The sequence below is a fragment of the Cyprinodon tularosa genome, unplaced genomic scaffold (assembly GCF_016077235.1).
Source record: "Cyprinodon tularosa strain WSP-4 unplaced genomic scaffold, ASM1607723v1 ctg1052, whole genome shotgun sequence".
NCBI classification, from domain to species: Eukaryota; Metazoa; Chordata; class Actinopteri; order Cyprinodontiformes; family Cyprinodontidae; genus Cyprinodon; species Cyprinodon tularosa.
Genome location: NW_024037841.1, coordinates 11,962 through 156,140, shown reverse-complemented (window position 1 = coordinate 156,140; position 144,179 = coordinate 11,962). Strand labels below are relative to the sequence as shown.

Below are 144,179 nucleotides of genomic sequence, written 5' to 3'. Positions count from 1 at the left end.
GAGAACGGATGGCCCCTAATAAAGGGCCCCCGACTCCATACTCCTGGAGCACCCCCCACAGGGCAGCACGAGGGACACGGTCGAATGCCTTCTCCAAGTCCACAAAACACATGTGGACTGGTTGGGCAAACTCCCATGAACCCTCAAGCACCCTGCAGAGGGTGTAGAGCTGGTCCACTGTTCCATGGCCAGGACGAAAACCACACTGCTCCTCCTGCAGCCGAGGTTCGACAATCAGCCGGACTCTCCTCTCCAGCACCCTGGCATAGGCCTTTCCGGGGAGGCTGAGAAGTGTGATTCCCCGATAGTTGGAACACACCCTCCGGTCCCCCTTCTTATGGAAGGGAACCACCACCCCAGTCTGCCAATCCAGGGGGACTGTTCCCGACCTCCACGCGATGCTGAATAGACGTGTCAACCATGACAGCCCAACAACATCCAGAGCTTTAAGATACTCAGGACGGATCTCGTCCACCCCCGAAGCCTTGCCACCGTGGAGTTTTTTGACCACCTCGGTGACTTCAGCCTGGGTGATGAACGAATCCAGCCCCAAGCACCCTGTCTCTTCTTCCCCCATGGAAGGCGTGTCTGTCGGGTTGAGGAGATCCTCAAAGTATTCCTTCCACCGCCCGACAATATCCTCCTTCAAGGTCAGCAGCTCCCCACTCCCACTGAAAACAGTGTTAGCGAAGCACTGCTTTCCCCTCCGGAGGCGCCGGACGGTTTGCCAGAATCGCTTTGAGGCCAACCGATAGTCTTTTTCCATGGCCTCTCCGAACTCCTCCCAGGCCCGAGATTTTGCCTCTGCAACCGCCCGGGCCGCAACACGCTTGGCCTCACGGTACCTGCTTGCTGCTTCAGGAGTCCCACAAGCCAGCCAAGCTCGATAAGACTCCTTCTTCAGCTTGACAGCATCCCTTACTATCGGTGTCCACCACCGGGTTCGGGGATTGCCACCACGACAGGCACCGCAAACCTTACGGCCACAGCTACGGGCAGCCGCATCGACAATAGAGGCAGAGAACACAGCCCATTCGGACTCCATGTCTCCAACCTCCCTCGTAACCTGAGAGAAGCGCTCCCGGAGGTGGGAGTTGAACACGTCCCTGACCGAGGGTTCCACCAGACGTTCCCAGCAGACCCTCACTACACGTTTGGGCCTGCCGAGTCTTTCAGGCTTCCGCCTCTTCCAGCGTATCCAGCTCACCACCAGGTGGTGGTCGGTGGATAGCTCCGCCCCTCTCTTCACCCGAGTGTCCAAGACATGCGGCCGAAGATCAGAAGATACGACTACAAAGTCGATCATCGACCTTCGGCCTAGGGTGTCCTGGTGCCAAGTGCACCGATGGACATCCTTATGCCTGAACATGGTGTTCATTATGGACAATCCATGACTTGCACAGAAGTCCAATAATGAGACACCACTCAGGTCTGGAAAAATTTTTTTTTTTTAATGAAATTGAAAAAAAACACTTAAATCCAAAACTATTAAAATCAGAAAAAGAACCAAACTGCGAACATGTAGGTTGAATCTTTGACATACGTTACTCAATAGTTATTGAAAGTTAAAGTTTTTCTAAGTCTCATTTCCCCCTTTTGGAAACATGTTCTCCATTTTTCTCCATACAGGAAGCAGTTTAACCCCTTGAAGCCTGAATTGATAAACATGAACATATAAAATGTTTTTCACTTCAGTGAGATGCCAAATTAAAATAGTTAATTTTACTAAATAAATAGAAATGAAGGTAAAGTATATTTTGTAACAGCAGTTCTAACTCCATAACAACATGCACTGTGACTAGCACTGAGGTGATCCTAAAACGCTGCAAAAATGATCTGAAAATGATTAAAATGTCTTGAAATAAGTGTATTTACTCTTAATATGAGTAGGAAAATAAGATGATCTGCCAACGGAATGAGCCTTTTTACCCTCAAAATAAGATAATTAGATATTATGCACTTGAAATAAGCAACTTCAGTAGTTTTTTTTCTTATTTTAAATGTGCATTGTCTCTTTCAGATTGCAAAATGTCTCACTTACCTTCTCAATTAAAGAAAAAATGCCCTTATTTTAGGAGAAATTGACTTTGATTTACATTTCTTGCAGCTTAATACAAGCTGTTGTATTAAGCTTGTTGCTTAAAATATAAGTTTAATAAACGGATTCTCTGGCGACCTGAGGATCTGATAACATCTCAGTTCGCTTGATGTTTTCTTTGACTCATAAGGAGACGGAGCTGAAGCTCAGCCTGCAGCTTTAATAACGCCTCCAAACAGAAGATTTGATTTTCAAAATGAGATGCGGCTCTAGTGCCAATAAATGGGGGCAGCTTGTGATTCCCTGTAGATGTGAGTGAGGAAGAGCCGGCGTCCTGAAATATGGGAAGAGGTTTAAAGTCCTGACATGTTTTCCAGTGGAGACCCGCACGCTGCCCCGCTCCAGCTCCATGGCTGCAGGTCTGGAGAAGAACGGAAGAACCCGCGTCCAGGCTGTCTTCTCCCACGCCGCAGGAGACAACAGCACACTGCTCAGCTTCGCCGAAGGCGACGTCATCACCCTGCTGGTGCCCGAGGCCCGTGACGGCTGGCACTACGGCGAGAACGAGAAGACGAGGATGTGAGTCGGCTCTGGGTTTGATCCCTGTTCTGCTTCCTGGCATCGGCTTTGAGCTGAAGTCGGCGAGCAGACCGACCGGTAGTAACGGAGTTGTTGTCTCCCCACCAGGCGGGGCTGGTTTCCTTTCTCCTACACGCGGCTGATCTCTGAGAGCGGCGGCGACACCATGAGGCAGCTTCGAGTTCACAAGTAGGTCAAGTTTGATGCGTTTCCCTTTGGCTCAGGCAGAGCAGCCGCGGGGCGCCGCCATTTTTACCATCAGAGCCTGAAGTTCCCTTCAGTTAATTAATTTAAAACCTTTTTGTGAAATGATTTTATTTTTGACATTAATTCTTCTGTTTTTTTTGGATCCTCTTTATTTTAGTCTATAAACTTCATTAGTTCCACTTAGCAGTGCTCTGCTGATATTTGGCAGCATGTGGATAAAGTGACCCCTGCAGCCTTTTGTATCTATGTTTCTTTTTCTATGTCTGCTTCTGTCTCCTTGAACCCCAGTGGGCCTCAGCAGATGGCCGCTCACACTGAGCGGGGTTCTGCTGGAGGTTTCTTCCTGTTCAAAGGGAGTTTTTCCTCTCCACTGTCGCTACAAGCATGCTTAGTGTGAGGGATTGCTGAAGAGTCAATGAGTCGATGCAATCAGCTGGTTTTCCTTAGATAGAAAACTTTGAATCAATCTGACTGGATGATCTGGTGAACTGGAAAGTGACCTGAGATGACATGATGTGAATTGGAGCTATAGAAATAAACTGAATAGAATGGAGTTGCAGCAGGAGCTTTCAAACTTTCCTCTTCTTTCTTTCCAGCCTCCATCTTGGGAAAAGCAGCAGCACTGGCAACCTGCTGGAGAGAGAGGACATGAGTCTGCCCGGCCCGGATTACGGCACTCAGTCCCGGATGTCTGCACAGAGCAGCGCCACGCTGCACAGACAGCAGCGCCCCTACAGCGTGGCAGTGCCTGGCTTCCCACAGGTAAGGAAAGGTCAGAAGCTCAGAGGTTCAGGCCAGGGAAACGTTCAGCTGAGCTGCTGATCAACAATTTGTTGAGAGTCCAACTCCACTCCCACGCCTCACCTAGAAAATAACACGTGGGCGACGCTGAACTGCACTGCAGTCATGTAACAACTTCCACTGATCCTCCTGTGTCGCAGCAGCAGCGAGAAGTTCCCACTTTTCAAAGTGTTTATCACTTTTAGCTTCTCAGAGGTTTAAATTTCTCTGCTTTTTGATGCTGAATCAGAAAACGGCATCAGACCTGATGCAGAAGTTTTCACACCCTTACCTTTTCTGGAAATAAATCCCAGCAACCAGTTCTCCTCCTGATTTAACAGTAAAGCAGACGTGAAAGGCATCAAAGGGAGCATCAGCTGGACCAGAAGCCCATAGTGACTCTGGAGGAGCTGCAGAGCTCCACGGCTCAGATGAGTCGGATGCATGAGGGCGGAGCTGAATGCTGGATGAAGATGAAGATCCTGTTCTGGGTTAGAACTTAAAACCAGAGCAGAGGAAACTGATTCAGTGTGCATTTAAACCAGAACCAGTTCTAACTGGTCCCTGCTGGACCCTGACTAGAACCGCCATGGTTCCAGCCTGTATTTTAAGATGGCGTAAACGTTATTCTGAATCCAGCGCTGGGTGATGCTCCTGACGAGCCGTCATCACAACAAAAATAAGAAAAAAATATAGTGTTTTAAGTGAATAATTGCTTATTTTGAGCAAAATAATCTGCCAGTGCAGTAAGCAAATGACTTGGTAAGATTTCTTAAAACAAAAACATAATATCCGAGTAGTAAGCATCCAAAAAAACTTAAATCAAGTATAAAAATCTATTTTTTCTTTTACTCGTTAAGATTTTTTCTCTTATTTTAAGCAATGTATTCTCATTTATTAGTCAATACTGCTTAGAATTAAATAACCTCTAACCAATTATTGCTCAAAACAAGCATACAACAGGCTTAAAAACAAGGCAAATGTACTTGATACCAGTTCATTTAAAGGCTTAAAACTAGTCGGTTTTTCTTAGCCAGAAGAAAAAAAAAAAAGCTAAGGGCTGCAGAGGCCAAACAATGAAGTGATGGTGATGTAGCAGCACTATTCATTCTAGCTGATCTGAATCGTTCAATTCCATCTGGAGAGCGAGATCCTCTGTGGTAGCAACACTAGACATCTTCCAGGCATGTGAGGAAAACTAGCAGCAGTTCAGCAGACAGGATGAATGAACGGTAGCCGGCGCACGCGGTCATAGACGCGCCGCTTCATTTTCAAAAGATAAAAATATGAAAAACCTAACGGCGGATGTCTGGGGGACAGTGATTGGCCTCCATGTTCTGAATGCTGGCGTTCCATAAAGAATAAATGATGAACAGTTTAGTTTGTGCTTCAAGTCGTTGCCCATAGGAAGACGTTACATAACATGATGTAATAATGTAAAATCAAGGGCCAAATGTAAAAAAAACGGATCTATAGATGGAGAGGCCAACCTTTAGGACAGTTTTGCTGCCATCTGCTGGCCATTGTATGACAGTAAACCTCAGGATTATATGCTGGTGAAGATTCTCAGTCATCCAGGTCACACTCAGTCCAACAAAGTAAAATAAAAAAATCAATCCTCTGGACTTTATTTCCAAGTTTAAAGACGTTTCTCTTCCATCCAGGAAGCTTTTTAATTCAAAGGTCAGAAATAGCGTTGAGTTCCAGGTTTTATCCAAAGCCTTGTTTTTGTTTAGAATGCAAATGCATGAAATGCAAATTGAAATGGAAGAGCAGGTCCGCCCCTTTACAAATACGGACTTGTTTGGGTTCTTTATTAGCCTGCAATGCCCCATACTGGTCTATGCCTCAGGACTAAATGTTTGCTCTGTGCTTTTTGTTTGCAGCAGGGAGCTGAAGACTATGACCCCCGCTTCCACAGCAGGTAAGAAGCTTTCATGTAGGAATTCTGTTTATTCTGTGGGGCAGGGCGGGGGGCAGACATAAGGAGTCTGTTAGTTGGATTAGAACTGGGAACTAGTGTTAGAGATCCAGTCAGAACAAACCTGAGGGTTTGAGAGCAGCCCACACATTGTTTTTTTTCCCCTCATTTTTGTGTGTCTCCATCCTGTTCTTTCAATATTTGTTTGGTATGAAACCATAAATGAGATCTCGTCAGGTTAACTTCCTGTTGTGCCTTGGTTACGATCAGTGCTCTGATCTGATTGGCTGTGAATCCAGTTTTGAGGGTATCGTTTTTATCGAGTTTTAAAATGAATGAAAGCTGCGGGAAGTTTGGCATTAGAAATAATCTGAAAAAACTTCAACCCTCATTATTTGTCAAGTCTTGCTGCCGTTTCATCGTGCGGCCGTTTTGACCTGCATCCGTTTAAGCCTGCAGCCGTTTCAACCTGCAGCCGTTGCGTCCTGCAGCCGTTGCGTCCTGCAGCCGTTGCGTCCTGCAGCTGTTGCGTCCTGCATCCGTTTCGTCCTGCATCCGTTTCGGCCTGCGGCCGTTTCGTCCTGCATCCGTTTCGGCCTGCGGCCGTTTCGACCTGCATCCGTTTCGGCCTGTGGCCGTTTCGTCCTGCATCCGTTTCGGCCTGCATCCGTTTCGTCCTGCATCCGTTTCGGCCTGCGGCCGTTTCGTCCTGCATCCGTTTCGGCCTGTGGCCGTTTCGTCCTGCATCCGTTTCGTCCTGCATCCGTTTCGTCCTGCATCCGTTTCGTCCTGCATCCGTTTCGGCCTGCATCCGTTTCGGCCTGCGGCCGTTTCGACCTGCATCCGTTTAAGCCTGCATCTGTTGTGTCCTGCAGCTGTTGCGTCCTGCACCCGTTGTGTCCTGCACCCGTTGCGTCCTGCACCCGTTGCGTCCTGCACCCGTTGCGTCCTGCACCCGTTGTGTCCTGCACCCGTTGTGTCCTGCATCCGTTGCGTCCTGCACCCGTTGCGTCCTGCACCCGTTGCGTCCTGCACCCGTTGCGTCCTGCACCCGTTGCGTCCTGCACCCGTTGCGTCCTGCACCCGTTGCGTCCTGCACCCGTTGCGTCCTGCACCCGTTGCGTCCTGCAGCTGTTTCCTCCTGCAACCGTCGCGTCCTGCACCCGTTGCGTCCTGCACCCGTTGCGTCCTGCACCCGTTGTGTCCTGCATCCGTTGCGTCCTGCACCCGTTGCGTCCTGCACCCGTTGCGTCCTGCACCCGTTGCGTCCTGCACCCATTGCGTCCTGCACCCGTTGCGTCCTGCATCCGTTGCGTCCTGCACCCGTTGCGTCCTGCACCCGTTGCGTCCTGCACCCGTTGCGTCCTGCACCCGTTGCGTCCTGCACCCGTTGCGTCCTGCAGCTGTTTCCTCCTGCATCCGTCGCGTCCTGCACCCGTTGCGTCCTGCACCCGTTGTGTCCTGCACCCGTTGCGTCCTGCAGCTGTTTCCTCCTGCATCCGTCGCGTCCTGCACCCGTCGCGTCCTGCAGTCGTTTCCTCCTTCACCTGTTTCCTTTCTTCAAATACAAATATTTTTCCTTGAGTTAAGAAGCTAAGAAAATTTTAAATGGAAGAAGATACTTTCCATTTAAAATGAGAAAAAGTATCTCCATTACTTTAAATGTAGACTATCTAGTTTTATTTTATTAAGCTGCTCAAATTAAGGTCCAGTACCCACCTAGCATCAGGCTACTGTTTAAGCTAACCCTTCATAACTTTATAGTGATCTTATTATTTACTCTGTGTTGTTTGGTTTGCACCTGAGCTGGAGAAGGAAGTGGTAAAGAAATGCGTTATTGAACATAAAATCAGCAACTCCATAAACTCCATTTGACACCTTTTTGTTGTTCTGATCCGTTGTTGCTGACGGCTGGTTTCATGTTTAAAGTCTTCAGGTCTGTTTGTTGTTTTTATTTCGGTTGAAATCATTCCACCTTCTTCAGTTTGTTCATTTTCACGTCTCGACTCCCCGCCGCTCTGCTGCTGCTTTATGTCCCAGCTCCACTCACCCAGCTCCCTGAACGTCCTGCATGTCTTTACTTCAGTCTCAGCAGGTCAGGCTCAGTTCAGATCCCAGACCTTTGTCTTTTTTTCTTTTTTTTTCAGCCAGCCCACCTCTCCTCTCTCTGTCCACAGTTCCACAGACGTCAAATTGATTTCCACAGTGTGAGACGATGTCATAGGACAGCCCCTCCCCCCTTTCCCTGCCTTCTGCTTACGGCAATAACTCGATCAATCAGAGGAAGAGACTTGGGCGAGTCCTTTTCATCTCTCCCTCTGTCCCCGAGTCGCCCGTCTGACCTGTAGCTCCGCTGAGCCGCGGCTGACAGACGAAAAGGAACAGACTCTGTGCATCAATAGCTCCAGTCCATGTGACGGACATTTTTCTGAGGAAAATTGATCTTTCAATTCTATTTCATGCATGTACATGTCTTTGTATAACTGAGGGATTAAACTTCCTTGCTATGTTTCAACTAATCTCAGCGAGGGAAAACATTAATGAAGCGCTTGATCATACGGAGGATTTCACATAAAAAAAAAACATTTTTATTTTTGCTGAATTATTTCTGCCTTTTCATGCTGTGAAGTTTTGTATTCCTCCGACCTGAGAGGTCCTGTAAATGTTTGAACGAAGAAACATGAATGTTACCTGTACATACCTGTGCCATGAAACGTGATTCTCACACAGTATCTATTTAACGGAACAAAATGCACTTTATGAAACTAATAATCTCTGTCTGGGACTCTGTGTGAACCATGAACAGTTTTCCGTATTGGTCTGTGAACTTGGACACTGTGCTCAGTCACAACTGACAGGTGCTTCTAATCATGCTGTGCTGCTGAGGTGTTTCAGTGCTGATGCTGCTGCTTCATGCAATCAGAAAAAGCATCTCCTCTTTAAATGTTTGAACCTAGAAGGGGAAACGTACAGATGTTTAAACCACAGCATTAGAAGATGATTTGTTCCATTAACAATGAGCTGATAGGTCATCTAGATCAGCTGATTATCAAACCTAAAATCTCTTTAACCTTGTGATAAAACATTAACAGCTTTCCATATCGTTCCACAGCTTTGCTTCTGGTTAGGATGATTTAAAGGATTCATAATCTGGTATTTCACTGATGCATTCCTCCTGAAACTGACTTTAAATTCATGTTTAATACATTTCAGGAGATAATTTGACTTATGTGTTTGCACATACATGTGGATGTAGCATTAGCAACATTAGCACTTAGCCATGGCTCATTTAACATTATTTCCTTGTCTCTAAAACAATAGATAAGATACACGAGCAACAACACTAAGTGGTGGAATTTAAAAAGGGAGTGGCGAGCGAGGAGGGCTAATGTCGGTGAGGCGATGGCAAGGAGGGCTAATGTTAGCTTGGCGATAGCCAGGAGGGTTAATGTTAGCATGGCGATAGCAAGAAGGGCTAATGTTAGCAAGGCAATCTTGAGGAGCGCCAATGTTAGCATGGCGATAGCAAGAAGGGCTAATGTTAGCAAGGCAATCTCGAGGAGGGCCAATGTTAGCGAGGCGATAGCGAGGAGGGCTAATGTCAGCGAGGCGGTAGCGAGGAGGGTTAATGTTAGCAAGGCGATGGTGAGGAGGATTAATGTTAGCGAGGCGATAGCGAGGAGGGCTAATGTTAGCGAGGCGATAGCGAGGAAGGCTAATGTTAGCGAGGCAATAGCGAGGAGGGCTAATGTCAGTGAGGCGATAGCGAGGAGGGCTAATGTCAGTGAGGCGATAGCGAGGAAGGCTAATGTCAGCGAGGCGATGGTGAGGAAGGTTAAGGTTAGCATGGCGATAGCAAGAAGGGCTAATGTTAGCAAGGCAATCTTGAGGAGGGCCAATGTTAGCAAGGCGATAGCGATGAGGGTTAATGTTAGCATGGCGATAGCAAGAAGGGCTAATGTTAGCAAGGCAATCTCGAGGAGGGCCAATGTTAGCAAGGTGATAGTGAGGTGGGCTAATGTTAGCGAGATTATAGCAAGGAGGTGTTAATGATAGCTTGGCAATAATGGGGAGAGCTATTGTTAGCATGGCAATAGCAAGGAGGGCTAATGTTAACGAGGCGATAGCAAGAAGGTGTTAATGATAGCGTAGAGATAGCGAGGACGGCTAAGGCTAGCCTGCTGATAGCGAGTAGGGCTAATGCTAGTGTTGCAGCAAACTTCTATGAATGGCGTTAATTCAAAGGGACCAAATCTTTCTTCACCGGTTCAAACAAAGAGCACCGCAGTTAAAACGGAGCTACGTTCACTCTCCACATTTTCCATCAAGTTTTAACTGAAGGTAATTTTTATCACTAATGTTTATAGGAGAAAACTCAGATTTCCAGGCGATGAGTCCTTTAAGTATTGGAATGTTGTATTAAATTATCTCTGGTTTCCCAAATCCAAAGGAGACGTTCAGGTATTTAGTCTACTAAGCATCATCGGTTATTCACAGAGTCATTTTGGAAATTCACAGAAATTATGTCAGATTCACTTTATTTTATATCAATAAAAAATGGTTGAGGATTAAGTAGGATGTCAATTTCCAAATAAAATCAGAGGTTTGGGATGTTTGTATTGAGCTCCCTGGAGAACCACGTTCCTCCATTGTTGTTCCATCTCCGCACTGAAATTCTTCTTCAACTTTTTTGCAATAAAGCTTAAGCTTATATGGTTTTAAAGTCAGGACTTTAACTAGGCCATATGGGGAAACTTTGTTGTTCACCTTTCCAAAGCAGCTCTGTCATTGAGACTGGCTGAAGGTGGAGCTGAACCCCTTCAGAGGTTTCATCGATGACCGAACCGCAGCTCTGAGATGTTCAGCTGGGGAACATAAATGATTAAACCAAACTTCTCCATTATTGTCCTTGAGCTTTCTGCTACATTCCTGAAGCTTTAGTGAACAACAATCTTGTTTCCAACAAACCACTGAGACCTGAGATCAAAATCACATTAACATTGTTTTTTTTTCCCTCTGGGTTTGTTGGATCTTATTTAAAGTGTAAAGGTGCTAAAAAAAACTACTTCAAGCTTCATGTTTCAGGTTTTCAACGAGAAAATAAAACCTGAAAATACTTGACAGCTGTTTTCTGTATTGTCTGAACCCATCAAACACAATATTATAGGAATAAATATTAAAGGAATAAATAGAAACGTTGGGTTTCAAAGTGACAAAACGAGGGAATTTTAAGGAATGTGAATTTTCTTTTTCTCTGGAATCACTCAGGATGCAGCGGATGATAATTTGAATCTAAAAAATATGTCTGCAGCTCACGATGAGCCACATTTCAACTGGAGAAAAAGAAATGTACGATACTGCAATCACTTCTTTTGCATATTTATAAATAATAGATACACTGGAATATTTAACTCTAAAATGTAGTCCCTCAGCGAGGTCTAGAAGCACAGCATCTATACAGGTGCTGGTCATAAAATTAGAATATCATGAAAAAGTAGATTGATTTCAGTAATTCCATTTAAAAAGTGAAACTTGTATATTATATTCATACATTACATACAAACTCATATATTTCAGATGTTTATTTTGTTTAATTTTGATGATTACAAATGACAAATGAAAATCTCAAATTCATCATATCAGAAAATTAGAATATTGTGAAAAGGTTCAAAATTGATGGCCCCTGGTGCCACACTCTAATCAGCTAATTAACTCAAACCACCTGCAAAAGCCTTTAAATGGTCTTTCAGTCTAGTTCTATAGGCTACACAATCATGGGGAAGACTGCTGACTTGACAGTTGTCCAAAAGACGACCATCGACACCTTGCACAAGGAGGGCAAGACACAAAAGGTCATCGCTAAAGAGGCTGGCTGTTCACAGAGCTCAGTGTCCAAGCACATTAATAGAGAGGCGAAGGGAAGGAAAAGATGTGGTTGAAAAAAGTGTACAAGCAAGAGAGATAACCGCACCCTGGAGAGGATTGTGAAACAAAACCCATTCAAAAATGTGGGGGAGATTCACAAAGAGTGGACTGCAGCTGGAGTGAGTGCTTCAAGAACCACCACACACAGACGTATGAAAGACATGGGTTTCTGCTGTCGCATTCCTTGTGTCAAGCCACTCTTGAACCACAGACAGCGTCAGAAGCGTCTTGCCTGGGCTAAAGAGAAACAGGACTGGACTGCTGGTGAGTGGTCCAAAGTCATGTTCTCTGATGAAAGTAAATTTTGCATTTCCTTTGGAAATCAAGGTCCCAGAGTCTGGAGGAAAAGAAGAGAGGCACTTCATCCACGTTGCTTGAAGTCCAGTGTAAAGTTTCCACAGTCAGTGATGGTTTGGGGTGCCATGTCATCTGCTGGTGTTGGTCCATTGTGTTTTCTGAGGTCCAGGGTCAACGCAGCCACATACCAGGAAGTTTTAGAGCACTTCATGCTTCCTGCAGCTGACCAACTTTTTGGAGATGCAGATTTCATTTTCCAACAGGACTTGGCACCTGCACACAGTGCCAAAGCTACCAGTACCTGGTTGAAGGACCATGGTATCCCTGTTCTTAATTGGCCAGCAAACTCTCCTGACCTTAACCCCATAGAAAATCTATGGGGTATTGTGAAGAAGAAGATGCAATACACCAGACCCAACAATTCAGAAGAGCTAAAAGCCACTATTAGAGCAACCTGGGCTATCATAACACCTGAGCAGTGCCACAGACTGATCGACTCCATGCCACGCCGCATTGCTGCAGTAATACAGGCCAAAGGAGGCCCAACTAAATACTGAGTGCTGTACATGCTCATACTTTTCATGTTCATACTTTTCAGTTGGCCAACATTTCTATAAATCCTTTGTTTTTATTGGTCTTCAGTAATATTCTAATTTTCTGATATGATGAATTTGAGATTTTCATTTGTTGTCATTTGTAATCATCAAAATTAAACAAAATAAACATCTGAAATATATGAGTTTGTATGTAATGTATGAATATAATATACAAGTTTCACTTTTTAAATGGAATTACTGAAATCAATCTACTTTTTCATGATATTCTAATTTTATGACCAGCACCTGTATATCCAGCCATTCCATTTGACCAATTAGATGAGCCCTTGAATGATATATTACCTACTTTCAATTAAGTTGAAAAAAGTGAATAAGCCTTGTTAAAGATTATATTTATAAACTAAAAAATGTAAGCACCAGTATCAGCATTAATGCCTCTAAGGTTATGTTGGACCAAAAGAAATGTTTTATATCACTCTCAGAGTGTTTTTCATGAATTTCTTATAGAAACACTTTTGTTATTTTTCTTAATATATATTTGGGCAAGTTGGCGTTTCTTGTTATTATGTTGACATAATGTTTTGCCATCAAAATATTTTTTTTATTTTTTATTTAAGGTGATAAGGTCTTGTCCTGGATTCCAACAACACTAAGTATTTCACTGAGCGTCCTATAAAGGGTTAAATGATTTGAAGAAATGTGTGATTCTAATGAATCCAGAGAAACTGAGAGGTCAAAGCGCCAAAAACCAAGACTAAAACAAAAAAAAAAAAACATCACATTATAAAGATAAAGCAAATTTTTTCTTTTTTGTCCTGAATGAGGATTTGTTTTTCTATATGTCTGCTGAGTTAATCCTCATCTGAATGACAGTTCTGGTGTTTCTAAAGCGAGTCCATTCTGTATCATTTATCTCTTTAATACCACTGCTCTGCAAAAACAACAATCCCATGAGATGATTAGATATTTTTTCTAAGCTAGAGGAACATTCATTTGGATGTTTTATTTCTGCAGATCTGCATCAGATCTGGTTTAGATTGAACAATTGTTCCCCCCCAGCTTCATTCTACCTTCCCTCCTTTATTTCATCACTTCTGATGATTCTCGACGGTAAAAAGCTGCCCGTGTTTCTTCTTCCTGAAAATGGTCCAGGATGTGACGCCGTACACGGCACAGTGTCTCCCGCGCTGACAGCAGGGTTTGGGTGGGAAACAGGAGACGTTTTGTACAGAGAACGTCTGTATATGCATGTTTAGAAGCAGCAGAAAGTATAAAGCTTGATGACCTCAAATGTTTGAATTTCTACTATATAAAAGTGATCAAATAAATTTCTTCAGATGGAAATTTTTCCTGCTTCTCTTCCTTTCCATTAGAGGTTTCTATAATTTAAAGGAAATAATCAATGAATCATTATTTATACCTGAAACTAATACGTTTGTGGTTATTTAATGAATTTAGTGTTAATCAGTAAAAAAATAAAATAAAAACAATTTTCATTGCGATCACTGAGTCTGGGAGCGTCCATTTTGGCACAAATATAGTAGCCCCTCCCTCCTGCCATCTTCCAGCAGTGACGTCACGGTGCGGTAAGCCTAGCGCCATTCTCCCCGCTTTCCAAGCTAAATCAATGGGAACTACTAGACACATCTGCAATCAACAACAATTATTGAAGATTTCCAGAGGACTTCACCATTGAAATTCACCAGAGCTATAGTGAAACTGACAATGCCCACGTGCATGGCAGCTGGATGCTGGAATACATCGGGTAAAAGTGAAAAAAAAAGAGTTATTCCACCTTTCTGATTCCTGATCCTCCACGGACGGGTTGGTCGTTGGATCGCCAACTTGAAGAGGGAGGATTTGCCATCGAACTTCTGGCCAGAGAAAAAACCCGTAATATGTAGCCAACATTTGGAAGAAGAATGTTTTCAAGATGACTTGGATAATAGCGCGTTGTGACAAACACCAGATACAGCACTGGGACTTGATCAACAGCCGATACCGCACCGTGACGTCACTAACCAGTAGGTGGCAGTAGTGTTCTTTGACAAACATGGATGCCTCCAGTAAAGCACATTCACATGAAAATTACTTGAATTAAAAACACTGATCATTTATTGAATCATATTTAAAATATTTTCCTATGTTTGTATTCAGGATGTGACTTTAAGGTGGCCTAAGTGCTGCATTTCCCTTATTTTTGCAGCGATCTGCTGATAATATTTCACACTTTTAGCCCCCCCCCAAATGCATTCCTGTTGCATGTTCAGCATCTCGCCCCCCCCCCCCTTCTGCTCGCCCTGACCTGCAGCCACCCAGCAGCTCCTCCTGCAGCTCGCAAAGGCGCCTCCTAGCTCTGCATTGGTGTCGCTTCCTCTTCATTAAACATCGATCCGATCGTCTCCCGTGATTTTATACGATTCATTGAGTGTTTATCATGTTGATCATTATAGAAATATTAGAATAGAAATATTTCTACCTTCTGAGTTCAAAGATTTGTAGAATTTAGGTTTACAACTTTACTAAATACCCAAAAGATTATAAATATATTCATAACTAGAACTTACAGTTCTAGATACTAATAGGTTATTCAAATTGAGTGTAAGTAATGATCATTAGTTAAGTAATTCTAACAGTAATTTGCTTACTCACCAGGGTTATTTAATCTTTTACCTGTAAGGTTTGAGTCCTGGAGCGAGTATTGGAATCCAGGTTTTTCTTCTCCACCACTAAAGTGAATCAGAACGTTTATCAGCAAAGTTATTAATCGCCAAACGAAGTACATTTCTCCGTTTCTTCAGGTGTGAAACTCAAACAACAAACGTTAAAGTAATATTATTATTAAGCTTAATAATTCCTGTCTCTGTGTTATTATGTCTAACAACTATGCAAACATTCAAGCTCCGGAAAATGAGGAGAAAGGGTCTGAGAGTCAGAGAGTCTCTGGGAAGTTTTAAGGCTTTATGGATTAATTTGTTTAGATGATTTCCTTTAACTTACCTGTAGATAAAGGTAAACAACTGATGAAGAGATCGAGAGCTTTATGCCTTAAAATGTAGCAGCACTAGCAACAAATGGGTTGGCCCAGAGGATACCGGAGGGGGGGGCAGGCAACCCGAAGGACACCTTATGCTACGTTCAAACCTAACACGATTTCAGCAGCAAAGAATCAGACGTCTATTAAAGTGCGTCTGATGCGTCTGCTGCTCCTGTGTTCGATGCCAGAGAGCAGCTTTGCGACCAAACCAGAAGCCTCTGAGGCCAAATAAAAACCAAATGAGTTTAATAATGTGAACAAACATCATCAGTTTCCCTTCTTAGAGTCTGATCATATTAAACTCAGTGTTGGGCCATAAATCCGTGTTGAATTAGGGAAAGGAAAGGACAGAGGCTCCCAAACCGTCTGAAGGAGGGAGTATCATGATGTGGGTGTTTTTCTACAGGAGGCTCCTTTGGTCCCCTTAGATCCTGTTTTCAGTTTCATTGCTGCCTGTATCTCCAGATGATGAACATCATCACTGTGTAAAGGACGCAGTAGCTGCAGATAAAACTGTTTTGTTTCTAATGCATGAGGACGCTCCGTGCTTTCAGCAAGCGACCCGGTTACCCTCGATTCTGAGCGCCTAAAACCTCCCCGTAAGTGAAACGTTTTGTGGTTTTGGTTCATTGATGGCGTTCGTCTGTGGCTTGTTTGTTGTTCCTTCTCTGTGATGTGAAAGCTGCCTCCATGGAGCCCGTTACGGGCTGCACTTCCTGTCCTGGAAAAGCGTGGTGCGTTCCAGAAGCATGCTCTGCTTTCTGTGCTCTTTGCTGCATGAATCATCAGACCTTTTTATTTTCATGAAAACAGAGACTCCAGCTCTCTGCATGTTTTACCTCAGCTTTAGGGAACTTAACTGTGTTTGTTTTCCTCTCTCCAAGGAGAAACCCACCCAATGAGCCCTCTGTGGAGGCTCCAGCCAAACCCCCACATCCTGATGGAGAGGAAGCTGTGGAGCAGCCTGATGAAGGTCACTACGACTCCTTGGAGAAAACCTCCACTCCCACTGAGAGCCTCTGAGCTCCGACTCTTCACTCATACTGGACTCAAACTGGATTAGCTTAGATGTGTCTAAACAGCCTCTGAATTAATGTTTAACGTTTAGGAAGGAAAGTCCAGAAGCAGGTCTGGTTTCCTGTTGGTCGATTTCCACCTGATGTTTCTGCTCACAGAAGGTTTCTCATCCCAAAGCCTCTTTTATGAAAATCTACCCAAACCCTGAAAACTACAGAGCTAAAGGCTGGTTATCCTCCTGCAGCAGTGTGTCGCAGTGAGCTTTACGCAGACATTTGTGATTTATGCTCAGTATTAAAGCGTGGTCTGCGCTACACGCTGTGGGTCTAGATACGGTCGAGGTGGTGAGGATGTGGGGGCGAGTTTGTGCGACGACGGAGGGACATGAGGGCCAAAAAGTCCCAGCCTTCTCGCGAACCTCGCTCTGCTAGCTGGTCAAACTTAAAAAGTTGTTTTCGGCAAATTTGGTCATAAAAACAAAACAATCCGGCCTCCTGTCTGCGGTCAGTTTGGGAGAGGTGCAGCGGAGCGTCAGCTGAGGGGGCGGGGACGTCTTTTTGTTGACTGCGACGCCTACGCAGACGGCCTGGTTTCGAAGTATAAATCAGCCTTAAAGGTTTGACCTTCTTCCGCCTCACCTGTCATCACTGCGTTCACTAAGGGAAACAGCGCCACCTGTTGTTCCTGTTGCAACACTGCAGCCGTCCGTTAATGCCTGACATTGCATCAGACTGATCTTTAGCCTTTTTAGGTCAGTTTGAATAGTTTCAGTCTTAAAGCAAACTTCCATCTCTGTTCCTTCCTTTTCAAACTGTACGACACCGGTGGAACGTTTTTAGTTTTTCTGGGCTACAGTGGTGTCAGATGAAGGAGTTTGCCCTGAAACCGGAGAGTTGTCGGTTCAAGGCCCTGCTCTGCCTTCAGCGTCGTTGTGTCCTTGGGTAAGACGCTTCCCCCACACTGCCTACTGACGGCGGTCAGACGGCCCGGTGGCGTCTGGGTGCAGCATCCTGGCTTCTGTCAGTGAGTCCCAGAGCAGCGGTGGCTACAATGTAGATCACCACCATCGGTGTGAATGGGTGAATCTAGTTTAAAGGGTCATGACCGAAAGAACAAGATCCTGGATACAAGCGGCTGAAATGATTTTTCTCCTTTGTGCGTCTGGGCTCTCCCTTAGAGATGGGGAGGAGCTCAGAGTAGAGCCGCTGCTCCTCCACATGGAGAGGAGCCAGCTGATGTGGCTCGGGCATCTGGTTAGGATGCCTCCTGGACGCCTCCCTGGTGAGGTGTTCCAGGCACGTCCCACCGGGGGGAGGCTCAGGGGGAGACCCAGGACACGCTGGAGGGACTATATTTCTCTGCTGGCCTGGGAGCGCCTTGGGATTCCCCCCGGAGGAGCTGGACCAAGATGCTGGGGAGAGAGACGTCTGGGCCTCCCTACTGAAACTGCTACCCCCACGACCCAACCCCGGATAAGAGGAAGAAGATGGATGGATGGATGATGGATGGATAGTTTAAAGCTGATTGGTCAGGTCCTCAGACTGGATAACTTGTCTATATAATTTCAGGCCATTTATCCATAAGGTTTTAGAAGCTGCTGCTGGACCGGTTCCCATTTTCTCCTATCAACAGGAAGGCAGAGAGTTTGAGGCTTTGATGGCGCCGTCACGCCTCCTCCCTGCAGGCTGCCTTCCATGTTCCTTTTGCATTCTGCTCTGCAGACGGAGAAACACTCAGATCAACTCTGACATCTTCAGAAACTGAGTTCAGTTATTTTCATTCACATTTGCTCACATCTGCCCTCCAGACTAAATGATCAGCCACCAGAAATCATAAGTCTCCTTTTGCATGTTTAACATATGCCTGAGGGGGTCACTGCAGTCCGGTTTTAGTGGATATTGCTGCCATTCAGATGGCGTTTGACTGGGAACGGCCATTTTTTATTTTCGCTGCTACAGTATTTGTCATTTTTCTTAAGCTTACTTTGCATTTATGTTCAGATAACAGGAGACCTCTGGTAGTTTCCTGAGGAGCTGAATGTCTTGTGCCAATGACATAAAAACATCCAAGATGGAGCAGGTCAGAATAAATCTGGATCTTTTATCAGTTTGTTAGATTTTCTTTTCTTTTTCTTTGTGATTAAAAAATGAATCATATTTTATAGAAATGCTCAGTTTTCTAAAACAGACTAATTAGGACTTTTTCTGATATGAAACCAGTTCTACTTATTATTGAATGAATCATCTGCAGTATTTTAAAATTTATTGTTAAAAAAGTTAATTTAAAAATAAAATGATGAAAATAAAAATAGTAAAATTAAAGAAGACATTTAAAGTGTTTGTTTAGAGACAAAAGCTGCAAAGATGTAAGAAATTCATATCTACAAATAATTAGAAATCTACTGTAAACTTGTTAATAAATAAATCTGATATTTGACATGATGAGCAAAAGAATCTTTGTACTTTAATTTCAACTTTATTTGTAAAATGAAATATTACATTAAAATCATGAAGGTGACTCTTGTTATTAATCTTTTAATGTTTAGTAAAGTTTTTATAAACCTCAGACCCATTAATGTTTACCTTCATTTTCACAGATTTTTCTTTTTAAACCCTTTTTGTAAAATATTTTGCGCCTCAGTGCAACATGATGCATCGCTTCTCAGTGTAAATTAAATATACGGTTTCTGTTTTCTGATTGAATATCAGTATAAATCAAATCTGCCCAGTTTGTTGTGTTTGTCTTCTTTTTACCATGTGACGACATTAAAGCATCCGGCTCATTTTTTAAGGGGTTAATATTTTAGGCTTTTTCCTAACTAATCGGATTTTTTTATTTTTATTTTTTTTTTTAGTTAAATAAGAAAAATTTATTTCAAAAACAAGCTTTGCTTTCATCTCCCTTAAAGAATCTGCTATGAAGCGGCAGATGGCCGCTCACACTGAGCCTGGTTCTGCTGGAGGTTTCTTCCTGTTCAAAGGGAGTTTTTCCTCTCCACTGTCGCTACAAGCATGCTTAGTGTGAGGGATTGCTGAAGAGTCAATGAGTCGATGCAATCAGCTGGTTTTCCTTAGATAGAAAACTTTGAATCAATCTGACTGGATGATCTGGTGAACTGGAAAGTGACCTGAGATGACATGATGTGAATTGGAGCTATAGAAATAAACTGAATAGAATAAAAATATTTATGCTTCACAGCAAACAATGAAAATATAACCTGCTACATGTTTGCAGCTGGTGGTTTAGTACTTGGGGTGTAGTTTAGTCGGCAGGTTTATCAGACAGGAGAGAAAAAGTGATGAACTTTGAGCTGTGGAGTCTGGATTGGTGGAAAAAATACAGCTAGCTCAAAAATGAAATCTTCATAAACAAAAGATTTAGATGATTAAAATCAGCTAATTGCCTAGCTCTAATCAGAAAATAACACTTTGGACCACCTCAGTTTGCATCATTTATAAATGAAAGTTAAAAAGCCGCAGTAGTAGAGGTTAAAATTATTCATTTTTGTTACTAAAGTAGAAGTATAAATCCTACTTTTTAAAAACCGTTTTATAGAAGTTAGAGGATCAACTTCAGATTTTTACTCCAGTAAAAGTATCATTTTTAAAACTACTTAAAAGTATAAAAGTAATGCAGGAAAAACTGTTAAGGCCAGAAGCTTTACTGCTCTACTCTATTAATGTCACAATTTGGTTTGGAAGTTTTTGTGAGGACCCAAATGCAGAGGCTTAGAGGCAGGGGGGAGTTCTTTGATGATTTAAAGGGATAATACAGGTAGCAAAAACAGGAATCTAAAAATCCAACCTAAAAATTAAACACTAACCAGAACCATGGAGCGGTTATTTAATTAATTTATTGTTAATCAGTAAAAAAATAAAATAAAACCAATAATTGTCGTTGCGATCACTGAGTCTGGGAGCGGCCATTTTTGCCCAAATATAGTAGCCCCTCCCTCCTGCCATCTTCCAGCAGTGACGTCACGGTGCGGTAAGCCTAGCGCCATTCTCCCCGCTTTACAAGCTAAATCAATGGGAACTACTAGACACATCTGCAATCAACAACAATTATTGAAGATTTCCAGAGGACTTCACCATTGAAATTCACCAGAGCTATAGTGAAACTGACAATGCCCACGTGCATGGCAGCTGGATGCTGGAATACATCGGGTAAAAGTGAAAAAAAGAGTTATTCCACCTTTCTGATTCCTGATCCTCCACGGACGGGTTGGTCGTTGGATCGCCAACTTGAAGAGGGAGGATTTGCCATCGAACTTCTGGCCAGAGAAAAAACCCGTAATATGTAGCCAACATTTGGAAGAAGAATGTTTTCAAGATGACTTGGATAATAGCGCGTTGTGACAAACACCAGATACAGCACTGGGACTTGATCAACAGCCGATACCGCACCGTGACGTCACTAACCAGTAGGTGGCAGTAGTGTTCTTTGACAAACATGGATGCCTCCAGTAAAGCACATTCACATGAAAATTACTCTGAATTAAAAACACTGATCATTTATTGAACAGGGTGGAATCATTTCAGATTTAAAGAACTTTCAGAAGTTTGGATTCTGAATATGAGCGACTTTTCCTTTTAATACCAACAGGTCATAATGAAAATGAGCTTAAATGAAACAAAACAAGTGTATTTTTTAGATAAGCAGAGGGCCTCAGATAGCTGCAAACCCCCCCATAAAGCTCAAGCTAATCACAGAATGATCTTCACTGGAAAAAAAACAGCTTCACAAGGTGTAAACCAGAGTTTATTGATATTTGATAGAAAGTACAGAAAGTAATGAATTGAACAGGTCAGAGTGGGGCTCACTGTACAGACAGCATCCCAGTCCTGCAGGTTCCTACCATCGCTTAGAGCTCCTGTCTGGTTCCTGTCAGTTGGATGTAGGATAAAAACAACTGGAGTCGTTCTTCCCCCTGAAATAAAACGTCTTTGGCAACAGTAAACATCCATATCCCGTCTTTTTCTTCCATTCGCTGCTTAATCAATACTCAAATCAAACATGTTACAGACAGCCATCCAGATGTTTCTGTGCTAAAGTGTTACAGATGATAAAGAGGCAAACACAGAAGACACTATATGTGGGATAAAAAGCAGAAAGCTGCATTTTCATGGCTCTGAGGACTCATTTCTTTTAGATTTCACACATAAATCACAGCATCGTCTCATTTCATGATCCCCTATGCCTTTCATGAGTCCAAATAACTGCATGGCTCAGGTTTTATTATCAAAGCTTTAAACGGCTGATGAAGAGAAACACAGCTGAGCTTTTCATCGTCCTTAAAACCAGCAACAGAACAAACACCGGATGGTAAAACGGAACGTGTGAAAAGATGATCTTTTATTGATTTAAAGGGGCATCTGGATCTTTCAACACAACCTAAGCAGTCTGCTACGTTCAGTATCTGGATGAACTGACTGCACAGACCATGTTTTCAGGAGGACTTTCTCACTTCAACATAGATTCTAACTACTTTTTACCAGTGGCGTCTGGCCATTAGAGGGCGCTGGGGTGCCACCCCACCCACCCAGTGACAATGATTAAGAAATGCAGCTAGGCTAACTGTGTGCAACGAGGCTAACTGCCTGCAGCGAGGCTAACTGCGTGCAGCGAGGCTAACTGCGTGCAGCGAGGCTAACTGCATGCAGCAAGGCTAACTGCGTGCAGCTAGGCTAACTGCGTGCAGCTAGGCTAACTGCCTGCAGCAAGGCTAACTGCGTGCAGCGAGGCTAACTGCGTGCAGCGAGGCTAACTGCGTGCAGCGAGGCTAACTGCGTGCAGCGAGGCTAACTGCGTGCAGCTAGGCTAACTGCCTGCAGCGAGGCTAACTGCGTGCAGCTAGGCTAACTGCGTGCAGTGAGGCTAACTGCATGCAGCTAGGCTAACTGCATGCAGCAAGGCTAACTGCGTGCAGCGAGGCTAACTGCGTGCAGCTAGGCTAACTGCCTGCTGCGAGGCTAACTGCATGCAGCTAGGCTAACTGCATGCAGCAAGGCTAACTGCATGCAGCTAGGCTAACTGCCTGCAGCTAGGCTAACTGTGTGCAACGAGGCTAACTGCCTGCGGCTAGGCTAACTGCGTGCAGTGAGGCTAACTGCATGCAGCAAGGCTAAGGCTTTATCCTGCTTCACTGCCTCCTTCACTGCCTTCCATTGGTTAATTTTCATAAAAATAATCAGATTTTAAATCTTGTCGAATTGAAATTATTTCTGTGTACTTTGTGTGTTTTTCTTCTATTAAATGGAGGAACCATTTTCCAGCTGTGCAGGTAAAGAACAGCTTCTAACCTGATTAATCATCTCTCACCTGTTTTCACTTTAGAGCCACAAATGTTATATAAAGCTTTAAAAATAGACAACTTATATGTTTTAATAAATATCTACTATATGAAGTTTGTCATTTTAGCAGATCCACCATTTTATATCTATTAAGTTTTAAAGAAAAAAGTGCAAAAGGTGGATGAATACTGTTTCTTCTCCAAAACGATTCTGGATAAGTTTAAAGTTATGAAAACAGGTTCCTGTATTTTCTGGTGCTCAACATGTTTTTAATTAGTGTTACACCGAGGCCATTTTTAACCCCGATAAATGGCTGTGCAGAATCGGCCAATACCATCCATTTGAAATGGATGTGTGTAAATATGAAGAACTGCAGACTACTGTGATGTAAAATAATTGCCATCATGGCTGCTGCCTTCCTTTGTGAAGACCTGAGTGAAGTTGGCCCCGCCCACCTTCTTCAAATTAGACAAAATTTGTATCAAGCCAAAGCAGCACAAATGAACATTTTTGCTGCACAAACGCTTGACACCAATTTTGTCTGATTTGAAGAAGGTGGGGGGGCTGGTTGACCTTTTGACCTTTACATTTTCATTAATATATTCAAATCCAAAAAAGCACAAACGAAAATTTTTGCTGCACAAACGTTTGACACTAATTTTGTCTGATTTGAAGAAGGTGGGGGGGGCCAACTTCACTCAGGTGTTGAAGAAACTTTCGGCTCTCAAAATAGTATCGGTGCCCTATTGGTTGGTACTCACCGATACCACCATCTTAGTGCTGATACTGGTATCGGTGCAACACTAATTATAATAATACGTTGATTATTTTCAAACCTTTTATCTTCAGCATTTTGCACGTTGAACCCACTCCTGTTGTTTTTCATTAACTGCAGCAGGTGGAGGTTTCTGGAAAGCCCTCACCTTTCCTTCCAGCTTTGATGCTTCTGGCTCTCTCTCTTCTGCAGAGAAGTCCAGCCTGATTGTTCATTCTTAGGCACAATAAACCAGCTGAGGTTAGAAGAAACCAGAAGGATAGGAGCCAATCACAAGCTCTAGCTCTACAGAAAAACCCCCAAAAGATCAGTTAAACTCTGAAACCAGCAGCTTCCAAGTACGTAATCTTGATCTTTGTGGATGCATCTAGTCCAACGGTCTGACAGTTTAGCTCTGAGTCCAGCTGAATAAATGAATGTGTGAGACCATGGGGACGCATTAATGCAGCCTGCAGTGATGGACATGAGCTTCTCTCTGAACGGCTGAGTTCAGATAATAATGATAATGTCTAAAGGACAAGGCTATAAATACTGATTGATTCTAACAACGCAGGTTCGCTTTTATGAACATCGTGGCGTCACCATAACTCTGTTTTTACCTCCATCAGTGAAAAGTCGTAGTTTCTATCCTGAACTGTGCTGAGCAGCATCTGTGGATGATGTGGACCAGCGATCAGGAGGAGCTTTCTATCCGCTCTGACTTTACAGCATCGTTGCATCAATGTGATGAATTATGGGTTCAGATGAATAAAAACCAAAACAAACTCATCTGTTATATTAATCATTTTTAAACCGAAGCAAAAAATATGGGAAATGACACCAACTGATTTCAGTTATAACTATCGTCCTTGTTCCGTTTGGTCTAATTTATGTTTTCAGTTGTTTTCTAGGGTCTAAAATTGTTCATATTTGCAGAATTTTTTTATTTTATTTTTTCACCTTGGGGAAAGTTGAGGTTTTCAGTAATCGGTTGTCATGGATTCGGTTTGGGAGCCAGGATGTTATTTCTGTAAAGATCCAACTATAAACAGAATTGGCAGAGTTCCGTTTATATCCAGACAGCGTCAGACCGTCCTATCATGTCCGTTCTTTCTGCACAGACTGAATAATATCTTTATATTACTTGTGATACCTCAAGCATTCATGGTGGTTATTAGTACAAGTAGAACCTTTCCTAAAAAGTAGAAAGGCTGAAGCTGCTCCGTCTTTGTCCAAAGTGCTCATCTGTTGTTGCAGAAGCCATCAAATAAAAAAAACAATATTTGCTCCTTATTGTTATGATTCCAGTTCTGAAAAAAAGGAAAAACTTTCGCCATCTTTTTCAAAAGCTCTTTCCTTCCATCATGTCTCTGATCCAAAAATATGCAGAGCCAAACTCTGCACCCTTTCATTAGTTTATCTCTCATACATTTTTCCTAAAATATACAGTTATCATTGTCTTTTCCTCATCTAAACTACTGGGGCCGGTGTTATATGATGACAGAAGGGTTTATGTTCAAAGTGTCCGCAGACGGTAAGAGGCACTGTCTTGTGTTTGGAAAAACCTGACATAGCAATAATGAGAATAAAAAATCTGTAGTCATGCTAAAATAGGCCCATCTTTTGTCCCAGATGCAGGAAATATCCGCGGCTCTTTTCATTCTTTCTCTCCGTCTTCACTGCTTCCTGAAGAGAAACACAGAAAACAATAAATGCAGGAAAACATTTTCATTCCTCATAATTGGTCAGACGACAAACTGCTAATGCTATGTTCAGACCGCACGCTAGCTAAGCAGCAGAAGCAGCTAGTTTACAAATTCAATGGCTGACGAGCATCAAAAGGTCCTGCAGCACGATTCAAGCAGCAGCAGCAGCAACGCATCTTGATGCATCTGAGGCGCGTGACACGCTTCACAAGCAGCAGCTGCTGGAGCTGGAAACATTGAACTTTGAACTGCTTGAGCTCTTTAGCTTTATTTATTTTTTCTTTTTTTCATTTTACATAAACATTTAAAATATTTTGAAATATATTAATATGTATTTTTTAGTTGTGTAAGATAAATATTTAATCTTTGACGACTAGTAGAGGGTCATTCAGTTTTTTGTCGGATTGGTGATGTTTTTCTGTCCTATGGCGCAAAAATCTTTGCCCATTGACTCGTTAAAAGAAAAGAGAAAGAAAGGGTGCAAGAAACGTCTATTTCTAGTACCTGGTTTAGCTCCAAGGCTAGGCTAACTGCGTGCAGCGAGGCTAACTGCCAGCAGCGAGGCTAACTGCGTGCAGCAAGGCTAACTGCCAGCAGCGAGGCTAACTGCCTGCAGCTGGGCTAACTGCGTACAACGAGGCTAACTGCCTGCAGCGAGGCTAACTGCCAGCAGCGAGGCTAACTGCCTGCAGCGAGGCTAACTGCCTGCAGCGAGGCTAACTGCCTGCAGCGAGGCTAACTGCCTGCAGCTGGGCTAACTGCGTACAACGAGGCTAACTGCATGCAGCGAGGCTAACTGCCTGCAGCGAGGCTAACTGCCTGCAGCTGGGCTAACTGCGTACAACAAGGCTAACTGCATGCAGCGAGGCTAACTGCCTGCAGCGGGGCTAATTGCGTACAGCGAGGCTAACTGCCTGCAGCTGGGCTTACTGCGTACAGCGAGGCTAACTGCATGCAGCGAGGCTAACTGCATGCAGCGAGGCTAACTGCCTGCAGCGAGGCTAACTGCATGCAGCGAGGCTAACTGCCTGCAGCGAGGGTAACTGCATGCAGCGAGGGTAACTGCGTGCAGCGAGGCTAACTGTATGCAGCGAGGCTAACTGCATTCAGCGAGGCTAACTGCCTGCAGCGGGGCTAACTGCGTACAGCAAGGCTAACTGCCTGCAGCGAGGCTAACTGCATGCAGCGAGGGTAACTGCATGCAGCGAGGCTAACTGCATGCAGCGAGGCTAACTGCCTGCAGCGAGGCTAACTGCATGCAGCGAGGGTAACTGCATGCAGCGAGGGTAACTGCGTGCAGCGAGGCTAACTGTATGCAGCGAGGCTAACTGCATGCAGGGAGGCTAAGGCTTTATGCTTTTTGTGCCTCCTTTTTCAAAGGTCAGGATCTGAGCCAGCCTGGATAAAGGCAGCTAGGACTGATTTAAAGGATGAACAATCTGGGATTCACATGGAAAATAATAGAATATAGTCGACTTTCTCTAAATGTTTCTTTAAGTCTCTTAAATAAACACATTCTCAGAAAATAAATAGTTTTTATATATTAAAAAAATATAAAGCTGACTAATAGCTTCTCTATTATTAGACTGCTTCATAATTTTTTTAGGTTTGTGACCCAATATTGGACAAAACACAGATTTACCTTCACAGCCTCAGAAGGACAAGATTTATGGACATAAAGTAAACCTGGACATGAAATGATGTTTTGTTTTTATAAAGTGTTTTTATTATGTTTTTGTTGTTTGCATTCATATCACTATACTGGTGTGATAACTTAGTAAACGTTTGATTTGTTTTTAGTATATTTCTATTTTGAATTTATAGCCCCCCCTGGAGTAAACTCCTCCAGCCGCCGCTGGTTTTTACCCGCTGATCACAGCTAATATAGCGGCCATTGTTCCAGGCAGAGAAAGGATAGAGTAGCTCCGCCCACCACGCATCAGACCCACTTTTCACCGCGTAGCTAGAGCAGCAGAGATGCTTCAGTCGCGCATCAGAACTAAACTTGTAGAAGCATCAAAAATGAAGCAGTACGAGCGTTTTTGCTGCTCCTGCTGCTTACGGTGTGAACGTAGCATTTGATGATGTCTGCTAGTGTTTTAGCTCTTTAGCTAAAAACGCAGCTAAGCCTCCACTTCTGCAGCCTAGAGCGTCCCTAACTTTAAACATTTAGCTCAGTTTTTCCCTCAGAAGGGTTCACATCACATTGATTTCTGATGTTTAAAATAATTCTTTCCAATTTTAATTTACCAAAATGTCTTATTTACCTCTTGGATTTGAAACAGTAAATTCAATTCCAGTTGTTCTAAATTATTTTTTAAAGCCGTTTTAACCTCATTCTGAATTTTCCACGATAAACTTTGGTTTTCAAACATAAATCTGCTGAACTGTTAGAACATTGCATCATTTCATTGGTAATGTGTTCAAACAGTAACTTAGTCTTAGTTAAATGTTTTTTATGTGAAGTATGTTTGGTTTGAAGTATTTTTGTTAATGAATTCTTGTATTCTAAATAAAAGTTGTTGTGAATTTGCTCCAAATGTGCTCAGAATTAACTGACCATGATCTGAGCTCTAACCACACTTTCATCTCTTGAATAAAAAATGTCCAGCTGCTTCATTATTGTCTAATTTGTCCATTATTGTGCCAAATTAACTGAAATTAGCTTAGTTTTTGTTTTTCATTTTATAATTCTGCACAGAGGAAGGATGAGTTGTTTGCAGGCGCTGAGGGAACCAACCTCCTACAGAGTCCATATCGGAGTCAGAAATGTGAGTAATGGAGAAGCGGGACACGCTGGACGGGGAGACTGTAAAGCGGGACATTTGGACCGGCGGTTTGGACTCCGGAGCTTTGGCGACGGAGTGCCGTGGAGGAGAGTCAGCTGCTGTTGAGGATGTTGGCAGAGGTAGGAGTGGAAAGTCGTCCTCCCACTCGAACCCTGCACCTGAGAGAAGACGGTTAAGAAAAGCTGGTTAATATCTTAGGAAAGAATATTTTAGAGGCAAAGACAAGCAGACGGAAGGAAAAAACTCACTTTCCTCTGAGATATTCCCATCTGAAGAATCATCCGAGGCATTAAGCCTTTCCTGGGATTTCCTCTCAGATCTTGAACCTTCAGAGGCTAATGGGAAACCATGTTCAACCAACTCTTTAGTTGGACTCTCCTGAAGATTTAAGATTACAGAACAGTCGATTAGAGGCGTGATAACTCCTCCTCAAATAGCAGAAGAATATTAGGATAATAATAGGAAGCAGTCTGAATAGTGTCAATCGGTTTACAGAGGCCCCCTGGACGCCTCCCTTGGGAGGTGTTCCAGGCACGTCCCACCGGGCGGAGACCCAGAGGACGACCCAGGACACACTGGAGAGACTATGTCTCTCGGCTGGCCTGGGAGTGCCCAGGGCTTTCCCCAACAGAGCTGCAGGAGGTGTCTGCGGAGAGGCAAGTCTGGGAGTCTCTGCTTAGTCTGCTGCCCCCGCGACCCGGTTCCGGATAAAGCGGGAGATGACGAGTACGAGACGAGTACGGGTTAACAAATTTTTATCATTTCTTTCTTTTGTCTTAAGGCAGCTTCAGAAACCAACCTGGCCTCATGTCAGGGATGTATTAACACCTAAACCCAGAAATTAGTTTTAACCCAGTTCCCTGGTCTGTTCCCAGTTCCACACCAGTCTGATCCGCTGCAGAAACCAGACTGAGCCTGTAAAAAACAGGCTCTAAAGTTCTGGGTTGAAAACACTTTAAAATGAACCAAGAATGCTGGTGAACATCCTCAGTCATCCAGGTCAGAGTCATTCCAAAATCAATCCACTGAACTACGTTTCTCTTCCATCCAGGAAGCTTTTTCAATTCAAAATGGCAGAAATAACATTGAGTTCCAGGTTTTATACAGTAGCCAAACAAAACGTTGTTTTGGTTTGGAAAACATGCAAATTGAATCAGTTGTTAGCCTGCAATACCTGCAACGCCCCATATCTGTCTCTGTCTCTGAAAGGGACATAGGGACATGTCCCTTTCAGAGACATGGAAAACATGCAAATAGAAACGGACGAACGGGTCCACCCCTTTGGAATGCGGGTTGTTTGGCGTCTTTTGTTGGCCTTCAATGCCCCATACCTGTCTATGTCTCTGAAAGGGACATGTCCATGGACAAGTATGGGGTCCAGGGGTTTGTTTTTTTTACTTTTTTGGAATAACCCAAGAATCGACAGATTTTTTTTTGCTTGTTGGTCCAACAAGGTCAAACTGTCCTGCAAGTTTATTCATTGTATCTTCTGGAAAAGAAAGCAAGGAGCAGTTTGAATCTCACCTGATCGAAGAGATAGACGGTGACATCATCAAAGAAAGAGACGGTTTTCTTCTTCTGCTCCTCCTCTGGGTTATTAACCAGCAGCGTTGGTATCTTGAGGAGGCTTCGTAGCTTGTGAGAGTCGCTGTTGTCGCTCACCACAATGGGCACAGGGTGGCACTCTTCCTCACTCTCCTCTTCCTCCTCTTGCACGCTGTAGCTTCGCAGCTCTTCATCCGATTCGTCACTATCATCTGTATCGGCGTCCTCCTGGTCAGCCTCCTCGCCGTCAGCCGGAGATGATTGGCCCTCTGTGGCAGAAACCGGAGATCGTGGGGCGGATGGAGAGACGGGAGAGGAGGAAGAGAAGCGCCTGCTGTTAGCGGTGTGCTGCAGTGCCACCTCATCTTTAGGTAAGATGTGCGGTATTTCACTTGACATCCCTGATGGCCTTTTGTGAATCATTTTTGCAGCCATGTTCTCCATCTCACAAGCCTCAACAGAACCTTTTACACCCTTTGTTTCTTTGTGTTCCGGAAAGCTGGAGGCAGAGTCTCCAGTAAGGGCACCCAGGGCTTCCTCCATGGCCCCCACCACTTCAGCCGCCCAGTCCCCCAGGGTAGAAGTCTCCTCCTGGGATGGCCATTCATCCAGGTTCCCCTCCTCTGTTGAATATGTCTCTGAAGGACATTCTGTTTGATCCACTTCAAGTTTTAAGTCTTTGTTCCCAACAACATCTTTTAGCTCCTCCTCCTCTCCACTTTTCCTTTTCTCTGCCCTTTTACCAGCGTCGCACTTCTTATCACCGTCATCGTGATGATCCACTTCTCCCAGCTGGAGTTCCCTTTCCTCGTCCCGACTTTGCTTTTCATTCTCATAGTCTGAAAAGTAAGCAGAGTCTCTGTATGGAGTGTTATCACTCAGCGGTAAGAGAATTTGCTCTTCTGTCTTCGAGCTCTCCAAAACTAAATCTGGACATAGTGATGCTTCCTCGTCTAACGCTGCAGATTTATCATCCTCCTCGTCATCCTCCTCAACCTCCTCTAGACTGCACTCAAGCATGGGCTTTCCTTGAGGTTGTGACCTGGTTTCGTGGGATTCTTTTGGGACGAACTCGGGACTCTCGTTGTTCTCTGTATCATACCCGCTGTCCATGGCTTTAGGTGAGCTGGAGGGATGGGAGGAGGCAGGGCTGAGACCTTCACAGGATCCGACCGCAGATGGAAGATCCATTGAGTCCATGGAGTCAGGAGTCCCTACCTGCTTCTGCAAGGACTTAAAAGCAGGAGACACATTTAGCTCGCTGTGATCATCGGCGAAGATGCCTGAAGTGACATCGGTGTTGTCATCGGTTATGTCGTCGTCTTCGTCGCTGCAGTCGAGGAGGTCAGCCAGGCTGACGGAGGAGCCCCCCTGGTCCACGCCGCTGTCGGCTGCGTGGCTGAGCTCTGACTGTGGATCTGTGATGGAAACCATCACGTGCCGGTTGTCAGGAGGAGGTGGAGTGTTCTTAGTCATTGTGAGAACAACCTCCTCTTTCCTGGGCTCGGGTGGTCTCTGCATGATCAGATCTTCCTTGATTACTTCCTCTTGCTTCTCTTTAAGTGTTGTTTCTTCAGATGTAAGATTGACATACTGCTCTTCACAGTCCTCAGATTTTATCAAGGCATTTCTAGGAACAATTGGACCCCCAGGAGCCGGCGATAGGTTGATCATCTCCTCCCTGCTGAGAACATCCGTGTCCTTCTCTGTGATGTAGTTGCTGTCACTGAAGCTGTGACAGCGACTGTTGTTTCTCACTAACAAACCAGTGAGTGGGTCAACAAAGTGCGTGTGGCAGCACTCTCCAGGTGGTAATAGGGTGTCCCCTTCATTGCACAGGTAGATGTAGGCGTTGCAGCTGTCTGATGGCACCATGGTGTGGTGTTTACCCAGACTGAGGCAGGTACTGTTTTCTTTGGCCTGATGTGGCTCTAGATAGTCGATGGGTTTGGGCAGAGAGCGGAAAGCCAGGCTATGCTGGTCTGGCCAGGTGTCTTCGATGTCCGTACTCGGCATGGTGTAGTTAAAATCAGTGTAGGACTCCTGTCTGCAACTGTGGCTGGCCCGTCTGCTGTGACCTGCGCTGCTGTGCCGCTGTTTGGAAGGCCAGGTGTTGCAGGTGTGTCTCTCGGTGAATATGTCTTCCTCCTCCTCCGTATCACTGTCTCGGTGTCCGATAAAAAGCGCTCCTCCGGTCTTAATGTCGATACTTACAGAGTGGCTGTTGTGCCTTGTGTAGCTGGGCATGGTCTTCCTTAGGGAGCCCATCATATCATAGTAGCCCCCTGTCACATTCTTACCCAAGGGGGAGGTCTGACTGGTGTCCAGGTAAGTTTCTCTGTAAGCTTTTTCAGGTGGACTGTTTAAGGATGGGGAAATGCCTAGAGGGTTCTCCAGTTCTCCTAAAGCCTGCCGAAGGCTTCGAGACCCCCAGCTCTCTTGATGATGCTCACTGGAGTGCTCACTTCCAATCAGATAGGGATCTATTTCTAAAGGAGGGGAGTGCTCATAGTAGTAGCCCCCGTCTCTGTCTTTATAGGACACATAATGACTGGATTCCCAGGGTCGAAGGGGGCTGCTGTCTAAAACTTGACCCAAAAGAGGTTCCATCGTCAAGGAGATGGCCGGACTGGACTCATTGGAGTCGTATGGATCAGGTTTGTGGATGTCTGCAGACCAGTAGGGATCCATGGTCTGTGATGGGCAGGCCATGCATTCCCCAGAATCTGCACTACCTGTTAGAAAGCTCCCACTGCTGCCTTGGTAGTCTGGGCTGTAGGAGCAGATGTTGTAATCTGGATCTATGCTGCAGTCTACGGGCTCTTCGATGCGGATGTAGTATTCGCTGCTCACGGAGGGGCTGTGGGCGCTCAGGACAGGGAGCACAGTGGGAGGGTGCAAGTGTTTTGGTTGATAGTAAGAAGGAGAAAATGCTTGTCCCAGGTTCTCCATGGGACATCCTCCAACAATGCCCCCTGGTGGATAAAACACTTCAGGACAAGTGTGGCCGGCCTGAGCACAGGTACTCGTGGATTCTTGGGCGACATAGCTTGGATCTGCTCTGGCTTGCTCCCACTTGTACTCGAAGTTTAGCCCGTGGCTGGTCTCTGTGACTGTCAGTATGTCGTCTCCAGACTCTGAATGGTAGCCATCACCGGATGTAAACTGCTCTAGTAGGGGGAAGGAAGAAGAGCTTGATGAGGCCGGGTCTCTAGACCTCATCAGGGTGGTGTGGTGGCTGGAGAATCCAGAATTGGGTCGCAGGGAGTTCCAGCGCCTCTCGAAGTCCTCTTCTGCTTCACTGGCCCCTTTAGTGCACAGATAGCTGAGCAACAGATGAACCTCCTCTGCATTGGGTCTCTGTTCAGGTTTGAGCCAGCAGAACTGCATCACTTCATACCTGAAGAGCCAAAAAAAAAAAGGAAGGGGAATCTTTAGTCGGTGTGGTTTTAAAGTTAAGTGGAACAACAGGAGCAGTAGAATCTGTGTGATAATCTGTGCTAATCCTAAAAGTATTTTCACTGAGTTTCTCTATCAGCCTGCATGATGGGCAGGCCTGTCTGTCTGTGACTCACCAGCGCTCAGCCAGGGGGATTTTGAGGAGTGGCTTGGGCAGCCGCAGCTGCTGCTCTCTCACGGCATATGTCAGGACCTGCCTATCAGAGTAGTGTCTGTAAGGCTGGTTTCCGAGTTCGAAGAGCTCCCATATAGTTACACCAAAAGACCTGGGATGATGAGAGAGCAGAAACATCAGCCAGTAGACAAGCACTGCTCACAGTCCTGCATAATGCACATTGTTGGGCTACAGTATAAAACCTGGAACTCAACGCTATTTCTGACATTTTGAATTGAAAAAGTTTTTTTTTTTTTTACTTTTTTTGGAATGATTATGACCTGGATGACTGAGAATCTCCACCAGCACTTATCATTATATTGTTTGCTGCATCTATGCAGTTCAATAGCAGCGACCATTATGCCGAATGCTCATCAAACATGTCCGCCTGTCCACCATTAGGTGATTTTGATTCATTGATGCATAAAATGGAACTAAATGTGGGTCTGATCCTACCAGATGTTGCTCTGCTGGGTCTGATCAGCGATCAGCAGGTTTCCATGAACCTCATCTACCAGCTCAGGAGCGATCCAGCGGAGCGGCACGTACATCTGATCTGACGTCACATAGAAATCATCCTGGGAAATGAGCAATGAATTAGACTCAGATCATCCTAAATGCAGTAGTCTAGTTGTTAAAAAAAGAAAAGAAACAGTGATGCAGGAATTTTTTATTCTTTTTCGGAAGCATCCATAGTCTAATGAATCTAGTCTATTATTAGCCTAAAGCAATATGCACGGTTTGGTTATTCCATGTCAGGTACGCCGGTCATGGACCTTGACCAAGGCACCTTCCAGTAGAACTGCAGTCAGTCCCTGGACTGGCATGGCTATCACTGCCCCTACATAGTTAGCATGGCTATCACTGCCCCTACATAGTTAGCATGACTATCACTGCCCCTACATAGTTAGCATGACTATCACTGCCCCTACATAGTTAGCATGACTATCACTGCCCCTACATAGTTAGCATGGCTATCACTGCCCCTACATAGTTAGCATGGCTATCGCTGCCCCAACAGAGTTAGCATGGCTATGACTGCCCCTACATAGTTAGCATGACTATCACTGCCCCTACGTAGTTAGCATGGCTATCGCTGCCTCTACATAGTGAGCATGGCTATCACTGCCCCTACATAGTTTGCATGACTATCACTGCCCCTACATAGTTAGCGTGGCTATCACTGCCTCTACATAGTTAGCATGGCTATCACTGCCCCCACATTGTTAGCATGGCTATCACTGCCCCTACATAGTTAGCATGGCTATCGCTGCCCCTACGTAGTTAGCATGGCTATCGCTGCCCCTACATAGTTAGCATGACTATCACTGCCCCTACGTAGTTAGCATGGCTATCGCTGCCTCTACATAGTGAGCATGGCTATCGCTGCCCCTACATAGTTAGCATGGCTATCCCTGCCCCTACATAGTTAGCATGACTATCACTGCCCCTACATAGTTAGCATGGCTATCACTGCCTCTACATAGTTAGCATGGCTATCACTGCCCCCACATTGTTAGCATGGCTTTCACTGCCTCTACATAGTTAGCATGGCTATCGCTGCCCCCACATTGTTAGCATGGCTATCACTGCCCCCACATTGTTAGCATGGCTATCACTGCCCCTACATAGTTTGCATGACTATCACTGCCCCTACATAGTTAGCGTGGCTATCACTGCCTCTACATAGTTAGCATGGCTATCACTGCCCCCACATTGTTAGCATGGCTATCACTGCCCCTACATAGTTAGCATGGCTATCGCTGCCCCTACATAGTTAGCATGGCTATCACTGCCCCTACATAGTTAGCATGGCTATCACTGCCCCTACATAGTTAGCATGGCTATCACTGCCCCTACATAGTTAGCATGACTATCACTGCCCCTACATAGTTAGCATGACTATCACTGCCCCTACATAGTTAGCATGGCTATCACTGCCCCTACATAGTTAGCATGGCTATCACTGCCCCTACATAGTTAGCATGACTATCACTGCCCCTACATAGTTAGCATGGCTACCACTGCCCCTACATAGTTAGCATGACTATCGATGCCCCTACGTAGTTAGCATGGCTATCGCTGCCCCTACATAGTTAGCATGGCTATCGCTGCCCCAACAGAGTTAGCATGGCTATGACTGCCCCTACATAGTTAGCATGACTATCACTGCCCCTACGTAGTTAGCATGGCTATCGCTGCCTCTACATAGTGAGCATGGCTATCGCTGCCCCTACATAGTTAGCATGGCTATCCCTGCCCCTACATAGTTAGCATGACTATCACTGCCCCTACATAGTTAGCGTGGCTATCACTGCCTCTACATAGTTAGCATGGCTATCACTGCCCCCACATTGTTAGCATGGCTTTCACTGCCTCTACATAGTTAGCATGGCTATCGCTGCCCCCACATTGTTAGCATGGCTATCACTGCCCCCACATTGTTAGCATGGCTATCACTGCCCCTACATAGTTTGCATGACTATCACTGCCCCTACATAGTTAGCATGGCTATCACTGCCCCTACATAGTTAGCATGGCTATCACTGCCCCCACATAGTTAGCATGTCTATCACTGCCCCTACATAGTTAGCATGTCTATCACTGCCCCTACATAGTTAGCATGGCTATCACAGCCCCTACATAGTTAGCATGTCTATCACTGCCCCTACATAGTTAGCATGGCTATCACTGCCCCTACATAGTTAGCATGTCTATCACTGCCCCTACGTAGTTAGCATGGCTATCACTGCCCCTACATAGTTAGCATGGCTATCACTGCCCCCACATTGTTAGCATGGCTATCACTGCCCCTACATAGTTTGCATGACTATCACTGCCCCTACATAGTTAGCATGGCTATCACTGCCCCTACATAGTTAGCATGGCTATCACTGCCCCCACATAGTTAGCATGTCTATCACTGCCCCTACATAGTTAGCATTGCCCTACATAGTTAGCATGGCTATCACAGCCCCTACATAGTTAGCATGTCTATCACTGCCCCTACATAGTTAGCATGGCTATCACTGCCCCTACATAGTTAGCATGTCTATCACTGCCCCTACGTAGTTAGCATGGCTATCACTTCCCCTACATAGTTAGCATGGCTATCACTGCCCCTACATAGTTAGGGACTAATTTCCCTCTGGGATCAGCTTCATAGTCATGGACATTTCTTTCATTTGATTTATTTTGCTCAGGCTACTCGTAAGCCCTCAGCCCGTCAAATGTGAGAAGGGCAATATTATTGCCATTACTGTTACTATATAGTAGAAATTTTAAGAAGAGGGATGCCATCCCCCTCATCTCGAGTACTGGCTAAATCTTCCCACACTCTTTATTCCACCTGCTGCCTGATTTCCATCTGAAATCTCTTTCCTCTCCATTGATGTACAAACTGCATGGCTTCTATTGAAGAAATTCCTCCTGATCTACCTTATACTTGGTGTGCCCCAGACCATAATCCCCGATCTTCACTGAGATGTCCGCAGTCAGCAGGCAGTTCCTGAGAGCCAGGTCGCTGATGAAGGAAGGGGACAGACAGCGGTTATTATTAAACATCCTGGAGGCCAATGTTTTAGGAGATGTTTGAACTCTGACTGTGTTGGTATAACCTGCCGGGCCTCCGTCTGGAGAGGAGCAGTCACTGCCTGCAACAAAATCACTGATGCTGGAGTCGATAAGCAGCACTCAGGCAGCACCAGGATGTTGTTTCAGGAAACCACTGTGATCCATGTTGAAGCAGCACCTGGATTCCTGGTCATAATTCAAAGCAAAGGCAAACTTTTCAGGCCCAGCAGCTTGGGACTACCTGTGGATGAAGCTGTGTTTGTGCAGGTGCAGCAGCCCGGATGCAATGTCACAGGCCATCCTCTGCAGGATCAAGGGCTCCGGGGCGATCTCCTCATTAGACCTGCAGCTTCGGAGGTAACCCTTCACATCCCCCTGGAGAAATAAAGCATCTGCATGTTACACGCTCTGACCACTGGAGGGCAGTGTTTGGCAGCAAACATCAGTTTACAACAGAACAGAAATATCTGTTCTTGGTAAACCAGCAGCAAATTGATTAATTAATTTTACCCTGATCAAGTTCACCTACAGACACGAGCTCAGAAAGTATCTACAATTATTTCCTCAGTGACTTTGAAATGCAGAGAATTTGATTTATAAAATGATTTTATTGCCTCAGAACAAAGGAAATCTGTTGCAGGAAGCCTGTAAGTCTGACATGATGTGAGAAAAAGAAAGTCCTTCTGGTTAGAAAACAACATTGTTTAATCAAAGATCCAACCAGGCAGAAAGAATGTTTACTTCACACGATGTGAAGCTGCAGATGAATGAGCAGGATTCTCAGCTAACTGCAGCAGAAAGATGCAGGTTGTGGGAAACGTTTTTAGTAACCATTTCTGCTCTTACTAGGATTTCACTGACTCAAAGTTTGCGTTTGGGAAGATCTGGAATATTTGCATGGATGGAGACTCACCAGTGGACAGAACTCCATGACCAGCAGGTAGGGGGTGACCTCTGTGCACTGGGCCAGGCACTGCAGCAGAGCCGGATGCTGGAGTTTACTGGAGAACAGAAAGACTGAAAGCTGCTTCATTCTGACACTGGATCAGCAAACATATCTGCATGCACATGCTTCTGGGAATATGGAGAATTTATTTATTATTAAGATGAAAAGAAAACATCCCAAAGCCTCTTTTTTTATCCAAATTCCTCAAGAATGATTTGATGAAGCCGTAAGAAAAGTAGAAAGAACCTCCTGAGTTTATCCAGTTTAAAGATTCATTCCCTGTCGATTTTTTTCATGGGCTTTAAGGTTTGTTGCAAGATTTAATATTGAAAATTGATGTTTTGAATTTCTTTATTACAGCAAAGTTTTCTCTAAGTATTGTAGCGCTGTAAGAGATGAAACGTTCTCTCTAAGAGCTGAGAACATGGGAACTATTGATCACACAGCAAAGCATGAAGGTAAAAATATCAGATTTCATTGGTTTTATCAGCCGGGTGCAGAACTTTAAGAAGCAGATGTGTTTTAGGATCTGAGCTGAGCTTTGCTTTAGCTGCAGACGTTGGTAGACTCATGATCCTCCAGTCCGAATCAGGAGAATGATGGTTCATCTTTCTGGGTTCTGATGGTTTTTAATCATGGGCTTTTCCTTTCTTTTATTAGTTCTTTAGAAAATACAGTCAGAGGGAAAAGGTACAGAAATGGACCAGAAATCCTAAAAACAAAAAGGAAAACAGAAAGTGAAACTAGAAAAGAGAAACGTCCAGATTTCCCCATTTAGCCAGGAAAACCAGAAACCTGGAACTTTGCTCTTATCCTGGGATTTACAGATTTTTCATGAGGGTAGTGATGTTATGAGACGAGCCGAGGCTTCAATGCATGTGTCGAGTACTGGGAAAGTTAAAGAAAAACTATCTATTTGGTTAAAACTGTTTTGATGAAACTAAACGATATAATGATCATAATCTGAGCAAGCCAGAGGTTACAGTTTTAACGTTACTGTTTGTAGGATTGCTTTCTGCTCTGAAGTCATTCCAAAAAAGGAAAATTAAAAACAATCCACTGGAGTTCCAGGTTTTATCCAGGAGCCCAACAAAGCCTTGTTTTTTGTTTAGGAAACATGCAATGTACCGCAGAGTCTTGTCCAGAGGAGGGCGCTCTTCTGTGTTGGGCCATGCATCTATGGAGAGGTTGTTTGGTTTCTCTAATATAAAGATCAGAGCAATCCTCCCTGCATTGAACTGCAGACAGTTCAGGGCAGTAAGGAATGCAATTTGCATGTTTTCTAAACTAAAACCAGGCTTTGTTGGGCTGCTGGATAAAACCTGGAACTAAACGCCGTTTCTGACATTTTGAATTGAAAAATCTTCCTGGATGGAAGAGAAACGTCTTCAAACTTGGAAACAAAGTCCAGAGGATTGATTTAAATTTTCTTTTTTTGCAATGACTGTGACCTGGATGACTGACAGCATTGATCAGCATATTGCTCTCTGAAGTTATCACAGCTGGTGGCATCAGCTGCATGACATTGATTTGCAATCCTAAGGTTGTGGGTTGGAAACCCGCCATAGACTTTTCAAAGTTGCAATAATACTTAATAAGTATTATGGCTAATGTGACTAATTTATATTGTTTATACATTGGGTATATTTATACAAAAATACTGCAAAAATAGATTGGTTGGTTTAGCCAAAGATTGGTTGAACACATAACTTCCAACCAGATTAAAATTATTTTTGAATTATTTTATTTTTGAATAAAAATGACTAACACCTTTCATTTTGCTCATCATTACCCAGTTGCACAAACTTTTTCACTGTTGGCTTGAGCTTATTTCACTAAAATGGCAGAAAAATTGTGAACCTTAGCTGATTGTTCTCTTTTTACACAAAAAAACGTAAAAAATATTTTATTATACACACAAATCATTAAAAATAAAAATAAAAAATACAAGAAAAACAATTGCAAAAAAATGACAGCTTATATTACTGACTGTAGTTCTGCATTCCACCAGTAGGTGGTGACACGTTGACATGAAGCTTCATGAACTGTTGGAATCGTTGAAGCAATTTGACCAAAACGGTTCAATGAGGCTTCATAACATGAGGGACACGGGCGCCATGTTTATTATTTTACCCCCTAAAAGTTATTCCACCGTTAATCTTTTCTAATACTTGGTCAAACATTTCCAACTTTCTTTTCCAAAATCATTGGAAGGAGGCTTTAATTCTTCTAAACTAAATAATCAATATTGAGGATGCAATCAAACGCCCTATTAAACATGGCCGACTCTTCCAGAGAAACATGTCCTGACACAGATACCTCATTGCTCCGCCCCTTTTGGCTGGTATCCGTGGAAACTAGAGAGTCACACCTTTCTAACGATGCATTTAATGTCTTTTTCAGGTGTTATTTTTACGATCAGCTTCTCTTTTATGAGGCTTAAAGCACATTTTCTTTGCACCAAAAGAGTAAAGAGACCCATTAAAACCAGAGCGGGTCAGATACGCTTCACTGGTTCAGCCCGTCGGCTGCAGTTCCAGTAAAATGTTGATCTTTGTCTCTTTGTTTTGCTGAACCGGTGTCTTAACTGTTCATTTAAAAACGTGAAACTAAAAAAAGATTTTATTTCACTGTGGAAACTTAAACAATCCGCCATGGATGCAGCGGTGACAGTGGCTCCTTTCATCTCTTCTCTCTCCTCTGAAATCATCCATTAGATCTGATCATTGTGGAGCTATTATACATTTATTCCAGTTGTTTATTTTAAAAAATAAAATCTGGATTTTATCAAGACATTATCAGACATCTCTGCCAATAAACTGTCTGCATTTTAATTTAATTTAATTTAAGGATTTGAGGAGGCTGTACCGGTACGGCTGTGCTTCCTCCAGGAAATGCATCTGGTCCTGCACACTGGCGCTGGCTTTCAGCTCCTTCACCACCACCTGGGTGGTGTTCAGGCCCGTGTTCACCTCCCCGAGCAGAACCTGGAAGAATGCAGCCGGAGACAAAGGCGTAGAGGGAGATGGACATGGCCAGCGAAGGGACAGAGGGAGGGAAAGGTGTATATATGAGGGAGAGAAGGATGAGTTAGAAAGGGAAGAAGGGAGATGGATATCATCTGGCTGCAGAAACATGAGCTTTTCCTACTGCCTGTTTTATTAGTGTAACATCAGCAGCTGCTGTTTGAAACAGAGGTGGGCTTACCTTCCCGAACCATCCATGTCCGATCTCCTTCAGGTAGAGCAGACTGTGGCGGCTCAGCTCAGAGGACCTCAGCAGCTGGGCTAAAAAACAGAGAAATATTCAGCTTTCATCATTCTCCTCATCCTCCATGTTGGAGTGTCGGCCTCCTGTCAGGCTGATGTGTTGATGGAAACATGGCGCCCATTCATCCAAAGACAGAACATCGTAACAAACCAACCGGCTCTGCATCAATGTTGTTGTTTCACAAACCAACAGTGTGAGAGCAGAACTCAACCTGTGGCTCTCAGCATCAAACTCATCTGGGATTTATCAACACGTTGCCAAACTGTGCAGGAAAACAAGGTTAGATGTAAAAATATGGAGTAAAGGAAGCCATGACGACTGGAGGCCATTTTAAAAAGCGAGAGGAGCCAAATCTGATCCGATTAGAGCGGGTACCTCTCAGCCGTCTCTGAGGGGAATCATCCGAACACGCCGGCGGTTGGCGAGTGAACGCAGCGTTCTGCGTGATGTTTCAGGCTTCCTGCATATCCAGGCGCTCTGGTCCTGATGTGACTCATCACTGTCAGCATCCCCCGATGACCTGCATCCATCCTGGGTGGACCAAACTTCCAGCCGTCCCATCCTGTCCCGTCCTCCCTCAGCCAGATGTCCCCTCCAGTCACTTTGTCTTCCTCCCATCACCCCGGATGACTGTTGGATTCTGGTAGAACAGCCACCAACAGGCAGAGCTTTGTGGACCCCCCCCCCCCACCTTCTCCTCTCCAGACTGGTCATTCCTGACACCCATTCAGGCCCGGCCCAGCTGCAGAATGCTGCCCATTGTCCGGCTGCGTGGGACGGCGTGGTACCAGTTAGGACCAGTTGGAGAGCACACACTGAAACCATTATCTCCCATGACAAAGGAACGATCAGTGCCAGGAGGACGGTTCCACCTACACCAGCATGTTTGCCTCCGATAACCATGAATCTAACAGAACATGATGCCTTCTGTTCCAGACTGGATCTGCTCCTAACCTGAGGTTTCATCGTCTGTGCTTCTCCGTCAGGTTGGCATCATCAGTCCTAACACTTCCTGTTTGCTTTATTCTTATCAGAGCTTTCAAATAACTATAAATACTTACTGTACCGCTGTAGATTTTTTTTTTCTGAGGCCTTTAAACTTTTCTTCCCTACATTGGAACCAATATTTATACTTTTTACAACTGATTTTCTCCAAAAAGCTCCTTCTTTACACATCGATACCAACATGCAGTAACAGCTGCCATGTTTCACGGGGGAACAGAAAAGCATGAAATAAAACAACAGGGCAAGGGATTCATATACATTAAGAGAGCTGCACGAAGTTGCATTTCTATTCAATTAGGTTCAATTAAAATTATATGTCTAATTATATGAAAATATTTATTTTTGGCTTGAAAATGTTCATCTGGATTATCGTTAAAATAAAAATAAAAAACCATTAGCATAGCAAAAAAGCAACAAAAAAAAATTGTATCTATATAAATATCTATAAGATCAAATAAAGCTGTTATTTGGAGTATTAGGTCAATATACATTGATAATTTAAGTTAAAATGACAGTTTTCTATAAAATCTGAATTAGAACTCAAGAAAAACTGATAAATTCAGCTGTAAAAATTAGTATTTTTATTAATTTGTTTGGAAAAAAAGCAGCTATCACTGAAGCTATCACCCTATTATTTTTAAATAATTAGTAAAACAGATTCTTTTTAAAGAAAAATATAGAAATATAGAATATAGAAATAAATCCAAAAGGCCTATCAGTAGCCATATCTGTTCGTCATTAGAATATCTTTTAATATTATGTCTTCAGTACAGGGGCCATAACAGGGCCCAGGACCTGATCTACAGGGGCCCCCGCCCCCGTTGGCTCCTGTCTAGAACCGCCCATGCAGCTGTAGCAGAACAGAGAATGTTCTGCTAAATGTTGATGATCCTTCAGGTTCTATTTGCAGCTTTAATGCTTTAATAAATCCTGAAAGTTTTCAGCTGATCCTGCAGGTCTTCTGTTCGCTTCAGTCTGTATCATCCTGTCTGACATTTGAATTTATAAAGTAAATAAAACTTTATTTTATAGCACATTTCAGCAACAAAACAAAAGTGTTTTACATAAAATAAATATAAAAAATATCAATCAGGTTCACAGTAAATCATCAAAACATCGAAGAAAAATAGACCAAGTCAGTATTTTATGTTCTCTCTGGCAACAGGAGGAGAATCAAATTATTTTCTGTCAATAGATGTTTTTACCGAAAAAAAAAAGCTAAATGTTGAAGAAACTGTGAATCATGTCAGTCTCTGCATCAAACGGACCAAATCATTGCGTTTTTTGCACCATTATTTTTATCCCACAATGTTTACATTTGATCACTGCTGCACTTTAAAAAATGGAAACGCCATGAGAGCTGTACTAAACGTTTTATTTGATTTTGTATAAACTCTGTGTATGCAACATGACAATAAGGTTTTTCTAAGTCTTTATATACATTTTTTATTGATATTCTTAATCATGTAAGGAATGAACTTTGATTTATTGCATCTTTTTATATATTTTTGATTTTCTTTTGATAAGAAAGTCAGAACTTCTGACGTCTCATTCTGATGAAGTTATACTCTGATCCAACAATGATAATTATGATCAATATTTTGCTGCTATGTTTCAGTTCAGTTTGGATTGTTCAGTCAGTTTAAAGTACAGATAAATTTGTAATATTATTACTGATTCTGCTTCATATAAGCCTTTCCCACTGAGGGAAAAACCTGTTTAAACTCAGGAACGATGGACTTCCAGTGGCAGTGGGAGCAGCTCACTGACGCGTGTCTGCCCGGGTCAAATGACTCAGCAAGCGACCCGCGTGGGAACACCAGAGCCGGGTTGACCTGCTAAATTACGTGATATTATTGAACGCAACGTACGGACGTCAACACACCGCGCCGGTTTCTTCTGATCCAACAAGCAGAAACTAATTTGCTTCCATTGGATAAACATGGAGCAGTTCTGGTGAGAGGGATTCAGATAATAGAGAGAAACAATAAAACACACCGACTACGCCCTGGCTTCCTTCCATGTTGCTCTCCATTGTTTACTTCCCTGATTTCTGTCACACTGCTGACGTTATCAAAGCTAACTCAGCGTGATGGTGTCAGCAGACACGCAGCTGCCAGCGAGGGGTTCGGTCGACTTTATTTGCGAGTGGGAAGGGAGCTAAATGCCGATTGTTAGCGGGTCGATCCATCTTTGGAAAACCCTCGTTAACCTGCCATTTTCATTGAGAAAGAGTCTTTAGAGACTCGCCTTTTGCATGAACGCGTTAACATGCAGACTTCACATCTGATGTTCAACGCGGTGTCTGCAGCGTTTCGTTAACAATAACAGGCGATCGTCTCGTTTTTTCAGCCACAGGCTGCAGAGAAACCTGAGGAAAAACACGGATCCGCCCAAAACCCAAAGGAGGAAAGTTCTCTTCATGGATAGAAAGCATGTGAACGAACTCTGACTCCAGAACGATCCGAACATCTCCTTAAAAGAACCTCTCTGTCACATGATAGCTGCAGCAGCGGAGATGTTTTTAAAGCACTCAGAGCCAGATGGGATTCCCATCATTCCCATTCAGCTCCAGCACATCCTGGCGCTCCTGTCCTTGAGTTATCATTTAAACTAAAAGCTCAGCCTGACTTAGAAACTAATCAATGGAAAGGTTTTTAAAAAGCATGAATTGTTTTTGTAGTTTTCTGCTCTCATGTCTCCTCTGAGTTTCCCTGCAGCACTCAGCAGCTGCTTCAGGGCGGGTCCTTTAAGGCCGGCCTGTCTGAGCCAAACTCCTGCTGCACTGATGGCTCATTAAGACCTCCACCTATCAGGGAACACTGACTGAGCAGGAAAACACTTCTACTTCGAGGCCAGATGAAAATCGGAGCGCCAGTGTGTCTGAAAAGAGACGTTCCGGCTCTGCTTTGGTTCCAATGCCGTCACATTACCAAAGTAAAGCAGGAGGAGGCATCCACGATAAACCTGAAGGATGCACAGCTCAGGTGGAAGAATAATGTCCACTGGAGGACTATCAGCTCTGCTCGCCGCTAGTCTAAACCTTTTAAAGAAGAAAAGCCTGGTTTAAACCAAGCTTTGCCACCAGCAAACATAAACACTGTTCAGAGGACACATGGTGGTGGCAGATTCTCAGTCATCTCGGTCATATTTGTTCCAAAAAAGTTTTTAAAAAAAAACTTTAAACAGAGGGGGGGGGGGGGACTCAGGTTTCAGATTTCAGAAACCTTCAATGCAGCGATAGAGTTGATTCCTTACCGCTATGATCGCAGCTAAAACCCCTTTACAGGAGAACAGAAGACCTCACCTATTCAGCCAGGCCAACTATTCCCTCTAACGACCCCCCTTTCAGAGACATAGACAGGTATGGGGCATTGCAGGCTAACAAAGAAGCCAAACGACCCCCATTCCAAAGGGGGGGACCCGTTCATCCGTTTCTATTTGCATGTTTTCTAAACTAAAACCAGGCTTTGTTGGGCTGCTGGATAAAACCTGGAAGCTGAGTTTAGCTGAGTCAAACTGAGTCTGTCTCTTCGGCAGGAAGTCATCCTGCAAACTGGATTTTTTTTGGCCTTCTCCCCCTGGAAGGATTATTTTCAGCTTCACACTGAGCAGGGGATTAATCTCCACACGACCCATTCAAGTTCTCCTGGAAATCTAAGCGGCAGTCCGCTCCATTGCTCTCCAAGGAACCAACCAAACCAAAAACCTGCCCGCCCTCCAACGAGCCGCCAATCTCTGGATAAACCCACACCGACTGGATTCTGGGAAAATAACCCTTTTCTGCTAACGTGAGTCCCGTTCATCTCTGATTTTTGCAAAAGGTTGTTCAAAGTTCCCACGGACCCTGAACTAACCTCTGATCTTCCCTTCTCCCTTCCAGTTCCTGTTCACCAGCTATCTGAGTTACCCTGGATCAACCTTATTGATTATTTCAATAAACCTGTTAAACTTCTCCTCTAGTTCTCTGAGGTGTTTCCTGCATGTGGGTCAGATCTCTTAAAAACATCATGACATGCAGGAACTCCTGGTCTTTAAAATCCTTCTGTCTGTGAAATTACAACATTTTCTTCCATGAAACAGGTAGAGATCACATCTGTCTCATGCTGGTCCTCCTCTGGCTGCTGAAAGGTTAAATATTTGTAATCCTGTCTACAGGTAGCCTGACGTAGTCCTACTCAATTCTAGTCAGAATGAGTCTGATGCTGCTCCATAGAGCTGTGATTATGGGGCGTGTTTCGAACGAACCAGGAAAAAAAATGCCTCTGCACTCAATTGGATAGACCTACAACCAATAAGAGCAACGGAGTGCGTGACGTATGTTAAGCGAGGCATAGTTGTTGTCAACAAAAATCAAAGCGTGCAGTTGCACGCCTAGAATAAGAAGATGAGCCTTGATCGCGTTTCTCTGTTCCTCTTTTAAAATTAATTTGCTGTCGATATCTTCTAGAACAGACCTAATAGCAGAATCTGCTCACCTCAACTCTGCAGCGGCAGCCATTGTTGTTGTCACCCAAGCGCGCTTTGGTCACGTGGTTGATTACGTTACTGTTGATCATCTGTCCATCATCGTATAAAGCCCGCCCTGACAAATGATTGGATCGCCAGAGAGTGGGCGATCATACTCGCGCTACTGTTGAGCAATGCCAGACCGAACTTCCCGACCTCAAACGTTGTGGGCGGGACTAAGTTCGGAATGACACCCAGGCTAGTCTATAGGACCTATTTCTCCATTTTCAGTTAAAAAATGGAATAGAATTTAGATTATTTGGTTTGATTTGTTATTCAGAATAGGATTTGTTTAGTGATTCACTTAATTAGTTAATTAATTTTAGCTTGTGATGTGGGTGTTTCACAGTATAAATAGGTTTTAGTTAGCTCATTATGCACGCGGGTGGTCATAGTTTTTTTTTACCAGTCTCAGCCAATCAGCCAGTGAAAGAACAGGTGCAGGAATCAGAGTGAGAGCTGTAGCAGAATCCTGTGAAACCTGTTAAGCTGTTTTGTCTGAACTGAGAATAAAACAAGCAATCTTGACCCTTTCTGGATCTTTTTGGATCTTTTTGGACGGCATAAGCCAGAATCCATCAGGTGAGTTAAATTCACCTTTTGCTATGAGCACCTTTAATTCTTAAGTTTTTTATTTTTGATTTTGAGTTTTATACAAACTCGATATCAAATGTTGCAGAAGACCCAAACAGCTTCAAACTGCACCTCCACGCATCTGATCTTCTTACTCCATGAAGGAAAACATCATCACATGATGTCAGAGGGTGAGGCTGTCCCGAAGGAGCAGTAATAAATCCCCGACTGCCTCCGCTGCTGCTTTAACATATGGTTTCTATCATTGGCCGAGGACAAAACATGTGTTCAACAGTCCGCTCGCTTTAGAAAATATTTTCTCATCCTGGAGAACATGTGCAGAAAGATTTGCTTTTCGCTTTTCTACTGAAACTTCAGCACGAGGAGTAACAGCTCTAACTGGAAGGATCTCTGCAGATCAGCACCAATCAGCCAGAAAACCAGAAGAATCTATTCGTTCTGGTTGTTTTCACCTGCATGACTCGGAGCGGTTAAGTTTGGGGTTTAGGACGGGCAGAGGGCCATTCTCACTGGGATTCTGCGCTCTCACATGCCGCACATTCCAGCTAACGGCAGCGATGGCCGGCTGCCTGGACCTCATTATGCAACAGGCAGATGTTTGTGGGAGAAAGCTATAGAGTCCTCTCTGCTGTTGCCTGCAGCGATGAATTATGGGATAGATGGAGGCCCAGCTGAGCAGCATTGGGGTGGAGCTCACCCCAGGGAAACACAGCTCCCCTTTGGACCCCTCTGACTCTCACGCCCTCGAAATGTGTAACGATCTGGCTCCTCTGCTAAACTGCTGGAAGGTTTGCATCACGGCGAGATGGGAGATATAAATCAGGATGTTTTTATGGCCTCATGATTGAACATTTCTTTAGCGACTCATTCGTCTTATTTAACTAATAAATCATCTTCGATGCAATTTGATAGATTTTAAGCCAAAACATTCAGATGAGGATTTTGAGGAAAGTCCTTCATGTTGTTGCTGTTGATCATCCAGTGGAAGCTGTTGGTCCTGAAGGACAGGGAGCCATGCTGGGAAACTGAACTGGGACTCACCGGATCGCGCCGGCTGCTTGGTGGTCGGCAGGGAAACCTCGGTGAGCGGCAGGATGTAGACGTCAGGCATTCCCTGGGAGGCTGGCGACGCCAAGGTGGATAAATCTGCATGGTACTCGTCACAGTCCGAATTCTGGAACTCCTGAGAGACAAAGATCCAGCAGCACTTTAATGCATCGGATGGTCGAGTCAATTCAGTTTAAATTCTATTCAGTTTATTTCTATAGCGCCAATTCACATCACGTCATCTCAGGTCACTTTCCAGTTCACCAGATCATCCAGTCAGATTGATTCAAAGTTTTCTATCTAAGGAAAACCAGCTGATTGCATCGACTCATTGACTCTTCAGCAATCCCTCACACTAAGCATGCTTGTAGCGACAGTGGAGAGGAAAAACTCCCTTTGAACAGGAAGAAACCTCCAGCAGAACCAGGCTCAGTGTGAGCGGCCATCTGCTGAGGCCCACTGGGGTTCAAGGAGACAGAAGCAGACATAGAAAAAGAAGCATAGATACAAAAGGCAACTGTCAACCAGCTCCACAGGCGGCCCCGCCCAGGAAACACACAGCCAGGCAGACGAGCTCCGAGCCAGCTCCCATGTCAGAGGATGAAGAGAGCACATCCAGTTAGTCACAGTCAGAGAAACAGGACTACACTGGAAAACAGGCCAAGCTCCAACATCTAGAAACAAAGGTGTTGATGGCAGCAGCACAGCTGATATTTCTCTCCAGGATGGAGTCACAGCCAAACAGGAACAGACCAGATGAAGCTACTATGAGAAAAAGCAGAGAGAGCAGAACGTTAGAGATTGAACTAACAGATTCTGCAGAGTGGGAGAATAGAGATAGAATGAAGCAGAATGATGAAAAAGGGGTCCCTATGTCCTCCAGCAGTCTAAGCCTATAGCAGCAGAACTATAGAGTACCAGTACCTTAGACCCATTTCATTGGTAGGGGTTTCCAGGCAGATTTTTTTAAAGTTACTGGACAATATTGCATCTTCAGTGATGTCTGATGCTGACCCGGTACAACATCAGCAGGAATCATAGCGACTTTTCTACTAATTTTGTAGTGTGTACTGATAGAAAATTCTCGATTAAGGGATTTTACTCAAACAGAGAACAATAATAAACAGCTGCAGGATCTATACTGAATAAGATCAACTTAGATTCATCATAATAGAACCAACAGGTTACAGAAACTTTAAACTGGAGTTTTTCTATCAGCAGGACTAATATTGGGAAGTTTAGATAATTATTCTTTTTTTTTACTGATATTGGACCAATTTCTGTATAATATTGGATCAGTATCCACCTTTTAAAAGTTCTGACTGATTTTCTAAACTAAAGAGACACTGAATTGTTGGTCTGAAAATAGGCGAGACTATAAGCAGCAGGATCATTTCATTTGTCAAGATTTATTAAATGAAGATTTAAATTTAAGCTTTTGGGGGTTTTTTATCTTGGAGGAAACCAAATAATTTGCATTACAGCCTGACACAGAAGTATGTCTTAGGTTTTTACAAGATGCAACAGATCTTTGTTGTTTAGGGCTGCATGTCTTTTTGGTTTGGATGAGAAGAGTTTTAAAGGTGACCAGCTTCAGCTAAACTCTGGTTGCTTCGTTTTTACCTGATAGGTGTGACAAAGATGTGATTCTCTTGGTGAAACCTGCAGAGCTCAGCACTCTACGAACGTTAGAGATTGAACTAACAGATTCTGCAGAGTGGGAGAATAGAGATAGAATGAAGCAGAATGATGAAAAAGGGGTCCCTATGTCCTCCAGCAGTCTAAGCCTATAGCAGCATAACAAGCATAACAGGCCTTATCTACACTTTGGTTTTTGTAGTTCTTTTCCTGAAGGCTTTAGTCCCAATTGAACCACTGTCTTTATTCTGTGTGTCCATCCCATAATGAGGTTAGGATCACTTTATATTTCAGAAATCTTCATTTTCCCCATATTACGAGTCACAATGTTTCTTTCATGTAAGAAAAAAAAAATCAGGACAATATTATTGTAGTGATAATTAAATCTGCAGAAATCTGCACTTTGGGATTCAGAAGGAAAGTTCCCTTAAAGTCAGTGGTGGCGGTCAGCGTCTTCAAGGCCTTCCCTGCTGGCCTAAACTCAATCAGAAACACTAACCTACATTCACAACATAAACTTTCTCTTTCTTCTTTCCAGCTGTATTAATTTATTCCAAACAATTTGTTCTCCTAATTTCATAGTGTTTCTCTTGGCTGCACTGCTTCCGTTATATTTATGTAGCTGTTATATTTTTTGTCCAATCAGATTTCAGCCTGTGCGTGTTGCTATGTCAATCTAATCTGCCCCGCTATATTCAGAATCAGCAGCGCTGCTGATGTTACCTTAAAAGTATTGTGGAGGATTTTCGCCAATTTTTTTAAAGACTCGCCCTCTTCACTTAAAAAAAAAATGCACATGCACAACCCTGTATCGGCTCCTGAGTGGGAACGCCTATTAAATGCGTGCGAGAGCGTGAACCAGTAGCCTCGTGAGACCATCCTGATCTCACGAGCTTTCAAGGTTTCACTCGCAGATCAGTCTGGAGACTCTCCGTTAAAGAAAATTTGGAGCCGTTCACCAAACGAACGTCCAATCAGCGTTGGCTTTGAGGCGGGTTGAGGTGTGACGCAACGAGAAGCGCGACAGTTCAGTCTAAAGAACATGGCGGCTTCAGCCGATGAAACTAGCGTTAGCATTAGCAGGAACTATATAGTGAACTTTATAGTGAACTCGGTTAACTGACAGTTCAGACAGATGATCACTGCTTTTTGCTCTGTTAGGGTTAGGCGGTTTCTGCGCCATCTTTGTTATTAGCCGCTGTAGAGTAGTGACAGCGACCCGCTATGATAGCAAACCGCATAATGCTTTGCATGGAGAGCTCTCCATGCAAAGCATTCTGGGATATATCTGCCTCTTCTGAGGCCTTTCTTTTCTTCTCATAAACTTCGTAGACACATTTTCTCTTCCGACTCTCGGCCATTTTTAAAGAACCGCTGTAAGAAAGGTGAGCTTCAATGACTGTCTGAAAGCCTGAAAGTGCGCAGAAAAAGCTAGCTAACAGGACGAGCACGTATCACCAGAATGATTGACAGTTAGGAGGACGACTGATTGAGATGATCCACTCAGAAAAGCAGTGATCATCTGTCTGAACGGTCAGTTAACTGAGTTCACTATAAAGTCCCCGCTGTATGTGGACACACTACAGTTCTCATAGTAGATATGAGAACAGCACATTTTAAAGAACTCTTGGACGCACATTTTTTAAATGGAGAGGGCGGGTCTTTTAAAAAATCCTCCATAATACCTTTAATGAAAGTGGCAGAAACAAGCTTCCATAGTTTTAACACATATGCAGAAAACAAAATCAATTTTCACTAAAGTCTACCTCTTCATCTCTAATTGTGATCATAACATTCACTCTCATCAGGTTTTAATCATCCATCTTTCCAAACAATCAAAGCAAAAAGGACATCAGAACAGGAAAACATACAGAAATACTAATTCAATCTGCTGTGAAATCTGTGATTCAGCAAAAGTTTTTTATTTGTTCAAATATTTCAAAGCTGAAAATGTAAAGGATGACGGTAAATCGATAGATTAAATTATTTGTTCTTTATTAATAGCTGAAAAATTAGTAATTAAATAAACAGAGAGAGAGAGTTTCACTTTCAGATGATGCAGCATCAGATTTCTGAAGACTTTAAACAGTTTTTGGTTTTCTGGCCCAGAAGTCCAGCAGAGCTGAGATAAACTCCAGCAATCTGTGCCGGCCCAGTTCAGCTTCCCAGTGAGTCTGTGGTTGAGTCCCAGTGTAAACAGAGCCAGTCCATTAAATCCAGGGATTATTAGCTCTGAGGATTACATCTAACTCACACACCAGACTGGAGGCACTGATCCTCATAAACCGTAAGGAAACATCCAGAAATCAGACCGCAGAGGGGAGCTGAACTTTAAAGTGTTTTGCAAAACCAAACTCTCTCTAAGTAAAGACATAAATAAATAGAACTAAAATAAATAAGAATCTATTAGGCGCTTTATTCCTGCAGAGTGAGGCGGTTCTGGCTGCGCTTTATTTCCCTCCTGAGTCTCTGCTGCCAAAGGTCTCCTTCATCCTGATCCTGTGGAGTGATACTTTATTAATACAGTGCTGCCCCTCCCCAACTTATTGCTGAAAACCGCAGCAAAGGTAACCAACTTTTTATTTGCTGTCTTCTGTATGAATCAGGATTGATGTAAACCAGGGCGGTGCCTTAGAAGCACGCCGCTGTTCCGTAGCTCTGACACGCATCAGCAGAGAAACCTGTAAAACCTGCAGGAGAGCGGATGCCTCTAAACGCCACTGTGGCCTGGAAGCTCTTTGCTCCATGAGCACCATCTCTCCCCACAGCTGGATGGAGGGACGGATGCTGTAAACATCTGCTGGTAGCAGAATCTGGTATTTTTACATCCAGTTCTCACTCTGTGGTTATTTTTCATCATTCATAAGGAAGTGAAGCTGATCTGCAGGATTAGAAATAAAACTCCCATCAAGCTTCATGAGGAAAACATCCTGTGAAAGATTCCTTTTGTCTGTGGTGAACAGCAGCACAGCTGAGGATGAGGAGGAGGGAGTTGGCTTCATCCTCAGGCCGGATGTCAGAATAAAAGTCCCTCAGATGGGATCTGGAGGGCTGCGGGGTCCCTTCACTGGAAAAATGTGACCCTCTCTGTAACACCCACACAAACACATGCTCACATAAACACCTTCATCTCCCCATTCCTCCTGTCCCCCAGGAATGTGAGCTCACAAACACACACACACACAGCGCTGCAGATCCCGCCTCCTGCCTCCACTCCAAACCTTCACACGGCCCTGTTCGCCCCCTCTTATGTTCAACATGTGGTTTCAGTCTCTGCAGCGACTCTCTGTCACATTTAAACACTCATTCCTCTCAGACTCTTTCTGTTCCTAAAAAGCTTCAAAATTTGTAATTTCCTAGTTATAAAATGTTTTTTAATGTTCTTCCCCCCCCCAAAACACAAGAAATTATTGATTATAACATTTCCATTAAACCTGGAAGGAACATTTTAAACATTCAATGCTTAACAAATCTTATTTAATTCCTAAAATCTCTAAGATTTGTTGCAGAAAATCTCAGATAAAGCTTTTTGTAGGAGCTTACCTTCCGCAAAAGAAGACAATAAACAGCCCAACATTCTTCATCTCAGCCTTTTTCTCTTTTTCCCACAAACCAACAAACAAACACAGACACTGTGAGCGGAGAGTGGAGGGCAGCGGGAGGATGATGGCTTCATCAGGAGGAAGAGGAGCTGCAGCTGACCACAGACTGTCCCTAAGACTGCCAGGATGGAGGGATGAAGGGGGGAAAGGAAGAGGGAGGAGCGCAGACCTCTGGTCATCTGGTGGAGGAGAGCAGAATCCAGAGGCCTCCCAGAAATGTGAGAAAACATACAACTGGGAAAAGGAGGAGGAGGAGGGTGAGGAAGAGGAGGAGGAGGGTGAGGAAGAGGAGGAGGGGTTCACATTCTGCACAAGTGACATCACTGGTCCACTTCCTGTCTGTCCTCAAAACTGAAGAACATCTGCAAGACACCCACCCCTGGATGAAGCAGAGGTCAGATTCTCCAAACCAGAATCTGACTCCAACATCTAGTCCATGCAGATCTATGATCTACAGATGAACACCTTCTAGATCAAACATTTCCAGCTACAGCAGGATTTATACGCATTTAACATGTGATTAACGCTCCTAGAGCAAGCGGTGATTGGAGGACATAAACCGGAAAAAAGGCTTCATTTCAGATCTATATGATCTATTTCTGTTGAATGAACAGAATCTGCTCCACAGGAGCTGTCCTTCTTACAGGGGCGGATTTAGGAAATGTGGGGCCCTAGGCAAAGACAGGCAGGGGCCCCTCTGAATGGAGAAGACAACACATCAAACAGCCCCATTCTCCAGATATAGAAATGTTAATAGAATAGACATCCATTATCTGTTCTAGGTTGTGTCCCTCTCTTCTTGTCCCTTTTCTTCTTGTTTTCCTCTCTATGTTTTGTACTCAGCTGACTTTTCATGCTGTCTCTAAAGGAATGAAAGATTTTTTCCAAGCACTAAGCTCACTTAGCTGATTGCTCCTTCCTGTGTTTCCAAAAAGGCCAAAGTAAATAACCCAGTCCTTCTTTTCACTGTAGACAAGCCATGATCTGCTTATCTGTTCTCCATTTTTCATTTGGATGAAATAATAGCTGCATGAATCATGACAGCAGACAAGATAGAGGAGAGCAGGAGGCGGGGTTACCAATCTACTCGCTCTGGAGAGCAGAGTTCGCTGCTTTTAGATGTTGTCTCCAAAGTCTCCAGTAGCAGAAAAAAGTCTCTAGATTTGGCGCTAGGAGCTTTTTAGAAATCAAAGTGCTAGAGGGGTCTGAAAAGTGGCTAAATATAGCGACTAAAGCGCTAAGTTGGCAACACTGCTCTTTGCATGGTTTGTTTTCAAATGGTTTGCTGCTGTCTGTTTGGACCTTTCTGAACATGTGCAGCAAATGGACTGATCCAAGATGGTGGACACTGAAGGGGGGGGGCTGAGACACACTTAATATTATCAGCGTTCTGATGGCATTTTAGCCAAAGGATTTTTATCAAAAACATAATTAATGTGCAGAAATAAGGATTAGCTGTATTAACTATACATGTTAACACAGTTTTATGGGGCCCCCAGGAACTTGGAGCCCTAGGCACCTGCCTAATGGTAAATCCCCCCTGCCTCCTTAAAGGAATAGTACACCCAAAACATGATCAGCCTTCATTGTCTACTCACCCCCATGCTGAACAACACTCTGGAGTACTTTTTTGATATCTCAAATGCATCTGGAGATCTGGGAGGCTTCTTGCTGTCTGCTGACATTCAAATAATGGAGGTCTATGGCGCCCGAGGCAGAAAGGTCCATAAAAGTCCACAAAAAACGTGTCAATATTCCTCCATACTGCTCGTCCAATGTATTCCAAGTGTCCTGAGTGGGTAGCGTCCAGAATTTACTCGAAACGAAGTCATTTAGAATGTTTTTAGAGCATAAACAGTAGTGTATAGGATTTCCTGAAAGCGCGTTCAGGACGCTACGGAAGCCAGCAGACCAAACCAGATGAAAGTGCGCATTCAGCGTCTGCTCTGCCGATAATGCAAGCGTAGAAGAAGAAATGTGCTGTTTACCTGTGCAAAGAAAGAAACAATGAAAGAAAAATGTCTGAGGACTTCAGTGTTGAGGAAGAGCATGAGTTCTTTGCCGAGCTGAATGCGCACTTTCATCTGGTTTGGTCTGCCGCGGTTTCCATAGACTCCTGAACGCGCTTTTAGGAAATCCTATACACTACTGTTTATGCTCTAAAAACATTCTAAATGACTTCGTTTCGAGTAAATTATGGACGCTACCCACTCAGGACACTTGGAATACATTGGACGAGCAGTATGGAGGAATATTGACACGTTTTTTGTGGACTTTTATGGACCTTTCTGCCTCGGGCGCCATAGACCCCCATTATTTGAATGTCAGCAGACAGCAAGAAGCCTCCCAGATCTCCAGATGCATTTGAGATATCAAAAAAGTACTCCGGAGTGTTGTTCAGCATGGGGGTGAGTAGACAATGAAGGCTAATCATGTTTTGGGTGTACTATTCCTTTAACAAGCAGAGCCTGTTCTACCGTCTCCCTTGAAGTGTTTTCCTTCTCTGTCAGAGGGAGACACGGCCCGGAGGCCGGATGTGCTGAGAGCTCATGAGAAAGCCCGTCCTCACGCCCTCTCACCCCTCCTCTGTTCCCACACCCTGCCAGGGTTCAGACCACTGCAGTGGCAGCAACAGCTCCTGGAAACAGTCTGAGCATCGCTTTAGTTTTAAACCTCATTAATAAGGTTTGCCTGGAGATGCCTGATGCAGTCCTGCCTAAACATACCAGTTAATCACTGCAAATAAAAGTTGGTTTTCCAGTAAAACATTTAAGTTGTTTTTCTTTCTTTCTTGATATGATAGTGATAGCATGATAGCGAAAACACTGCAGCACACAAAAAGTAAAGTGAACAGATATTGATTCATAAAAAAAACAGACAGGATTAAATGAATGTCCTGCTCTGGTAGCAGAGCTTTCAGTCAGACGCACCAGAGAACCAAAAACCAAAATATAAAGAAAATATGACAATGCACCCAGAGCCGCCTGATTATTAAAACAATCCTTCATCTCAGCATCTCCTGGAGTAAAAATCATTTCAGAGAACGTATCTTCTGTGTGTCTCTGAGGCGAGGCGGTGTTCTAGACCAGAATACCTATAGTCAACACGCATGCTCAAGACATCAGATTTGCATTTATCTCTTTAGTTTTGTACAAAAGATGGACTTTAAACAGCCATGACGGGCATATATTCCTTTAGTTATGTACAAAAACAATCAAATAAATGTCAGATCGCAATACACACCAAAAACTAAGTAATTAAACAGTTTTTTGCACATGACTAAAGCTATAAATGCCAGTTAAAGCTGTTTAAAGTTCATTTTATTTTGTACAAAACTAAAGGGATAAACTGGTATTGACTATGCTGGTCTGACCAGGTATGCTCATCTGACAGAACACCGGCTCTGTGATTGGCTAGAAGCTGGACCTTCTGGGGACGGTGGCAGAGACAGTCCCCAGTGGGAGATTGCTGCTCCCTAAATGCAGGACCAACAGACTGCTGAACTCCTTTGTTCTTCAAGACATCAAGTTGTACAACTCCTCACTTGGGGAAGGAGGAGGTGATAGGAAGAGGGACAAGGGTCAGCAGCCCCCTCCATGGACACCTGATGCTAAACATTACCTATTGTCACTCGTGCAATATTCTTCTCTTTCACTGTACAATTAACTACTGTGTAGCCTGTCTAATTTTTTACTTATTTATAGGTCAGTACATCTCTGTAGAACAAGTGCAATAGTTCTCAGGCTCCTCTCCTGTGGAACCAACTACCAGTTTTAGTCCGTGAGGCAGACACCCTGTCTACTTTTAAGGCTAGGCTTAAAACTTTCCTTTTTGATAAAGCTTCTAGTTAGAGTGGCTCAGGTTATCCTGAGCTATCTCTATAGTTCTGCTGCTATAGGCTTAGACTGCTGGAGGACATAGGGACCCCTTTTTCATCATTCTGCTTCATTCAATCTGTTAGTTCAATCTCTAACGTTCTGCTCTCTCTGCTTTTTCTCATAGTAGCTTCATCTGGTCTGTTCCTGTTTGGCTGTGACTCCATCCTGGAGAGAAATATCAGCTGTGCTGCTGCCATCAACACCTTTGTTTCTAGATGTTGGAGCTTGGCCTGTTTTCCAGTGTGGTCCTGTTTCTCTGACTGTGACTAACTGGATGTGCTCTCTTCATCCTCTGACATGGGAGCTGGCTCGGAGCTCGTCTGCCTGGCTGTGTGTTTCCTGGACGGGGCCGCCTGTGGAGCTGGTTGACAGTTGCCTTTTGTATCTATGCTTCTTTTTCTATGTCTGCTTCTGTCTCCTTGAACCCCAGTGGGCCTCAGCAGATGGCCGCTCACACTGAGCCTGGTTCTGCTGGAGGTTTCTTCCTGTTCAAAGGGAGTTTTTCCTCTCCACTGTCGCTACAAGCATGCTTAGTGTGAGGGATTGCTGAAGAGTCAATGAGTCGATGCAATCAGCTGGTTTTCCTTAGATAGAAAACTTTGAATCAATCTGACTGGATGATCTGGTGAACTGGAAAGTGACCTGAGATGAAATGATGTGAATTGGAGCTATAGAAATAAACTGAATAGAATGAGTCCAAGTCAACTATTGTGTAGTCTTCACTTAGCTCTCTACATCTAAGGGATATAGAAATTAGTCTTTTATTTTAAAAGCAACTATTACTGGATCTCAGCAGAGGTTTTAATGAGCTAAAGGGAAACCAAATCTTTTATAGATTTTTGTTGGTTTTTAAATAAATAACTTCCATTCTTAAGCTAAAAGCTGTAGATGTTTCTTGGTTAGAGGCTCCTCCTTAAATCCAAGTTGAACTCTGTTGTTTGTAAAGAAGAAGCTTTGCAGACAGAGCTGCTGGTTCCAGAGGTTATTATTGCAAACATTTCAATATTATTGAAGATTAAACACATTTAGCTGCTTTTTTCCCAGAACCTGCTGAGTTTTATGGTGCAGGTTAAACACGATGTGAAGGAAAAATGATGCCACAGCTTTTTTTTTTTTTCACTCTGCTCTACTTTATCTGATGCTGTGACCTATTTGGTTTCTCTATTGCCTCCACAAGATGGTCTCACAGCGCTGCAGGGCTCCCGCTGCTCCACAAACACGAACTCATCCCGCTTTGTTTGCTCTTCTTCCTGCTTCCCATCTGCATAAAAAACTCCCAGCGTCTGATGAAAGGATGCAGCGGATGTTTCTGTGCAGCTTCAGAGGAAGAGGCAGAGCAGATGAACCTTTACTGTGACTCTTTGTTTGCTTTACATCTGCCTCCAGCTTCTTTCTGTGCTTTATCGTAAACTGGGCCGGACTGTAAACTCATTCTTTTTATTTTAAGAATGTTGAGCAGATATTTTCATTGAGATTTCTTTCTTCTGTCAGTTTTCTTGCGTTTTTACCCACCTTGAAGCCCATCTTGCCTTTCTTGCAGCAGAGGCAGGCCAGCATGAGGAAGACGAAGGTGAAGAGTCCAGAGAAGGAGATGGCCACCACAGCCAGGGAGGAGGACCAGGAGAGCTCGCTCAGCGGGGCGCCATCTGCAGGAGAAGCACCATGTTTAACTCCATGCTGCAGCAGGATGTTAGGAGCTGCGTGCTTTTTACAGCCACTCATTCAAAATCATTCTTCAGTAAATATTTTAAAAAATAACTTCAATTTCACCCACAAAATCTTTCAATACATTTCAGATATTTAGCAAAAAAAAATTCTAATAATCTTACACAATTTATCCTAATTAATTTGATCTAAAATATTATTAAACAACATTTTTGTAATTATTTAACAAATATAAAATATTGTCTTTGGATACAAAATGAATATGAAGTTTAAAAAAAAAAAAAGCTTGTATTTATTAAAAATTTATAACATTAGTAGTAAATCTAAAGTATTTTAATCAATTATTTCATTCTTTATGATTAATTGTTTGACTTAATTGAATTAATAACTGTCACTTTGGCAGCAGGATTTTCAAAGTAATCTTATTTTCAGAGTTTAGCTTTTCAATTTCTGTATCTTCGCTGGATTTTATGTTTTTCTACTGAAACATTTGCATGTTTGATTTAAATACCGTGAGGCGTTACAGTCCTGCATATTTCCCTCATAAAACAATAAAGTGTAATAAAACATTGCATCATAAAGCCGGCATAGAATGGCTCCAATAGAACAGTTTAATTTATGGAGCGGAGCGGATCCTGAATGAAAACATTTCTGCCATTTAAAGCATTTTCCCCAATAAAACGTCAGGATTCAGGAGAGGTGCTTAATGGAGTTTAGGGATGTTTCTGGGTCACAGCGACGCTGCAGTGACCCAGAAACACACTCACGCTGTGAAATCACCTGCTGCAGAAAAACAAAATGGAGCTAAATATTGAAAGGCAGGGACTGAACCCGCCTATTTATTCCTCTACCTTAAAAAAAATGTCAGTTTTTGTTCCTGTTTGTTGCTCTTTGGGAGGAGGATCAACATTTTAGCCTGGCATATATGCATCAACAGTAAACTGTATGATTTTTTCCTCCAGAGTTTGATGTTTTCCAATAACACTGGATCAGTGTTGACCAGCGTTATCTGCAGGTAATGTAGCGATCATTTCTGCTGCTGCTGAGATCAAAAACACACCAGAATCCACCTGCTCTGAATCCTGACTTTACAGTTTGAGTCCGACCCAAAACAGGTGGTTCAGTCACCTTACAGTGTGATGGTTTAAGGCGGGAAATATAGCTGCGACAAAAACAAAGATGGATGCCGTAGGGTAGCTGCTGATAGCGTCTCTGTTTGCTCAGAATATAGGATTTAATCTTTAAAAGAGGCCTCAGCAGATGGCCGCTCACACTGAGCCTGGTTCTGCTGGAGGTTTCTTCCTGTTCAAAGGGAGTTTTTCCTCTCCACTGTTGCTACAAGCATGCTTAGTGTGAGGGATTGCTGAAGAGTCAATGAGTCGATGCAATCAGCTGGTTTTCCTTAGATAGAAAACTTTGAATCAATCTGACTGGATGATCTGGGGAACTGGAAAGTGACCTGAGATGACATGATGTGAATTGGAGCTATAGAAATAAACTGAATAGAATGGAATTGAGCAGCGAGAGCTAAAAAAACCAAAGGTGTCCCAGTTTCTCATGGTGTCTGCATCTGTTTCAATAAAAGTATCTCTAAAATATCTGTGAAGCTGCTGACTGCCACTACCTCGATGCCGCAGTGTTTGCTAGTTTTGGGTACGCTAGCCAAGCTGAGTTTTGCTGAGTCAAACTGAGTTCTTGTTGACCTAAGTTTTAATCTTGTTTTTGTCTTTGCCTCTCGGCAGGAAGTCATCCTGCAAACTGGATTTTTCGGACCTTCTCTCCCTGGGAGGATCAACTGAACTTCAAACTGAATTGAGGATTTAAACTGGAGGTTTGAATCAACTTTTCCTCAAGAGATCGTTTGAGCTTTACACTGAGCAAGGGATTCATCTCCACTACGACCCGTTCAAGTACCGCAGGAAATCTGAGTGGCAGTCAGCTTCTCCGTTCACCTACAGACAACCGCATTCTGGGTAAACCCTGTCCGCCCTCCACCAAATCAGACAAACACTGGAACTACAGCATACAGAATGAAATCAAAGAGTCAACAACTTCTCTGGAAACGTGAGTCAGCAATCTATTTCACCTCTTCAAGTTCGAGAATCAAATTTCCCACCGTACCTGAACCAACCGCAGTGTCTTCCCCTCACCTTTCAGTTCCGGTTGAGCAGTTTTCAGAGCAACACTGGATTCTTCACAATCTCCTAAATAAAATAAAACCTGTTAAACCTTTTCCCTGGTCTCTCTGTTTGGTCTTCTGCATTTTGGGTCTGATCTTTAGTTAAATCATGACACTAGGAGGGTAAACTAAACCTGCATTCATCAGTCCGACCTGCCAGGTTTTTAAATAGAACTTAACCTTGATAAGATTCATTCATTCCTTTTAAAACCAAACAGAAAAATAATGACAAATCGTTTTAAATTCCTTTCTTTCTGAAACTCTAAAAATCTAGATGAAAATCCTTTGATTCTGGTAGCACATAAAAAAACGAATGATTCATAAAGATCATTAATGTCACTTTTATTTAGAAATCATATCTTGTCAGGTGTCAGTCTGAGGGTTTAGATTCCTAATGAAGAGGATTCCTTTGCACAAAAACACAGAAATAGAGCCTTAGTCAACAAAAAGGGGCGACTAACGAGAGGCAATTAGCTTTTAAGCCCAGCGGGCCGGGCACAGAGCCAAACTGACACCTGCTCATGTTTATCTATTTATAGAAACAGGGTCACATGGTGTTTCATCCACACGCCTTTCAAATGGGGTTTAAAATTTAAAAAACATGTTTCAAAATTATTTTTTTCACAAATACTTTTTTGTTTTATATATGTGTAAACAAATTAAATGATATTTAAAATTCCACCTAACATGTGACACTGTGGGAGTAATGCAACAGTAGCTATTCATTTTTAGCCCCGCCCCCTAATGGCCGCCATCATTGGAAACTAGAGGCTCAGACCTTTCCAAGGAGGGGTCAGAGGTCATTGTGTGACTATTTCAGCTGATGTAACCGGCATGCTAAGCTTGCTTTGTTATTCTTATTTTCTATTCGGTTTGGTGATTTTATTGGTAAATTGAAATGAAAGAATGACTAAATCTCAGAAGCAAAGGCTTTGCCTCATGCAGAAGGTCTCCAATAATGGAAATCAGCATATATAAATCTGCAAATTCCCTTTATGAGCGAAAGAATGCATTTTTGGCATTGTTCCAAAAGTCCCACTAAAACCTTTGTGGAACAAACATGCTTCAACTTATTCAGTCTGAATTTGCTTAACTTATAGTCAAGATGTGGATCTATAAAGTCTGAGGGTTTATCCAAAGTTTCAAACGGGCTTTCATGGTGTTTTGCAGTTTTTATATATTTTTTATATTAGTTTAATCACCTATAAATCAGACATGGTGAGATTTAAAATTGTGGTTCCACCTGAAAAATATTCCTCAATGCCTTTCTGTCATACTAATACAAACAATTGTATTTCCAATTTATAGTTTGGGAGCTGGACTTGCTTTAATTCACATGGAATTTCAGGTAGAATTTGTTCCTAAGACCTTCAGGGCTTAAAGGAATAGTACACCCAAAACATGATTAGCCTTCATTTTCTACTCCCCCCCATGCTGAACAACACTCTGGAGTACTTTTTTGATATCTCAAATGCATCTGGAGATCTGGGAGGCTTCTTGCTGTCTGCTGACATTCAAATAATGGAGGTCTATGGCGCCCGAGGCAGAAAGGTCCATAAAAGTCCACAAAAAACGTGTCAATATTCCTCCATACTGCTCGTCCAATGTATTCCAAGTGTCCTGAGTGGGTAGCGTCCAGAATTTACTCGAAACGAAGTCATTTAGAATGTTTTTAGAGCATAAACAGTAGTGTATAGGATTTCCTGAAAGCGCGCACATGCGCGGTCCCGACGCTACGGAAGCCGACAGACCAAAACAGATGAAAGTGCGCATTCAGCTCGGCAAAGAACTCATGCTCTTCCTCAACACTGAAGTCCTCAGACATTTTTCTTTCGTTGTTTCTTTCTTTGCACAGGTAAACAGCACATTTCTTCTTCTACGCTTGCATTATCGGCAGAGCAGACGCTGAATGCGCACTTTCATCTGGTTTGGTCTGCCGCGGTTTCCGTAGCGCCGTGAACGCGCTTTCAGGAAATCCTATACACTACTGTTTATGCTCTAAAACATTCTAAATGACTTCGTTTCGAGTAAATTCTGGATGCTACCCACTCAGGACACTTGGAATACATTGGACGAGCAGTATGGAGGAATATTGACACGTTTTTTGTGGACTTTTATGGACCTTTCTGCCTCGGGCGCCATAGACCTCCATTATTTGAATGTCAGCAGACAGCAAGAAGCCTCCCAGATCTCCAGATGCATTTGAGATATCAAAAAAGTACTCCAGAGTGTTGTTCAGCATGGGGGGGGAGTAGAAAATGAAGGCTAATCATGTTTTGGGTGTACTATTCCTTTAAGGGGTGACAGCTTTTTATTTTCTAACTGTAGTGTTAAAACATTTACACCTCCTTGTCCTACTTTTAATGTTTTCCCCTCACCCAAAATGCAAACCCCTTAAAGAAGCATCAGACTGGATGAGGTCATGAGGGCCGCTGCTGCAGAGACAGACATTTATCTGCATATCAAATCATGACGTTCTCCTTGACTGTCAGCACATCTTCCTGTGGCAGATCCCTGCATGCCGGCTGCAGCATCACCCAATAAACCCAGCAGGTGAATTACAGGAGAGATGTGAATGTAAACAATGTCGGCCTGCATCCTCATTTCCATCCCTTTAAGCACAACCATGAAGCAGCAGAGTTACCGTCAGACTTCCTGTCTAATCTCACCGACGTTCATCGTCTTTGGATTTTTATCTCTTCCAAAGAATCCTCGCTTTGAATTTTCCTCACTTTCCGATGGATACTGAAATGCAAATGGTTACCATGGAAACAGAAAGCCAAGCAGGGTTGCTTTTAGCTGTAAATCTCTCACATCGCCATTAGCCAAGACACACACACACATCGGTGCTGATCCTCGGCAAGCTGGTGCTACTTGCTGCTGTCGCTATCCAACACCGAAGCTCTTAGTTTAATTGGAAAAAGAGCGAACGCTGCTGTTAGAGAGGCTGCCTGGCACAAGGCGGAGTAATAGGAAGAATTACAGTAAAAATACATTAATGACAATAACAGCTTTAACTAGACTAACAGACGGATTGTATATAGTGTCAGGTTTTATCTGGATAAGTTTAATAATAGCATCCTCCTTTAAAGTGCAGCTCTATGGGAGGAAGGGGAACCATTTATGTGAAAAGCTACATAAAATCATGCAGATTGAATTACTCATTTGTCAGGGGGATAATTACAGAGAGCTGAGGATATTCTTACTGAGTTGTGGTTTATGTAAAACTCCCACGCATCCCACCTCAACCAGCAGCAGAAAACAGAGAGTCTAAATGTGCTGGTACTATAAATATTTAAAGAGCAGCTGCAGTGCGTGTGCATTAGAGCTTTAAAAATCCTGGCATAGATGAGTTTTCTGAGCAAATACAGGGACACTGAACCGATGTATCACTGACAAAAGCTAAAGGTTGAAAAATACAAAGAACAAAGGTGGAAAGAAGCACATAAATCTGAAGTGGGAGGAAAATGGAGGATGTGTTTTAAAAATAGATTTTAGAATCAGAATCTAAAAAGTGTGGCATGCATTTGTATTTGAAGGCTCCTAATGATGGTGGCTTTGAGGTCCGGACGCCATGCACTGGAAAAACCATCTAGAAATACGTAAAAATTTCTTAAATGAAGTGTATTTACCCTTAGTTTAAGTAAGTTAATGAGATAGTTTTTACTCTTATAATAAGATAATTAGATAATATGCACTTGAAATAAGCCAATGCAATTAAGTTTTCTTGTTTTAAGTGTAAGTTGTTCATTGGCAAAGTGTCTCTTTTACATCCTTAATCCAAGAACAAATGCACTTATTTTAAGAAAAAATTACTTATCTAGATTTACATTTTTTCCAGTGACCTCACAGCAGATTTCAAGAGCGCCGCTGCAGCTACCTGCTTCATGCCAGTGACGTCACGCTACATGATTTTGTTTCTAGATGCTGGAGATCGGCTTGTTTTCCAGTGTAGTCCTGTTTCTCTGTCTGTGCTTCACAAATTGATGACTAAATGATGAAGAGGGGGAGACAAAAGAGGCGTAAGGTGGAAAGGTCAGCTACCAGAAAAGCCCCAAAGAGCTGTTAGCCCTGCAGCAGCAGATCTTCTTTAAGGACTTTAAGCACAGAAAGTGAAGCTGCCTTAGATCAGAGTCCAACCTGAGGTGATCTGAAGCCTCATGTGTTATTTTTGCAGAAGGCTGAGAGGTTTAAAGCAGTCAGGTTGTATTTCTGCAGCCTGATGAGATTTATGACTGAAACTCAGACGAGTTAAAGCTTTGAGTGCTGAGCTCTGCAGGTTTCACCAAGAGAATCACATCCTTGTCACACCTATCAGGTAAAAACGAAGCAACCAGAGTTTAGGTGAAGCTGGTCACCTTTGAAACTCTTCTCATCCAAACCAGAAAAGCATGCAGCTCTAAACAACAAAGATCTGTTGCATCCTGTAAAAAACCTAAGACATACTTCTGTGTCAGGCTGTAATGCAAATTATTTGGTTTCCTCAAAGATAAAAAAAAAGCTTTAATTTAAATCTTCATTTAAAAAAATCTTGACAAATGAAATGATCCTGCTGCTAAAAACCCCTCCTATTTTCAGAACAACAATTCAGTGTCTCTTTAGTTTAGAAAATCAGTCAGAACCTTTAAAAGGTGGATATTGATCCAATATTACACAGAAATTGGTCCAATATCAGCCCGAAAAAATGAATAATTATCTAAACTTCCCAATATTTGTCCTGCTGATATAAAAACTCCAGTTTAAATTTTCTGTAACCTGTTGGTTCTGTTATGGTGAATCTAAGTTGGTCTTATTCAGGATAGATCCTGCAACTGTTGATTATTGTTCTCTGTTTGAGTAAAATCCCTTAATCGAGAATTTTCTATCAGTACACACTACAAAATTAGTAGAAAAGTCGCTATGATTCCTGCTGATGTTGTACCGGGTCAGCATCAGCATCAGACATTACTGAAGCTGCAATATTGTCCTGTAAAAATCTGCCTGGAGACCCCTACCAATGAAATGGGTCTAAGGTACTGGTACTCTATAGTTCTGCTGCTATAGGCTTAGACTGCTGGAGGACATAGGGACCCCTTTTTCATCATTCTGCTTCATTCTATCTCTATTCTCCCACTCTGCAGAATCTGTTAGTTCAATCTCTAACGTTCTGCTCTCTCTGCTTTTTCTCATAGTAGCTTCATCTGGTCTGTTCCTGTTTGGCTGTGACTCCATCCTGGAGAGAAATATCAGCTGTGCTGCTGCCATCAACACCTTTGTTTCTAGATGTTGGGGCTTGGCCTGTTTTCCAGTGTAGTCCTGTTTCTCTGACTGTGACTAACTGGATGTGCTCTCTTCATCCTCTGACATGGGAGCTGGCTCGGAGCTCGTCTGCCTGGCTGTGTGTTTCCTGGACGGGGCCGCCTGTGGAGCTGGTTGACAGTTGCCTTTTGTATCTATGCTTCTTTTTCTATGTCTGCTTCTGTCTCCTTGAACCCCAGTGGGCCTCAGCAGATGGCCGCTCACACTGAGCCTGGTTCTGCTGGAGGTTTCTTCCTGTTCAAAGGGAGTTTTTCCTCTCCACTGTCGCTACAAGCATGCTTAGTGTGAGGGATTGCTGAAGAGTCAATGAGTCGATGCAATCAGCTGGTTTTCCTTAGATAGAAAACTTTGAATCAATCTGACTGGATGATCTGGTTGAACTGGAAAGTGACCTGAGATGACATGATGTGAATTGGAGCTATAGAAATAAACTGAATAGAATTTTCAACATGTTTCTAGCTAAAATGTTTGCAAACGCAACAAATCTGTCCTTTCACCTTTTGAAGTCTTAGAGCTTCCCAAACATTTAAACAACCGACCGGTGTGTCTAACCCTAACCATATTCCACTCAAAGAATTCAAGACATGAATGCCATTTTTCATTTTTCCAACTCCAGCAGCTGCTGCTTTCAAAGCGCGTCAGACGCTCAGAAGCTCCTGCTGCTCTAGACGCTGCAGGACCTACTGCTGCACCTTGATGCGCGTCAACCATTGACTTTGCATGGAAACCAGCCGCTTCTGCTGCTTGCAGTCTGAACATAGCATTAAATTGGCCAAATTAAAAATCCACTGTGGATCAATGCTGTAGGATTATGAAAGATTTGGCTCTGATGGGATGAATTCAGTTTTTAATGTAAAAACCTTTCACTTTAAATCAAATATCTCATGTCCTCCTTAACGACTTAATCAGATGCATTTAGGAGCTGAAATGTTTTCCTCTCAGGTGACCTCTGGAACTAAATAAGGTAGGAAACGAGGATCCATTTCTATTAGCAGTATTTAGCCAAATAAAAGTTCACTGATTTAACACTTCTGCAGAAACTTGAAAGGGATAAAATCTAATTTAAACAAAATTTAAATGGGAAAATGATGACACGCCTCAGTGATGGTGTTTCCTACAGTCATCTGTTACGTCTGAGTCTCTGCACTGGTGTGGCTGAATCTGTCAGAGACGCTGAAATAGATCCAGTTTAATTTCCAGATCATTGCAAACAGGGATCTGCCGTTTGCTCTACATGCAGCATCATCTGCAGCTCAGTGCAGAGAAAAGTGAAAAGTCGTGAAAGGCTGGAGAGAACCCAAAGAAAGAGTCTCTGAAGTGATCATGATCAAAGATAAAAGAAGCTAAAGGAGCCACGAGATTCATCTGAAAGCTGCCTGGAAGGGGATGTAACGTGATCAGCATCTTTTATTTGCTAAATGGATGAAACGCATCATTAATATCAGAAATCATTACAGTTATTCAGGCTTAACAGGAAGGAATGAACAGTTTTCTACAGGTTCACACACATCGCTGAACAACATAAAACCTCAGAGAGAACGCAGAAAAGCTTTTTGTTCCAGAGAAGCAGCATTTTCTAAAGGTCAGCCTTCAGATCTCCTACCTCAAGCTGAGAACAACTGCTCCTTCTCAGGCTGTAACAGCACTTTTCTAGGAAAAATAATGAGCCACCAGAAGAACGGGAACAGACTACAGCGAAGGAGAGGGGCAAACGTGCTGCAAACATGTGAATATGAACGGAAGAGAGGAAAAAAGTACTGAGAACACAAAAAACACTGCAAAAGAGAAATGATGCAACTACAGACATTCAACAACAGCAGTGCAGACGCCCTGCAAAGACAAATAAATAATGATAAAACAAACACAAAAAGAGAAATGCAAGTAGCAAAAAGACTGCAGGTTAAGAAACACTTCAAACTGGCGCCGCTTAACAGAGGAGCTCCACACCACTAGAGGGACACCATCTTCATAAGAGCTCAAAGGATAACCTGCCTTTGCTGTCATCCCTCCAGGGGTGTGTTTGATTTCAGTGGTGCGTCCTCCAAGTCAACCTGGACCGGGGGTCCATCAAAATAAGAAGGCTGGAAGAGTTTGGCTATGGATTCAATGGTTCTTGGCCATGGATTCAATGGTTCATGGCATGGATTCAATGGTTCATGGCATGGATTCAATGGTTCATGGCCATGGATTCAATGGTTCATGGCCAAGGGTTCAATGGTTCATGGCCATGGATTCAATGGTTCATGGCTATGGATTCAATGGTTCATGGCATGGATTCAATGGTTCATGGCCATGGATTCAATGGTTCATGGCTAAGGATTCAATGGTTCATGGCTATGGATTCAATGGTTCATGGCTATGGATTCAATGGTTCATGGCTATGGATTCAATGGTTCATGGCCATGGATTCAATGGTTCATGGCCATGGATTCAATGGTTCTTGGCTATGGATTCAATGGTTCATGGCCATGGATTCAATGGTTCATGGCTATGGATTCAATGGTTCATGGCATGGATTCAATGGTTCATGGCCATGGATTCAATGGTTCATGGCTATGGATTCAATGGTTCATGGCCATGGATTCAATGGTTCATGGCCATGGATTCAATGGTTCTTGGCTATGGATTCAATGGTTCATGGCCATGGATTCAATGGTTCTTGGCTATGGATTCAATGGCTCATGGCTATGGATTCAATTGTTCATGGCTATGGATTCAATTGTTCATGGCTATGGATTCAATTGTTCATGGCTGTGGATTCAATGGTTCATGGCTATGGATTCAATGGTTCATGGCTATGGATTCAATGGTTCATGGCTATGGATTCAATGGTTCATGGCTATGGATTCAAAGGTTCATGGCTATGGATTCAATGGTTCATGGCAATGGATTCAATGGTTCATGGCTATGGATTCAATGGTCCATGGCTATGGATTCAATTGTTCATGGCCATGGATTCAATGGTTCATGGCTATGGATTCAATGGTCCATGGCTATGGATTCAATTGTTCATGGCCATGGATTCAATGGTTCATGGCTATAGATTCAATGGTTCATGGCTATGGATTCAATGGTTCATGGCTATGGATTCAATTGTTCATGGCTATGGATTCAATGGTCCATGGCTATGGATTCAATGGTTCATGGCCATGGATTCAATGGTTCATGGCCATGGATTCAATGGTTCATGGCTATGGATTCAATGGTCCATGGCTATGGATTCAATGGTTCATGGCTATGGATTCAATGGTTCTTGGCTATGGATTCAATGGTTCATGGCCATGGATTCAATGGTTCTTGGCTATGAATTCAATGGCTCATGGCTATGGATTCAATGGTTCATGGCTATGGATTCAATGGTTCATGGCTATGGATTCAATGGCTCATGGCTATGGATTCAATGGTTCATGGCTGTGGATTCAACGGTTCATGGCTATGGATTCAATGGTTCTTGGCTATGGATTCAATGGTTCATGGCTATGGATTCAATGGTTCATGGCTGTGGATTCAACGGTTCATGGCTATGGATTCAATGGTTCTTGGCCATGGATTCAATGGTTCATGGCTATGGATTCAATGGTTCATGGCTATGGATTCAATGGTTCATGGCTATGGATTCAATGGTTCATGGCTATGGATTCAATGGTCCATGGCTGTGGATTCAACGGTTCATGGCTGTGGATTCAACGGTTCATGGCTATGGATTCAATGGTTCTTGGCTATGGATTCAATGGTTCATGGCTATGGATTCAATGGTTCATGGCTGTGGATTCAACGGTTCATGGCTGTGGATTCAACGGTCCATGGCTATGGATTCAATGGTTCATGGCTATGGATTCAATGGTTCTTGGCCATGGATTCAATGGTTCATGGCTATGGATTCAATGGTTCATGGCTATGGATTCAATGGTTCATGGCTATGGATTCAATGGTTCATGGCTATGGATTCAATGGTCCATGGCTGTGGATTCAACGGTTCATGGCTGTGGATTCAACGGTTCATGGCTATGGATTCAACGGTTCATGGCCATGGATTCAATGGTCCATGGCTATGGATTCAATGGTTCATGGCTATGGATTCAATGGTCCATGGCTATGGATTCAATGGTTCATGGCTATGGATTCAACGGTCCATGGCTATGGATTCAATGGTTCATGGCTGTGGATTCAACGGTTCATGGCCATGGATTCAATGGTTCATGGCTATGGATTCAATGGTTCATGGCCATGGATTCAATGGTTCATGGCTATGGATTCAATGGTTCATGGTTAAGGATTCAATGGTTCATGGCCATGGATTCAATGGTTCATGGCTATGGATTCAATGGTTCATGGCTATGGATTCAATGGTTCATGGCTAAGGATTCAACGGTTCATGGCTATGGATTCAACGGTTCATGGCTATGGATTCAATGGTTCATGGCTATGGATTCAATGGTTCATGGCTATGGATTCAATGGTTCATGGCTATGGATTCAATGGTTCATGGCTATGGATTCAATGGTTCATGGCTATGGATTCAATGGTTCATGGCTAAGGATTCAACGGTTCATGGCTATGGATTCAATGGTTCATGGCTATGGATTCAATGGTTCATGGCTATGGATTCAACGGTTCATGGCTATGGATTCAATGGTTCATGGCTATGGATTCAACGGTTCATGGCTATGGATTCAATGGTTCATGGCTAAGGATTCAATGGTTCATGGCCATGGATTCAATGGTTCATGGCTATGGATTCAATGGTTCATGGCTATGGATTCAATGGTTCATGGCTATGGATTCAACGGTTCATGGCTATGGATTCAATGGTTCATGGCTATGGATTCAACGGTTCATGGCTATGGATTCAATGGTTCATGGCTATGGATTCAACGGTTCATGGCTATGGATTCAATGGTTCATGGCTAAGGATTCAATGGTTCATGGCTATGGATTCAATGGTTCTAGGCTATGGATTCAATGGTTCATGGCTATGGATTCAATGGTTCATGGCTATGGATTCAACGGTTCATGGCCATGGATTCAATGGTTCATGGCTAAGGATTCAATGGTTCATGGCTATGGATTCAATGGTTCATGGCTATGGATTCAACGGTTCATGGCTATGGATTCAATGGTTCATGGCTAAGGATTCAATGGTTCATGGCTATGGATTCAATGGTTCATGGCTATGGATTCAACGGTTCATGGCTATGGATTCAATGGTTCATGGCTATGGATTCAATGGTTCATAGCTATGGATTCAACGGTTCATGGCTATGGATTCAACGGTTCATGGCTATGGATTCAATGGTTCATGGCTAAGGATTCAATGGTTCATGGCTATGGATTCAACGGTTCATAGCTATGGATTCAATGGTTCATGGCTAAGGATTCAATGGTTCATGGCTATGGATTCAACGGTTCATGGCTATGGATTCAACGGTTCATGGCTAAGGATTCAATGGTTCATGGCTAACGGTTCATGGCTATGGATTCAATGGTTCATGGCTATGGATTCAATGGTTCATGGCTATGGATTCAATGGTTCATGGCTATGGATTCAATGGTTCATGGCTATGGATTCAACGGTTCATGGCTATGGATTCAATGGTTCATGGCTAAGGATTCAACGGTTCATGGCTATGGATTCAATGGTTCATGGCTATGGATTCAATGGTTCATAGCTATGGATTCAATGGTTCATGGCTATGGATTCAACGGTTCATGGCTATGGATTCAATGGTTCATGGCTAAGGATTCAATGGTTCATGGCTATGGATTCAATGGTTCATGGCTATGGATTCAATGGTTCATGGCTATGGATTCAATGGTTCATGGCTATGGATTCAACGGTTCATGGCTATGGATTCAATGGTTCATGGCTAAGGATTCAACGGTTCATGGCTATGGATTCAACGGTTCATGGCTATGGATTCAATGGTTCATGGCTATGGATTCAATGGTTCATGGCTATGAATTCAATGGTTCATGGCTATGGATTCAATGGTTCATGGCCATGGATTCAATGGTTCATGGCTAAGGATTCAATGGTTCATGGCCATGGATTCAATGGTTCATGGCTATGGATTCAATGGTTCATGGCCATGGATTCAATGGTCCATGGCTATGGATTCAATGGTTCATGGCCATGGATTCAATGGTTCATGGCTATGGATTCAATGGTTCTTGGCTATGGATTCAATGGTTCATGGCTATGGATTCAATGGTTCTTGGCTATGGATTCAATGGTTCATGGCTATGGATTCAATGGTTCTTGGCTATGGATTCAATGGTTCTTGGCCATGGATTCAATGGTTCATGGCTATGGATTCAATGGTTCATGGCTATGGATTCAATGGTTCATGGCTAAGGATTCAACGGTTCATGGCTATGGATTCAATGGTTCATGGCTATGGATTCAATGGTTCATGGCTATGGATTCAACGGTTCATGGCTATGGATTCAATGGTTCATGGCTATGGATTCAACGGTTCATGGCTATGGATTCAATGGTTCATGGCTATGGATTCAACGGTTCATGGCTATGGATTCAATGGTTCATGGCTATGGATTCAACGGTTCATGGCTATGGATTCAATGGTTCATGGCTATGGATTCAATGGTTCATGGCTAAGGATTCAATGGTTCATGGCTATGGATTCAATGGTTCATGGCTATGGATTCAATGGTTCATGGCTATGGATTCAATGGTTCATGGCTATGGATTCAACGGTTCATGGCCATGGATTCAATGGTTCATGGCTAAGGATTCAATGGTTCATGGCTATGGATTCAATGGTTCATGGCTATGGATTCAACGGTTCATGGCTATGGATTCAATGGTTCATGGCTAAGGATTCAATGGTTCATGGCTATGGATTCAATGGTTCATGGCTATGGATTCAACGGTTCATGGCTATGGATTCAATGGTTCATGGCTATGGATTCAATGGTTCATAGCTATGGATTCAATGGTTCATGGCTATGGATTCAACGGTTCATGGCTATGGATTCAATGGTTCATGGCTAAGGATTCAATGGTTCATGGCTATGGATTCAACGGTTCATGGCTATGGATTCAATGGTTCATGGCTAAGGATTCAATGGTTCATGGCTATGGATTCAACGGTTCATGGCTATGGATTCAACGGTTCATGGCTAAGGATTCAATGGTTCATGGCTATGGATTCAATGGTTCATGGCTATGGATTCAACGGTTCATGGCTAGGATTCAACGGTTCATGGCTATGGATTCAATGGTTCATGGCTATGGATTCAATGGTTCATGGCTATGGATTCAATGGTTCATGGCTATGGATTCAATGGTTCATGGCTATGGATTCAATGGTTCATGGCTATGGATTCAACGGTTCATGGCTATGGATTCAATGGTTCATGGCTAAGGATTCAACGGTTCATGGCTATGGATTCAATGGTTCATGGCTATGGATTCAATGGTTCATGGCTATGGATTCAATGGTTCATGGCTATGGATTCAATGGTTCATGGCTATGGATTCAATGGTTCATGGCTATGGATTCAACGGTTCATGGCTATGGATTCAATGGTTCATGGCTAAGGATTCAACGGTTCATGGCTATGGATTCAATGGTTCATGGCTATGGATTCAATGGTTCATGGCTATGGATTCAATGGTCCATGGCTATGGATTCAATTGTTCATGGCCATGGATTCAATGGTTCATGGCTATGGATTCAATGGTTCATGGCTATGGATTCAATGGTTCATGGCTATGGATTCAATTGTTCATGGCTATGGATTCAATGGTCCATGGCTATGGATTCAATGGTTCATGGCCATGGATTCAATGGTTCATGGCCATGGATTCAATGGTTCATGGCTATGGATTCAATGGTCCATGGCTATGGATTCAATGGTTCATGGCTATGGATTCAATGGTTCTTGGCTATGGATTCAATGGTTCATGGCCATGGATTCAATGGTTCTTGGCTATGGATTCAATGGCTCATGGCTATGGATTCAATGGTTCATGGCTATGGATTCAATGGTTCATGGCTATGGATTCAATGGCTCATGGCTATGGATTCAATGGTTCATGGCTGTGGATTCAACGGTTCATGGCTATGGATTCAATGGTTCTTGGCTATGGATTCAATGGTTCATGGCTATGGATTCAATGGTTCATGGCTGTGGATTCAACGGTTCATGGCTATGGATTCAATGGTTCTTGGCCATGGATTCAATGGTTCATGGCTATGGATTCAATGGTTCATGGCTATGGATTCAATGGTTCATGGCTATGGATTCAATGGTTCATGGCTATGGATTCAATGGTCATGGCTGTGGATTCAACGGTTCATGGCTGTGGATTCAACGGTTCATGGCTATGGATTCAATGGTTCTTGGCCATGGATTCAATGGTTCATGGCTATGGATTCAATGGTTCATGGCTATGGATTCAATGGTTCATGGCTATGGATTCAATGGTTCATGGCTGTGGATTCAACGGTTCATGGCTGTGGATTCAACGGTCCATGGCTATGGATTCAATGGTTCATGGCTATGGATTCAATGGTTCTTGGCCATGGATTCAATGGTTCATGGCTATGGATTCAATGGTTCATGGCTATGGATTCAATGGTTCATGGCTATGGATTCAATGGTTCATGGCTATGGATTCAATGGTCCATGGCTGTGGATTCAACGGTTCATGGCTGTGGATTCAACGGTTCATGGCTATGGATTCAACGGTTCATGGCCATGGATTCAATGGTCCATGGCTATGGATTCAATGGTTCATGGCTATGGATTCAATGGTTCCATGGCTATGGATTCAATGGTTCATGGCTATGGATTCAACGGTCCATGGCTATGGATTCAATGGTTCATGGCTATGGATTCAACGGTTCATGGCTATGGATTCAATGGTTCATGGCTATGGATTCAATGGTTCATGGCTATGGATTCAATGGTTCATGGCTATGGATTCAATGGTTCATGGCTATGGATTCAATGGTTCATGGCTATGGATTCAATGGTTCTTGGCTATGGATTCAATGGTTCATGGCTATGGATTCAATGGTTCATGGCTATGGATTCAATGGTTCATGGCTATGGATTCAATGGTTCATGGCTATGGATTCAACGGTTCATGGCTATGGATTCAATGGTTCATGGCTATGGATTCAATGGTTCATGGCTATGGATTCAATGGTTCATGGCTATGGATTCAACGGTTCATGGCTATGGATTCAATGGTTCATGGCTATGGATTCAACGGTTCATGGCTATGGATTCAATGGTTCATGGCTATGGATTCAACGGTTCATGGCTATGGATTCAATGGTTCATGGCTATGGATTCAATGGTTCATGGCTAAGGATTCAATGGTTCATGGCTATGGATTCAATGGTTCATGGCTATGGATTCAATGGTTCATGGCTATGGATTCAATGGTTCATGGCTATGGATTCAACGGTTCATGGCCATGGATTCAATGGTTCATGGCTAAGGATTCAATGGTTCATGGCTATGGATTCAATGGTTCATGGCTATGGATTCAACGGTTCATGGCTATGGATTCAATGGTTCATGGCTAAGGATTCAATGGTTCATGGCTATGGATTCAATGGTTCATGGCTATGGATTCAACGGTTCATGGCTATGGATTCAATGGTTCATGGCTATGGATTCAATGGTTCATAGCTATGGATTCAATGGTTCATGGCTATGGATTCAACGGTTCATGGCTATGGATTCAATGGTTCATGGCTAAGGATTCAATGGTTCATGGCTATGGATTCAACGGTTCATGGCTATGGATTCAATGGTTCATGGCTAAGGATTCAATGGTTCATGGCTATGGATTCAACGGTTCATGGCTATGGATTCAACGGTTCATGGCTAAGGATTCAATGGTTCATGGCTATGGATTCAATGGTTCATGGCTATGGATTCAACGGTTCATGGTGGCTAGGATTCAACGGTTCATGGCTATGGATTCAATGGTTCATGGCTATGGATTCAATGGTTCATGGCTATGGATTCAATGGTTCATGGCTATGGATTCAATGGTTCATGGCTATGGATTCAATGGTTCATGGCTATGGATTCAACGGTTCATGGCTATGGATTCAATGGTTCATGGCTAAGGATTCAACGGTTCATGGCTATGGATTCAATGGTTCATGGCTATGGATTCAATGGTTCATGGCTATGGATTCAATGGTTCATGGCTATGGATTCAATGGTTCATGGCTATGGATTCAACGGTTCATGGCTATGGATTCAATGGTTCATGGCTAAGGATTCAACGGTTCATGGCTATGGATTCAATGGTTCATGGCTATGGATTCAATGGTTCATGGCTATGGATTCAATGGTCCATGGCTATGGATTCAATTGTTCATGGCCATGGATTCAATGGTTCATGGCTATGGATTCAATGGTTCATGGCTATGGATTCAATGGTTCATGGCTATGGATTCAATTGTTCATGGCTATGGATTCAATGGTCCATGGCTATGGATTCAATGGTTCATGGCCATGGATTCAATGGTTCATGGCCATGGATTCAATGGTTCATGGCTATGGATTCAATGGTCCATGGCTATGGATTCAATGGTTCATGGCTATGGATTCAATGGTTCTTGGCTATGGATTCAATGGTTCATGGCCATGGATTCAATGGTTCTTGGCTATGGATTCAATGGCTCATGGCTATGGATTCAATGGTTCATGGCTATGGATTCAATGGTTCATGGCTATGGATTCAATGGCTCATGGCTATGGATTCAATGGTTCATGGCTGTGGATTCAACGGTTCATGGCTATGGATTCAATGGTTCTTGGCTATGGATTCAATGGTTCATGGCTATGGATTCAATGGTTCATGGCTGTGGATTCAACGGTTCATGGCTATGGATTCAATGGTTCTTGGCCATGGATTCAATGGTTCATGGCTATGGATTCAATGGTTCATGGCTATGGATTCAATGGTTCATGGCTATGGATTCAATGGTTCATGGCTATGGATTCAATGGTCCATGGCTGTGGATTCAACGGTTCATGGCTGTGGATTCAACGGTTCATGGCTATGGATTCAATGGTTCTTGGCCATGGATTCAATGGTTCATGGCTATGGATTCAATGGTTCATGGCTATGGATTCAATGGTTCATGGCTGTGGATTCAACGGTTCATGGCTGTGGATTCAACGGTCCATGGCTATGGATTCAATGGTTCATGGCTATGGATTCAATGGTTCTTGGCCATGGATTCAATGGTTCATGGCTATGGATTCAATGGTTCATGGCTATGGATTCAATGGTTCATGGCTATGGATTCAATGGTTCATGGCTATGGATTCAATGGTCCATGGCTGTGGATTCAACGGTTCATGGCTGTGGATTCAACGGTTCATGGCTATGGATTCAACGGTTCATGGCCATGGATTCAATGGTCCATGGCTATGGATTCAATGGTTCATGGCTATGGATTCAATGGTCCATGGCTATGGATTCAATGGTTCATGGCTATGGATTCAACGGTCCATGGCTATGGATTCAATGGTTCATGGCTATGGATTCAACGGTTCATGGCTATGGATTCAATGGTTCATGGCTATGGATTCAATGGTTCATGGCCATGGATTCAATGGTTCATGGCTATGGATTCAATGGTTCATGGCTAAGGATTCAATGGTTCATGGCCATGGATTCAATGGTTCATGGCTATGGATTCAATGGTTCATGGCTATGGATTCAATGGTTCATGGCTAAGGATTCAACGGTTCATGGCTATGGATTCAACGGTTCATGGCTATGGATTCAATGGTTCATGGCTATGGATTCAATGGTTCATGGCTATGGATTCAATGGTTCATGGCTATGGATTCAATGGTTCATGGCTATGGATTCAATGGTTCATGGCTAAGGATTCAATGGTTCATGGCTAAGGATTCAACTGGTTCATGGCTATGGATTCAATGGTTCATGGCTATGGATTCAATGGTTCATGGCTATGGATTCAACGGTTCATGGCTATGGATTCAATGGTTCATGGCTATGGATTCAACGGTTCATGGCTATGGATTCAATGGTTCATGGCTAAGGATTCAATGGTTCAAGGCCATGGATTCAATGGTTCATGGCTATGGATTCAATGGTTCATGGCTATGGATTCAATGGTTCATGGCTATGGATTCAACGGTTCATGGCTATGGATTCAATGGTTCATGGCTATGGATTCAACGGTTCATGGCTATGGATTCAATGGTTCATGGCTATGGATTCAACGGTTCATGGCTATGGATTCAACGGTTCATGGCTAAGGATTCAATGGTTCATGGCTATGGATTCAATGGTTCATGGCTATGGATTCAATGGTTCATGGCTATGGATTCAATGGTTCATGGCTATGGATTCAAGGGTTCATGGCTATGGATTCAATGGTTCATGGCTAAGGATTCAATGGTTCATGGCTATGGATTCAATGGTTCATGGCTATGGATTCAACGGTTCATGGCTATGGATTCAATGGTTCATGGCTAAGGATTCAATGGTTCATGGCTATGGATTCAATGGTTCATGGCTATGGATTCAACGGTTCATGGCTATGGATTCAATGGTTCATGGCTATGGATTCAATGGTTCATGGCTATGGATTCAATGGTTCATGGCTATGGATTCAACGGTTCATGGCTATGGATTCAATGGTTCATGGCTAAGGATTCAATGGTTCATGGCTATGGATTCAACGGTTCATGGCTATGGATTCAATGGTTCATGGCTAAGGATTCAATGGTTCATGGCTATGGATTCAACGGTTCATGGCTATGGATTCAACGGTTCATGGCTAAGGATTCAATGGTTCATGGCTATGGATTCAATGATTCATGGCTATGGATTCAACGGTTCATGGCTAAGGATTCAACGGTTCATGGCTATGGATTCAATGGTTCATGGCTATGGATTCAATGGTTCATGGCTATGGATTCAATGGTTCATGGCTATGGATTCAATGGTTCATGGCTATGGATTCAATGGTTCATGGCTATGGATTCAACGGTTCATGGCTATGGATTCAATGGTTCATGGCTAAGGATTCAATGGTTCATGGCTATGGATTCAATGGTTCATGGCTATGGATTCAATGGTTCATGGCTATGGATTCAATGGTTCATGGCTATGGATTCAATGGTTCATGGCTATGGATTCAATGGTTCATGGCTATGGATTCAATGGTTCATGGCTATGGATTCAACGGTTCATGGCTATGGATTCAATGGTTCATGGCTAAGGATTCAACGGTTCATGGCTATGGATTCAACGGTTCATGGCTATGGATTCAATGGTTCATGGCTATGGATTCAATGGTTCATGGCTATGGATTCAATGGTTCATGGCTATGGATTCAATGGTTCATGGCCATGGATTCAATGGTTCATGGCTAAGGATTCAATGGTTCATGGCCATGGATTCAATGGTTCATGGCTATGGATTCAATGGTTCATGGCCATGGATTCAATGGTCCATGGCTATGGATTCAATGGTTCATGGCCATGGATTCAATGGTTCATGGCTATGGATTCAATGGTTCTTGGCTATGGATTCAATGGTTCATGGCTATGGATTCAATGGTTCTTGGCTATGGATTCAATGGTTCATGGCTATGGATTCAATGGTTCTTGGCTATTGATTCAATGGTTCTTGGCCATGGATTCAATGGTTCATGGCTATGGATTCAATGGTTCATGGCTATGGATTCAATGGTTCATGGCTAAGGATTCAACGGTTCATGGCTATGGATTCAATGGTTCATGGCTATGGATTCAATGGTTCATGGCTATGGATTCAACGGTTCATGGCTATGGATTCAATGGTTCATGGCTATGGATTCAACGGTTCATGGCTATGGATTCAATGGTTCATGGCTATGGATTCAACGGTTCATGGCTATGGATTCAATGGTTCATGGCTATGGATTCAACGGTTCATGGCTATGGATTCAATGGTTCATGGCTATGGATTCAATGGTTCATGGCTAAGGATTCAATGGTTCATGGCTATGGATTCAATGGTTCATGGCTATGGATTCAATGGTTCATGGCTATGGATTCAATGGTTCATGGCTATGGATTCAACGGTTCATGGCCATGGATTCAATGGTTCATGGCTAAGGATTCAATGGTTCATGGCTATGGATTCAATGGTTCATGGCTATGGATTCAACGGTTCATGGCTATGGATTCAATGGTTCATGGCTAAGGATTCAATGGTTCATGGCTATGGATTCAATGGTTCATGGCTATGGATTCAACGGTTCATGGCTATGGATTCAATGGTTCATGGCTATGGATTCAATGGTTCATAGCTATGGATTCAATGGTTCATGGCTATGGATTCAACGGTTCATGGCTATGGATTCAATGGTTCATGGCTAAGGATTCAATGGTTCATGGCTATGGATTCAACGGTTCATGGCTATGGATTCAATGGTTCATGGCTAAGGATTCAATGGTTCATGGCTATGGATTCAACGGTTCATGGCTATGGATTCAACGGTTCATGGCTAAGGATTCAATGGTTCATGGCTATGGATTCAATGGTTCATGGCTATGGATTCAACGGTTCATGCTAAGGATTCAACGGTTCATGGCTATGGATTCAATGGTTCATGGCTATGGATTCAATGGTTCATGGCTATGGATTCAATGGTTCATGGCTATGGATTCAATGGTTCATGGCTATGGATTCAATGGTTCATGGCTATGGATTCAACGGTTCATGGCTATGGATTCAATGGTTCATGGCTAAGGATTCAACGGTTCATGGCTATGGATTCAACGGTTCATGGCTATGGATTCAATGGTTCATGGCTATGGATTCAATGGTTCATGGCTATGGATTCCATGGTTCATGGCTATGGATTCAATGGTTCATGGCTATGGATTCAACGGTTCATGGCTATGGATTCAATGGTTCATGGCTAAGGATTCAACGGTTCATGGCTATGGATTCAATGGTTCATGGCTATGGATTCAATGGTTCATGGCTATGGATTCAATGGTTCATGGCTATGGATTCAATGGTTCATGGCTATGGATTCAATGGTTCATGGCCATGGATTCAATGGTTCATGGCTAAGGATTCAATGGTTCATGGCCATGGATTCAATGGTTCATGGCTATGGATTCAATGGTTCATGGCCATGGATTCAATGGTCCATGGCTATGGATTCAATGGTTCATGGCCATGGATTCAATGGTTCATGGCTATGGATTCAATGGTTCTTGGCTATGGATTCAATGGTTCATGGCTATGGATTCAATGGTTCTTGGCTATGGATTCAATGGTTCATGGCTATGGATTCAATGGTTCTTGGCTATGGATTCAATGGTTCTTGGCCATGGATTCAATGGTTCATGGCTATGGATTCAATGGTCCATGGCTATGGATTCAATGGTCCATGGCTATGGATTCAATGGTCCATGGCTATGGATTCAATGGTCCATGGCTATGGATTCAATGGTTCATGGCTATGGATTCAATGGTTCATGGCTATGGATTCAATGGTTCATGGCTATGGATTCAATGGTCCATGGCTATGGATTCAATGGTCCATGGCTATGGATTCAATGGTTCATGGCTATGGATTCAATGGTTCATGGCTATGGATTCAATGGTCCATGGCTATGGATTCAATGGTTCTTGGCTATGGATTCAATGGTTCATGGCCATGGATTCAATGGTTCATGGCTATGGATTCAATGGTTCTTGGCTATGGATTCAATGGTTCATGGCCATGGATTCAATGGTTCATGGCTATGGATTCAATGGTTCTTGGCTATGGATTCAATGGTTCATGGCTATGGATTCAATGGTCCATGGCTATGGATTCAATGGTTCATGGCTATGGATTCAATGGTTCATGGCTATGGATTCAATGGTTCATGGCTATGCTCCAGCCTTCTTTTTCTGTCACTTCCCCTCACTCTGCAGGCGCTCTGCCACGTAGCGACGGTAACAGTTGACACACAAAGCAGGCAGAAAGGATGCCGAACTTCTCTCTGCTGTTCTAGACGCTAATAACGTTCCTGAGGAGCTTCAGCAGCAGTACCGTCGTCTCAGATATCAGATTTAAAGTCCCCACCCTGCATGTTGGAATCTGAGCTTAAATGTCAGCCAGACCCATTTACACACAGACAGATAAAAACTTAAGATAAATCAAACATTACCGCCACATATCTGCCTCAATAACCATTAAAACTATTTTTAATCATTTCAGACGGAACTATTCACTGCCGCGGGAAGTGGGGCTCCCCCTAGTGGAGAGAGAGAGATAAAAAAAAAACAAATATAAGAAAAAATACTTTGCACCATTTCTTATGAATATTTTGGGAAACTATATTGACTTTTTTATTTTACTATTGCGTGTATTTACATTTTAATTTCATTATTTTGAGGCCTAATTAACACAACTTCTCATTTTTTTCTTTTTGATTAATTGATTATTGTAACAATTGTCAACTAATTTAGTAATTGATTTTTAACTGAAGTTCAGAGACTATAAAATATGTGTTTAGATGACAAATCAACAACCAGTCAGAGCTCTATCTCTCCATCTGAGGACGTTAAATAAATTTGAACATTCTCTTGCAAGAGCCTCGGCTTCCTCCTCAAGTCCGCAGAATCTTTTGAGATCCCAGCAAAACTACTTTTGCAGCATCAGTGGGGGATTCTGGAGCAGGTAACGGCTCCACCTGTGGGAACAGGGACACCTTCATAGGACTGACAGAAAAGCCAAGGAATGATTTACTAACAGGTTGGCACTTTCCCTCAAAGAAGGGCTTTAGGGTCTTTTAAGTATTTTGACAATAAGGCATAAATATTCTAACTCATACAGTAATTAAAACCATGTGTTGGAAGCAAGTTCTGGGATTTCACCAATGATTTATATCTGACATGTTTCAGTGTCTAAAGGTTTGAGCTTTTTCTCTCCATGCAGACATACTTGGAGCCCAGAGCCAGTCAGGATTTCATATTCTGCAGGATCAGCAGACTAATCTTGTAAACAAGCCTCAGTGTTCTATCCACATACAGGGTGAGATAAAGAAAACAAAGCCAGAGGTCAGGTTTGTGAAGACAGGCTCCCCACTGCCAGGACAGTGTCTGTGCATCAAAGGGGGGACGGAGATGAAGCATCAAACCGTAACAGAGGCCAGATTAATCGTCTCCATCCTCTCTCACCCACTGCTGCTGACTCCACACTTTCCTCCAGAGACGAAGGCCTGCATGAAAACCAGAGGAGTCATCGTTCCCCCGAAACAAGTCACAGGGATGCAGCCGATGATGGTGAGAGGAGGGAAAGCAGATGGTTTGAGGTGGTTAATCCAGCCCGTTTTGGGGTAAATGACCTAAAGGGTCAGAGCCAGAGATGAGATCTTGGAGGTGAAAAGACGAGGCCATCATCTGCGTCTGGTTCATCGTAGGAACAACAGCGGCGATGACATTTCTGCTCTGCTCTACAGACACACGAACAACAACACAATCTGAACGTAAACATCACCAAATGTCCCTGAACAGCTGCGGCGAGGACTGACTCACAGAGAGCCCGACCAGTACATCGGATCAGCTTGTTTCTATGGCGACGTCTTCCCCGAAATCCAGTTCAGACTCATTCAAATGCCCTCCTGATGCTCAGAGAGACGGAGCCAAGAAATAAAGGAAAACAAATTGTCTCTAAAAACAGAGAAAATCAAGCTTCCATTCAGAGAGACGCAGAACAGCGAGAAAAAAACAAAAAAACATTAAAGATGAAATGTTTTTATGAACACTTCCAGGAGGCATAATTACCTATTTGAAATTTCATTATTTTCCCATCAGCATCCAATCTGCCTCAAAGCTAGAAAAAAAACTATGTTTGTTTTTCATTTTTCATGGATTTGTTTTCTCACTTGAACATCTGACTTGGTTCTGTTGGTACGTCAGACGCTTTTCAATATGTTGGTTGAAGCTTTCCAGACATTTAAACAACCGACTGGTGTCTCTCGCATTCCGCTCAAAGACTCAAAGACATGAATACCCGTGCAAAAGTGATATAAATGTATAAACTTATATATCTGTGCATATTAGCATAAGCTTCAACTGATCATTTTAGGTGTTCATTAAAAAAATAAAAATAGCGAATAACTCCATAAATTAATCGTTAGTTAGGAATTAAGAGAAGAAGGCATTTAGTGGACCCTCTAATGATTACTGAATCAATTAATGTGTCATCAAATTTAGCCTGATTACTGACGCCTGTGGAGCCTGGCTTGGTGTTTGTGGATGAAACCAGGAAACTCTGATCATGTTAAGGCCCCGTCCACACGAAGACGAACCCTGGCCTAAACGCACACATTTTTCACCAAACCAGCCTCTCATCCACACGAAGCCGGCGTTTCGGGGGTCTGTAAACGATCTTTTTTTTATTCAGCCTTCAGAGTGGGAAGATTTTGAAACGCCGTTTTCGCGTTTCCATCTTTAAGCTCTAACCGCATTTTTTTTTCTTACACGCATGCGTCATAGCGTCGCCTCTAAACACGCATGCGCGACACAGTATCACAACAACAATGGCGCCGTACTGTGTTGAATGGTTGCTGCTCATGCTACTCACCCTGCTGTCGGGCTTACAACAGAATCTTCTTCTTCTGGAATATCTCCAGGAAGAACAGAGCAATATCGACCACATAGTTCAGCACCTGAATTTGACTGAACCACCAAAATGGACCCGCAGGGTAACCGTGTATAAATATTAGTGCGCATGCCCAACATTTCGTCGCCTATTTTTGCTTTGGCACCACAGCGCCACTTACAGGCCTGGCATACATTTTGCAGCGTTTTCATGCATTCGTGTGGACGATCACATTTATTTTACGTCTCCGTCTTTACAGCAAACGTTCTGGAAAATATTAGCGTTTCGTGTTCGTTTTGACTTCGTGTGGACGGGGCCTGAAGGCCTGACTTTGGCTGAATCCCAAACCGCCCCGTAACGACTAACCCTAACTATCAAGTGCCACTCGCAAAAAAAAAGTCACACTCACAGCTGTGGAAGGGGCCTGGATTATATGTGGTATAAATGTGAACGGGACGGCCTCTTCCCTCCAACAGAAAAGGAAAGCAGTTGTTCCTACGGCAACACAGTGATGTCCGGTCATATTTAGAGTATAAAACTTCTGAAAGCTCTTTAAATATGAAATGATTCCATCCTGTTCAATAAATGATCAGTGTTTTTAATTGAGAGTAATTTTCATTTTGTCAAAGAACACTACTGCCACCTACTGGTTAGTGACATTGTCACGGTGCGGTATCGGCTGTTGATCAAGTCCCAGTGCTGTATCTGGTGTTTGTCACAACGCGCTATTATCCAAGTCATCTTGAAAACATTCTTCTTCCAAATGTTGGCTACATATTACGGGTTTTTTCTCTGGCCAGAAGTTCGATGGCAAATCCTCCCTCTTCAAGTTGGCGATCCAACGACCAACCCGTCCGTGGAGGATCAGGAATCAGAAAGGTGGAATAACTCTTTGTTTCACTTTTACCCGATGTATTCCAGCATCCAGCTGCCATGCACGTGGGCATTGTCAGTTTCACTATAGCTCTGGTGAATTTCAATGGTGAAGTCCTCTGGAAATCTTCAATAATTGTTGTTGATTGCAGATGTGTCTAGTAGTTCCCATTGATTTAGCTTGGAAAGCGGGGAGAATGGCGCTAGGCTTACCGCACCGTGACGTCACCGCTGGAAGATGGCAGCAAAAATGGCCGCTCCCAGACTCAGTGATCGCACAGAAAATCATTGCTTTTATTTTTTTAGTTATTAACACTAAATTCATTAAATCAAACATATTAGTTTTAGGTATAAATAATGATCCATTGATTATTCCTTGATGACCGGACTTTTCCTTTAACAGGAGAAATTCTCAAAGTTCAAACGAGTAACATGACTTGTATTTCTAACAACCATACATTCAAATGTCAAATGTTAATCTAATCAGAATTACTTTATGAAATGTTGATGTTAGAGTAGAATTAGGAGGCCTTCATCTCCAGATTGTTTCTTTGAAACAGTAGAAGAACAGCATCTTTGATCCTCTGATGCATTTTCAGCCATTTCTGTTCCACTGTGGTTCTTTTAGTAAAAACTCCAACCTCAAAAGGACTAAAATAAATAAAACCTGTCAAGTGTTTGGAAATATTTTGGGAGCTAATGGAAGAAAAAAAAGTTTAATTTAACAAAATACTTAAAATCATTGTGTTAAATTCTTCTGAATGGTTTTGTAGTAGTGTAATCATCTTTTTGACCACTTAATTATTATTAAGTTAAGTTTCAGTTTAACTCATCTAACTTTTCTATCATTGAATTTTTTTCTTTCTCCTGTTTTAGATTCTGAAGCCTTCCACTGGAAGCAATTAAAATCTAGATGAGTCATTTTTTCTTAAAATAAGTGAATTTGTTCTTAGATTGAGGAGATAAAAGATACATTTTGCAAAAAGAACAAGACAATTTACACTTAAAATAAGAAAACACAATTGCATTGTCTTATTCCAAGTACATATTATCTAACTATCTTAATTTAAGAGTAAAAATATTCATTCCATTGACAAACTATCTAATTTACTTACTCAAATTAAGTATAAATACACTTCATTTAAGACATTTTTACTTATTTCTTGATCATTTTTCCAGTGTTCAGGCTCCTCTCATCCTGCTCTTTAGCAGCTACAGTGCAGATGCTGCACTGAATGACTGTGAGCATTTATAGTTCATGTGGGAGTTGGGCCTTCCCTGCATGCTGCATCAGACGGCCCACTCACAGGAACCAAATTACACAAGAAGCTGGGATTTAGAGCTCTACATGGAGTAAGCTAGGGTAAGCGGCAGCCATGTTTACGTTCAACGGCAGAAATGCAAACGCTGTGGGGCGCAGCGAAACAGTTTCAGAGAGTAAATGAAATGTTCTGAGGTGGCAGAGCTATGCGTCATTATGCAGAATCTTTCCTCATCTGAAGGCCAAGGATGGGTGGAGAACCCAAAAAATGTTTACTCAAGTAAAAGTATAAAGCAGTCTCCTGAAAAATGACCCAAGTTACACTGCAAAAACTATCTCAAAATGAGTAAAAATGTCTTAAATTAAAGGAATAGTACACCCAAAACATGATTAGCCTTCATTGTCTACTCACCCCCATGCTGAACAACACTCTGGAGTACTTTTTTGATATCTCAAATGCATCTGGAGATCTGGGAGGCTTCTTGCTGTCTGCTGACATTCAAATAATGGAGGTCTATGGCGCCCGAGGCAGAAAGGTCCATAAAAGTCCACAAAAAACGTGTCAATATTCCTCCATACTGCTCGTCCAATGTATTCCAAGTGTCCTGAGTGGGTAGCATCCAGAATTTACTCGAAACGAAGTCATTTAGAATTTTTTTAGAGCATAAACAGTAGTGTATAGGATTTCCTGAAAGCGCGTTCAGGACGCTACGGAAGCCGGCAGACCAAACCAGATGAAAGTGCGCATTCAGCGTCTGCTCTGCCGATAATGGAAGCGTAGAAGAAGAAATGTGCTGTTTACCTGTGCAAAGAAAGAAACAACGAAAGAAAAATGTCTGAGGACTTCAGTGTTGAGGAAGAGCATGAGTTCTTTGCCGAGCTGAATGCGCTGGTTTGGTCTGCCGGCTTCCGTAGCGTCGTGAACGCGCATGTGCGCGCTTTCAGGAAATCCTATACACTACTGTTTATGCTCTAAAAACATTCTAAATGACTTTGTTTCGAGTAAATTCTGGATGCTACCCACTCAGGACACTTGGAATACATTGGACGAGCAGTATGGAGGAATATTGACACGTTTTTTGTGGACTTTTATGGACCTTTCTGCCTCGGGCGCCATAGACCTCCATTATTTGAATGTCAGCAGACAGCAAGAAGCCTCCCAGATCTCCAGATGCATTTGAGATTTCAAAAAAGTACTCCAGAGTGTTGTTCAGCATGGGGGTGAGTAGAAAATGAAGGCTAATCATGTTTTGGGTGTACTATTCCTTTAAGGGTATTTACTCTTAATTTGAGCAGGTAAATAAGACGATTTGCCAATGGAATTAGTATTTTTACTCTTAAAATAACGTATGTAGATAAAACGCACTTGAAATAAGACAATGCAATTGTTTTTCCTTATCTTAAGTGTAAATTGTCTTGTTCCATTGGCAAAGTGTCTCACTTAAATCCTTAATTCACGAAAAAATCACTTATTTTAAGAAGAAATGACTTATTTAGATTTCATTTTTTTGCAGTGTAGTGTAAAATCTCTATACTGTAGTTCTGCTGCTATAGGCTTAGACTGCTGGAGGACATAGGGACCCCTTTTTCATCATTCTGCTTCATTCTATCTCTATTCTCCCACTCTGCAGAATCTGTTAGTTCAATCTCTAACGTTCTGCTCTCTCTGCTTTTTCTCATAGTAGCTTCATCTGGTCTGTTCCTGTTTGGCTGTAACTCCATCCTGGAGAGAAATATCAGCTGTGCTGCTGCCATCAACACCTTTGTTTCTAGATGTTGGAGCTTGGCCTGTTTTCCAGTGTTTAATCCTGTTCTCTCCTATAGCTGTAGGTTCAGCTTCTACTGGGACTAACTGGATGTTCACTCTTTCTTCCTTTGACTTGGAAACTGGGTCAGAGCTCGGCTTATTAACCATTAGTTTCCCAGACAGAGCCATCTGTGGAGCTAGCTTACGTTAGCTTTTCTAACATAGATCAGTGCTTTTATGCTCCTTTTCTATGTCTGCTTCTGTCTCCTTGAACCCCAGTGGGCCTCAGCAGATGGCCGCTCACACTGAGCCTGGTTCTGCAGGAGGTTTCTTCCTGTTCAAAGGGAGTTTTTCCTCTCCACTGTCACTACAAGCATGCTTAGTGTGGGGGATTGCTGAAGAGTCAATGACTGGATTTAATCAACTGATTTTCTTATGTAGAAAACTTTGGATGATCTGATAAAACTGGATCTATAAAAAGACCTGAGGTGACATGATGTGATGGGAGATTTAAAAATAAACCAAATTTAATAGAATTTTTAAAAGTGTCGAGTCTCATAACATCGGATTAAATGTAAAAATTTATTGGGAATCTTATATCAAAATATAATAAAAACACAAAGAAAATATAAAAAATAACAAAATAAAAGAATTTTTCACCTGATCTATTCATGCTTAGTATAATAACCTGAAACTCAAGTAAGAGTAGTGATACTCTCACAAGAATATTGCTAGTGTTTTAAAATGTTGATTTATGTTACAACTGAGAAGCACGGCAGCGAGGGAATGATGCTTTGGGTTTGTTTTGCAGCAACAGGACCAGAGCTTTTTGCAGCTGCAGCTTGGCCTCCATTTGGTCCAGGTTATGAGGGTTATGGTTTTTAGTGTTTCCAGCGTTTCCAATTCAGCTTCATCTTCATGTAGCAAATAATAAATAAACATTTTAGAAAATTCTTTACTCTGAACGTGTTTAAAGATTTAAACATTTCTCTGTAAATCTTTTCCATCTTTAAGCTTTAATAAGACATTTTTTTCTTATGAATGCACTGAAGCCCCTTACGCAAGTAAGATAAAATGACCTTAATCAGGTGCAATAATTTAGGTAATTATCCCTAAAATTCCCGAGAACATTAGGATGAATGCCTGAACATCAGTCCTCCTGTAGCATCATGGTATTTGACTCAGCGGGAGGCTGATCATGCAGACACTACTTCAGATCTTGAAATATTCAGTGAGCAGCTTCACTGAGCAGAGTAATTGTCAAGATGTCAACCAGAGAATATCACTAGGTTTGTGTTTGCAGAGAAAGCGTGGCATGTGTTAGGACCGTGTAGCTGCAGCAGCACACAAGCAGCGGACTGCGGCTCTCTGAGGCGTGCGGCCCGTTTTTCGCTGCTGCAAAGCTTAGAAACACAACAGCAGCTCATATAGGTGCTTTATGTGTGAACATACAGATCACAATAAAGTAGAGAAACAGGGAGAAGTCTGAGAAAACGGTGCAAAGCAGGGCGGGGAAAGATGGAGGATAGAAGCTGCCCTGCAGCCTCAGCTTTTATCTGGATGAATCATCTCAGCTGCTGAGATTTAATGAAGCGGAAAACACATAGCATCACAGTTCAGATGGTGGAGCTGGTTACACCTGCTTCTCTAAGCTCTACTCTTCGCTCTGACCCTCCTCTTCATCCTTCCTCTCCCTCTTTTCGCCCCTCACCCTTTGACTCTGAGGGTGGCTGAATCTTAGCAGGATAAAGTCTCCATTGCTGTGGGCTCTCACTGCACACTCATGCATCACGTCTCAGATTTCATGCAGGAGATGTTATGAAACACGCTGCACCTCGTTACAGCACACCCTCTCCATCCCCATTTAGAAGGCTGTGATATCAAACATAGTAAAACGCTCCAGACACTGAAGCTGCGGATTCACGCTGTCACAAATAATATTCTGTTCAACAGCTGTTGGTGCAGCTGAGAGAGAAAGATCCTGCTGATGGTGAAGTAATGAAGCTGTAATAATGAGAAGATCCAGATAATTAGAAGCTCTACCTGCACTTTTCAACATGAAGCTCTTATGAGTTCCTACTTTACTCTCACAGCTCTTTAGTTAAAGACAGGAGGAAACGGAGCTTCAGTTCAATCTGCTATTAAATCCAGCTAAGAGCATAATGCCCATCTTAGTTGCAAAGTTAACCTTAAACGAACATGGACTTAAATCAAACCGAACAATAAAAAAAACCTGATGGTATCAGATCGGCGTCATTTTCTCCCGTTTCTCCCTTAAGTCCAGCGTATGAACCCCAGCTGATATTAATCTATTTATAGAAATGGCCAAAACTGTCAGAAAGCGGTGTTGGTATGGAGGACCCGAATGCAGAGACGAGTTGGCAGAGGTGAATTTAAGTGGTTTAATAAGATTCACAGGCACTGAGGCAGGAATCAAAAAATCCAACAAAAAATAACTCACAAACCAGAACCTAGGAGACATCAGGGGAAAACCCAAATCTAGGAACAAGGAAGAGACGAGGAAGGCAGACAGACGATTGACCAGAGGTTAGACGAGGATCCAGCAAACAGGAACTGAAGAGGGAGGGCTTTTAAAGGGGACAGAGACAGGGAGAGGGCTAATGAGGGAATTGAAAACAGGTGATGGCTGAACAGAAAACAGAGCAAGAGAAAGAGGACACAAGAGGGCAGCAGAGGACAACAAATGGAAAACCTGGAAGGATAAAGAAACATGGTGAAAAGAAAACTAAACACTAGAAATCAAGGAGCAAAAGGAAAACATAACAGAAACAGAAACCTAACAAAAACACAGTCACATGGTGTTTAATCCACACGCCTTTCAAGTGGGGTTTTAAAATTATTTTTTCACAAATACTTTTTGTTTTATAGCCGTTTAAACAAATAAAATGAGATATAAAATTCCACCTGGCATGTGTGACTCTGCGGGAGTAAAGCAACAGCAGGTATTTTTTATTTCTTTAACCCCACTGTCACCGTCTTGGTTCTGTTTAAGGTTTCTTTTGAGTTTTCAGTTTCACTTTGATCCATGTTTTCCTTTGTTTTCTAGTTTTATTGGTTAATTCCTATTTTGTGGTGTTTTCTGGATGTATTTGAGCTCTTAGGTTTTTCTAGGCTGCCCTCTGCTGCCCTCTTGTGTTGGTCTCCTTTTCTCCTAGCTCCTTCTAGACTCTTCTGTTCACACCTGCTCCCAATCAGCTCATTAGTCCTGGCTTTGATTAGTCTCCCATATAAACTCTCCCTGTGGAGTTCCTCAGTGCTGGTTCCTCGTCTTTTCCTGGCTCCCATTAGTTTGTCTGGTTTTTGGTTCCATTTTGTTTGGTTTTTGGATTTTTGCAATTATTGCTATTTATTCAATTAAATCCTAAAGAACTCACCTTTGCCTCCTCGCCTCTCCATTTGAGTCCTCAAAACCTTAACCTAACATTGACACCAGGCCCCTACTGACCAGCATCATTGGAAACTAGAGGCTCAGACCTTTTCAACGAGGGGTCGGAGGTAATTATGCGACCATTTCAGGTGATGTAACCTGCATGCGTTATATGAGCTTGCTCTGTTATTCTTATTTTCTATCCAGTTTGATGATATTATTGGTAGATTTCAATGAAACGGCGGCTAAATCTTAGGATCAAAGGCTTTGCCTCATGCAGAAGGTTTCCAATAATGTAACTCAGCATATTTTTCTGACCAGATTCCCTTTTGTGATTTGAAAAATGCATTTTTGCACTTTTGGCACCACTGTGCCAAAATCCCATTTCCTCCTAGCACTCTGCCCACTAAATCCTTTGTGGAACAAACATGTTTCCACTGATTCAGTCCATGTTTGCTTGACTTATAGACAAGATGTGGATCTATAAAGTCTGAGGGTTCATCCAGAGTTTCAAATGGGCTTTCATGGCGTTTTGCAGTTTTTATTTTGAAAAGAAAATTGGCGAGGCTACCTATAAATCAGACATGGTGACATTTAAAATAATGGTTCCACCTGAACAATATTCCTCAATGCCTTTCTGTTATAGAAATCCAAACAGTTGTTTTTCCAATTTATAGTTAGAGAGCTGGACTTTCTTTAATTAAAATGGAATTTCAGGCTGAATTTGACACTCTGGGCTTAAGCGGTTCAAGGCACAGCATGTAGCTCATTTCTTTTTATTAACAAAAATCAAGTATTTCTTTAAGTCCATTTTCTATCAAAGTCTAAAGCATCACATCTACGCCTGCCGAAGACACAGACGTCCATCCCCGTGAACACTGGGACGCAACTCAATGGGAAAGGAAAGGATTCTGGTTTCAACCGTTGCGTATATTAGCTGCGACATATGAATCAAGATGCTATGACCGAAAACATTTGATTGACAGATGACCGTTGATATATGATTGGCTGAATTTAACACCGGATTTTTTTTTTAAATAGAAATTTTTTACATTTTGGGACAATATTGTCTGATAAAGAGTATATTTATATACATGTTTAAGCCAGAATGATTTGACACTTAAATACGACTTCACTATATGACTTTAACTCTTATCTTAAATAAAATTAATATGAATCAGCTTCAGTGGTGTTAAAAGTTCAAACATTTGTTACTTCAGTAGAAGTATAGATCCTGTAGTTTAAAAACACTCTGGTAAAAGTTGAAGCATCAAATAAAGATTTAGAAACATTAAACCGAAGCCAAGAGTAACGACTAACGTTTGATTTAAAAATGTAAGGAATAGAAAGTACAGATACTTGTGTGAAAATGTAATGAGTAGAAGTCAGAAGTAGGAAGAAAAATAAGTAATAGAGTAAAGTATAGATACCTAAAAAGCGTACTTAAGTACAGTAACAAAGTATTTGTATTTCGTAACTTGACACCTCTGATCAGCTTTATAGAACGTTATTCTAATTAGGCTACATATTAGCTTTAACCTGCAACAAAATGAAGACGATTGAAGAACCAGACGACAATCAGCAGCATTCTGACCCTGTCTGCAAACGACACTTAATGAAAAGGAAAAACCAATTAGCTTCTCTCTGCCTGTCGGTCGTTCCAATCATTATCAGAGACATTAAAAGACTGATGCACATCCTGAGCCAGCAAACACGTTCCTGTGTGACGTCGTTACTCCTGAACATCTGCATAAAAGCAGCTTTTATCTGATCAAGTATGTCTTTGTTTTTCTCCCAAGCAGAGAACAGAGTGAAGCTTCTCCTCGCAGCCAGCCTGGGCCTTTTAACCATTAATGAGAGACGCAGGCCAACTTTCTGATACGCTTCCACCTTGATTATGCACGATCACAGGGTGCGGACGCGTCTAAAGTGGCACCCCCTCCTGCGCTGCGCCCGTTTCAGAACACGGTTGCCATGGAAACTCTTTTAGTATAAGAGGCTGCCTGGTTTTATTTTGTGGCTGGGTGTGAGATGGATATTTGATTGAGGACATTGTGTGTCTGAAGAGCTTTTAACAGAAAAAAAGCTGCAGAGTTTAGCAGGAATGAGAACAGGACGGAGCTCCGGCTCTCTGGTCAGCTTCATGTTCATGAAGAACAGAAAAATGTGCAGATGTTGTGGAGTTAAACCTGTTCTCCATGCGGGGAACAACAGTTTCCATTAATAGCTTCCTTTTATGTTCACATGAAGCTTTCAGTGTTGGCTTACATAACGAGCGGCTGAACTGGGACGACGTTCTCTGCTGGACCAGATTCCTGCAGAAGGAGCGAATGATTAGCAAATGTTAAAACTCCACAATTCAACCGATTTCTTTCAACCGAGTTTTAAAGTTCGCTTTATTTAATTTTTTTTGCATCTGTTTGACTTTATATTCATTTTAGCCTTTGAGTCCTTGTGTTTGACTCTTGACTGCTGGATCTCAGGGTTTCCTGTTTAAAGGAAAAGTCCGCTGCAGGTACCAGATCTGCTCGGGGCCCCGTCCCTTCTTATGACTCCCTTGAAAAATATGCTTTTAATCTCAATGGGATTTTTTTTCCTGGTTTAATAAAGGGTTTTTTTTTTATGACGTCATCATATGGTAACTCCACTCGGACAAACTGTACTGCACCCATTTCATAAGGATCAAATCTCTTTTAGAGTCTCAACATATTATTCCATATATTTGCTATTATTTTACATTTTATCGCCAAACTAAAGTAGCAGAAAGTAGAAAACAATCATTAAAGTCTGGAAGGAGAGTCCTGCCTTCTAAGACAGACTAAGCTCTGCTTTTTAATAAGGAGACAAATAAAGTCTCAGTTTATTTTTAATCTTTTCATTAAGATCTGAGGGCAGGAAAGATGGAACATCATAATAAATGACATTTGTAGAGATTTTAGATGAATAAAACCGTTAATCTACTTGTAGAAAACTAACGGTTGTTGTTGATAGAAAGTTAAAAGTAGTGTAGCTTAACGTGGCTAACTGATCGAGCTAAAAGATGCTAACCTGTTAGCTACAGCTAGCCACAGCGCTACCCAGCTCTTTATATCAGGGTCTAACAGCTACTTTGTTCACCAGAAACTAATTGTTTTCAGTTTTGTTATCGATCAGGTAAAACTTCATGGGTCATTAGACACGCTAACGGACGCTGGGGGATGTTATTATCGTTGTCTGGGCAACCACAATGTTGCATCATGTGGCAACGTTCAGCCAATCATGTAGCCTTTACTTAGTGTCCTTTTCTTATTACAGTTATTGTGTTTTTCTTTCTCCTTGCATCTTTCTGGTTTTTGTGTCTCATATTTCTGTTCTTTCTCTTGGTAATATTTTCACATCTCCTAATTTTTTGTGTCTCAGTAAATCTCTGCTGTTCGTCTCTTGGGTATTTTTTTTTTTTGCCATTTCTTTCTGTTTGTAATGATCAGAAAGTCTTTCTGCGATCTTGTTTTCTTTTACTCTGTAACTTTCTGCCATTCAATCCTCTGTGATACTTTCTTTTCTGTCTTTTCTCTCTTTAGTTTAAATTGCTCCACTTTTTCATCCATTCTTTGGTATTTTAATTACTCCATCAGTTTAAATCATGCTTTCTTTCTTTCTTTCTTTCTTTCTTTCTTTCTTTCTTTCTTTCTTTCTTTCTTTCTTTCTTTCTTTCTTTCTTTCTTTCTTTCTTTCTTTCTTTCTTTCTTTCTTTCTTTCTTTCTTTCTTTCTTTTCCACTTTAACGAGAATCTCCTCTATTCTTAATCAAACGGCACGGATGGTCTTTGCATGCTCCTCATATGGAGAATGTTGAGGATTCCTCACTGAGTTTCTTTTTTGAGCACATATTGCTTCTGATGGAGAGATGGTGGATTTTTAGTTTGGTTTTGAAGTATCCAGCGTATTGGAGACACACCTAATATATAACATATGACAACTAATGCTTATAAGCTTTCTGATGGCATTTTAGCAAAAGGATTTTTACCAAAAACATAATTACTTTGCACAAATAAGGAATAGTTTTATTAACCATACATGTAAACAGAGTTTAATGGGGCCCCCAGGAACTTGGGACCCTAGGCAGCTGCCTGGGGCGCCAATTGTGAGTGTAGTGACAGCACAGGAGCAACGATTATAGGATGTGCAGAGACTGCGGGGAAAAATGAGGCTTTCTCTGGCTGTGCTGCAGGTGCAGCATCTGCTCCTCACGTGGGAATCACAACAGAACACATTAAGAGAAATCTGTCATCCTCTCGCTCAGACCTTGATTGCTCACAGTGGTCTTTAAAGCTGTGAGAAACGTAACCATGGTGACGAGCCCATGGAGGCTGTGAGGTGTTATTTTCTCCTGATGCATGTGCGTTTTGTGAGGGAGCGTGGGCGGTCAGTGGGGTCAGCCGCCACGCAGAGGCGGCGTGTGTCAGTGTGGAAATCTTCAGGTGGGATTCAGGATGTGAGTCTTAGTGGGTTTTTTATTAGGAGGCAAAAGCACTTTAAACCTCTCGGCTCAAACGCTTTACTCTAAACTGAGACTGATGTGAAGAGTCTCATGATTGGAGGACGCTTTGTTGATTTTAGCAGCTTATCTTTAACCCTTTAAAGCCCGATCCAAGAATAAAACTAAACAGAAAATAACTTTTTTTTTTTTGGTTTGAAGTCCTTATTTGGTCTTTTAACAAAATATGTAAAAAGAAAAAAAAAGAAATACATTTTTGATATTAATAATTTATTACTATGTGTAGTCTTCTGCCCTCTGTTATCAGGTGTATCTGATTATGTACAATAGGATTTTGAGCAAAGTTTTTACCATTAAATTATGCAAAAGGTGTCAGAAGCAAAACATTTCAGAAACCGTATGTATCAAATATGATACATTTGGCATTATAGGGTTAAATCTACAGCTTTCTGCTAATTAGACTCAGCTTCATTACATTATGTTATTGTGGTTTTCCTTTGACCACTATGGCTGCCTCCAAGGGTTTAGAAGATGCCGTTAGATGTTTTAAACTGTTCCTTACGGTGGCCGACAGGTGCAAATGCGAAGCAAAAGAGAAAACATGCAAACAAAAAAAAGACACGCTCACAAATTAAATGCGGCAAACAAAAAGCAAATAAAATGCAGCAAACAAAAAAGAAGACACCCCCGAATGAAATGCAGCAAACAAAAAGAGAGACGCAAACAAAAAAGAAGACACCCCCGAATGAAATGCAGCAAACAAAAAAGAAAACACCCCCGAATGAAATGCAGCAAACAAAAAGTGTTGAAAACGGAAGTGCTCCAGACCACTAGGGGGAGTCAAAGAAAATAGTATTCATTTCTATGGGACCAGATGCAAGATTCAGATGAAGATATTTGAAAGAAAGTAAAGGTACGTATTACTATATTTCTTTTTAGATACGCCGTCTTTTATAATATTACAGAATAACAGAATAATTTATGCGTAGCGGGATAGACTTTGTGTCAGTCATACCGTTGATAGATAGATAGATAGATAGATAGATAGATAGATAGATAGATAGATAGATAGATAGATAGTGAATTCGATTTACGCTTTTAACTTTCGTATTTTTATCTTTTTTTGATTGCTCTTATTTTTTCACAGTGACTCTGTGAAGTATTATCCTCTATAATGAGGTATTTTTCGGGGAGGTTCTGTGCTTTTTTGTGCTGTTTTTATCATGCTGCTCCCACCGGGACACGCTGCCTTTGTTTACTCCAGAGAACAGCTGATCGCTCTAATGCCGGCCAGCGTTTTAGCCAGACAGCTGAAATACCACCCGAACTCTGGAGGAAAACACGCCGTGGTTGCAGAGGAGGAAAACAACATTATCACTTTACTTGGATTTATCACTTTAATTGGACTTTTCACTTTATTTGGATTTAGTTTTTACATATGCATAGATATACGTACAGATATATATACAGAAGAGCTATATGTGTATATATATTTTATCTCTTTTTATTCTTATTTTTTATCTTTATTATATTGTATAGTTGGATGTGTGTATATATCATGTAAAACTGTAACTGGAGCGTGTAACAAAAGTAATTTCCCTCTGGGATTATTAAAGTATTTCTGATTCTGATTTACCTTTTTTAGGTGGCCATGTTTTGCTGTTTCTGTGGACAAAATCTAGGAACAATTCAAGTTTTCTGTTTTTCATGTGGGAAGAATGTGCAGATCTTGGCACAAGCTCAAGACACTGGTAAGCAGTGATGGCATAGTTACTTGTAAAAATTAACTTTAATCGATTACTTATTACTACTTGAAAAAGTAGATTAGTGATTACTTTTTTTGGAAATTCACTAAGTTACATTATTTATTTTTTTTCTCCACCACTTGTGAAAAGCTTGAACGTTGCAAATAATTAATTACAAGTTATTTAATTATAGTAATATCAAGTATGTATCTCCGCTTATAAGGTTGAACTGAACGGGAGATTAATGGTTACAACAGCACCCACACACACACACACAGTGCATCAGCAATATTACCTATGCTAAATAAAAATAATAAAAATAGATTAGACATATTAATGTTCTTTGTGTTACTGAAAAATATCAGCTCTTTTGATAATAATTAAGGTGATTTCTGTTTCAAACTTTTTATAGATTCAAGGATGGCCTTTCAACACTGAACTTCCAGAATGCTTTGGAGCAGCATGCTTCCATCTTCAGGCCATTTATGCGTGCAAGAGTGGAACAGCTGACATCCAAAATATTGGAGGAAATATTTGAGGTTCAGCTCAGTGAAAAGGGTAGCAGCAGACGACATGAGGAAACAAGAGTGCTAGGATTCTGGAGAGACCTTCTCCTTGACGCAGAAGGAGGACTTTAAGATTTATTGCTATATTCTGGTGTTATTGTAATATCTGATACATAAACTCATTGCTTCTTTTCTAGAACAAAAAATGGGTTTCTTTCTCCAGGACGTCCTGATGTTTGCCACCGGCTTGAACACACTACCTCCATCTTCAATTCTGCCACCACCAAAACTGATCTTTCAGGCCACTTCTCGTTTTCCTGTCAGTAGCACCTGCTCCAACACTATCAAAATACCAATGTCCAAGACGTATCATCAGTTTAAAGAAGACATGGACTTTGGGATTCAAAACTCCCCTGGGTTTGGGCTTTATTAAGGTCAAATGCAAAACAAAACAAAATGCTATCTATTTAACTTGTCAAACCTGTTCAGTTATGACACTGTTTACTGTTTGTGTGCGACCTTCAAATTTGGATTCTTGTTTGTTTATAAGTCCACCATGTTTTTCAGTTTAATATAGTTTTCGACACATGATTCCCAACTCTGTGGATGTGCTAGGCCACACTGTCTCTGGAGGTTCTCAAAATGTGCCTGAAGGTGTTCATCTCCACATTGAATGTTGTTAGTCTCTGTCACAAACTGTCCGAATGGCTCCTGGGAAACTAGGAAACCACAGTCTGTTCCACCAAACCTAGGAATAGAAGAAATACAGGAAACATTTAGTTATATTTACATTTCTTCACTAAACTGTTACTGCTCTGACTATTGTTATAACCTGTCTAAATGATTAATTGTATTTAAATTTACATTTTAGAAATTGTCATCTGAAATTGTTAGAATAAAAAGTGACATACTGTTAACACATTGTTCATTATTTTTGTTTTGGCAAATTATTTTTTAGAGTTCCCAAAGAGGTTTTAAATTAACCAGATGTTGAAGACAAAAACAACAAAAATTACCTGTGAGGTAGATGATACATCACATCTGGTTTACCAGATGGACAGCAAGATTGTTTAACAGGTCTTATGGTATGTTTATGCCACCTGTTCTTGCATTCATCAAGATCTCTCTGTAGCATATCCATGAAGACAAACCGCACAAGGCATGTGTGCTCATGACTTCCATTGAAGAGATGTCTTTCCTTCAAATCGTTCATGAGATCCATCCAGAACTGAGATCAACAATAAACCAAAATTATAAGATAATTATATCAGCAGAAAGTAATAGGACTAGTTTCTATGTCATGAAAATAGTTAAATATATGTTGACCTACAAAGTTAAATATAAAGTAAGCAGACATCAACTGTTATACTTTAAATGTTGAGCTTCTGATTCATCCATATCAAATGTTAAACTATAAAATTAAGTTGTATATAGCACAAAAACATAATGGTCATTAAGAGATATGCAAGTACTTCATTTCTTCTGACAAAGTAGAGGTAATCGAGTAAAATGTTGCATTAAAAATTTGAAATGTTTGCTTATCCAAGAAGACTACTAAATTTATTCACCTTTTCAAGGTCTACTACTTGGTATTTATACAAAAATTACAATAAACTGTTGACAAACTCACCTTTGTTTTCTGAAATATGACCCCCAGCTTTCGATGCGTTGGTTGGCTGTTGAGGAGCCATACATATGGCTGGCAACGCTCAAGCTTTTCACAAGTGGTGGAGAAAAATAAATAATGTAACTTAGTGAATTTCCAAAAAAAGTAATCACTAATCTACTTTTTCAAGTAGTAATAAGTAATCGATTATAGTTAATTTTTACAAGTAACTATGCCATCACTGCTTACCAGTGTCTTGAGCTTGTGCCAAGATCTGCACATTCTTCCCACATGAAAAACAGAAAACTTGAATTGTTCCTAGATTTTGTCCACAGAAACAGCAAAACATGGCCACCTAAAAAAGGTAAATCAGAATCAGAAATACTTTAATAATCCCAGAGGGAAATTACTTTTGTTACACGCTCCAGTTACAGTTTTACATGATATATACACACATCCAACTATACAATATAATAAAGATTTAAAAAAATAAGAATAAAAAGAGATAAAATATATATACACATATAGCTCTTCTGCATATATATCTGTACGTATATCTATGCATATGTAAAAACTAAATCCAAATAAAGTGAAAAGTCCAATTAAAGTGATAAATCCCAGTAAAGTGATAATGTTGTTTTCCTCCTCTGCAACCACGGCGTGTTTTCCTCCAGAGTTCGGGTGGTATTTCAGCTGTCTGGCTAAAACGCTGGCCGGCATTAGAGCGATCAGCTGTTCTCTGGAGTAAACAAAGGCAGCGTGTCCCGGTGGGAGCAGCATGATAAAAACAGCACAAAAAAGCACAGAACCTCCCCGAAAAATACCTCATTATAGAGGATAATACTTCACAGAGTCACTGTGAAAAAATAAGAGCAATCAAAAAAAGATAAAAATACGAAAGTTAAAAGCGTAAATCGAATTCACTATCTATCTATCTATCTATCTATCTATCTATCTATCTATCTATCTATCTATCTATCTATCTATCTATCTATCTATCTATCTATCTATCTATCTATCTATCTATCTATCTATCTATCTATCTATCTATCTATCTATCTATCTATCTATCTATCAACGGTATGACTGACACAAAGTCTATCACGCTACCCATAAATTATTCTGTTATTCTGTAATATTATAAAAGACGGCGTATCTAAAAAGAAATATAGTAATACGTACCTTTACTTTCTTTCAAATATCTTTCTCTGAATCTTGCATCTGGTCCCATAGAAATGAATACTATTTTCTTTGACTCCCCCTAGTGGTCTGGAGCACTTCCGTTTTCAACACTTTTTGTTTGCGGCATTTCATTCGGGGGTGTTTTCTTTTTTGTTTGCTGCATTTCATTCGGGGGTGTCTTCTTTTTTGTTTGCGTCTCTCTTTTTATTTGCTGCATTTCATTCGGGGGTGTCTTCTTTTTTGTTTGCTGCATTTTATTTGCTTTTTGTTTGCCGCATTTAATTTGTGAGCGTGTCTTTTTTTTTGTTTGCATGTTTTCTCTTTTGCTGCGCATTTGCACCTGTCGGCCACCGTAGTTCCTTGATGACAGCAGCACCAAACAAACAGCAGAGATGTTTCTTATGGGGGAATTTCCAACGATACCGAACCAACGGATTAATGGGGGAGTTCTAGATAACCGCGCCTATTTCTGCTCTGATCTATACCTTGATTTGTTGAAGGTATAGAGCTAAAAGCATGCTTAGCGTGAGGGATTGCTGAAGAGTCAATGAGTTGAAGGTCTAATACTGACACCCAACGACATCATGTGGTAGAATTATTAGTGAAAAGCTTTGAACTGCTTAAAATAAAAGTAAATAAAATTTTAAACCAACATTTTGAATGAGTATATCATTGCAATATTATGTACTTTATTGTTTTTGAAGTTTATTTAAACATATGATGATATCAGGATTAGACTGGTAATCTGTTAGCCTGGGTGCCATTCCGAACTTAGTCCCGCCCACAACGTTTGAGGTCGGGAAGTTCGGTCTGGCATTGCTCAACAGTAGCGCGAGTATGCTAGCACAATATCTGGCGGGCCAATCAAATTGTCAGGGCGGGCTTTATACGATGATGGACAGATGATCAACAGTAACGTAATCAACCACGTCACCAAAGCGCGCTTGGGTGACAACAACAATGGCTGCCGCTGGAGAGTTGAGGTGAGTAGATTCTGCTATTAGGTCTGTTCTAGAAGATATCGACAGCAAATTAATTTTAAAAGAGGAACAGAGAAACGCGATCAAGGCTCATCTTCTGATTCTAGGCGTGCAACTGCACGCTTTGATTTTTGTTGACAACAACTATGCGTGGCTTAACATACGTCACGCACTCCGTTGCTCTTATTGGTTGTAGGTCTATCCAATTGAGTGCAGAGGCATTTTTTTTCCTGGTTCGTTCGAAACACGCCCCATAATCACAGCTCTATGGAGCAGCATCAGACTCATTCTGACTAGAATTGAGTAGGACTACGTCAGGCTAGTAATCTGTGGTTTGCCCTCCTTTAATCATAGTGGCTCCAACATTTCCTCTCCAGCCGAAGCTCCTACCTGTGACAGTAAATAACTGAAGGAGCTGAAGCAGTAATCCAATGTTAACTCCCTAAATGATGCATGCAGTATATATAACCCTTCCTTGTGACGGTTGGCAGATGGTTTCATTTTCTATTTCTTAACTTTAAACTTTAAAATCCTTGCAACAAACTAAATTATAATGAAACTAAAATGCTTTCTTTAAACCAAACTATGATGTTTCTCTTATATTTGTTATGTTGGAATATTTTGCAAAAATGTGTTGCAGTGCAAGATGGGGTTTTGCATCTAAAGGCTAACGTTTCCCATCGTACGTTCACCGGATCTGACTGAGGGAGATGCTCACTGTTGTCCATGATTTTCTTCACTTTATGAAGAATTCTTCTGTGTGATGTCATCGCCAGAGGTCATTACGTCCATAAGTGGGCCAGTGTAGATGGAAAAATGCCAGGGCCGAAAATAGTCCCTAGTCCGAGCCTGCGTGATATATATATATTGTGTATCGCGATGTAGCCCAAATATATCGTAATATTAGATTTTCTGCATATCGCCCAGCCCTACTCTAAGGCAGAAGGAAGTTCCTTTGCTCTGATGATAAGGAAGTCTACTTTCAGCCCGACATAAACTATTTAAATTTTTTTCTCTGGTTTCCTTTAGAATCTGAACTTTTATGCTGCAGCAAACCTGCAGCCAGCAGAAGAGAAATCCCCATAAATCAGAGGCTCTCTGGTCTGACTGGATGCAGTTTACAGTCAGACGATCTCTGACAGGATGGAACAAAGATTTGAACACCAGTCAGCGATGTTCAGGATAACAGCAGATCCCCATCCTGATTCAACGGCTGAATCCGTCACTCAGAGCTGAACTCATCCACCAATCAGCTTCTTGCATCCAGACAAACAGAAATGGAGCAAAGACAGTAAGTGAATCCATCTAGGAAGGAAGTTTACTACAGCAGATCGATCTGGCATTGATTTCTGAGCCAAGAGGCGAATCAGGACCCAGGAAATCCCTCATTCTGCAGTTTAATTGACTTGTAACCAACGTTTGAGGAGAAAAAACATTTAAAATCTTTCAGATATTATAGAAAGTTTGGATTTGCGGTTTTGATGCATTCAACAAACAGGAAGGAAGTCTGTTTCTCACGTTTTTGCCCTGCAGAAATAACTGCTGTTCATCTTAATAAACAGCAGCTTGTAGTCTATTAACACCCAGAAGGCAAATTAGGAAACAATCAGAGAGAGCAGGATTCAGAAAACAGGCTCCTTCTGGTTCCTTTACCTGAACCATGGGTGGCTCTGCTCAGCCGAAACCAAAAGACAATCCTCTGATCTGATTATCTGTTTTAGTTTAATGAAAATAACACATATTTTTCTCACATGAAAAAGGAAATGCTTCTTGCTTCAAAGTCATGATCTTAAACATGCATGAGGAAGGTTGTTTTTCCAGGCATCCAGCTTTGTTTCTTCCCAACTAACCGGAAAAGAAAAAGGATTTTTTTTTTCTGTGAGGTGAGATTACAGCAAAATGAAAAACAAAGATAAAGTCAAAAGGATTATGATCGTTTGGATCCAAACATCCTGCGAAGTGAAAAATAAACATATTTTCTCAACAAATGAAACTGATGGGAGCAGCAGGTTTCCTGTTTTTAGAGCCCTCCCTCCACCTCCCATCCCTGCTCTCTTCCAGGAATGAAACCCTCATTAGAGCTGCCATGTATTTAGTCAACATCACAACAGTGTGTGTGATCAAACATGACTGCCAGCGAGAGATGAAACAGGCCTCATCAGGAGATGCAGAGACGGACAAACAGGCCTGGGGATGGAGCAGAGATCTGAGCAGGTGACGGCTGTCGGAGCTCATCATCTCTCCCATTATTCAAGCCCACAAAAGGCCAAGAGGGAGCCTGCAGGACTGTAAACCATGAGGAGAGATATTCCAAACATTACTGGAATATCTACCAAGATAGGCTCACTGATAGGATGGTTGGAAGAAAGAACCAAAGCTAAAGGCAAACTGCAGCATCATTATCATCATCATGAGGATAATTTCAGCTTCACCATTAGTTTTGGTTTTAAACCAAACTGAAAATAAAGTTTCGACTCGACGCAAAATTCATCAATTGGAGCAAAACAACCCGAACCCTTCAACCGAATCATTGACATTGAATTTTAAGAAAATAAATAGAAATAAAACTAAAATCTTAGAGGTTAAGAAGCCAGGAGGAGGTAAAATTATCACCTTTAAAAGGCTAAACTGATGAGGAGATAAGAGGCGGAGTCAAAATCCTAAAACAGCAGACCCACAGCATGACCCCCCCCTCCACCAAACCTTACCCTAGACCAGGAGTCTTCAATGTTTTCCAGGCCAAGGACCCCTAACTAAGATGGAGCGGGGACCCCTAATTATATATATGGAATGAAATAAATTAAAATTAAAATAAGTCACATATGAGCAAAGCTGCCGCTGATCCATCTGGATTATAAAACAGGAGCTAAATATAATATTTATGACAATGAATGTTTGTTGGTCTTTAAACTGCTGCACTAAAACAGATTCTCCCTGCACTGAACTAAAACTTAATCCACTGACTGTTTACTGTCATTAAAGTGAATTTGATAAGAAAAAAAGACTGATTCATTTAGTTCAGGTAAAATATGAATGAGTTCATTTATTTAGTTTTCAGAGTTCATCTTTAGTTTTAAACATATTTAGAGTCAGTGGCGGCGGTGCATCTGGTCCCTAGACCTTCAATGGCCCCCCCCATCAACTTAATCTACTTCTTATACCTGGACTACATTTGCAACGAGGGCTCTGAAGGAGTTAATATCATCAGTTTTACATTTTAATAACAGAAACCACCAATAGTATTCAAATATGAAATGTAACGAGCGCAGATATAACAGAGGAAGATGAGTGTGAGGATGAATACAGAGATCAATTAAACTAGAAACCCAATTAAGACAGCAGCAATCCTCTACTCTATAACCACAGCTCCTCCATGGAGCCGTTCAGATTCAATATGCATCTAATTACCAGATAAAATAGAACATAAAGCATGAAAATAAAATATATCCCACCCAGCAGAGATGCTCATTATTTATAAACTACTTTATGAACTAAAGTGAATCTAAAATGCTGATTGTCATTAGCTTAAACTGGCTGGAATCATTTTGCTCTAACTGACCAATCAGAGGGCAGGAAATGCTGACATAGGGGCGGGGCCTGTAGTTGACCCTCTGGGGCAAATCTGAAATCTGATTGGTTGAAGAAAACGTTCCTCAGTAATATTGTTCAGGTAACATCAGCAGCTCTGCTGATTCTGGGCAGATTAGATTGACATAGCAACACACAGGCTGAAATCTGATTGGACAAAAAATTAAGTAACCAGATAAATATTATGGAAGCAGCGCAGCCAAGAAAAATGCTACAAAGTTAAGGAACCCCAAAACTGACACTCTGACCATTAAAAATCCAGGCAGACGTAATTTTTCTGAAAATATTTGTGATGTTTGTGAAAATGGATGCATGGATCTGCATTGGGTTTATGTAATATGTTTTATTAAAGGTCCTTAGAACTGCACCCCATCCCCCGTAATTGACATTTATACGCTATTTTTGCACGCCACATATCACTTTACTTGGATTTATCAAGTTTTACATATGCATGTATATATATATATATATATATATATATATATATATATATATATATATATATATATATATATATATATATATATATATATATACAGAAGATCTGTATGTGTATATACACTCACCGGCCACTTTATTGGACCCCCTTTTGCCTTCAGAACTGCCTCAATTCTTGGTGGCATAGATTCAACAAGGTGCTGGAAGCATTCCTCAGGGAGTTTGGTCCATATTGACATGATGGCATCACACAGTTGCCGCAGATTTGTCGGCTGCACATCCATGATGCGAATCTCCCGTTCCACCACATCCCAAAGATGCTCTATTGGATTGAGATCTGGTGACTGTGGAGGCCATTTGAGTACAGTGAACTCATTGTCATGTTCAAGAAACCAGTCTGAGATGATTCCAGCTTTATGACATGGCGCATTATCCTGCTGAAAGTAGCCATCAGAAGTTGGGTACATTGTGGTCATAAAGGGATGGACATGGTCAGCAACAATACTCAGGTAGGCTGTGGCGTTGCAACGATGCTCAATTGGTACCAAGGGGCCCAAAGAGTGCCAAGAAAATATTCCCCACACCATGACACCACCACCACCAGCCTGAACCGTTGATACAAGGCAGGATGGATCCATGCTTTCATGTTGTAGACGCCAAATTCTGACCCTACCATCCGAATGTCGCAGCAGAAATCCAGACTCATCAGACCAGGCAACGTTTTTCCAATCTTCTATTGTCTAATTTCGATGAGCTTGTGCAAACTGTAGCCTCAGTTCCTGTTCTTAGCTGAAAGGAGTGGCACCCGGTGTGGTCTTCTGCTGCTGTAGCCCATCTGCCTCAAAGTTCCACGTACTGTGCGTTCAGAGATGCTCTTCTGCCCACCTTGGTTGTAACGGCTGGTTATTTGAGTCACTGTTGCCCTTCTATCAGCTCCAACCAGTCTGGCCATTCTCCTCTGACCTCTGGCATCAACAAGGCATTTCCGCCCACAGAACTGCCGCTCACTGGATGTTTTTTCTTTTTCGGACCATTCTCTGTAAACCCTAGAGATGGTTGTGTGTGAAAATCCCAGTAGATCAGCAGTTTCTGAAATACTCAGACCAGCCCTTCTGGCACCAACAATCATGCCACGTTCAAAGTCACTCAAATCACCTTTCTTCCCCATACTGATGCTCGCTTTGAACTGCAGGAGATTGTCTTGACCATGTCTACATGCCTAAATGCACTGAGTTGCCGCCATGTGATTGGCTGCTTAGAAATTAAGTGTTAACGAGCAGTTGGACAGGTGTACCTAATAAAGTGGCCGGTGAGTGTATTTTATCTTTTTTATTTCTATTTTTATCTTTATTATCTTAACAAAATCCACAGTTCGGTTCGGTATATGTTGATTGTTACCCTGAAATCCCATAAAAATTAATGAAATTAATGAAAAATAAAAAATAAAAATTAATGGATTGTAATTATTTTAAATGATTCGCGGAAACCATGGATCATTTCCGTATGTTTTGCTGCTTTGAATTTAATCATCTGGCGCATGCCCTCTACCATCTCCAAGGAACTCAGAGCGGAGCGGACGGGAGCCACAGTGGAGGCTGTAGGCTTTGCTTTGAGCAGCCGGTCTGGAGCGCAGCGGGGCGGGGCGCTGACGGAGTATGAGGGATTTTGGGGTTAGCCTGACATGTTGGTCATGTTGCTGTTAGCATAAACAAAACGTGTTGCACACTGTTGCACTTTTATCCACAGCTTTCTTCCCGCCGTCATCGTAGGTCACTCTAAATGCAAAGTGGTCCCATACAGCAGACCTATAAAGTGCTGCTGGCGCGTCTTCCAACTCCTGTTCTTTCCCACTCGCCATACCCACACAATTCTCCACAACAACTGATTTTTTTCTGCTACACCCGGCTACGCTGCTTCGCTTCTTCTTCTTCTTGTTTACTACTGGTGGTTGGCTTTGGTCGCAGTACCGCCACCTTCTGCTCTGGAGTGTAAACGCTTCGCCTATGAGAAAAAGGAGCAGCGCATGAACCGAACGAAACACACGTGAACCGAACCGAGACAGTCGAACCGAACGGTTCGGATGGTTTCCATAAACCGTTCCATCCCTAATGTTTATACAGGTGCTGGTCATAAAATTAGAATATCATGAAAAAGTAGATTGATTTCAGTAATTCCATTTAAAAAGTGAAACTTGTATATTATATTCATACATTACATACAAACTCATATATTTCAGATGTTTATTTTGTTTAATTTTGATGATTACAAATGACAACAAATGAAAATCTCAAATTCATCATATCAGAAAATTAGAATATTGTGAAAAGGTTCAAAATTGATGGCCCCTGGTGCCACACTCTAATCAGCTAATTAACTCAAACCACCTGCAAAAGCCTTTAAATGGTCTTTCAGTCTAGTTCTATAGGCTACACAATCATGGGGAAGACTGCTGACTTGACAGTTGTCCAAAAGACGACCATCGACACCTCGCACAAGGAGGGCAAGACACAAAAGGTCATCGCTAAAGAGGCTGGCTGTTCACAGAGCTCAGTGTCCAAGCACATTAATAGAGAGGCGAAGGGAAGGAAAAGATGTGGTCGAAAAAAGTGTACAAGCAAGAGAGATAACCGCACCCTGGAGAGGATTGTGAAACAAAACCCCTTCAAAAATGTGGGGGAGATTCACAAAGAGTGGACTGCAGCTGGAGTGAGTGCTTCAAGAACCACCACACACAGACGTATGAAAGACATGGGTTTCTGCTGTCGCATTCCTTGTGTCAAGCCACTCTTGAACCACAGACAGCGTCAGAAGCGTCTTGCCTGGGCTAAAGAGAAACAGGACTGGACTGCTGGTGAGTGGTCCAAAGTCATGTTCTCTGATGAAAGTAAATTTTGCATTTCCTTTGGAAATCAAGGTCCCAGAGTCTGGAGGAAAAGAAGAGAGGCACTTCATCCACGTTGCTTGAAGTCCAGTGTAAAGTTTCCACAGTCAGTGATGGTTTGGGGTGCCATGTCATCTGCTGGTGTTGGTCCATTGTGTTTTCTGAGGTCCAGGGTCAACGCAGCCACATACCAGGAAGTTTTAGAGCACTTCATGCTTCCTGCAGCTGACCAACTTTTTGGAGATGCAGATTTCATTTTCCAACAGGACTTGGCACCTGCACACAGTGCCAAAGCTACCAGTACCTGGTTGAAGGACCATGGTATCCCTGTTCTTAATTGGCCAGCAAACTCTCCTGACCTTAACCCCATAGAAAATCTATGGGGTATTGTGAAGAAGAAGATGCAATACACCAGACCCAACAATTCAGAAGAGCTAAAAGCCACTATTAGAGCAACCTGGGCTATCATAACACCTGAGCAGTGCCACAGACTGATCGACTCCATGCCACGCCGCATTGCTGCAGTAATACAGGCCAAAGGAGGCCCAACTAAATACTGAGTGCTGTACATGCTCATACTTTTCATGTTCATACTTTTCAGTTGGCCAACATTTCTATAAATCCTTTGTTTTTATTGGTCTTCAGTAATATTCTAATTTTCTGATATGATGAATTTGAGATTTTCATTTGTTGTCATTTGTAATCATCAAAATTAAACAAAATAAACATCTGAAATATATGAGTTTGTATGTAATGTATGAATATAATATACAAGTTTCACTTTTTAAATGGAATTACTGAAATCAATCTACTTTTTCATGATATTCTAATTTTATGACCAGCACCTGTATATATATAAAACTGTAACTGGAGCATGTAGCAAAAGTAATTTCCCTCTGGGATTATTAAAGTATTTCTGATTTTTCTGATTAAATGTTGTGCATTTAAGGTGTAGAGGGGGGGGGTCCAAAAACACTGTGTTGTCCCGGCCCTAGCAAAGCTGTCAGCTGGCCTGCTACCATGAGAGAACAGGATGGGTTTAACTCGGAGCTTTAGAATAAGACAAACCGCCTCCCCATGGCGGAGTAAACAATGCTAAGTCAACGTCGGCCAGTTCCTGCTCAGCTTCCTGACGCCTCACAGGTGACACGAGTTCATTAAGTATCAGATAAACTGGTCCCAGTTTAAACCTTCACACCTGTCTTGGTCTGTAGGAGCTCCAAACCTGCCACCTCTGCTCCATCTCATTCACTGAGAGCAGCCTGTGGGGGAGCATCTCTCCAGCAAAGCTTCTCCCATCAGGCTGCAGATACCTGGATCACAGGTGACTCTGTCCTCCAATCAGCAAAGCAAGCAAGAAGAAACTTGCCTTCATTATCAGTAAAGCATTATTCCCCGTCTTATTTCACCAGGTGAGCCTCCTCTCCTTTCCTCCTCATCCTGGATGCAGAGTCTGACTCCAGAGGGATGAATTAATGAGTTTCTCATCTGCTTCCATTTGTTATCTCATTATACTGCAGCACAGAAAGCTAAATGCTAAACAATACACAACAGACTTTAGTGTCTGGTTAATCAAGAAGTTCTCGCCTTCACCACCAAGGACATCGTTTTCCAGCAGGAGACTGAGGGTTGAATTGCATAAAATTGACCCTAAAGAAAATGTTCTCCTAACAGCTGGATGCTGGAATACATCGGGTAAAAGTGAAAAAAAGAGTTATTCCACCTTTCTGATTCCTGATCCTCCACGGACGGGTTGGTCGTTGGATCGCCAACTTGAAGAGGGAGGATTTGCCATCGAACTTCTGGCCAGAGAAAAAACCCGTAATATGTAGCCAACATTTGGAAGAAGAATGTTTTCAAGATGACTTGGATAATAGCGCGTTGTGACAAACACCAGATACAGCACTGGGACTTGATCAACAGCCGATACCGCACCGTGACGTCACTAACCAGTAGGTGGCAGTAGTGTTCTTTGACAAACATGGATGCCTCCAGTAATAATGTTGAGTTCCAGGCTTAAAACTATCCTTTATCTCTTTCTCTTATCTCTTTATCTCTATAGTTCTGCTGCTATAGGCTTAGACTGCTGGAGGACATAGGGACCCCTTTTTCATCATTCTGCTTCATTCTATCTCTATTCTCCCACTCTGCAGAATCTGTTAGTTCAATCTCTAACATTCTGCTCTCTCTGCTTTTTCTCATAGTAGCTTCATCTGGTCTGTTTCTGTTTGGCTGTGACTCCATCCTGGAGAGAAATATCAGCTGTGCTGCTGCCATCAACACCTTTGTTTCTAGATGTTGGAGCTTGGTCTGTTTTCCAGTGTAGTCCTGTTTCTCTGACTGTGACTAACTGGATGTGCTCTCTTCATCCTCTGACATGGGAGCTGGCTCGGAGCTCGTCTGCCTGGCTGTGTGTTTCCTGGACGGGGCCGCCTGTGGAGCTGGTTGACAGTTGCCTTTTGTATCTATGCTTCTTTTTCTATGTCTGCTTCTGTCTCCTTGAACCCCAGTGGGCCTCAGCAGATGGCCGCTCACACTGAGCCTGGTTCTGCTGGAGGTTTCTTCCTGTTCAAAGGGAGTTTTTCCTCTCCACTGTCGCTACAAGCATGCTTAGTGTGAGGGATTGCTGAAGAGTCAATGAGTCGATGCAATCAGCTGGTTTTCCTTAGATAGAAAACTTTGAATCAATCTGACTGGATGATCTGGTGAACTGGAAAGTGACCTGAGATGACATGATGTGAATTGGAGCTATAGAAATAAACTGAATAGAACTGACTGAACACAAGTTTGCAAAGATTTATTCTATTTAAGGTCTATTTTCCTCCAAAAAGTTTTCATCTTCCCATATAAGGAGGTGATATTTTACTCTGGATTCTGACAGAAACACAGAGAGGCTGTAGCTGAGGGCAGCAGCCATTAGGAACCCGTTTCTAGCAGCGTCTCTTAAAGCAGCACTTCCTCTAAATGGGAATTTTCTGGAGGGACCAGAACCAGTAAAAAGGAAGAGCTTAACAGCAGCAGTCCTCTCTTGGCTTCAGATCAGATTCCCAACAGGAGGGACGCATCAGAAGCTTTCAGCCAATCACTGGAAACGTCTCAAATCCAATTTACACTCATAGCTTTCTGCCTTCCACTGCTTCACGTTGCCAGGAGCAAATCATTCATTATGGCGCCGTGTTCCACCACCCTGACTCCTCCTCTCCTCCATCACATGCTAAGCCTGTCTGCTGCATGGAGGCCAAAGGTCGACACGGACACCTCCACCTGATGGATACGAGTCCAGAGCCTGGAGCCTCTTAGGAAATCATTTCCTTATTCCATGGTGATGTCATTGCAGTGAGCTGCTGTATGAGGAAGATCCCCCCACAGATACCAGCCAAGCCCTTCAGAGGGCTGTGGAGTCATCCTCATGCTCCCCACAGAGCGTCCAGAAGAGCCCAGAAGGTCCAGAATATTCCCTGCTTCAGATTAAAATCTACTTCGATCATTACTTGAACCGCATTCCTATATCTGGGATCCATCAGGATTTAGTTTCTCCTCATTTCCAGGATCGACAACAGCAGCTGATTTCAGCAGCAGATGAACAAACCCGGGATTTGTTCTGTTTTGTTGGTTAAAATGGCGCCAACACTCAGAGTCCACAAAAGAAAAAAAAAACTGTAAACAACAAACAACAGTAAACATGGAAACATTTCGGTGTTTGATGGGAAATGGATAGATATAAATCCTGGAAGGAAACCTGTTAGAGACTGCAGGGGCAGCAGGAGAGCCACCATAGGACCAATAGATTGAATGTGTTAGAATGGCCTAGTCAAAGTCTAGTTTCCAAAATCCAATCTGACTGAACTACAGCTGAGAAAAACAAAGCTGACTCCAGTTTTTATTTCAGGGAGTTGTGTGGGGGTGGGTTTTGGGGGGCTATAAATGCATGCCACACTTTTCAGTTTTTCTTTGTAAAATCATGCATCATTTCTCCTTTATTTCTCCATTTTCTCCCCTTTTTTCAAACAAAATCCCAAATTTTAACGGGACACATGGAAACATTTAAGGGGTGTGGATTTTTTTTTTTTTATACCGCATTTATTCAGTTTTAATTGTTTTTTTGACAAAACGGCTCCATCAGACAGTTTGTTTCCCTTCATCGACCAACCCTGGTTTCCACAAACCTTCTCCTGATTCAGTGATTCTTTACTGAACAAAATCCTGAGAACCAGAAAATTAAAAGTTTCTTTACAAATTCTGCTTCACTGTTTCTGCAGTTAGAAGCTTGAAAAACACCACAACCTTCTGACTGAGCTTTACGTCTGTAATTCCACGTGGGAATAAACTGACAATTTATTCCCTCGCCTGTCATTTCACCGACAGTCACCAAGAAGAAGAAATGACAAAAGCTACTGGAGCAAAACCATCAGATACAAACTGACAGCAGCTCGGATCCGGAGCCGGAAACTTGGGAAATCTTTCTATCTGGAATCAGAAAACGACTCGACTCACTAAACAGAAACTCAATAGAATGAAGTGCGGTCCAAGTCAGACTATCAGAAGTAAGGATAAACTTTACTCTACGGCAACCAAAACAAACTCACTGCAGCCATCGATGCTCAGCTGTTTGATCTGATCTCTAATCAGGATCAGATTTACCAGCTTCAAGGAAAACCTCCACATCACACGTTTGAAGTAAACGAGTCCCGTTAAGTTGGGTCTGTGTCCCGCAGAGCCGCTGATTCAGACACATTAGAGCCTCAGGTTGTCCCTACCGCCGGAAGCTTACGGGTTAAAGTAATCATTTAATCCATCAGATGTGATTCTCCCACAAAATCTGTTGATGGATTGGAAGATGAGGGTGATGGCACGGCGACCTTCCAAGCAAAAAAACCTTAGAGCTCCTCCTCAAACATGAATGGTGACCATGTTGATGGAGGCACACAGAAAGCTGCTCAGCGATCATAAAGAAGCACTTTGGTTCTCTGATCTTCAGCAAGGAGGAGTTCAATCAGTTTCAACACAAAATGAGTGGAAATGACTTAAAAACTAGGGATGCACGATATAATCGGCCCCCTATCGGTATCGGCCTTAAAACTGAATATCGGACATCGGCCACCCCACCGATATTTAACCCGATATTTGATCAGCTTCTGAGTTTCTAAAGTCTAAAAAAAAAATAAAAAAAACTACTTCTTCTTTTTCCTCAAAAACTTCTTTTTTACAGACTTAAAAACTTCTAAAGACGAGGGAAAAAATATTGATCCATTAAAATATCCCAATATCTTCATATGCTGATATATTGCCATTTAAAAACACCATATCAATCTCTTTTACTAATGAAATATTGCTATATGTCATCGTTATGCTACGAAATCCCCCGAAAATTCACCAAATGTTGCCATATTTTTATATGTTGATATATTGACGCGGTATCGATCTATTTTACTAACAAAATCTCACAAGAATTTGCAAAATATCACGAGAGTTTGTAACAGAACGATGAAATTTCACCAGATTTTGAAAGTAAAATAGATCGATACCGCATTTTTAAAAATCTATTTGATATCAGCATATGAAAATATATTTGAGTATATTATTTTTCAAAGTGTCAGAAATGGATAACAAAACTGCTATTTTCAATGACTACTTATTTTTGTCCAGCTTTAACATCGGTATCGATATCGGTTATCGGCTACATGAGTTTTAAAATATCGGATATCGGCCAAAATCCCAATATCGTGCATCCCTAATAAAAACATTATTTTTTACATTGCCAGATGACCTTTTTACCTATATTCTCTATCTTTAAATTATTCAACCAGGGGTATGAATAATTTTGAGCTAAACTGTTACTTTTAAAGGTGATTAAAGCGGACGCTTCTATTCATCATTTTACCAGTATTGCCTCTAATCAAATAGAAATAACATATATACTCCAATCAGCTGAAACATCTCTGCACCCTAAATGCACAAAGCAGCGTTGTTGCAGATCCTTCCACCAAGTAGCTGTTAGAGTTTATAACCAAACAAACTATAAATATTCATATCTCTGTTGGTTTTTTCATGCAGACATGTTTGCTGACTTCACCCTGTTCAGTTTACTGCTTTGTTCTCAGCATCAGAATCAGTTTATTGCCAAGTAGGTTTCAACTTACAAGGAATTTGACTTGGTGTTGATGGTGCAGACAAATTAGATAGATATACAGAATATAGAATCTATAGCTAAATACAATATAAAACATACAATATACTATAATAGACCAGAGGTCAGTGATTAGTGGAGCGCGGTCCGGATCCGGACCCACCTGCTCGATAATTCGGACCCAACCTGATTTAAAACATTTATAAATTACTGCATGTTGGCGACAACAGTGTCTAATTTCACTTGCGCCTCTTCTCCTGTTAATACGGTAAAGCCCTGGGGAGCGTCCGGCTCCAGGCTGCACGTGATCCAAATGAGCCAATGAGCTGTCAGTCTGGGTTGCTGCTGCTGCTACTTTTAGACACAGCAGGCAAACCTGTGGCAAGCCGGGCGATGGGAAAGAAGGAGAAGACCATGAGAAAAAGAGAGCAGAGAAAGTGTGGACTGCTGGAAGAACTGCGGTGAACTGGTGAAAGAAAAGTGAAATGGCGTGCTCAAAGATGACCCTGCACATTTAGAGGATGTTTGGCTCAACCTGCTGCTGTGAAGCAGGATTCTCCACCATGAACAGAATCAACAATAAATCTGGATCCAGGCTCAAAATGAGCTCCTTGATATGTGCTTGAGAATGGCTTAGTCTCTGGTTAAACCCAGGTTTAAAGCCTTGCAGGGCAGCCTAAAGCCCACTGCCAACATTAACACAGAAAAAAGGAAGAAAATTAACAGTTCAGGTGTTCTATAAAATATGGGCATCAGGAAATTGTCTATAAACCAAACTGAACGATTGTTGTTCTCTACTTCAAAAAACACTTAAAATGGGAAAAAAATTCATTTTTTAATATATATATATATATATATATATATATATATATATAAATTCAATGTATAATATGGATGTATAAACCCCTTATTTTATTTCAGTATTAAACTCTATTGAAAGTGACAGATTAATTAATAAAAAATGTCTTCGGACCTTTATTGGTTGATGATTTTCTTTATTCAGACCCTGCTGATCTTTAATTGGTTACCCCCGCTATATACAATAAATATGATATAGCTATATACTATATAGAGAATAGGCTGTGTGTTCATGTAAAGCAGGAGGTCTGAAGATGCTACGTTGGTGTAGCTTATGGGTCCTGAAGGAATTGTGCTGTTTTTATCAGCTGATAAATGTATTATATTTAATCCTTTGTTGCAAATCTTCCTTTATTGCACACGTCTCTTATTCTGTTATTGTTTTTATTTTGTCCACTTTTTGTCCATCAGCATATAAGCTTTGGTTTCCTTTCACTTCCTATAAGGACACAGGATTTTTCTCTGCTGAAGGATAATAAATCATAGATCGTTTTCATTATGATGTCAAACACGGTCAAAGCAGAATACAGGTGCTGGTCATAAAATTAGAATATCATGAAAAAGTAGATTGATTTCAGTAATTCCATTTAAAAAGTGAAACTTGTATATTATATTCATACATTACATACAAACTCATATATTTCAGATGTTTATTTTGTTTAATTTTGATGATTACAAATGACAACAAATGAAAATCTCAAATTCATCATATCAGAAAATTAGAATATTGTGAAAAGGTTCAAAATTGATGGCCCCTGGTGCCACACTCTAATCAGCTAATTAACTCAAACCACCTGCAAAAGCCTTTAAATGGTCTTTCAGTCTAGTTCTATAGGCTACACAATCATGGGGAAGACTGCTGACTTGACAGTTGTCCAAAAGACGACCATCGACACCTTGCACAAGGAGGGCAAGACACAAAAGGTCATCGCTAAAGAGGCTGGCTGTTCACAGAGCTCAGTGTCCAAGCACATTAATAGAGAGGTGAAGGGAAGGAAAAGATGTGGTCGAAAAAAGTGTACAAGCAAGAGAGATAACCGCACCCTGGAGAGGATTGTGAAACAAAACCCATTCAAAAATGTGGGGGAGATTCACAAAGAGTGGACTGCAGCTGGAGTGAGTGCTTCAAGAACCACCACACACAGACGTATGAAAGACATGGGTTTCTGCTGTCGCATTCCTTGTGTCAAGCCACTCTTGAACCACAGACAGCGTCAGAAGCGTCTTGCCTGGGCTAAAGAGAAACAGGACTGGACTGCTGGTGAGTGGTCCAAAGTCATGTTCTCTGATGAAAGTAAATTTTGCATTTCCTTTGGAAATCAAGGTCCCAGAGTCTGGAGGAAAAGAAGAGAGGCACTTCATCCACGTTGCTTGAAGTCCAGTGTAAAGTTTCCACAGTCAGTGATGGTTTGGGGTGCCATGTCATCTGCTGGTGTTGGTCCATTGTGTTTTCTGAGGTCCAGGGTCAACGCAGCCACATACCAGGAAGTTTTAGAGCACTCCATGCTTCCTGCAGCTGACCAACTTTTTGGAGATGCAGATTTCATTTTCCAACAGGACTTGGCACCTGCACACAGTGCCAAAGCTACCAGTACCTGGTTGAAGGACCATGGTATCCCTGTTCTTAATTGGCCAGCAAACTCTCCTGACCTTAACCCCATAGAAAATCTATGGGGTATTGTGAAGAAGAAGATGCAATACACCAGACCCAACAATTCAGAAGAGCTAAAAGCCACTATTAGAGCAACCTGGGCTATCATAACACCTGAGCAGTGCCACAGACTGATCGACTCCATGCCACGCCGCATTGCTGCAGTAATACAGGCCAAAGGAGGCCCAACTAAATACTGAGTGCTGTACATGCTCATACTTTTCATGTTCATACTTTTCAGTTGGCCAACATTTCTATAAATCCTTTGTTTTTATTGGTCTTCAGTAATATTCTAATTTTCTGATATGATGAATTTGAGATTTTCATTTGTTGTCATTTGTAATCATCAAAATTAAACAAAATAAACATCTGAAATATATGAGTTTGTATGTAATGTATGAATATAATATACAAGTTTCACTTTTTAAATGGAATTACTGAAATCAATCTACTTTTTCATGATATTCTAATTTTATGACCAGCACCTGTAAGCAGGGTTTCTTTTTCTATTTCTAATTTTCTATTTTCTAATCTAACCTTTTTTCAATGAAGTGGTGATCTATACCCTGATACCCAGAGGTGTTTTTTAGTGAGTGCACGATCATAGTGAACGAATTAGACCTCTGGATGCAATCTTTACTTGAACTGTTCATAAAGGGATGAGATTTGCAGAAATATTCCTCCTCTGCTGTCATCTGCTGCTTTGGCTGCAAAGACTTTAAAAATTTGAGGTGGAGGTGAAGATTTGATGATGATGCTGTGATATTTAAGGTAATTGGAGATGAAGATGAGCAACATCTGGTCTGAGAATCAGTTCAGATTTGAAACTAACAGAGGAGAAGGTATGAGGTTCATAATTCAGCAGAGAAGCTCCTTTCAACAGATTCATTCATCAACTCCTCTTCCTCAGCACTAATTAAATGACTGAGTTCATCTTCCTCCTCCACAGCTCCTTCTTCACCTTTAATTCACCTAAAGTGAATTAACAGCAGACAGTCCCTCAGGTTTATCCTAAATCCCTTCAAACAGGAACCAAGCAGGACAGAAACATTACATCACTGCTGCCTTCTGGAAGCTGCGACGTTTGAAATGTGGAGAATCAAAGCAGCTGCGATCAAATCGCCTGAGATGTTGGAGAAGGACTGCGGCTCACCTGGGTTGAAATGCGAGCTAAGGGCGCAGCCGGGGAGGAGCAGCGCAGAGCACACCGCCGCCAGGAGCAACAGCATCTTCCAGCCGGAGGAAGCAGCAAACACTGCGGGGCTCAGAGGGCAGGAAACCGGGAGATCAGGGCTTCATTTCTGCTGTGGATCCGCAGTGACTCCGCAGGACGTCGCTTCATCTCTCCCCTCCCCTGGATCGGTCCCTCTCTGTTCCTCCTCCCAGGAACTCGCTTAGGTTCTCCTCCTGAAGATGGATCCTGGTTGACAGCAGCTCCTCCAAGCTTCACCTGGAAGTTCTCACACCGACCCGCAGGGGACGATCACGTGACAGCCGGGAAAGCGAAGAAATGATGCAAAAGTTAAAAGAAAAGCGGGATCTGAGCGCGAGCCGCTGGCGCTGTCCGAGGTGCTGACAGACACAGCGCCATCTTGCTCCGTAATGCGCCCGAATGAGATTTTCTGGAGCCTTTCAGTGTCTGCAGGGCGGGGGGGCGGGGGGGTCCGAGCATCCTCAGCTGACTGAAATATTCAGCACACAGAGGAGAAAAGGTGGAGATACTATTTTTAATGCTGCACAGAGATGTGTTCAGGCTCCAACCTGCAGGTTGGAAAAAATCAGCTTCATCTTCATCAGGAAGTCTGAGTTTCCTCCTGCTTTACTGCAGATGGAGTCTTTTTATTCCATCAATTAATGAGAAATCATGTTTATCAGGATAAAAGACAGACAGTAGGATAAACTGGCTATAATCCTGCTGTCCATACATGCTGGAGAGAGCCCCCTCCCCCACTTGGTAACATCCATCCTCTGCCATTCCCTCCCCCTGCCTCCCACTGCCTCCCATCCCTTCAGACTGGAGTCTTGGCATCGAATCGATTCAACTTTTCTTTGTGCATATTACAGGCTTATCATGGTGTCTGATTGTTCTTCAGCAGAGATGTCACACGCTCATGCTAATCCAGCATTACTCAGCTCCTCCAGTGTCTCTCTGCACTGCTTCCTTTAGCTCGGTGTTATGTAATGCATCATTTATTATTAAAAGACGTGATTTTTCTTAGCCGTGCCAAGAATACCAACAGAGCGACAGCTGAAAGAAACAAACAGCAGCAAGCAGGAGTCCAGATATCTGTCCACAGGGACGATGCCTCTGTTCAAATATTGGCCTAAAGATCTTTGAACTTGTCTCAGCTGGACGTTCTACTTTTAAAACTCCGTAGTTTGGAAAATATCAGCTTTCCAAAATACTCAGATTATTTTTCATAAGAAGGCATCATAGATCAGCTCCACTGCTCTACAATGAAGACATATGGTCATCGTTGTAGCAGCAATCAAGAGAAGTGGCATTGCTGCTCCCTTATCTGCTGTCCAATGCAGGGGGGGGGGGGGTTACCATTAGGCAATAAAAGGAAGTTGCCTAGTAAGAGATAAACTCTCTTTAGATGTATGGTTAATACAAATATTCCTTATTTGTGCACATTCTTAATTTATGTTTTTGATGAAAATCCTTTTACTAAAATGCCATCAGAACGTTAATCTCTATCAGTCAAAGGCAGCTCTAAACTAACGGGTTTTTAACTCTGACGTTAAAGAACTCAGACTTTCAGCTCTTTTCTGCTGAGAGTGTGTTCCAGATCCATGGAGCATAGATGCTGCTTCTCCATGTTTGGTTCTAGTTCTGGGTGGACAGATTAGGCTGGGACTAGAAGACCTGAGGGGTCTGGGAGGTAGATCCACTGACAACAGATCTGTTATGGATTGAGGTGCTGATCTATTCCATGATTTCTATCTAGACTAACCAAAGATTTTTAAAGTCTATTCTCTGAGCTACTAGGAGCCAGAGGAAGGACTTCAGAACCGGGCTGATGTGATCTACTTTAGTTCAGCCAAATCAGTGGTTTCTAGCTGCAGCAGCTGAAGCTGGGATGTAACTCTGGATCTCTCCTCTTTTGTTCCAAAGATTATTACCTCAGTTTGGTTTTTATTCAGTTGGAGAAAATGATGGTTCATCCAGACATTGATCTGTTGTAAGCATCTAACCAACGCTCAGATGGGTTCATAGTCACCTGGTGATGTTGGGATGTAAAGCTGTGGGTCATCTGCATAGTGATGGGACGATTTATGAAAACCGTCCGAACCGTTCGGTTCGACCGTCTCGGTTCGGTTCGCGTGTGTTTCGTTCGGTTCATGCGCTGCTCCTTTTTCTCATAGGCGAAGCGTTTACACTCCAGAGCAGAAGGTGGCAGTACTGCGACCAAAGCCAACCGCCAGTAGTAAACAAGAAGAAGAAGAAGCGAAGCAGCGTAGCTGGGTGTAGCAGGAAAAAATCAGTTGTTGTGGAGAATTGTGTGGGTATGGCGAGTGGGAAAGAACAGGAGTTGGAAGACGCGCCAGCAGCGCTTTATAGGTCTGCTGTATGGGACCACTTTGCATTTAGAGTGACCTACGATGACGGCGGGAAGAAAGCTGGGGATAAAAGTGCAACAGTGTGCAAGCATTGTGCAACACGTTTTGTTTATGCTAACAGCAACACGACCAACATGTCATGCTAACCCCGAAATCCCTCCTACTCCGTCAGCGCTCCGCCCCGCTGCGCTGCAGACCGGCTGCTCAAAGCAAAGCCTGCAGCCTCCGCTGTGGCTCCCGTCCGCTCCGCTCTGAGTTCCTTGGAGATGGTAGAGGGCATGCGCCAGATGATTACATTCAAAGCAGCAAAACATACGGAAATGATCCATGGTTTCCGCGAATCATTTAAAATAATTACAATCCATTATTTTTTGGGGGATTTTTTCATTAATTTCATAAATTTTTATGGGATTTCGGTGTAACAATCAACATATACTGAACCGAAAACCGTGACCAGAAACCATGAATCGAACTGTGGATTTTGTGAACCGTTCCACCCCTAATGGTAACTGATCCTGCTGTTTGCTATAATCTGAGCCAAGAGGAGCAAGTAGATCTGTTCATCTTCTGACCTGAAAACTCTCTAAAACTAAACACTAATAGATCAATCCTGGTAAGAGCTTCAGTGAAGCTGCTGTGAGTGAGATCTAAAAAAGGAAGACCAGCGGAAATAAACAAGGACTTCCTGGGAAGAAAACGCTGCTATGCATCCGATCAGAAAACTCCTAGTTAGATGGTCCATCATGTTTTTCCCACCTTAAATGGGATTCCTATTTTTTTTTACGAAATGTGCAGAAAATGAAAACATGTGACAGGTCAACATGTTTCCTTATCATTAAACAAATACGATAATTTCCTGTTACTGTGAAACCAGCCACTGTTTCACCACATATCCTGATGGTAAAATCCTCAGAACATTTGTATTTTCTCTGACCTTAATAAACCATTTTTCCAGGTTTAATTTAACCATGTGACCCAAATTTAAAGGTGTAGATTTTAATCAGAATCTTCTAAATATTTGAAAAACCAACAACACTGTAAAAATTATCTATAAATAAGTAAAACATTTTTAAATTAAGTGTATTTACCCTCAATTTGAGTAGGTAAATGAAATAGTTTGCCAATGGAATGAGGATACTCTTAAAACAAGATAATTCGATAAATGCACTTGAAATAAGACAAGGCAACTGTGTTTTCTTATTTTAAGTGTAAATTGTCTTGTTCCATTGGTAAAATGTCTCTTTACCTCCTCAATCCAAGAACAAATGCACTTATTTTAAGAAAAAATGGCCGATCTAGATTTCGATTTTTCCCAGTGAATGCGTTTCCTTCCTGCACAGGAAGACCTGCTGCTGTGTGTTTACGCATTACGGGATGTGGGCCTTACATTTCCCTGCTTTCTTCCTCCTCCTCTCTAAACCTCTCATTCCTGTCTCTGAAACACTGACTTGTATGTCGGCTGTTTCCGTGGAAACAAACGAAGAGGACGATGGTTCTCAGCAGAGCAGAAAGAGCTTTCCTTTCAGCTCCCATCTTGTCAAATCTGACATGTTTTCTAGAAGCTTCACTGGATCGCAGCACCTGAACCTGAACCAACGCAGATGTTTCTATGAACCTCATCATGAAAAACATAAAAACTGGACATTCCCAGGATCCGGGTTCCGGTTCCTGATCCTCTGGTGTTTGGTTTATGAAACTCAGAGAGGTTTATCAGCGCGAGAAGCCGTCTTCATCCTGAAGCCATGCCAGAATGTTTCTGCCTCACTGAATCCAGCCTCCATTCCCACTCACAGCATCATTTGCTTTTAAAACAATCTGCAGGTGCGTCGGAGGAAACTTGCTGGTTATGAAGTCAGGCAGATTTTCCGGTCATCATCTATTTTGAGAAACACTTTCTTTCTTCTGATTCTGATTTGTCATGATTTTTATCTAAGGTCTGACCCCATGATGCAGAAAGCCAAACAGAGAGACAGAGTAAAAGTTTAACAGGTTTATTTGGAATAAAGGTGATGCATCCAGTGTTGCTCTGAGCACTGCTCAACAGGGACTGAAAGGTGAGGGGAAGACACTGCGGTTAGTTCAGGCTCAGTGGAAAATTTGAATCTTAGAATTGGAGGGAAAGGTTGCAGACTCACTTCTCCAGGAAAAGGTGTCCTTTATGGAATCCAGACTGTGAGGATTGTACCAGAGGTTGTCTTGTTTGGTGATGGGTGGACGGGGTTACTCAGACTGTGGTTGTTCCCTGTTGAATGGAGATGCTGACTGCCACTCAGATTTCCCGCAGTACTTGAACGGGCTGTAGTGCTGAAGAAACCTTTGCTCGGTGTGAAGCTCAAACGATCTCTTGGGGAAAGTGGATCCAAACTTCCTGTTTGGAACCCCAGCTTAGTTAGAAGCTCAGTTGATCCTTCCAGAGAGAGAAGGACCGAACAAATCCAGTTTGCAGATGACTTCCTGCCGAGAGGCAAAGACAAAAACTCAGTTTGACTCAGCAAAACTCAGCTTGGCTAGAGAATCCAAAACTGGCAAACCAAAGCTCAGGATAGACTCTGCTAAACTAAGCATGGCTAGAGTGCCCTGTTTAGGCAAACACTCTGGCAGTCAGCAGCTTAAAGGAATAGTACACCCAAAACATGATTAGCCTTCATTTTCTACTCACCCCCATGCTGAACAACACTCTTTTTACTTTTTTGATATCTCAAATGCATCTGGAGATCTGGGAGGCTTCTTGCTGTCTGCTGACATTCAAATAATGGAGGTCTATGGTGACCGAGACAGAAAGGTCCATAAAAGTCCACAAAAAACGTGTCACTATTCCTCCATACTGCTCGTCCAATGTATTCCAAGTGTCCTGAGTGGGTAGCGTCCAGAATTTACTCGAAACGAAGTCATTTAGAATGTTTTTAGAGCATAAACAGTAGTGTATAGGATTTCCTGAAAGCGCGTTCACGACGCTACGGAAGCCGGCAGACCAAACCAGCGCATTCAGCTCGGCAAAGAACTCATGCTCTTCCTCAACACTGAAGTCATCAGACATTTTTCTTTCGTTGTTTCTTTCTTTGCACAGGTAAACAGCACATTTCTTCTTCTACGCTTGCATTATTGGCAGAGCAGACGCTGAATGCGCACTTTCATCTGGTTTGGTCTGCCGCGGTTTCCGTAGACTCGTGAACGCGCTTTCAGGAAATCCTATACACTACTGTTTATGCTCTAAAAACATTCTAAATGACTTTGTTTCGAGTAAATTATGGACGCTACCCACTCAGGACACTTGGAATACATTGGACGAGCAGTATGGAGGAATATTGACACGTTTTTTGTGGACTTTTATGGACCTTTCTGCCTCGGGCTCAATAGACCTCCATTATTTGAATGTCAGCAGACAGCAAGAAGCCTCCCAGATCTCCAGATGCATTTGAGATATCAAAAAAGTACTCCAGAGTGTTGTTCAGCATGGGGGTGAGTAGAAAATGAAGGCTAATCATGTTTTGGGTGTACTATTCCTTTAAGAGCACTCCACAGGTAATGAGGCAATGAGCTGCAGGTGTGCAGGGGGAACCAATGATGACGGAGCACCACCTGGTGGAGGAGGAAAGGAAACACAAAAACAGGCCACACAAACTGGATTCCTGACATTCTTATAACCTGCAGTGAGATTATGAGGCTGAAGTCTGGGAAGTTTACTGCAGATTATGTTCCTGCCTTCATTAAACAATCATCAGGAGAAGCTTAACGCTGGATAATGGTTCCAGTAGAACTTCCAGCAGTTTATTGATCTCAGCAAAACTTTCCTGAACTGAGACCTGAAACCACAGTTCTCTCAGTCTTCATTCAGGTCAAAGTACAGACACTGGAGTAAAAAAGTTAAATTACAAACTCAAATCATTTACTGAAGCAAACAAATAAAAAAGTACAGCTTCTACATTTTTACCTTAGTATAATGCAATCTTTGCTTTAAATTATACTAAATTCTCTTCTTTAAAAAAGCAACTTTATTCATTGAAAATATGTTACCATACCTCACTATAAGCCACACCCTGTTAGGTTTCTGTTTCTTTTATGTTTTTCTTTTGCTCCTTGATTTCTAGTGTTTAGTTTTCTTTTCACCGTGTTTCTTTATCCTAGTTATTTGATTATTATTTTGTTGTTGTTTTCTTATTAGTTCCTGTCTTCCAGGTTTTCCGTTTGTTGTCCTCTGCTGCCCTCTTGTGTCCTCTTTCTCTTGCTCTGTTTTCTGTTCAGCCCTCACCTGTTTTCAATTCCCTCATTAGCCCTCTCCCTGTCTCTGTCCCCTTTAAAAGCCCTCCCTCTTCAGTTCCTGTTTACTGGATCCTCGTCAAACCTCTGGTCAATCGTCTATCTGCCTTCCTCGTCGCTTCCTGGTTCCTAGATTTTGTTTTTTCCCTGATGTCTCCTAGGTCCTGGTTCGTAAGTTATTTTGTTGGATTTTTTGATTCCTGCCTCAGTGCCTGTGAATCCTTATTAAACCACTTAAATTCACCCACCAACTCGTCTCTGCATTCGGGTCCTCCAAACCAATACCGCTCTCTGACACACCCACTACGCTTTTTGAGAAAACTGGAAACGTACATAAAACTTGCAAAAATTTGAGAATCTAGATATCCATCCGGGTCGCCCTCAATTTTATTTTGTAACAAAACACCTAATTAAGTTTTTCCCTCCCCAAAAATAGTAAGCATACTAAACTATAACGTGTTAAAGGTTAATAATATATTTCCTGAGAAAAAAAATGCATTTAAATCCTGTTTATCCCTCTCTTCCTGATCTGCACAGGAAATGGGATGCTAAGCTACTTCCAGGAGCTAACTTTATCAGCTTTGGATTTAAAAATAAATCTAGTCTTTTTGAGTTTTATGTTTTCCTTTCCTGTTAACATTAATGATATATAGTGCATAATCTAAAGAAAGAAACAACTAAAATGCAGATAAACATGGTTTAATCAGATTTTGCCGGACTGCTCTGATGTCCCATGATGATGTCAGAGAAGCTGTTTAACAATTCAATTAAATTCAGTGTATTTCTATAGCTCCAATTCACATCATGTCATCTCAGGTCACTTTCCAGTTCACCAGATCATCCAGTCAGATTGATTCAAAGTTTTCTATCTAAGGAAAACCAGCTGATTGCATCGACTTTCTTGACTCTTCAGCAATCCCTCACACTAAGCATGCTTGTAGCGACAGTGGAGAGGAAAAACTCCCTTTGAACAGGAAGAAACCTCCAGCAGAACCAGGCTCAGTGTGAGCGGCCATCTGCTGAGGCCCACTGGGGTTCAAGGAGACAGAAGCAGACATAGAAAAAGAAGCATAGATACAAAAGGCAACTGTAAAAGGCGGCCCCGTCCAGGAAACACACAGCCAGGCAGACGAGCTCCGAGCCAGCTCCCATGTCAGAGGATGAAGAGAGCACATCCAGTTAGTCACAGTCAGAGAAACAGGACTACACTGGAAAACAGGCCAAGCTCCAACATCTAGAAACAAAGGTGTTGATGGCAGCAGCACAGCTGATATTTCTCTCCAGGATGGAGTCACAGCCAAACAGGAACAGACCAGATGAAGCTACTATGAGAAAAAGCAGAGAGAGCAGAACGTTAGAGATTGAACTAACAGATTCTGCAGAGTGGGAGAATAGAGATAGAATGAAGCAGAATGATGATGAAAACAGAGAAAATGTAAAAAGCATCGAATTTGTCCAAGAAAAGTTAAAAACCATTTTTGAAAGATGTTGTAGCGGAACCTCAGCTCCTTTAGTTCCTTCTGTACCGCATGGAAATCAGTCCAGCAACAAGTATTGAAATGCGATGAAGACCAGATAATATTCAACTTAAGATGCTAATAAAAGCAAAAAAATGCACATTCTAATGACATCAACTCAGTTAAAAAACTGTTGCTTTCAGCATCTGTTTCCCCCTCTGTTCTTATAGACACATAGAATTACAGCATGCAGGAAGCCCAAAAATATGCATTACAAATAGCATTTCTATATTCTATGCTTTTAACGTTAAAATTTGTTAACTTAAATTATTATCCTAACATCAAAAATGTATCTTTTTTTTTATTATTTAAACCTTTTTACAACTATAAATGACTTTGCTTCCAATTGGCTCTTAAAGATGTGTGTTAACATTATTTAGTTAGTAAGTTATAAATAAATAATTTTAGTACCATCATTACATTATTTATGGAAATGCATGGATGTATTTGAGCGTATGAGCTGATCGTAGGGATTGGGAAGTGACAACAGGCTTCATCAGCTCTTTATTTCAGCCCTGCAGGAGTTGAGCTCAGTTTCTTCCTTGGTTCAGCAGCTTTATTGCAGCAATTAAATTTAAAAATGTGGGAATTCAGGACATTTGTTTTCCATCGTGCCTGTTTTTCTCAGGTTCTTGTGCTAAATGAAAATTATTCCCTTCTTCTTTCATTTCTAACTTTGACGTCCCCCCTCTGGCGGTTAGGAAAAATCCAAAGAAAAGCTGCACCTTCTTATAAGCTGCATGGCTCAAAGCGTGGGGAAAAGGTAGCGGCTTATATTCAGGATAATACGGTAATTATTCTGCTTTTCTCTCTGTGTTGCTTTTAAATTCAAATGTCAGTCAGGATGATACAGAAGTGAATGAAGGTCAGGATCAGCTGAAAACTTTCAGGATTTATTACAGCATTAAAGCTGCAAATAGACCCTGAAGGATCGTCAACATTTAATATCTAAAATGTCATAAAATGGGAAACATCTCAAAATCAGATCCATCATCAATGTCTCCAGCCTCTGGTCTTCATCACGTCTCCTTCAGTGTTTCTATAAACAAACTGAGCTCAAACTGGACAGATTCTCTCTGTTCTGCTGCAGCTGTTACTGCATGGTGGTATCAATGTGTGAAGAAGGAGCCAGTTTGAAGAAATCAGGAAAAAAAGGAGGAGAAATCCAGAAAACACATATCATGAAAAAATCTACTATAGAACAGTAACTATGCATTTATACTTGACACCTCTTGATAAAACATCCCATTCCAAAATAACCTGAGAAAGAATTGAAGCAAATATGAAAGAAAATTAAATTCTATGGTCAGAAAAAACAACAAAAACACATATTTACTTATTTTCTGTAACAAAATAGAATTTTAATAGAATAAAGAGATTTAATTATCTGTAAACCAATGATTCTGGTCATCCTCAGCCTCCCTCACAGAAAAACAACCTGAGAGGATTTATGAATGAATCACCTGAATTTCCGCATCAGTGTGGGATCATTAACACTCCGGAGATTAATTAGAGAGTTTACATATTTATCTCTGTTCATCTGTTACCTGGAGGTATGACTGAAGTCTAAACAAAGGAGAGGAGAGAATAAATCCTGCACATACAGCAGGAATATCTGCAATGATTGAGGATCAGACTAACTGCTGAGATAATTATCATGCTATCACGAGAAAACAGTTACTGATTTCTTGAGATAACGAGATGATTCACCTGTATGAGTAATGAATGAGGCTGACCAACAGCCCTGGATTCCCAGTCTATCCATGCCTGCGGGGCCCGTAGTTCAATTCAATTCAATTCAGTTTATTTATATAGCGCCAAATTCACAACACATGTCATCTCAAGGCACTTTACAGTTCAAACAGATCATACAGTCAAATCGATACAAAGTTTTCTGTCTAAGGAAAACCAGTTGATTGCATTGACTCATTGACTCAAATACAATCCCTCACACTAAGCATGCTTGTAGCGACAGTGGAGAGGAAAAACTCCCTTTTAACAGGAAGAAACATCCAGCAGAACCAGGCTCAGTGTGAGCGGCCATCTGCCGAGGCCGACTGGGGTTCAAGGAGACAGAAGCAGAGATACAAAAAGCAGCTGTAAAAGGCGGCCCCGTCCAGGAAACACACAGCCAGGCAGACGAGCTCCAAGGCAGCTCCCATGCCAGAGGACGAAGAGAGCACATCCACTCAGTCATGGTCAGAGAAACAGGACCACACTGGAAAACAGGCCGATCTCCAACATCTATAAACAAGGGTGTTGATAGAAGCAGCACAGCTGATGTTTCTTTCCAGGATGGAGTCACAGCCAAACAGGAACAGACGAGGCAAAGCTACTCTGAGGAAAAGCAGAGAGAGCAGAAGGTTAGAGATTGAACTAACAGATTCTGCAGAATAGGAGAACAGAGAGAGAATGAAGCAGAATGATGAAATGGGGGTCCCTATGTCCTCCAAAAGTCTAAGCCTATAGCAGCATAACTATAGAGATAGCTCAGGATAACCTGAGCCACTCTAACTATAAGCTTTATCAAAAAGGAAAGTTTTAAGCCTAGCCTTAAAAGTAGACAGGGTGTCTGCCTCACGGACTAAAACTGGTAGTTGGTTCCACAGGAGAGGAGCCTGATAACTAAAAGATCTGCCTCCCATTCTACTTTTAGAAATTCTAGGAACCACTAGTAAACCTGCAGATTGAGAGCGAAGTGCTCTGTTAGGAACATCAGGAACAATCAGATCTCTGATATCAGATGGAGCTTGGCCATTTAAGGCTTTATATGTGAGAAGGAGGATTTTAAATTCTATTCTGGATTTAACAGGAAGCCAATGAAGAGAAGCCAGGATAGGAGAGATATGATCTCTCTTTTTAATTTTCATTAGAACTCTGGCTGCAGCATTTTGGATCAGCTGAAGGCTTTTAACTAGTTTGTGGACTTCCTGATAGTAAAGAATTACAATAGTCCAGCCTTGAAGTAACAAATGCATGGACTAGTTTCTCAGCATCACCCCTGGACAGGATATTTCTAATTTTTGCAATATTCCTCAGATGAAAGAAGGAAATTCTAGAAACCTCTTTGATGTGGGATTTAAATGACAGGTCCTGATCAAAAATAACACCAAGATTTTTTACTTTATTATCTGAAATCAGTTTAATCCCATCCAAATGAAGTGACTGGCTAATCAGTTTCTTTTTCAGAGACTCTGGTCCAAAGACTATAACTTCTGTTTTGTCTGCATTCAGAAGCAGAAAGTTAAGAGTCATCCAGGTTTTTATGTCTTCAAGACATGCCTGTAATCTATGTAATGGGTTAGCTTCATCTGGATTTATAGACAGATATAGCTGGGTATCATCAGCATAACAGTGGAAATTAATCCCATGCTGTCTAATAATTCTACCAATTGGGAGCATGTATAAAGTAAAGAGAATTGGTCCTAGCACTGATCCCTGTGGTACTCCACAGGTAACCTTTGAGCGTGTTGAAGATCTATCATTAACATGAACAAACTGAATTCGATCAGATAGATAGGATTTAAACCAGTCTAGAGCTGTTCCTTTAATTCCAACAAAATATTCAAGTCTTTCTAAAAGAATATTATGGTCAACTGGATCAAATGCAGCACTAAGATCCAACAGGACGAGCACAGATACAAGTCCATTATCTGAGGCCATGAGAATATCATTAGTGACTTTCACCAGAGCTGTTTCAGTGCTATGATGAGCTAGTTGTGCAGTCGCATGACCGTGTGTGCGGAAATAATCAGTGTTTTAGTTTCCTTTTTCTTTTTGCTCATTGTCAGGTGGTGGTGGATGATTTTAGCAGTAGCAGAAAAAAATCGCTAGATTTGGCGCTAGGAGCTTTTTAGAAATCAAAGTGCTAGAGGGGTCTGAAAAGTCGCTAAATATAGCGACAAAAGCGCTAAGTTGGCAACACTGCTCTTTGCATGGTCATATGTCTGCTTCTGTTTTCTTGAACCCCAGTGCGCCTCAGCAGATGGCCGCTCACACTGAGCCTGGTTCTGCTGGAGGTTTCTTCCTGTTCAAAGGGAGTTTTTCCTCTCCACTGTCGCTACAAGCATGCTTAGTGTGGGGGATTGCTGAAGAGTCAATGAGTCGATGCAATCAGCTGGTTTTCCTTAGATAGAAAACTTTGAATCAATCTGACTGGATGATCTGGTGAACTGGAAAGTGACCTGAGATGACATGATGTGAATTGGAGCTATAGAAATAAACTGAATTGAGGACTGAGACACACTTAAAGGAATAGTACACCCAAAACATGATTAGCCTTCATTTTCTACTCACCCCCATGCTGAACAACACTCTGGAGTACTTTTTTGATATCTCAAATGCATCTGGAGATCTGGGAGGCTTCTTGCTGTCTGCTGACATTCAAATAATGGAGGTCTATGGCGCCCGAGGCAGAAAGGTCCATAAAAGTCCACAAAAAACGTGTCAATATTCCTCCATACTGCTCGTCCAATGTATTCCAAGTGTCCTGAGTGGGTAGCATCCAGAATTTACTCGAAACGAAGTCATTTAGAATGTTTTTAGAGCATAAACAGTAGTGTATAGGATTTCCTAAAAGCGCGTTCACGACGCTACGGAAACCGCGGCAGACCAAACCAGATGAAAGTGCGCATCCCCCCCCCCCTGATCTCTGGTCTGCCAAAGCTGCTGTGTTTCTGGTTGCAGTTGATTTCACTCTGGGATTGATGTAATTTGGAAAAATTATCTGTTTATTTCTGCTAAAATAGGAGCCATAAGGAGGTCATTCCTGCCTAAATTAACCAAAGCTCCTCCTCATTACATTTTAATCCTTTGGTTATTTAGGGGAAATCAAAACACTTTTTAAACTCAGTCTGTGAAGAAACTTAAAGGAATAAAAAAAAAATGGAGCTGGTTGTCAGTATAGGGAATAAGTAGCTGAATGTCTTCTTTTATTAATGAAATCTTGCAGTATTTGATTTCTGCAGAAAACTTGTAGAAACTGTAAGATAAGTTGTGACTGCGGGAATAAAGCAGGTAAACAAGTGATCTCTGATTCATGCAGAAGGTCCTGCTGTCTGCAGCATGCAGAGCGAAGGTTTCAGCAGAGGCTGCCTTCTGATCGGTTTTTCCCTCAGACACCTTGGATACGTTGGATGCAGGAAAACAAACCGCTCTGCATAAGTGGTAACGATTTCCAATAAGTCAGGAGTTCTTGTTTTTCCCTGGTTAACAGACTAAACAAGGTTTTCTCCACCTGAGCACGGAGGTTCAGTGATAAAAATCTCTAGAAGTCCTGATGAAAGAGGTATCGAAGTGCAGATGATGGAGGGACACTGTGGGGAGGAAAATGATGAAACATGGAGAGCAATGTCTTGATTGGCTGATCTAGTAAAGAGTTTACAACAAATGTTCTGATGCATGACGCTTCCTGATGTCTTAGGAGCAAATTCTGCCTGAAATTACAAATGAATTAAAGAAAATTCAGCTCCCAAAATAAACATTGGAAATACGATTGGTTGTATTTGTGTAACAGAAAGGAGGAATATTTTTCTCTTTTTGAAACGTCACCATGTCTGATCCAGTGGCGGCTGGTGGAGTTTTCTCCAGGGGGCGCTATAGATTCAAAATATACCAAAAACCAATCGATTGTTTACTAAGTTATCACACCAATATATTTATATGAATGCCAACAACAAAAAACATTATAAAAACACATCATTTCATGTCCAGGTTTACTTTCTGTCCATAAATCTTGTCCTTCTGAGGCTGTGAAGGTAAATCTGTGTTTTGTCCAATATTGGGTCACAAACCTAAAAAAATAATGAACAGGTTTAATAATGGATTTATTAATTTCCTCTAAAATCTAAATGTTTCTCTCTTCACAATAATCTGGCTCACATTAAGAGAAACTCAGTAGCAGAGCGCCACCTGCTGGAATGGGGAGAAATTAATAAAAGCTCAGCAGTGATTAAAGTCTGAGATTCATGTCAGGATGTTTCTGTAACCCGGATATTAGAGCAAGCTAGGCCTCTGAATGATAAATTCATTTTCACTGGGAAATTTTAATCTTAGTCCATTTTTGTTTAATTAAATTCAGTTTATTTCTATAGAGCCAGTTCACAACACCTCATCTCAAGGCACTCAAGTTGTGCGAGAATATTTTCAATCGGGCAGAGTTTCAGCCTCAGGGTGTAGTGAACAGGGGGTAACGAGGGCCGATCAGCCTCTAACGACCACCTCCACATCAGGAATCATGAGGTCAGGAGAAAATCAAACATGTTTGAAATTCAGTCGGCCATCCTGATGCGTTGGTGAGTAAATCCTGCTGATGAAGCAGAGCTACCAGCCGATTTACCAGAACCTCGAGCACTAAGCATGTTCAAACAAGGGAGTTCCTCTTCATCCAGATTGACAAGTCCGACCAGCGCCATCTCTTGGTCCAACGTGTGGTTTCTGGACGTGCAGTGTGAGCGGATAGATCGCATCAGAGCGTTGGGTCGCACAGTGTGAGAACAAACATTGTGAGCTGTGACGTTCAATGCGATTGGTCCTGGAGCGCCGCTGTCCTGCAGGTTTTAGAGGTTTCCCTGCTTTAGCATAGCTGATTCAGCAAAAGCTAAACTGCAATCAACCTGCAGGACAGACTTTGAGTATGCCCACTTTAAAAACCCTGCCATTTTATCGTTCAGTTTGAGCTGTAGCTGCGTGCAACGATTGAAAATATCTCAGTGTTTTCCCAGCTTAACTTTCTAATTTATCCTGTACACAGACAGACCATCTCCTAAAAGCATAACCTCCCTGGTGGAGGTAATAATAAGCAGTGATGGGCTCAGATGTTTGGGTTTCTGCTGGGTTCTCAGAGTGTCAGCCATGCTAGCTGTAGACCAGATGATGAACGGCGTCTCTTCTCTGAAGTTTCACCTTTCCTGGTTCTCAGTGTAGAACTGAAAATCGCTGGTGATCGACGGGGATTCGCTCCCAGCTGGGAGGCAGTGCTCAGCCTCAGCAGAGCTGTTTCAGTCTGAAGGATCAGCTAAGAAGAGCTCAATGCGGTAAAACAGAGAAAAACAACATGTGGAGAGAGGAAAGACATGCAGAGCCACCAGAAAAAACTGATTCACTCAAATAAAAACACTTTAAAGCGAGTTTAATGTGATGATATTTCAGTAACAACCGTTGCAAAACATTAATTCTTCAAATATTGATCATGATTCCAGACCTTCACTACAGTCAGTCTTCCTCCTGTCAGATTAGAGCAGATTAGTTTGACTGTTTTATTATTTGAAATGAAAACAGACATGAAAAGATTGGAAACAATCAGCAGCTTAATTATTCTGTTCAACACGCGGCTGATTTGCTTTAATCTCTCGTTTTCTACCAAGCAGAAGCTACAAAAACAGCACATCTGGAATCAGAATAACACATTTAAGCACAATGGTTTCTCATAGAAATAATATTCAGGTATAAAACATTCCCCGTCTGCTACGGACAAATTAACAGCGTCCCATCAGCACCACCTGCTGACAAGAAATAACAGCTTCATTTCTCAGACTTGGAGAAGAAACCGAGGGGCTGAGAGTCGACAAATTCTGACTGAAATGGCCATAAATCAGGTTTTTATTTAAAGGAAAAGTCGCTCATATTCAGAATCCAAACTTCTGAAAGTTCTTTAAATCAAAAATGATTCCATCCTGTTCAATAAATGATCAGTGTTTTTAATTCAGAGTCATTTTCATGTGAATGTGCTTTACTGGAGGCATCCATGTTTGTCAAAGAACACTACTGCCACCTACTGGTTAGTGACATTGTCACGGTGCGGTATCGGCTGTTGATCAAGTCCCAGTGCTGTATCTGGTGTTTGTCACAACGCGCTATTATCCAAGTCATCTTGAAAACATTCTCCTTCCAAATGTTGGCTACATATTACGGGCTTTTTCTCTGGCCAGAAGTTCGATGGCAAATCCTCCCTCTTCAAGTTGGCGATCCAACGACCAACCCGTCCGTGGAGGATCAGGAATCAGAAAGGTGGAATAACTCTTTTTTTTTTTTTTTCACTTTTACCCGATGTATTCCAGCATCCAGCTGCCATGCACGTGGGCATTGTCAGTTTCACTATAGCTCTGGTGAATTTCAATGGTGAAGTCCTCTGGAAATCTTCAATAATTGTTGTTGATTGCAGATGTGTCTAGTAGTTCCCATTGATTTAGCTTGGAAAGCGGGGAGAATGGCGCTAGGCTTACCGCACCGTGACGTCACTGCTGGAAGATGGCAGGAGGGAGGGGCTACTAGATTTTGGCAAAAATGGACGCTCCCAGACTTTTATTTTCTTACTAATTAGCACTAAATTTATTAAATCTCCGTGAACGTTTTAGGTATAAATAATGATCCATTGATTATTTCCTGCTGCACTGACTTTTCCTTTAATATTTCCAGGTATTCATACCAACCCATTCCTGCTTTATGAGGGAGATTACAGTAACATAAGATGCTGCTCTCTTATCTCCTACATCAAACACGTTTTAATGTAACATTATGCTTTCATTTGCTTTTCTATTGTTGAAGCACCAGTTTCCCCCAAACAACAAACCAACATCAGGAGACAGAGAGGTAAAAACTAAACGTGCTCAAAGCACAAATATTTCTGGGTTTTTCAGTTTTTTTTTTTTTTTGTATAAACATTAGTTCTGCTCGTCTGATTTGATGACAAAAACTGCAGAGACAGGAAGAGGATGGAGAACAGGTTTGTTTCGGGGTGCTAGCTAAGTACGGATGGTTCTGGGATCTTTTGGATGCTTCCAGTTCCACCGTGACGGAACATTGAACATGATATAAAGGTCTTTCTGACTCCTGCTGTGTTCTGGGCATCAAAGTGTTTGATTTAGATGCAAACTATGTGGGACGGCGTCCTGATGTCCAGCAGCACTTCCTACTATTCTGGTGTCGGAACGTTTGACGCTGGAGTTCAGCAAATCGAACTTTTGCCGCCGGATACCGAAGCCTCAACCAATCAGAAAAGTTGATCCAGGAGTTTTTCGAGAGAGAAGCTGTCATCACTTCTGCAGATATTCTGCATATGAAACATAAATATCAAGGGAATTAAACTCCAAAGATTGAGAAAAAGTCATAGGAGCTCTGATCATTATTGCTGCTCTAAAACGTTTTTATGAGTTATGACAAAACTGTTTATAAAAACCCAAATTAACTAGAAAAATTAAAACCTGCTAATGAAAAAATATTCGATCGTATATTCTGGTACTTGCAGTTTTTACCACAAACCTTTAAAACTTTTTTTATTCACTTCCAGCCGCTATAAACGCTGTAGGTACCAGATCTGCTCGGGGCCCCGCCCCTTCTTTTGACATCATCATATGACAACTCCACTCAGTCAAACTGTACTGCACCCGTTTATTAAGGTTCAAATCTTTTTTAGAGTCTCAACATATTATTCCCTATATTTACTATTATTTTACATTTCATCTGTGATCTAAAGCAGCAGAAAGTAGAAAACAATCATTGTCAGTCTGGAAGGAAAATCCTGCTCTAAGACAGACTGAGCTCTGATATTTAACAAGAAGACATAAAAATTCTCAGCTTATTTTTATTCTTTTTATTAAGATCTGAGGTCAGAGGACAAATGGAGCATCTAAAAACTGACTTTTGTAAAGATTTTAGATAAATAAAACACTTATTTAACTTGTTGAAAAGGAACGGTTTAAAAGTAGTGTAACTTACTGTGGCTAACTGATCGAGCTAAAAGATGCTAACCTGTTAGCTACAGCTAGCCACAGCGCTACCCAGCTCTTTATATCACGGTCTAACAGTTACTTTGTTCACCAGAAACAGATTTATTTCAGTTTTGTTATCGATCAGGTAAAACTGAATCGATCATTAGACGCGCTAATGCTACAGATGCTCCCGACTCGGCACCCTGATGCTGCGTGATGTTATTATCGTTGTCTCGGCAACCACTATGTTTTACATCATGTAGCGTAACGTCACTGGCAGGAAGCAGGACCTGAGCAGATCTGGTAGCCACAGCGGCAGCAGGAATTCCCCCACAGGTTGGCTACAACAGAGAGCTTCCAGCGGGGATTTCCAACGCTGCCTCCCGGCGGTACGCTGGAGGTCTGGTGCTTTACTTGGATCATAATCCTGATGAACAGAGGATGGTTGGAGGTGGACTTTCTTGCTTAAAAATCTGTTAAAATTATTTTTCCACCTTATCAAAGTAAATAAAGCCAAGCTGCTCTTTAGCTTGAAGCTACAGAACCGAGCAGATAAACAAGCAGAGCAGCAAAGCAACTTCACCACAGTTTGATCCAGCGTCTCAATTTTGGCCTTAAAGCGTTTTCAATGCTCAAAATGCTTTTGGTGTGAATGCAGCCGTACAGCAGGGATGAAAATTATTGTTTTAAACGTATGCATTAAAGTCATGCATGTGTAACTGTAGTGTATACTGGGTTATAAGAAGGAGTTGTAATTGGAGAGAATGACGGTTGTGCTAGCTTAATTCATAACTGATATGAAAGAAGCAAAAGATGTTTTTTACATTTGCAAACATGCACAAAAATAATAAAACCAAAAACTGTTGTAAAGACAATCCGTATTTTGGTCAACACTTCTTTCAGCCTCTGAAAGGGTAGCGAAAGCAACCACAAGGCTCCACAGCTGGCAACGCCACACACGGCTCAGAGGACCCGGTCCACAGGAGCCAACGTTTCTGAGCCGCTCACTCCGCCATGCAGGTGCGGGAGAGGAAACGGCAACAATCTAGACTTCCTTTCTTTTGTTTGTTCTAAATCTAGAAAGTAATCTTATCCGATTACGCCCCAGCAGTGTGGAAAATAAAGGCATTTGGCTGAGAAGTTTGTGCCGAATCCACATTCGTATGCCGTCCGTCCAGGTTTGTGGGATCCTTAAGGCTGGACTTCTTCAGGAACGCTTTCTCCATTGAGCCTCGGATATAAAGTCCATCTGACTGGAAGAAAACACTTCAGAATCCACCCAAAGCTACTCGGCTAACAAGGTAAAGAAGAAACTCATCCTGCAGCTAGCTTGGCTCAAAGCTGTTGTGAAGTCACTTCCTGTCTGCTCTTAAAGCCTCCTTTGGCACCAGGTAATCTATAAGATCCCAACTCCAAAACAGTACCGTTGGAAAGTTAATATCTTAGTAAAATCCTCTCAACAATCATCTATATTTGTTCATTTCCAGAACAAACTCAAGGTAAAGTCAGCTGCTGAAAGAGGATTCACCTTCAGCTACTTAGTTTCCAAGAGGCTTCCAGCTCCTCAGGTGGAACATCTCTCTGGTTTATTGTTTTTAAGATAATCTTTGTTTTGTTTATAATTCACCAGAGTGGAATGAAGAGCGTTGGGAATCCATGCATGTAGTCATTTCAACATGCGGACCTATATGAAGTGTAGCGGCATGTGTCGGTCTAAGCTTTCCTGTTTGGGGAATTCTTCCCCACAGACGGGACAACCAAACGGCTGCCCTCCCATATGAACAGCGATGTGTGAATCCAGGTGAGTTTTCCTGGAGAAGTTTTTACCGCAGAAGTCGCAGCTGTAAGGCTTCTCGCCGGTGTGGACCACCATGTGCGTGTGGAGATACGTTTTACGGTTGAACCTTTTCCCGCAGACTTCGCAGCCAAAAGGCCTTTCCTCGCTGTGGGTGGTCATGTGACCCCTAAGGTGCGTTCTACGTTTGTAGCTTTTCCCGCAGATCTCACAGCTGTGCGGTTTCTCTCCGGTGTGAACGGCCTTGTGCGCCTTCAGGTTGGTCTGCCGGTTGAACTTTTTACCACAGATATCGCAGCTGAATGGCTGTTCTCCTCCGTGGACGATCATGTGTGTTCTCAGGTTGTTCTGGTGCCGTGCTGCTTTTCCACAGATGTTACAGATATAAGGTTTCTCCCCTGTGTGGATTCTCATGTGCGTCTTCAGATTGTGCTGATGCTTGAATCTTTTACCACAAACTTCACAGACGAACGGCTGCTCCTCTGAATGGACCTTCATGTGTTTCTTCACGTCATGCTGGTGCTTAAATCTTTTCCCACAAACGTCACAGACAAATGGCTGCTCTCCTGTGTGCACTCTGATGTGGGATTTCAGACTAAACTGATCTCGGAATTTTTTACCACATTCATCGCAGCTGAAGTTTCTCTTTCCTACGTGACCTTTGGCCTTTGGACCTGGAGGCGCCATGGCTTCAGAACAATTGGGATTAACTGAACCGCTTGCTTTCCATCCACTTTCCTTCTCAGTCAAAGGTTGCTGCCAATAATCGTAACCATCGTCTTCACTAATATCTGTCTCAGAGGAGTCCGCAGCCTTTCTGTCTGAACGCTTTTTGAAATGTTTCGGACCGGGCTTCCAGACTAGTTCCAGCTGTGCGCAGTCCCCATCAGTTTCTGTTTTGATCCATTTAACGGTGCTGGTGGTCGGACGCTCTGTCTCTGTGGAATCATCAGTTTTACTGGGATGAAGCTGTGAGGATTCGGGCTCCTCTTCATCATCATACTCACTCTTCACAATAACATTGAGCGGGAAGTTGATGTATTCAGTCTCATCTTCTCTATCCGTCTGCGCTTCTTCCTGACTTGTCCAACTTTGATCAACTTCTTCCTTTAGGAAGGAGGACTCGGACTCCTGCTCATCCAAACTGGGGCTCCAGGGAAGCTCTTCTTTATTCACTGAAGGAGGGGAAACATCTAAAGGAAAACAAAACAAAACATTAGGAAACTGAAGCTTCTGCATCTTATTTCACCTTTTATGCTTTGAGCCGAGAGCAAGGAAGGTACGTTTATTTCTAAAACACTCAGATTTCAGGACTAACAGGATTTTATTTTTGCCTCACAGATGACTCATCCTTTAGGAGGTAATTGTTAAGGTCAGCCAATGAAAAACTAAACAAAATAAATCTTAAAAATAAAGTAAGCTGATTTTTTTTTTATTCAGCTGATAAAAAAATACAAAAATAAAGTAAATAATAAATAATAAAATAATACTAAAAAGTTGAATAAATCAAGAAATAAACTGAAAAAATTAAAACAAATGAAGTCAGCTGATGGAAAAAAATAATAAAGTTAGCTGATGAAAATAAAAGTGGAGTAAGAAACGCAGATTGATCATCAGTTAACTCCTCGCTACGCTGAGGAGAGGAGAAGGAAGGGTTGAGTGGAGGCCGATGCACGGCACTAAAACATCCTGTCATCCAGTCTTTAGTGATAAGATGCATGAGAATTTAACTGTGCAATTAATTACGTAATATATGTATAAAACGCCAGAACAAAGAGCTCTACATAGTAAACTACTATAAGACAAATAAAACTAAAACTTCACAATAAGACTTAAAGGCACACTATGCAACATTTTTCAGTTAATTAATGTGTTCCATAACGTTATGGATGACTAAATGAGTCATTTCAGGTGGAACAAAGGTTTTCTCGGCCGCCCTGGTGGTCTGTGGGGGAAATACCGTACTTGGAATTGCAGGAGCACCGACCCGCACCCACAGGCTCAGAAGTCTCACGAGAGTCGGTCTTGCTTTACGGCGAGAACTGCTACACGCCCCCAGTTAAAAGCATTCTCGTTGCTAGCACAGTGGCGATCTTTGTGAAGTTATGCTACGTTCACGCAGCAAAATCGTGTCTGCTGCTTCATTTTTGCTGCTTGTACCAGTTTAGTTCTGACGCGCGGCTGAAGCAGCTTTGCTGCTCTGGCTGCGCGGTGCAAAAGTGTGTCTGACGCGCGTTGGGCGGAGCTACTCTATCCTTTCTCTGCCTTGCAGCTATATTTGCTGTGATCAGTGGGAATAAAGTAGTTTTAATATGTTTTTAAGTGAGAAAATACACCTGAAAACGTAATCAGTGCCGTCAGTTCATTCAGATTATCATCCTGCCTTCAATATTTTTTCTGTCGGAGCCGCTCAGACCCCCACATACCAGCGGTGCGCCGACAGTATGGATCCCTTCATCAGCAGCCTCTGGCCGGGTCGCCTCCTTGCGGTTCACCACGGCGGCTGGTAGGTGTTTTTCATCTAAATAATCCAAACTGCAGGCAGCAGGATAATAAAAGCGAACATATTCTGCCGGCAGATTTCTGCATTTTCAGTTAATTTAGGCGTCAATAAACTGTTTCAGAGGAGTGATCATAGCGCTCTGATCATCAGCGCTGTGTCTCTCTCCCTGCCAGCTCCCAGATCAGCTTCTCTGATTGGTTGTTGCGGCGCGTCGAGCAGCAGAAATTAAATTTTTCCACCTCGAGCAGCAGCGCGTTTGCGGCGCGTCACGCGCGTCAGATGCTAAAACGAGCCGCGGGACCTTTTGCTGCGACTTGACGCGCGTCAACCATTGACTTTGCATGTAAACTCGCTGCTTCTGTCGCGCCAGCTGCGCCCGGTGTGAACGCAGCATTAGTCATTCGTTGCGTTCGCCTGTCTGCTAAGCTCAAAACAACCGCGCCTGGCTTGACGGAGAAACCAGGAGAACAGCTGTGCATATTTACGACAGTGCACTTTTACTTTCGCCCTCTGGGGGGAGCCTCGCTGGAAAATCAACACCGGTTGCATAGTGTACCTTTAAAACAATATAACAATTTTAAAGCAAACAGCATCAAAAAATAAGTTTATCACAGCAGGTTTATTTCTTGGGAGCCGAAATGTCCAAAAACGAAAGGCCTGGTTATCCTCCCTCAGCAGTGTGTCGCAATGAGCGTGTCGCAGATATTTTTGATTTCTGCCCAATATTGAAGCGTGGTCTGCGCTATGTTATTCCACGCCACAATGCAAGAGGGGAAAATCAGGAACTAGCTGTGGGTCTAGATACGGCCGAGGCGGTGAGGAAGTGGGGGCAAGTTTGTCAGACAATGGAGGGACATGAGGGCCAAAAAGAGCGGAGATCCAGCTGGAAAAGGTGCTACTATATTTGGGCAAAAATGGCCGCTCCCAGACTCAGTGATCGTGATGAAAATAATTTTTATTTTTTGTACTGATTAACGCTAAATTCATTTAATCACCATAAACGTATTTGTTTTAGGTATAAATAATGAATCCTTGATTATTCCTTGCTGGCTGGACTTTTCCTTTAAAAAAAATAACATTCACGGTAAAATTAGCAAATTTTTTAATCAGCAGGTTAACAGATTGTGATTGAATTGTTGACTTTAAGCAGCTTTTTATTCAGCATCTCTGCCTGAAACACTGATTAAACTGATTCCGGCTATTAAGAATTAATAATATTTTATTCCCATTTCTTAAAGGAATAGTACACCCAAAACATGATTAGCCTTCATTTTCTACTCACCCCCATGCTGAACAACACTCTGGAGTACTTTTTTGATATCTCAAATGCATCTGGAGATCTGGGAGGCTTCTTGCTGTCTGCTGACATTCAAATAATGGAGGTCTACGGCGCCCGAGGCAGAAAGGTCCATAAAAGTCCACAAAAAACGTGTCAATATTCCTCCATACTGCTCGTCCAATGTATTCCAAGTGTCCTGAGTGGGTAGCGTCCAGAATTTACTCGAAACGAAGTCATTTAGAATGTTTTTAGAGCATAAACAGTAGTAGTGTATAGGATTTCCTGAAAGCGCGCACATGCGCGTTCACGAGCCTACGGAAGCCGGCAGACCAAACCAGATGAAAGTGCGCATTCAGCGTCTGCTCTGCCGATAATGCAAGCGTAGAAGAAGAAATGTGCTGTTTACCTGTGCAAAGAAAGAAACAACGAAAGAAAAATGTCTGAGGACTTCAGTGTTGAGGAAGAGCATGAGTTCTTTGCCGAGCTGAATGCGCTGGTTTGGTCTGCCGGCTTCTGTAGCGTCGTGAACGCGCTTTTAGGAAATCCTATACACTACTGTTTATGCTCTAAAAACATTCTAAATGACTTCGTTTCGAGTAAATTTGGACGCTACCCACTCAGGACACTTGGAATACATTGGACGAGCAGTATGGAGGAATATTGACACGTTTTTTGTGGACTTTTATGGACCTTTCTGCCTCGGGCGCCATAGACCTCCATTATTTGAATGTCAGCAGACAGCAAGAAGCCTCCCAGATCTCCAGATGCATTTGAGATATCAAAAAAGTACTCCAGAGTGTTGTTCAGCATGGGGGTGAGTAGAAAATGAAGGCTAATCATGTTTTGGGTGTACTATTCCTTTAAGGTTTGAGGCTGACTAATTAAATAACCATGTTTGGTTGAATCAGATCAATACTTTATCATTTCAAGTAAGAATAAAAAAAATTAGAATAACTCTCATCTCAGTGAAGAATTTTATCCACGTTTATTTTGAGGAGAAAAAACTGATTTCTGATTCTCCCATTGTGGGACAATAAAGGCAGTTTCTATTCTATTCTAATTTAGACAGAATATTATCTGTTATTCTTTTTAATGTTGGAAATCTTTTAATTTGACCGGAAACCTTTGGGCTGAATATCCACCAAACCTTTTATTCTACTAAGAAGTTTATCTTTAAACTAATCTAATTATTTTCTATTCTATTCCAAATGTTAAACTACTTTTTATTCTGAACTACATACACGATCCTAATTAATGGATAAATATTGGATCTATAATCTAGAATAATGATGAATAACAGTGGATTAGTGAGACTAGATGAAAGTGTGGAATATGGGATAAACTCCA

General features: G+C 42.1%; 3 protein-coding genes and 3 long non-coding RNA genes across 16 annotated transcripts in view; 3 read left to right on the top strand and 3 right to left on the bottom strand.

Annotated features, from left to right (window-relative positions):
* The window catches only part of LOC119783752 (brain-specific angiogenesis inhibitor 1-associated protein 2-like), a 19,266-nt gene extending 2,605 nt beyond the window's left edge, over positions 1–16,661 (top strand). The window contains exons 2-7 of one of the 8 annotated variants that reach the window (XM_038285440.1): positions 2,416–2,617; positions 2,726–2,806; positions 3,421–3,586; positions 5,494–5,528; positions 15,896–15,940; positions 16,226–16,364. In XM_038285440.1, coding sequence (XP_038141368.1) covers positions 2,416–2,617; positions 2,726–2,806; positions 3,421–3,586; positions 5,494–5,528; positions 15,896–15,923 — 512 coding nt within the window. In that variant the 3' untranslated portion in view covers positions 15,924–15,940; positions 16,226–16,364. Of the gene's footprint in view, positions 1–2,415; positions 2,618–2,725; positions 2,807–3,420; positions 3,587–5,490; positions 5,529–7,485; positions 7,506–7,702; positions 8,476–15,895; positions 15,941–16,225 lie in introns of those variants that run through there. The other 7 variants (XM_038285430.1, XM_038285406.1, XM_038285404.1 and 4 more) reach the window with 7 other exon arrangements.
* A 7,812-nt stretch (positions 16,662–24,473) lies between these two features.
* aatkb (apoptosis-associated tyrosine kinase b) lies at positions 24,474–119,829 on the bottom strand. 2 transcript variants are annotated; one of them, XM_038285362.1, is made up of 14 exons: positions 119,364–119,829; positions 58,633–58,766; positions 47,997–48,138; positions 40,785–40,864; positions 40,446–40,564; positions 37,545–37,632; positions 36,873–37,006; positions 36,497–36,581; positions 33,515–33,636; positions 33,021–33,170; positions 29,425–32,845; positions 28,149–28,278; positions 27,852–28,058; positions 24,474–25,091 (listed from the first exon to the last, which is right to left on the bottom strand). In XM_038285362.1, the coding sequence occupies exons 1-14, from the start codon at positions 119,437–119,439 to the stop codon at positions 25,063–25,065; spliced, it is 4,917 nt and encodes a 1,638-aa protein (XP_038141290.1). In that variant the 5' UTR covers positions 119,440–119,829; the 3' UTR covers positions 24,474–25,062. The 2 variants fall into 2 exon arrangements, with proteins under 2 accessions (XP_038141290.1, XP_038141295.1); XM_038285367.1 differs by lacking the exons at positions 58,633–58,766; positions 119,364–119,829 and adding an exon at positions 53,184–53,443.
* LOC119783748 lies at positions 41,821–60,713 on the top strand. The gene is made up of 3 exons (XR_005280851.1): positions 41,821–41,833; positions 58,661–58,809; positions 60,528–60,713. It is a non-coding gene; the product is annotated as an uncharacterized LOC119783748 (long non-coding RNA).
* LOC119783732 lies at positions 97,539–98,880 on the top strand. Of its 3 annotated transcripts, none has more exons than XR_005280847.1 (3): positions 97,539–97,561; positions 98,294–98,399; positions 98,806–98,880. It is a non-coding gene; the product is annotated as an uncharacterized LOC119783732 (long non-coding RNA). The 3 variants fall into 3 exon arrangements; XR_005280848.1 differs by lacking the exon at positions 97,539–97,561 and adding an exon at positions 97,969–98,131; XR_005280846.1 differs by lacking the exon at positions 97,539–97,561 and having other exon boundaries at positions 98,168–98,399.
* LOC119783742 lies at positions 100,530–101,809 on the bottom strand. The gene is made up of 3 exons (XR_005280849.1): positions 101,688–101,809; positions 100,755–100,860; positions 100,530–100,613 (listed from the first exon to the last, which is right to left on the bottom strand). It is a non-coding gene; the product is annotated as an uncharacterized LOC119783742 (long non-coding RNA).
* A 19,110-nt stretch (positions 119,830–138,939) lies between the features above and the next one.
* LOC119783707 (zinc finger protein 665-like) overlaps positions 138,940–144,179 on the bottom strand; it is a 10,534-nt gene continuing 5,294 nt past the window's right edge. The window contains exon 3 of the mRNA XM_038285350.1: positions 138,940–140,243. Within this exon, the coding sequence (XP_038141278.1) occupies positions 138,940–140,243 (1,304 nt within the window). The remainder of the gene's footprint in view (positions 140,244–144,179) is intronic.

Coding starts and splice junctions, on each gene's coding strand:
- aatkb (XM_038285362.1), bottom strand. CDS start 119,439: ATGCTGTTGCTCCTGGCGGCGGTGTGCTCTGCGCTGCTCCTCCCCGGC. Junction 48,139..58,632: donor AAGGCAAGATGGGCTTCAAG/GTGGGTAAAAAC, acceptor TTTGTCTCTCAG/GAGTTCCAGAATTCGGACTG. Junction 33,171..33,514: donor ACCCAGCAGAGCAACATCTG/GTAGGATCAGAC, acceptor TCATCATCCCAG/GTCTTTTGGTGTAACTATAT.